This window comes from Mastigoproctus giganteus, chromosome 4 (genome assembly GCF_048544385.1).
Source record: "Mastigoproctus giganteus isolate SK-2022 chromosome 4, ASM4854438v1, whole genome shotgun sequence".
Taxonomy (NCBI): domain Eukaryota; kingdom Metazoa; phylum Arthropoda; class Arachnida; order Uropygi; family Thelyphonidae; genus Mastigoproctus; species Mastigoproctus giganteus.
The window spans coordinates 244,492,338-244,636,516 of record NC_143578.1 but is presented as its reverse complement, the minus strand read 5'-3'; the positions used below and the strand labels follow the sequence as shown (position 1 = coordinate 244,636,516).

Genomic DNA, 144,179 nt, shown 5'->3' with positions numbered 1-144,179 from the left:
CTCATTAAACTTCTTGGAGATTGCGCTCAACTTCCTTGGCTCTAGGAACATCCTGATTACTTCAGATGACAATGGAAAGTCCCATTTCTGGTTCAGTGCTGTTTCTGACGCCCGAGATCTTCTTCTTGAGGACTTTATTATAAGTCACAACCTAGCAGTCCATAATCGACTAGGCCAACTCTCCACCTATTGCTGCTCAACTGGGGAGTCGAACATTGACGTTACACTCACCACCAGTGACTTAAATTCACGAATCAGTGACTGGGTTACAATTCCAGATTGGACACTCAGTGATCACAGAGCCATTCTGTTCCACCTCTCTGTCGATGCGCCTAACAGCCGCAACTCACCTAGAACACCAGACTTCGTCCGATTCTGCACAAAAACTGTTGACTGAGACTCTTTTGATGCCTCCATCACTAATGACTTTCCATCAAACCCTCCAGACAGCTTCAGCTTAACTTCTGCAGAAAATCTAGCCCAACTTATCCAACAATCTCTTATAAAAGCCTCCTATAAATCAGCAAAGAAGAAGACCATCCGCTCTAAAGTCCGCTCCTGGTGGTCCCAGGACCTTACAACTCTTCGCAAATCAGTTCATCGAGCTCGACGGCTATATCAGCAACACCGCAACTGGCCTGCTGACGACGTTATGCTATTATATAATGACTACATTGCAAAACAAAATGCCTTCTGTAAAGCAATTGCAACAAGAAAAAGAGAAACCTGGACCAACTTTGTAAAAGAATCCAACAGCAAAAACCCATGAGGCCTCATCGTACAAGATAGCTCGAGAGAGAACATTTACCTCTGATGTCTGAGGATTTATGTGGACCTGAGTGTGACTCTATTGTCAGGAAACGGGAAACATATTGTGCAAAAAGAATAGCTGGATCAGAACCAGGGGCAAAGTTGGACGTTGTACAGCGGAAATCATCTTTTAAGGGCACGAAAGGTCATATAGTTGTACACGTTGTCACTAACGATATTAACAGTAGGAGACCAGCGGAATTACTTAGCAAGTACATGTCACTGTTGAACAAAAGCCGAGAATTAGGGTTGAATTTCAAAGTGTCTGCAATTCTGCCCACCCACGATAGGAGGGAGTATATGATGAGAGCCTTGTCGATCAATTCGGCCCTGGAAAGATTGTGCAAGGCTCAAGGGGTAGAATTTTTTTCAGCCTGGACTGTACTTGTTAACAGGAGAGATTGCTTCTACAGGGATGGGATACACTTAAATAGAAAGGGTGCAAGAATGTTTGCTGATGCTATCGAGGCAGTGTTAGGTGGGTCGGAAAACTGCTAGCTTGGGGGGAGACAAAGGCGAATAGATTGACAGTAGCCACTGGCAGTTGTTGTTGTATGTTTGTTATTTGGTTTTTAGGAGCATTAGCAACTAAGGCCATGTTGCTCCGGGAATATGCGGTGGTCATTCCCTGACCTTTCCGCATCCTCCGTATTTGCTGGTGACGGGTTCGAACCCCGGTCTAATCAAGAAGCGTGTACTACTCACTGCTGCTCCTTCCCACCTGGCTACGAAGGCGCCGCCACTGGCAGAGGTGGAAGTGATTCTTGCAAATGAGCAGCAGCCTCGAAAATCACCGTTACTTATATTGCGGTACAAGTAAACACATGGGTTGTGTTAGGGTAGCTAAGAATAGAAACAGGAGCATGTATACTTGTGTGTACACCAATGCTAGGAGTTTGGTAAATAAATTTGATCAATTTGAGGGATTGCTCTAAACATCAAAGGCAGATATTGAAGAATCACTACTGATAATCAAATCAAGAGTATTCCTCCCTCTAGTTGCCTCCCAAACATGCTGATGTAGAAAACAATCATTCAATAAATCCACAAAAGCCTTGCTAGTGGTACGTAGGTCGAGGTTCAGATTTAATAGGGACAGTCATAATTCAGTGATCACTCAGTGTATATATATATATATATATATATACGCACACACACACACACACGTGGCATGTTTAAAAATGAAGTACTCGCCCCCCCCCCCCTGTTTTAAAACCGACTAAAAATATTGCGATGAAATTAAAGAAAAGAAAGAAGACGTGGATGGCCAAGAAATATTCCCATAATGCAAATGTATTATTAAAGAAATATTTTTCTGAGTTTCTTTTGAAATGCACTTTTATATTTGAGTGGATAAAAGCAAAATCGATTGACAATTGTAATCGAGTGAACGCAGTTTGCAGTAACTGTTGTCGTGTTAGAAATTGTTTTAATACGACGCAAATTTCTTTGGAACTATTAGTTTACTTTTATAAAAGAGTTCAGCAATAAATAGTTCTTTTTAAAAATTCAAAAATTTTAAATATATTCCCGAATAGTTTTGATAATTCAAAAAATATTAAGACACCATTTATGTAAATGTCTGCCTCATTAATAAAAGAGCGCACAATTTCCACAAATATTAAATACGCCAGGTTACTCTCGATTAACAACAAAATCTCTTCAATTGTGCCTCTATCTGAACAACTGCTAACAAAATTAAATAAATTTTTTTTTCTTAAATACAAGGTGCGGAAGAAAAGAAAGGGGAAATCTTTTTTAAATCATTTATTATTTTAAACACATGCAGCAATTTAAATGTTTAAATTGAATAATTTCAATGTTTATCCCCTTCAAAGTACTTCAACACACACGTGACGGATGCATAGTTTCATCCAGGTACATTTTCTGTAATATTTTCAACGTTTCCCCACCATTTCTATCGAGTTTCACTAAAAATGAAATAACAATTCCTCGCTCGATCACTCATTTTTAAAAAATTGAATCTTCACTTAGAGGGGCAGAGTTCAATCAAAACTTAACCGATTCCAACGAAACAAAAACTGATCTGTTCAGAATAAAACAAGCTACAGCATGTTACGAATCTTGTTGACATGCGCAATAGTAAGGCGTTGATAGGCAACGATTTTCGTTTGGTTTTAGCTGCACATTGTATTTCTCTAAAATATATCGGTTTCCAACACATTATTAGACGAAGAGCGATTGTCAAAATGATTTTAAATTTTTATATGGACTTTGTAATACCGTTCTCAATATCATTATTGAAAATAAAAGGAAAATCCCAAGGTGCCAGCGTAGAACTCAATAGAACCCTATTCGTAAGACCAGTGCATTTTGGGACGATGCACCTTTGCGATCGCTCTTTGTCTTCTTCCACTTAACCTTTCATCCACTGTAATATCCGCATCCACTGGATATCGTATGTCGGGGAGCAGTTAATGATAGTAGAGGGCTTGCTCTTCGCGTCAGGGACGGGCACCGGAGAGCACCTATCCTGGTTATCGCTGCTTTCTGCAGCTCTGACAAGAGTGTCCTACTACACTTAGTAATAGTAGAAGTAGTAGTAATGACAAATGATGCAAGGAAGCAAGTTTACACAGCACCGGCCAAGAAAACAACAAAAACTAACCTTCCCCATTATCCATTCACCCCAAATGCTTGTCTAGAACTTATTTAAGTGTCAAAATCCACTGCGACAGATGGAAGTTTGTTCCAGCAATCAACCACCCTCTGGCTGAAGGAAAATTTCCGCACATCTATTCTACAACTGTCTTTGCTCAATTTGAATTAATGTCCCCTCAGGTGGTAATCTGAGCAAGGGAATGTCCAGACCACTCAAAATATGAGCAAATAAAAAAAATAAAATAAAATAAAATAAGTCGGGAAAACACAGTGGTATCGTTGGACGTCGTGCACATAAGATTAGAAACTCTCCAAGTCGAAGGTGGTGGTGGTGGTGATGAGGATGGTTGTTGAGGTAAAGATAATGGTGGTATCACGAAATGGCGTCGATGGAGGTGATGGTCTGGACCGGAGGTAGAGGCAGAATAGAAGTAGTTCCTGGATTTGAAACACTACCGATGAGTTGTCCACGTCTAGACGGCTTTATATGCACAATATTGCAGAAGATTGTGCATATAAATCTTGATTTTTAAACTTAGAATCTGATGAGAGATTTTTGAACCCTTTCGAGCTTATTAATATTATTTATCCCAAAAGTACTTCAGAATTGGACGAAAAACGATGTATAAGCCAGTTTACGGATACCAGGACCAACAAAGTCAAAAGATTAATCCAAGTAATTGAGAGGCTCTGCTGCCAGTATTCTAGGCTGCAACAGTTACTGAGGGGAGAATCAAACAGGTTGAACAAAGCAAGTTTAACACGAAAGGAACCATGGCCGGTTAGAAGAAAAAGATGTGGAGACTCGGACTGAACCATTTTGAATTGAGGGAAGAAAGTTGTAGAAGAGATGTGAGGAAATTTGCGATTTTCCAGCGGGTAGTTGATTGCAAGAACGAACTTCCATCTCTCTATTAGCTATTCGATAGATAAGTATTATTAAATAAATCAATATCTTCTTGCTCTCTCGCAAACGCTTTTCTTCTTCTTCTTAGGTTTTCTTCAGTTTCAGTTTTAACGCAATTGAAAACAAGCGAGTTGAATTTCCTTTCTACACTTTAAATCCAAGCGAACCTTGTTACAAAATACTAAGAAATTTCTTTCTGACAAACCTCTAATAAAGAAATTTAGAAAATGAATCGTGGTGTGGTAGATAAATTGAGATTTTCTGAAAATATCTTTTATAATTATTTTCATTTTTAATTTCAAATATAACATAAGATCTTTCTTAATAGAAATATAATTTCAAAATATTTTAGAATTATTTTAAACTTTATTAATAATAAATGAATGTTTTATAAGAAATATTAAAATAAAATTATATTTTAAAAACTCGTTTAAATTTTAATCACCCTGTTGGCCCGGGTGGACACTACAATGTTGGGTCAGTTTGCTGCGACATCAGCAGTGGGTAAATAAAAATTAGAGCAACAGAGTGTTGTTGGACTAAAGGCTGTGAGGAGTACAATGTGAGGAGTTCGTGTGACATCCTAAATGGATGTCAGATGAACTAATGAGACTCGTGGCAGGGAAGAATAATGCGTGGGATCCACACAAATTATCGCATGATAATTTTTATTCATGATAAATATGACAATTTATATGGATTCCTTGCGTACAACTCCTCGGTCACTTGGTGGGGTGAATGGGATTTGTGCGCTGGTGGGAGAATGGGATTTGTTGCCACAGAATCTCATAGACATCCTGATATGGAGCATGGTTCACAGCTGTCAGGGCTGTTAGCGTTTAAAGGGATCATACGCAGTACTGCCGTTATGTGACCACATTTTCGAGCATCTTGTTCCCACTTTTGTAATGCAATCTGTTTGGCAATTCTTATAGAACCCCTAAAAATGTCCCTTATACTTGTCCGAAGTCTCTCGCTGTCTCCTCACATCATCGACTGCGAAATGAAACAGTTCCTTTTTGCGGTCGAAAATAGATCCACCATAACAAACCTCATGGCCGCACAGACATCAATTCTTCAAGGCTTCGAAACAAAATCCGAATTAGCTGTAGTGTACGCCGATATCGAACCTGCTTTTGACAGCCTAGACGTCGCAGCCCTTCTCAGGCTCCTGGAATTCTTTTTCAGGATTAATGGAGACCTACTAGCTTTCCTCACCGCCTTATTGAGGAATAGAAGTGTCCACCTCACTTTGAAGAAGACCACTTTACAAGAAAAATCAATGCAGGAGTCCCACAAGGTGGTGGTGACCTATCTGGCCTTCTCTTCTCAGCCATTCTGATTCCTTTCATGAGTCCTCGTGATGATGCTCTAATATATGGAGACGATATAAAGTTTCTTACCTTAATCTCACCGTCTGCAAACCCAATGACAATTACGTCTTCCATCACAGAGAACTTGACCGCCCTTTCGACTTACTTGAAGATGTTTGGATTAAACCTTAACCCTTCAAAATCTGCAATAATGATTTACTCATTGAAACAGCAACCAACTATTTTATTCGCTGCTGAGATTTGGGCATCTGCATCGCCCTAACTTCAAAAACCGGTGTTCGCGTGTGAATACTGGACCCTGAAATGGGCCACAAATAAGCATCCCCGACCCCCTCAATTGAGAACAACTGACATGGCTGAGCAGCTAAATGTACCGAGGCTCCCGAGGTTAATTGTCAGCAGGCGTTTAATGACTACAGTAAAAATGTACACAGGAGTGATAAAAGCCACAAACATCTGGGATCTCTGTCAGTGGCACAATCCTCTGCCATCCTTGAGGTCAGACCCCATACTAATCCTCAAATACAACCGGTTGAAATTGTGTAGTCGGTTCCTACCTGCCCAGGCACTTCTCCGCCTTGGAGTCCAACTTCAGAAATTGGCTACCGACTACAAATACCGTCACACGCTCCTCGAGTGGATTCCATCTGTGGATAATTTCCTCCATATGACGTTCAGTCCTCGTATTTTCATTATTATAATTTTACACGTTTGTAACTCATAATTTCTATGTGACACTAAATTTTTCCTTTTTTGCCAATTAATCTCATTTATAATGTAAAACTCCTGGCCACGTCGAGTATTATTGTCTCTAGTACATGTCCTCTACTTATTAGCAATAAAGAATTTATTTATTTATCGTTATTCCACGCCACCTCACCGTGCCAAATAGTTTTCCACTTCATCGCATGCTGCACGACTTAAACACGTTCATAGGGGGTGTTCTGTTAATTTTGTCGATCAGTGTAGATCCAATAAGCCCCGTTAGTAAAATTCACACAATTCAGTTTTATTTTGTATGAAGAAGATTGTGGGCATGAAGTGTGACTAGAAAACTCTGTCAATTCTTAAAATTAGTTTAAACAACAGCGCTTCACTGTGACATCCGTGGAACTTTTTTTCTAATCTTAATTTTTTTTTCTAATATACAATTTTCAATTTTAAACAGCAATGTGTACGTTAAAGAGCGCTTGCTGCAGTACATAAGAAAATGCAACACTATTCAAAACATCCTTTCTGTTTTGGTACTCGTAGGAATGCAATACCGAGGCAACTCGTTGAGAATAGAAGCGCCTACGCCATTTTATGCTTATTGTCCCACCGAACTGTACATCCTGAAAGAACCCTGATTTTAAACTCCTAATCCTTCACATTTTTGTTACACTCCTGAAAGAAGAATTTTATGATCATGCTCTTTCAATTTTCTTTTTTTTTTTCACACTTTTGAACGGTCCATTGCAAATATACTTCAGTTCTTCAAAAAATACAAAACATTTAGTGGTGTGCTCTATAAATCAATTAAATTTTCCAAATATTTCATAAATTTTAAAATATTTTTTGTGACCGTTTTAATAATTATTAATAGTAAAAGAAGATTTTATAAATTAATTTTGAAGATTTTTAATTTTTTATAACCCATTTAAAATAAAGTTGTCGCTTATAAACTTGCGTTGAAATCTCTTCCAAGTTTGCATTTCCAACCAACATTATTACAGTAGAACTCGGATAAGAAGTTTTCCAAGGGACTGCAAAACTTCTTATTTAGGTTTTTCTCGAAATTTTATTATTAATATTAGTATTATTATTTTTTCAGTAATGCTCGCATGAAAACAATCAACGCCTTCACAACGAGTTGCCCTGACATAGCACTACTTTTTCGAAAACTATCTTATTAGCGTCATCACATCACCAAAATGAGTTTCACGACTTAATACGAAGATCAGTTCGTGAAATCTAGGATTAAACATTATGCGTTCAATCCTTTGCAGTCGTAGCATATGAGCTGCAGCAGGTATAGAAAAAATAGGGATTAAACATCACAGTCAGCATTCACTCGTGTGCAAACTACAGAGCGCAGTCTCTCAAGCATCATCCTCAGGCCCCCACTATTCTTTATCATTTACGAATGATCTGAGCAAAATCTACATTATACTAAATACACAAATAACGAATTATTACCATACGCACTAAAACACACGCTCTACTTAAAATTTTATTAAAATCTGGGAGGGAGTAAAGTACTTTACAAAACTGTTTACTAAACTGTTTACAAAACTGTTTACTATTAAACGATATTGCCTTTTTCTTAATTTGAGTAAATCACAGAAGATCCACGAAATTATCTCTGCTTTGATGTGTTATTTAAATCCCCCAAATATGAACAAGTTAGGTAATATTATCTAACGCCCTCAGTGCGTTACATTTCACGTAGGGTCGTTTTTTCAGCATAATATTCATTCGCTCTTAATAATGTACTTTCTTTTAATAAAAATGTAAATACAACACATACACTGTGCTGCCACTTTATTAGTTACACCCCTGCTGCGCAGTCCCACAACGTTGCAAGTCACATGACCACACTTGTGGATAAAAATGCAGCACAACAACCGTTCTAGTATCAACCTACAAACCGTAGAAAGAATTGGGAAAAGGAATGATTTAACGGACTTCGAACGTGGCATGGTAGGAGGTGTAAGAAGTGCTGGACAAAGCATCTCTGAAACGGCAGTTCTCCCGAATTTTTCACGCACCACAGTTTCAAGGGTGTGTCGAGAATGGAGCAACGAACAGAAAACATCCGTTCAACGGCACTCCTGTGGAATAAAATCGCCTGTTGATGAGAGAGGTCAGAGGAGGATGGCTAGAATTGTGCAAGCAAATAGAGGGGACACAATGTCGCACATCACGTCAGAATACAACCTTGGTGCGCAGAACAAAATATCGCAACGGATGACTTTGTCACGAATGGGGTACAACAGCCGACGGCCACATCGTGTACTTTTGTTATCAATGAAGAACAAGAAAAAGCACGCCTCCGGTGGGCACAGCAACACCAGCACTGGACTATCGAGGATTGGAAAACAGTTGCTTAGTCTGACGAGTCGAAGTTAATGGTACATCATGTTGATGGAAGGCTCAGAATTTGGCGAAAACAACATGAATCCATGGATCCTCCATGTCTAACTAATACTGTGCAAAGTTTGGGGGCAGTGTTATGGAGTAGGGAATGTTTTCTTGGCACACGTTGGGTCCACTGATACCCATAGATTCACATCTGAATGCCGCATCGTACATTAACATCGTTGCTGACCAAGTGCATCCATTCATGTTGACAGTTTATCCTCAGTTAGATGGTTCGGTGGGGTGACCGTTGATGATCCTATTCAGATAGCTGACAACCTCATTTTGCATTCAGGGAAGGGGATGCCGGGAGTTTATCCAACCCCAACAGAGAGCTAAACGAAACGATTTTGTAATTAGTGGGACGAAAGTCGAATAGAAATTGTTCGAGAGTGACACATCAGGAAACGGGAAACATATTGTGCAAAAAGAATAGCTGCATCAGAACCAGGGGCAAAGTTGGACGTTGTACAGCGGAAATCATCTTTAAAGGGCACAAAAGGTGATATAGTTGTACACGTTGTCACTAACGATATTAAGAGTAGGAGACCGGCGGAATTACTTAACAAGTACAGGTCACTGTTGAAAAAGAACCGTGAATTAGGGTTGAATTTGAAAGTGTCTGCAATTCTGCCCAGACACGATAGGAGGGAGTATATGATGAGAGCCTTGTCGATCAATTCGGCCCTGGAAAGATTGTGCTAAGCTCAAGGGGTAGAATATTTGGAAAACTTTTCGGACATTTTTAAAGTTTTAATGGATTACAATAGTTATTGTATTGTACCAAAAGTGTATCTTTTTTTTTACTCTTACTTTCAAGAAAAGTATTTATTTAGAAAATGAAGAAATAAAAATAGAAAATGAAGAACAAAAATTCCGTCCATTTTTGTAATCAAAAAACAGCTAAACGAGCAAAATTTTACACATGGGTAGGCCATAAACTTCTGCCTGTTAATTAATAGTTGCAAAAGTTTAAAGATAGTTTTAAATACATTTAATAAATAGTCTTAAAAATGTAAAAACTATATACATTTTAAGAAAATGTTATTTACTACTATATTTCAACAATTTTTATAATTTACTTTAAATTTGGCAACGGTTAAATTGAATTTTGATTAAAAAAATATTTGGCGTTATAAAACAAAAAAAAACTTTAAAAATATTTAAGAAAGTTTAAAAAAATTAAATTAGATATTTTTATTTCTCCAAAGCACGCTCAGTATTTTCGAAGAGAATCCCACATGTGTAGAACACCGCTACATGATTAATATGTAGAAACAGATTTTTTTTTTTTTTTTTTTTTTTTAATTTTCTTGCGAGTATAACAATATTTCACAATTTATTAAAGGTTCCTATAATTGTGTTTTTTTTAAGTTTCTAATTATAAATAAATAAAATTTTTTAACAAGCTTCAATACCATTTATTTAAAAGATATTCTACCGAAAATTAAAAAAATACAGTCTAAAAAAAAACGCGCCATTAAAAAGCGAGAGTTTTAAAAGGGCTGCAGTATAAATATTTGCTTATTATGTGTATAAGTTGATGCCACCATTTCAGAAATATATAACGATTTATTATCTACTTCCATTTTAAAATACTTTTAAAATTTATTTAAAATTTGGCGACAAAAATTTTGTAAAATACTATCCGAGGTAATTGTCAACTTCAGCAGTTTGTCTCGATTATTCAAAATAATAAAGAAATTTGATATTAAAACAATATTTTCACAATTTTACTCTTCCCAAGCTTTCTTCTAAGTTCTTAAATAACAGGAGCAGTGTGTGAAATCAAGGAAAGATTAAACCAGTCTGATGAAAAGCCACTTAAAAGGAAATGAGGGATTCCAATATTTATACCACAGCGACCTTGCAGTTAGCATTAGAAAAGGCACATGATGCATGAAAGCAAACTTAAAAAAGCATCAGCCAAAAAAAAAAACCTTATTTTATCCGTCCACTCGTTCCAAATGTTTCTCAAGTTCTGCCTTGAATCTATTTAAGCTATCAACTTCTACAACGACAGATGGCAGTCTGTTCCACCAACCAACCACCCGCTGGCTAAAGGCAAATTTCCGCACGTCTATCCTACATCTGTCTTTCCTCAATTTGAATTTATGCCCTCTCAGGTGATTTTGCTGAGCTAGAGGAAGAATCCCATCAGCATTGAGCACGCTCAACCCATTCAAGGCTTTATACACCTCTATCAGATCACCTCGCAGGTGCCTACTCTCCAGACACTGTAAGTTGCAAAACTTAAGCCTTTCTTCGTAAGAGCACCCCTTTGTTCCATTCACTAATCTTGTTGCCCTTCTCTGTACTCGTTCCAGCAGCTCTACATCCTTCCTAAAATGAGTCTTCCAGAGCTGTACGCAGTACTCAACGTGTGGCTTCACCATTACCTTGTACAATGGGACAATCACCTCCTTGTCTCTGCTATCAAATTTCCTGTATATCGTTGAGATGACCCCACGAGTGTCCTGGCTGCTTGTCGGACAACTTCATATTTGAAGGCCCAATTACCCACAGGTCTTTTCCATTCTCCACTGGCCCGAGTGTAGTACCAGGCCTGACGCGGCCGAGTGGTCAGGAGTGACAGTGTGTGGCACGCGTTATTGATTGGACCGGGGTTCAAGCCCGTGACTACTAAATACGATAAATATTGGTATCGACGATTTATTGTAAGTTCTACCGACTTGGTTATCGTGCTGGAGTATAAACAGAATTTATTTATTTACCACACTGTTGGTACGCCACTCGTGGGTGGGTTCATGCTACTCATATGCAACACTTTTCATTCATCGTGTGAAAGTTCAGTTTTCACTTCTTAGCCCATCTGACTAACGTTAATAGATCCTGTTGAAGTAGTGTACGGTGTTTAATGAACCCTGGGGGCAATGGTGTTGAAAAAGTAACATTAGTCACGAAGACCAAGGTCCATTCGTTACCTGTTTCCTCCCACTGAACCATTCCTTTTATCCACCGCAGCAACTTTCCCTTAATGCCACACTGCTCACATTTGTACAGCAGTGTTGCACGTGCATCAGTGTTAAAATCTTTCTCGAAATCCAAGGAAATGATATAAATTATGTTTTTCATCCATTTCCTTTGTGACCACATCGTAATATCCAATCAAACTGGTCAAAGAGGTCCCTCCTCAACAAATCCACGCTTTGATTGCAGCGTAATTGCCCAGATGGTCTTACATTACTACTTTAATCGGTGATTCCATTATTTTTTCTGGAACAGACGTTAAGCTAACAGATGTGTGATTACTCCCTCACTCCACCACCTTTTCATCCCCCTTATGAACTGAGGATACATCTGAACACCTCTAATCGATGCGGATCTCCTCTGCATCCAAGGAAGCTCTCATCCTTTTGGGTTTCTCTCACTTCCGCCGTCTCCCTTAATAACCGCAGGTGCTTTTCTTTCGTCTCACTCGAACAATTTCTATTCCACTTTCGTCTCACTAATTAAAAAATCATTTCGTTTAGCTCTCTCTCTCTCTGTTGGGGTTGGATAAACGCCCGGCATCCCCTTCCCCGAAGAGTTCCTCGTGTGTGACTGCAAATGCAAAATGTCTGAGCAGGATCATCAACAGTCACCCCACCGAACCAACCGATGTGGAGGTGACCATTCTGCAGTTTATATACACTGGGGTTCAAAGAAGTGCATCAGCCCTTAAAATTGTTATAGTCAGTCGGAATAACGTAAGCGTATAGCAATTTATCTTAAAAACAGTATGGCTGTTTTCTTGAATTTCCAATATTTCTTAAAAACAGTATGGCAAGATTAAAATTAACTTAGGATTTATGGCATTAGCATTCTTACTACAAATTGTAAGAATTAAAACTTAAACATTCTTCAGCCTACAGTTTATTTATTACTATTTCATTGTATTATAAGCTGTGTTTTTTTTTTTATCGAAACTGGAAATTAGTAGGTAGGTTCTCTCTAACGAAAAGGTAATAAAAAATTAGATGGACAGCGTTGGTAGAATAATGAAAGAGAAGATGGACAGCGTTCAACTTGTCTTCAGAATAAAATTTTCAACAGGTGTGGCGTAAAAAGGGTCAAACGGAAAAAATAGGATTTGAACTCGTGTCATCGAGACGAATGTTTCCTATTTTTACTCTTTCAATTTGTGTTACCTCATCATGCTGAACACGGTATGAGACAATATTTAAGACAGTAGTAAAACTTAAATAAATCTGCAGACACATGAATTTTTAATTCTTTCTATTTAAGAAAACTGTTTTAAACAAACATTGCCATACTCTTACGTTATTCCGACGACAATTACAATTTTAAGGGCTGATGCGTTTTCTTTGAACACCAGCGTAAATAAAATCTAGAATCATATTAAGAGTACGACCACCGGCCGAATAACTTAACAACTACAGATCACTTTTGAAAAAGGCTCAAGGGGTAGTATTTCTTTCAGCCTGGTCTGTACTTGTTAAAAGAAGGGACTGCTTCTACAGGGATGGGATACACTTAAATAGAAAGGGTGCAAGAATATTTGCTGATGCTGTCGAGGCAGTGTTAGGTGGGTCAGAAAACTGCTAGCTTGGGGGGATACAAGGACTAAGAGTTTAACAGTAGCCACTGGCAGAGTTGAAAGTGATTCTTGCACTGCCTCTATTGGAATGAACAAAAACAGGTGTTGCAGGATATTTCAGAGACTGCTGGAAGTTATTGCGGCACAAGTAAACACATGGGTTAGCTACCCTAAAGGCACCTCCTTTAGGGTAGCTAAGAAAAAGAACATGTGCATGTATACCTGCGTGTACACCAATGCTAGGAGTTTAGTAAATAAATTTGATGAATTTGAGGTATTGCTCAAAGCATCAAAGGCAGATATTGCTGGGATATCAGAGACGTGGTGTCACACAGATATAAGGGATGCAGAACTGCAATTTGGGGAGTACAACGTCTACAGAAAGGATAGACAGGATAGGAAGGGGGGAGGGGTTATGCTATTAGTTAAGAAATACATAAAATCCAAGGAAGTGAAACCAGTGGACATCGCTGGACAGTGCAGTGTCGAGTCAGTTGGGTGTGACATAAGCATTGGGAGATCAAAATTGAGAGTAGGAGTGTGCTATAGGGCTAATGACTCTGATGAGTATAATAAGGAACTGTACAGGGAAATAGAGTGGGCCAGTAAATCAGAGAGTCTTATAATGGGAGATTTTAATTTCCCAGATATTGACTGGAATTTGGGGGCTGGTCACTCACACACTAGCAAGGCTTTTGTGGATTTATCGGATGATTGTTTTCTACATCAGCATGTTCGGGAGGCAACAAAAGGGAGCAATACTCTTGATTTGATTATCAGCAGTGATTCTTCATGCATTAAGAATCTGCAGGTAAATGAACCACCACTAGGTGGCAGTGATCACAGTGGGCTGAAGTGGGATTTACTCAAAGAGGTAACTACCATTAGGGGTAAAGGGAAGGGGTATTGCTTTCGTAAAGGGGCGACTACGATGGACTGAGACAGTATTTAAATTCTATACAGTGGGACCAACTGATGATGTTACCCCCAGCAAATTCAAAATGGGAAGCATTCAAAGAACTTATCTTGGAAGCTACTAGGCTTTACATACCAACTAAGAAATATTGTTCAAGGTTTAGGCCAAAATGGATGTCACATGAACTAATGAGACATGTGGCAGAGAAGAAAAATGCATGGGATACATACAAATTAACACGTGACACAGAAGCCTATGATAGATACAAGTTGATCTGTAACCAAGTTACAAAGGAGGTTAGGCAGGCGAAGGCAGATTACGAGAAATCTTTGGCAAGGGATGCAAAGAAAAACAGCAAAGAGTTCTTTACTTATGTAAACTCTAGAAGGAAGGGGATGAATCAGATTGGTCCACTTGATATCGATGGGTCAACTGTTGATGATCCTGCTCAGCTAGCTAAAAAAATGAATGAATATTTTGCATCGACATTCACACATGAGGAGTTATTCAGGGAGGGGAATGCCAGAGGTGTATTCAACTCTGGCAGTAAGCTAGAGAATCTTGTAATAACTTAGAGTAAAGTGAAGCAGAAATTGTTGAAGATAAACTCTTGGAGTGGTAATTGATCACAAACTGAGCTTCCTGCCACACCTCACCCATCTCAGATCAAAAGTCAATAAGCTGTCTGGCTCCATTATTCGTATCTCCAGGAGTGACTGGGGCCTTTCCAAGAGGACGCTTCGTCTGTACTATAAAGCAGTCTTCCTGCCAATTGTCACATATGCAGCCAGTGCCTGGTTTCACCGAGTTGGCTTGGTCAAGATGAGAAACAGATTGAGTTCCATCCAACGTACAATGCTACTGGCTACCCTTAGAGTTTGCAGAACAGTTTCTACAGCAGCCATCCAGGTCATAGCTGGAACTCTTCCTCTGGATTTGTACGCTGCTTATAGAGCACTAGTATTTAGAATAAAAAACAACATCCCCACTAAGTTCCTTGACATCGAGCTTGATCTTGACACTGACCCAAAAGCTGAGAAAGCCAGATGCTACAACGAGTTAGTGAACATCTGGCAGACCCGCTGGGATACATCCCAGGTTGGAGTGGTTACTAGAAGATTCCTTCCTGATGTAACCTTTACATCCTCTAATTCGGTCCAATCCTGGCTTTCGCTCACCATGGAGACTTCCTTCCTAGTTACTGGCCATGGCTCTCTTAATGAAAAACTACACCAACTAGGCCTCTGCACGACTGACCTGTGCTACTGTGGAGCCAAGGAAAACTGGTGGCACCTCCTTTTTGACTGTATTCTGTACGAAGACTTGAGACAAGGTTTAGTGAACACCATCCCAATATCGGAAAACCAATTAGACCAGTTACTCCAAACCCCTGAACGTTTATTTGCTCTTCACAACTTTGCTATGGAAGTCTTTGCTCGAAGGAGGAGGTCATATAGAGTGGTCAACACCCCCGGCATTGGGCCTGAAGTGGATTAGACAATGGTGTTTTTTTTTTTTTTTCTCTCCTGCTCCTCCTTGCATTCTGTTTGGAGTCAGCCACTCCACACTTACTTTTATTATATAAATAATATATATATATATATTTGTTTAAAATTATTTTAATTTAATTTTATTATTTTTTTTAACATTATTATTTCTATTTATTTTTTTTCTCCAAATTTATTTTATTTTATTTATTTTGTTTTATCTATTCATTTATTTATTAATTTTTATTATTTTTTTTGTTTTATTTTTTTTATTTTTATTTTATTTTTTTTTTCCCATTACCTACACCACGGGTGGTTTTTTTTTTTATTTCCCTTTTTTTTGCTGAAGTCCCTCTGGAATTTGCCCCCAGAGGATCCTGACCTACCTGCTGGCAACATCATGTGGGTCAGAGTCTCTTTTGAGACAGTACGTGCATTACTGGGACTGGCCCACCTTCCCGTGGTGTGGACGAGTACCCAGAACCATCTGTCCAGGTGATTGATGCTTCTGGGTAGCCAAGAGGCCAGAACAGAACACACACACAATACACACAAACCTACGTCACACACATATCTAGCCCATCTGTAGTGATTCTGTTCTTCACAGAGATACGAGGAGGAGTTGAACAGACGTTCTAGGTGCAGCCCATTACATATACACATGTCCACATGAAGATAAACACAGGAAGGCGTTAATTGCTTCAAGACTGTTACTCCTTGCTTCTTCTCTTCACCAGATACTGCCTTCTCGACGTAAAAAAGAGGAAAATAAAATAAAATAACTGGTGTGTGCCATTAACTGAGTGTTTACAGAAAATAAAGCGATTTTCCGGAATATGTGTGGAGTTTTTTAGACAAGGTACAGCCCAGAACCAGATTTATAGAATTATTATTGGTTCAGTTTGATTTATATTGATTGTGCAAATAATGACGTCTAATGACAGCTCTTCATCCGGTGAGGATGAATCTGAAAATTTTCCTTCTCTTCCGCCTAAGGCGCCACGGAGGACTCCCCATCCTTCACATAAGAAAAAAAAGAATAAGAGCAAGAAGAAACTGAAGCTCCTTTTGTCCCGGTGTGAGACTGCTGCTTCTGCAGATGAACAAGTTAAGCTAAAGTCTTTAGAGGCAGTGGAAAGTCCTCCCGGACGCCCTGATGCTGACTCTCCTGATATCAACCTTGTTTCCAAGGATCCCCCCTCCAGCTACTCCTGTTGCGGCATCTGTTTTGGACCGCACATTTGCTTCTGGTCTTAGTTGTTCTGGCTGGGGATTCCTTCCTATTCTGGAATTGCAGAAAATATGAGTCTTGAGGATGCTCCACAGCGTCACAAAATCATCTCTAAGCTGCATAAAGAACTGATATCTTTTATTAATTGCAGTGCAAACGGATACACAGAAACAGCAGCGAACTACATCCATGACCTGTGTTCAAGCCTGGAGATAATTGCCACGGAGCTGCTAATCGACAACGAGAAGCTACGCGCCGTCAACGATGAGCTACGATCCAGAGCGATCATCCTCGAAAAGTCTTTGACACTTTCACTATAAACCCACCTACATCTTCATATATCCAGATCCCACTCCATCATTTGCAGAAGCTCTGAAGAAGGGAAACTCCCCACTTTCTTGTGGTTCCAACAAACCTTCCACATCCTCGGCTCCAAACAGTCTTCAACTTGGTCCCAAAACCCAACCACCACAGAATGTCCTTCGCCTGAGAGCCAATGACACCAGCGAACTGAAAACTAGCCATGAGGTGAAGGAGTTTGTATCCAAAACGATCAAAAGCGATTTCAAGATGGTTAAAGTAAAATCTCTCAGAGTGATAAGAAATCGCGGAGTCATCGTGGAAACCGCGTTCAAGCAAGATCTCAATACTATCTCCTCCTCTGCGTCACTCTCTGCTGCTGCTGGCGTCGCCACTTCTGCTCCAAAAAGATCAGATCCTGCCATTATATTCTATGGCGTTCCCAAAACTACGCAAATGAGGACTTCTTAGAGGACCTTTACTTTAAGAATCTCATTGATTTAGGGTTCTCAAACGAGGAAATAAAGGAGGGCACTACGTTCCAGTTCAACACCAAATCAAACTCATCCTCGACTAATGATATGGTGATCAGCTTTGCACCAAATATTTATAAAGAAGTACTATCCCGTGAACGGGTGTTCCTTGGCTGTGGCTCCGATAAGTTTAAAGCATTTACGATAGTAACCAAATGCTTTCTTTGCCTAGGCTAGGGGCACACCACACAGCATTGCACTCACAGTTCTCCTACCTGTGTTCTCCATTCTCTCAGGTAGTCACTGTGTCCGTAGCGGGCACGTCATTGCAGAGTGTCCACACAAAGAAGAACAGCCTATCTGCATTAACTGTAAGAGGCGCAAGAGGGCTTCACAGCACTCGGTGAGAGATACAACCTGCCCTGAATACCAAGTTGCCCCCCTGGAAATGATACGGTTCAGAACTGCTGATGGAGAGTAAACCGAACAACTCTGCATATGAGGTGAATCAGAATAAAACAACTCCTGATGATGTTCACTCTCATTCTTTTCCCAGCACTCCACAAAACCTTAAACTTAAAGTTCTTCAAATCAATGGACATAGGTCGCGAATCGTCGCGGATGAGATTCGGCTGGCTGCAGAGCAAAACGCCGTGGATGTGATCTCTACCAGGAGCCATACTTCTCGAAGGGTCAGCTTGGGCATATCTCCAAGATTATGGGCTATTCCATTTATGCTCGAGTGGTACAACCTGTGCCCCAAGACCCTAAAACATGCATCATCATTTTAAATTAGGAGTAAATGAAAATGTTTTCGTGGTAGTCATTAAGTCTTACGGTTCCTGAACTTTCTTTTTTTTCAGCATCCACTGTGGATATTTATGGTTGCGTTTTGTTCGTGAAATGTTTTTTTTTTTATATTTTAGCCACAACGCACACGAGGAGACGATGAGTGAAAAAAGAATGGAGGAAGAAACAACGGAATGGAAACAACCCATCACAAAAGGCAAATTATGATTTAAAAACAAGAAGAACATTGTGAGAATGATTTTGTGGGGGTGGGGGTTTTGTTATTACTTTATTTATTTTTTTGTTATTTTATATATTCTTAAAAATCCCCACTTTGCATCTGACTTGTTATCTCACGGAAGAATTCCGGTTCTGAGGGAGTTCCTATATTAGTGCACTCCTCCTTTGGATTTATTTTTCTGTGTGTTCAGAAATGCTCAAACACTATTTGCATTAAGTTAAATACAATTAGTTTATTATACATATTTACAAATAAAAAAATCAAGCAAATCATTACACATTATTCACTTCATATATAAGTACATGGCATGGATTACGTTCCTGGTCATTAGGCTCTCCCATCCATCATCTTCTTCTTACTATTGGGCCACTAACACTCTCGTACAATCAGTTTCACCTAACTCTTTCTTAAATACAATTGACATTTTATTTATTATTCATACTTATCTAGCACAATCCTACATTCTTCTTCGTGGTTAACACAATTCTTCTTCTAGAATTTAATGTCCACTTTACAAATTATTCTGGTCTAGTCTCACCCTAACACAATCAAATTACCCGTTCATGAAATATACATTGGTTTATTTATTTCTTCATTCTCTCAGGTAAATTTCAGCATTTAGCGACTAATTGCACCACTTCTCTACTTCCGTAACATTATACAAGTTAACATACTCTGTACCTGCCCTATAGGTTAACCCGTCCAAAATTATTACTTTCCCTCCATTAATTAATCAGTAAATAAACCATAAATATAAACAATCCTTCGTTAAACTAATTCTAAAATATTTCTTTACTCAACTATAGAACCTGCACTGAGTTTACTGAAGGTGTTCTTACCATCTCAGTTAAAACATTTCCTAATCTTCCCTACAGTCCTTTGCAAATATATAGAGGTACATAATCTATACTTTACTTAAACTATCAGAACTTAGTGAACTCACCATAACTGGTTCTACTGGTGGATCACTTCCGGGGACTGTTTCCCGAGCCTACCCCTCCGAAAAAAGCTTTCATCACACCTTTCTTGCGCGCTCTTCCCTTTTTATTTCCCGAAATTACGTACCACCCCTCCTTTTCTCAACCAATCATTTCTATCTGACCATCGTCATCTCCATTCTCATTTGCCTCGACCCATGACAGGAAGGTCGAGCTCCTTCTGGTGTAGAGAGGACTTCCAGTTTCCAGAAATTTCTCGAACCTTCTAGAAAGGTGACCGGAAATTCTGGATTTCAGAATCTTTCCAGAACCATCCAGAAAACATCCGCGTCCATTTACTTGATTCGTCTCGCCTTATTATAAAATTACCACCCCCGCTTTGTTTACGGTAAACAAGAACCGCTCCCCACTGGTACTCCTATTGTAGTCTCTGGAGCACTCCGTCCCTTGCCATTCCATCAATTAACCCCCCACTGTACCGTCTCGATATCTTCGCATGGTCCTTCAGGTAGTGGGCGCTGATCCTATCTCTCTTTGTATATGTTCATTTTGCTCTTACATTAAATATAGACTCCACTTAATTTAATTCCATCAGCGTGAGACCCACTGTCTTAAACGATATTTGTGATTTGTAATGTGTAACACTGTAGCTTAGAATTAATCTTCAAGTTTGGGAAACAGTCATTGTTATAATAAAAATATTTCTTTTGTAAGATGTTGTGTCTCGCAATTTCAATTGAAATCAGTATCAGTATTGAAATTGATACTGATTTCTAAACAAAAAAATTATTATTAGATCTTTAATATGAGAGATGCCGAATGGTGTATGACGTGAATTAAGACTAAATGCATTACAATCTTAATTCATATTAACTCTGGGCCTCCCACAGTTGTTTTTTTTTTTGTATTATACGAAAATTTTTTTTCTCATGAACTGAGACCGAAGGCGTCCCATCTACTGGTCCACTACTGGTCCACCTTCCCGTGGTATCGCCAGAAAGGCTGCTTTTCTGCTGATCTCCGCTTCTAGGTAGCCAAGAGGGCAGCGCATCACAACACACCATACATAAAATACAGAAACATCACACTGCTCTAAGTCTAGCCTAGCTTATAGAGTGTGTTAAAGCCTGCAGTTTGAAGTAACGTTCTAGGAGCAGCCCTAATAATAACACGTGTCTCTGGTGGGTTGGGTCAAACAAGATGTAGTGGCCACGTTCATCCACCACCATTCCCGATACACTCTTCATACTGTAGAACGGAAGGGGATAGTGCAATTTCAGTACCAACCCTGCGACAGAGTGACCCACGCATTGGCACCCACTGTCATCCCTCTTTCAAAGTCGGTTAACCTTTATCCACACTAACGTCGAATTCCGTGTACGTGAATACAGCGTAGTTAAATACCCCCAACCTTCTTCCTCCCCTCCCCCACTCTATCTATACACGACGCGAGCGCCCTACACACTAAATTTAATCTAGCCCAAAAATAATCTTCGCCCAGTCTCGGCCTAATTATCCTTCGCATTGCCCCACTCCTGCCATATGAATGCATGCACACGTGCTGCATGCAAACATCCAAAGTAATTACGACTGCATGAATGCGTATACATCATGTATCGCTGTTCTGTATATGTATGTGTTCTCATATGTGTACATAAGGTTTTTTTTTTAGGTTGTAGCCGCTGAAATCTCAGGAAATTACGCGGCAGGACCTGCCAGAGTAACTTAAGCCCACTGTGTTCCTGGTCTGCCTCCACGGGGCGAAGGTGGGGCAACGCTGGACTCCAGCGGCTATCGGGTGAACAACGGTACGCGACATTACAATTCGCGCGCATTTTTAAATCTGTGGCGTTCCCAGGAAACCGGTTCACCCACAAAGAGATCAACGCGGAGATGGGGGAAGTGCCACGTGACAACGATATACCTTTTACACGAGGCAAATTTTACACGAGGCAAATTTTGCCAATTCTGATGTGGAAATATGAACGCCATCGAAATTTCCCCGATCTTCTTTTTAGTTGTTCCAACGGAAGAAACATTCATTTTAGAACTTTCTTTATCGATAAATATTCTTTGATGATTATTGCTGGCAAAGAAATTATTCTCGTTCTTAAAAAAAAAAAGTAAAAGAAAAGAAAGCACTTCGCATAAAAAGTAACTTCAAAATTAAGTTGTGCAATCACTTTCAGAATCGGGAATGAAATCCGCACTTCCCGTAGTTGTTTGCTTTCTTCCTTTCTTGCTTTCTCTGTAGACCCGAGGAAGAAGGCGATTTGTTTGCTTTCTTCCTGGGGTGAATAGAGGAAGAAAGGGACTCTGGAGATACGGTACGGTCACGTATGAAATCCTCCGAGCATCGTAGACAGGTTGCAAGGAAGAGCCGTTCAACGATTTAAGAAATAATTGCTAGTTCAGATAAGGGGACGTCATAAAGGCTATCGTTGGACCACGCTTCGAATATGTACTTGTATTGTTGCACAATCGTACTTTCTTAAGTAAGTATGACTGCGCCGTCATATTCTTCTAAGAAGTTAGAACTATCGAATCCACGTATTATCGTAAAGTGGGGGAATGACCAGACTGACTCCAGATATCACACCGGTCACGAAAAATGCGTCACGCACTCTAACCACCTACTAGTGAGTGCTCAGCGCTGACTAATAGTGACGCGACAGACCGCTATTCGTTCAGCTAACCAGGGCGGTCGTTCTGGTGCATCCAGCGAGATGTTTACCCTAGCTGAACTTGAGTGGGCTGTCAAGCGCGTGGAAAAAGGAAAGAAACCAGACTCATCGTTCTCCTGAAGGAGGTCGATCGTGAGAGGACTGACCCGTCTTCTTACAAGCCCATTGTCTCGCTATCTGTTCTTGGTAAGACGTTTGAAAGGCTCGTAATGAATCGCTTAAAGAAAGTGTACAGAGACAAACAGCACGAGTCCGACCGGCAGGCTTCAGACTGTGTCGTTCAGCCAAGGACGCCGTGGTGAGACTACTCTTGCTGGTTCGTGGCTCTGAGAGCAAGTATGTCCTGGGCATTTTCTTCGATTTCGAGGGGCTTTTGGACCGCCTATGGTAGGAAAGCATTCTATGCCGATTGAGGCTTGTGGACTGTCCGAGTGATATCTACCATCTCGAGCGGAGCTACTTTCACGATCGGAGATTGGTGGTCTATTACCGCTTCGAGAAGGTATGTCACATGGGACCCCTGCGGAACTCCTCTGGAGTTCCGCAGGGGTCCATCATTGGTCCTTTCGCGTGGAACTTCGTCTTGGACGAGCTATTTTGAGCATGTGCATTTGTGCCCACTTCTGCAGCTGCAAGAGGGCGGCATTTGATCTTTGCTCTACAACCACTCGTGCGTTACCTTTTACAAAGAAAATCATGTCATCCGCAAAGGCCAGGCTTTCCACGGGGCCCAGATCCAAGACCAGAAATTCGTCCAGAACAATGTTCCAAAAGAAAGGGCCAAGGATTGAACCCTGCGGGCAGCCTTTATTCACAGGGCGTGTCAACTCCTGGAACCTTGTGCATATTGAGACACTTCTGTCTGTGAGGTAGCTGTTTATTACCTTATAGAGGTTTTGTGGGGCATTTGCCTGGCGAAGTCTCCCTATGTACAATGTTTGTTCTTTTATCTTTTTTCTGCTCTGTTGTGTATTGTTATATGTTAAAAATAAAATAAAAGAAAATAAATAAATAATATCGCTGCCCCTACTTTAATAGAGAGTGACTAAAGACAATCCCAGTAGCGCGTATTCGGGGAACATTATCGAGGCCACGTTTCCTCAAGGAACTGTGCATATACACCTCCCTATTCTCATATGAGAATTCGACCTCAACTACAACTCAAGCTTTCGAAGCGATTATAGTCTCGCTACGCTTCCACTCCAGCCACATTGATATCGCATCTGTGTATATTCCCCAGAGCCTACAATTGAAATTATTGAAGATCTAGGGAACTGGCTCTTAAACCATCTTCGTCCGTCTGCACAACGCCTTGTTTGTGGTGATTTTAACCTGTCTCCAAACCGACATCACCTCTTTATCAGGCTCTGCCAATTCTTCAAATCCATCAACATGACACGGGTCAATGAGAGCCCCACCAGGGGATTGAACCTACTGGATCTCGCTTTTGCTTCAATACCATGCACAGCTGAGGATGATCCCATCGCATTCTTCCTGTCTGATCACCAACCCATAGTTTTGACATGGTCATTGCAGGTGCCAAACTTCAACATCCCTGACAACAAAATAGTCAAATACGTTTCAGCACCTAAATCACTCAACTCTGTGTAGAAGAGCATTCCTTGGGATGTCCTCATTGACTGCAACCTCAGCCTCGCAGTGACACTCTTGTCTAACTGGATTAAATCGGTCACCGACTATGCTGCCACCAAACGAGTAACAGTAACTCCCCATTCCAGATCGTGGTGGACTGCTGACCTCAATAACAGCTTCAAAATGAAACAAGTCCTACATAAGAAGTGGAAGCTTACGAATGGCAGTCAAGACAGCATCGCCTTTCCCCACGCCAGGGCCCACTTTAATCGAAAGAAAGCTGCTGCAATCCAAGTAAATCTTAACCGCACTCTGAGGAAAGGAAAGCCATTCTATGCTGCCCAACATGGTGCATTCAATCATATGCTTGATCCTCAAGAATGGCTCAAATACATCGTCCGGTTTTCAAATAGAACCACAGTCCCATCTACAGTTGTCCAGCCTGACTATGAAAACCCTTCAGATGTCCTAGGGACCATCCAGATCACGAAACAGGAGCTCATACGTGCCATCAATTCCCTTCCCACAACACCCACTGTTGGGGAGGATGGAATTCCTCAATTTATGATCAAATGCTTAAGCACATTCATCATAGATCCTCTTCTCTCGATCTACAACAGATGCCTCGCTGAGCATTATTTCCCACCCCAGTGGAATAAGTACAGAGTGTACCCCATCCCTAAAAACCAATTTGCCACAAACATCAGCCAGTTCAGACCCATATCAGTTGCCTCTTGTCTGTGAAAAACTCTTGAAAAGGCGTTGCTACCCACAATCACTCAACAAATCCTCCAGACGAAACCACCTGAAATTCACTATGCCATCGCAGGAAAATCATCAATCACGAACTTGGCAGCCACCACAGAACGCATTCTCTCAGCATTCGAACAAAGAGCTGAGCTAGCAACCACATATCTCGAAATAAGCGCAGCCTTTGATGCCGTGTCGATCCCGGACTTGCTCCTCCTACTTAAGGAGAAATTTCACATTCGAGGTGATATGCTGTGCTTTTTGGAATCTCTTCTCTGTCACAGAATACTTATTCTCCATCGGCAACATCACACCCTATCCTGCGACATTACTGCTGGAGTACCGCAGGGGGGGTGTCCTATCCGGTGTCCTGTTCACAGCTATCATCGTGCCCATTATTGCCTCAACGAATGGTCTCCTATGCTATGCCGATGACCTCAAACTGCTGACTCAAATTAACCCTGGCGACAATCCCGTTCAGCTCAGCAACAGGATCAATTCCCAACTTAAGGATCTAGAATTGTACCTGGCAAACTTCAATCTAAAAATCAACCCAGTGAAGTCTGCCCAGGTTATATTCTCCCTTAAATCCATGCCGACAGTACTCAACGTTTCACTCGCAGGGGTACGAATACCAAACGTACCCTCGCACACAGACCTTGGCGTTCTGTTTGACCAAAAGATGTCCTTTGTCAACCAGATCGACAAAATCAGTACCAGATTTTCTCGTCTACGGTGGATCTCAAAGCAGCAGCTGCTACATATCCGACATCCTGTCACTGTCAAAAGGTTCATCACCTCCACCGTCTACCCCGCCATTCTGTATGGTGCAGAAATATGGGCCTCCGCTGCACATACAAACCTCAAGCGGGTGTACACCGCTGAACATTGGTTACTGAAATGGGCCAATAACAAGCTTCGTCTACCTCCCGCTACCACAACCACCATGATGGCACAAGCACTCGACATCCCGAGGTTGAAGTTCCTGATCGTGGAAAAGAGGCTGGTCTTCACAGCCAAACTCATCACAGGCCAGATATCATCTCTAAATATTTGGAACCCTTGCTCTTGGAGGATTCCACAGCCAAGCCTAAGGTCGGTACCAGCACTCGTGGCTCCCCACAACAGGCTTGTACTCACTGAGAGATTTCTTCCCAAGCAGATGCTCGTGCCCTCAACCATGTGGACGCCGACATCGACAGCATAATAAGTAAGAAAGAGGACAGACACAACTTTATCAAAGCCCTTGAACCCTGATACATTGCGAAGTTGTATTTATTTCTGTATTTGTGTCTAGCTCTGTTTTTATGCTGTATTTGTATTTGTTTTGCATTTGTGATCGGTATTTTGTAGCCTTTTTGTATGTTCGCTGTATTTTGTAGCCTTTTGTATTTGTACGCCGTACTTATCTTATCTAGATGTGAACCCCTGGCCCTCGTCGCCGTGATGGGATATTGTGCTGTAACTCTACTTCACAATAAAGATTTATTTATATTCTTACCATGTGTACTCCATATACAAAAATTTCATTACTACATAAAACATATCCGACCCTTTTCTCTATTACTGAATACATCATGAATAGTTAACCTAAGAAAAAACTTATCTGCGAAAAGATCTAAACCTCCCAATCACTCCTCATTCACCTTACAAATATACGTCATATGTGGTCCTAGTTCCAAACTTAATGATGTCCATTTACATTTAGAGTCTGCCAAGCTCCACTTACTTTTTCTGTCAGAAACCCAATCAATGGAGGATTCAACCACTGCTCATCTCAGTTGATCTAATTATTCACTGTAATTCCTTTCGCTTCAACGGTGGTACTTGTGCAAATATCCGCTCTGATATTTCCTGTTAGAGACACTAATTTAGAATCTTCTCTTTTCAATCTTCTCTGTTTAAAATCTGTCTACCCCATTCTATCAAATTCGCCCTCTTGAGTAGCACAGTTGGTAAGATCACCGTCCTTCGCCACACTGGGTGGAAAAGACCCGAGTTCGAGTCCTGTGAATGAAGCGAGGAATTTTTATGGGTTTTTTGACAATGTATCTGAGTCATTCGGTCTCAAGCGAGGACGATTTTTTCTCCAGGAAACTCGGGTTTTCGTCCAGCAAACATCAAATCGACCACAGAACACACGCAATTTACAGAAAAAATATGTATGGTGAAATAAGGCTGATGCGTTTAAAACCCTACAAAAAACTAAAACAGCTATCAAATTCGTCTGCTGCCTCTGTCGCTCTATCAACTCTTGAATCTCTCAATCTCCCAACTCCTAAATCTCTTGAAACTCATTGAGTCTATTTCTCGTGAAGCTGGTTTCCTAACAATGGGGTCATTTTCTTTGATCATTTTAACTTTCACTATTCTAGCTGGGCCGAATGCTGAGGCTTTTGCAATTACTAATGATCTCACAATTCTTGTTCATTTGCTACCAGAATTCCAGATAATCCTAACTACACAGCCAACCCTTCCAAACACACAGTCGAGGTGAGTGGTCTTCTAACACCTCAATCACAATTTAGTGATGGTCTCTTCTCCAACGAAGCCTTTTTCTCATGACCGTTCTCACACTGTTTGTTAGTACAAAAATGCTAACTGCAACGACCAGCAATATTTCGGTTTTTCTCTTCCTTACTTTAATTTACTGTTTTAAATCTTATGATCAATTATGAATGTTTGCTCAGATCGCGTCAGTGAAATTATTCTAGTAGTGATGAAATCATTCATTTTACACAGTACATTAAAATTTCTTTCCTTATCTAAACCTTGGTTTTCTAATAAGTGAGCTAAGGGCGTTCAAGGACAGAATGCTGCTTGTTCCAATTGGCTCGCTTTGCAATCTGCCGTTCATGTGCTGTCCACAGTAAAGCTCGCAATAATTGTAAAGTAGTTAGTCAGTCCTAAAGGGATTTTGAACACGTAAATGTAGGAAAATTGACTCTTGTAGTCGGGCATGCTGGCATCTTACCAAAGCTATTGGCCGTACCATTTTCCCGTCTCTACTCTCACCTCTGTTAAACCCTGAAGGTTCTGTTGCAACCTCAGCTAAAGATAAAGCCAACCTTCTCCCATCCAACTTTTCTTCTAACTGTTGTATTGATGATCTTGGTAAACCACCACCTACTATTTGCAGTACAGTCTACTCAATGTCTCTTGTGGTCTTCCACCAAAAGGATATCAGAATAATTTCGAATAATCTTGTGGCCAAGACAACTCCAGATCGTATTCTTCACTTATTCTCAAAACTTGAGTCCTAAACTTATTCCTCTTCTGGGCAGCCTTTTTTACACTTCTTATTCCACTGGTATTTTTCTTTCTGCTTGTAAATTTGCTCATATCCAGCCAGTTCCTAAAAAGGGTGACGAATCCCTCCCGTCCATTTATCCATTGCACTTAGTTTACTCCTTCTAAAATAATGGATCACTGAATCCTAAACTATCTAGCACCATTTCATCTATCAATGATCGCCAGTATCGATCAGTATAGATTCCGATCGTGTCGATCCATTGGTGATAAAGTGGTTTATGTTACTCATCTATTGACGGAGAGAGAGAGAGAGAGAGAGAGAGAGTGCAACTGTTACTTATGGTCGGTTTTGATTTTTTTTGTACAATCACCGACCAAAAAATATAAAAACAAACCTTTATTCAATTTTCAGTGGGGTCATCTTTCTTCCGAATTATAGCCCGTACACGTTGTGGCATGGATTCCATTAGTTGTCTGAAAAAGTTGCTTTAGCTCCAGATTTGCCCAATTTTTCCCGTATTTTATTTGTGAGCCACTATATTTTGGTCGGTATAATATCTTTCCCCAGACTACGAAAAAACTTCCCTTTCTAACTTACCCCGGACATTCTCAATGGAGTTGAATTCTGGAGAAAATTAACTGATGATATGAGTAGCAGTGAACGTTGAAAGAAAGTTTTTGACCCTGAAGGTTGTACTGAGCTGTGATTAAAATTTGTAGAAGTATATAAGACGAATCAGAACACAAGAAAGCGACAAATGTGTTGATAACTTTTAAATATCAGCAGGGAAAAAACAGATGCAATCTGCCACTGCACTGTCTTCGTTTTTCTCAGTATCATTGCTATTATCAAATAAGCAACCCAATTCTCACGGGATGGGAGAATTACCCTCTGTTACTTGTTATAAATGCTGCAGTCAGATAATCCACTGGTTATTCTCAAAATGGCACGAATACTGCTATTGGTATGTCTTGTAGGCATCGGCGCTGGATTTCCGACATGGAGTCAGTATTTTACTCCAAACTCCCACTTCGTATTTAATTAATTTCGTCTTGAATTTCCTGCTGTTTGTTAATCAAGATTTATTCGTATATTTTTATTAATTTACAAATGTACAGAATTATTTATTAGATGATATTTATTTTTAATTTTTCGACTTATTCTTAATAAAATAATTATCGAAATATGATTTCTTAAATTGATTTATCTTGCCAATTTAATCTAAATTTTTTCTAACAAAATGTAATGACTTCTGTTAACGAGGCTAAAGTTTTTTGTGCATTTCGCTTATCAAAATAAACAAATATTCGTTTGGCTACATTTTGGCTAACTGTAAACAAATTTATTTATTTTTGTCGCAGTTAATTAATAAAATTGTATTTCAATAAAAATCAATATACACGAAATGCGTATATGTATTGCGTTTTTGAATTTTCTGCTGTTTGTTAATCGAGATATTTTTATTAATTTACAAATGTACAGAATTATTTATTAATGATATTTATATTTAATTTTTCGATAACTATTAATAAAATAATTATCGAAATATATTTTCGATAATTGTTTAATAATTATTGATTATTTAATATCTCTATCGATTATATCAATATTAATTTAATAATTACTATTTAATTATTAAATAATCGATTCAAATATTGTTCTATTTATTTTTTCTTTTAGAATCGAAACAGAGAATTGCTATGGAAAACCCCAGTAAGTGTTTCTTTTTCTTCTTTTTTTCATAAATAAGCTAAAATTTAAAACGTAATTTTTTAGTCATATGAATTTTTTTTCCCTTTCTGCTTACCAATTTAAATTTACTAAAGTTTTACACTTTACAGACATGGTAAATAAAAATGCCAAAATTATCGAATTAATTAACTAATAAATCGATGTGTAAATGATTTATAAATATGTACTGAAATTGTTGTTTTAATTAATTTTTAGCCTCTCCTGGGATTTTAGACATGAAATGAAATGGCAACGATTATTAAAAATTTCTAATTACAAGGATTTTCTTCTTTGTTTTCTGCCAGTTAGATTTAAAACATACGACCCATGTCCATTTATCACTTCAGATTTGAAGTCTACGCTCATAGAATATCGTTTCTTGTTTTACAAATATATTTTCAATTTTTTGAATAATAAAAGTATTTTGTTATTTTTTACAGATTTGTTTGGGGGAGACATGGTGGGAATCGACTGGACTAAGGTGAGTTTTATTTATTTCATTAAAACAATCACTCCGTTGATTCTCTTACTGATAATAACAGCTATGTAGCAGTGTACCAACTGAATCTCCAGTTTTAAATCTTACAAAAATAAATAAGTTTTGATGAATGGAACTTTTCACTAAATGCTGAGCTTTATTTTTCATTCAGGACCGAAATGGCATCGTGAGTGACAGGCGACTGTGGCCCGGAGGGGAAATACCCTACGTTATTCACTTCAGTCGAAGTAAGTAAACTGAACTATATACTGTATATATATATATTAATTTTCATAAGATCGGGTTTTTTGGGTTACAGGAACAGAACTTTCACCTTAAATGAGAAGTCCGCGATGGCCTTTTTATATATATTGCTTGCCTATTTCTTAACTTACTTTCTAAAAGCATAACCTTTCGTATGTTTGTCTGTTCGTCCGTCTGCATGTCATAAACAATCCGCGACCACTGATATATGTACTACCCTCTCTCACATAACACGTAGTTAAATTATACAAATTTATGCGCCCTCAAGACACTCCTGCACCTTCAACTCGTGATTGAAGAATTATAATACGGACTTAGATGCATTAAAATTAACGCATTTTAATAAATCTATTTCTTGGTCAATCGGCACTTGGAATTTCTCATTTTCTTTTTCGAATTTTTTTAGCGAACATTCAGGGCCTTATACTGCAGGCGATGACAGAAATCGAACAGAATACTTGCATTAAGTTTGTTAAACGTGACCCCAGCAAGCACACGAATTACATCCACATAAAATTGGTCCAAGGGTAAGTTAATTTCAAGTACTTTCTATACGTTGAATTTTCTGAAATTTCTTAAAATCTGGTTTGCGTAGGTTAGAAGAGCAAAACTCTTCTAACCTATGCTATTTATACCACAATATATTCCTAATGAACAAAGCATCGTTATAAAATCTTTCAGGTGTAATTCTGCTGTTGGAATGGTCGGAGGAGAACAGGTGATTTCTCTGGATCGGGACTGCGAACAAAAGGGAACTGCTCTTCACGAGATACTCCACGCTGTGGGCTTCTACCATGAGCAGAACCGTTCCGATAGAGATCAGTATTTGGACATCTTCTGGGACAACATCCAAGAAAGTAAAAGATAATTTTAATGATATTGATTTTTCCTTATTTAAAATTTAAACATCTCATAAATTCGATACTTCATTTTTAACCATTACAATTTGGTTTCTTTTTTTATTTTACCATAACCATATAATCTTATGCAAAAATATTTCATATATTTACAAATAAATACAATGGGAATGTGTACCACGCTTATGAATGCAAAAATGCTTGTTTACAGAAAAGCAAAATTAAAATTATCTGTTTTATAGTTAAAGTTCAAGATCGTGTGTCAATATTCCACAATAAAATCTTATGAAAAAATGGCTCTGGTTAAAATAAAAAGTTTCAAATTACAATGAAGCAAAGACAAATTATTTATTTTAACTTTGGCTAAATTCAGAAAGGTATTTATATCCACAAACGGATCCAGATTTAATCTTTTCACTAGAATTAGATTGTTCACTTGGGTGGGGACTCTTTTTACTATAATTAGTAGGCAATTTTGCTAAGAATAACGAGGCAACTCAAGTTCCTAAAGGGGACCATGTAAGACACATTGGATAAACAACCGACAACTAAAATTTTATTATTAAATTGCTTGTGTATACAACGGAGTTTTTTCAAAACTCGTCGATTAAATAAATATTTCAACGAAGCTTGTTGCATCTGGAGCAGGTAATATATTCCTGTGAAAGTGTTGAGTGCAATTCACTTCTAACAGTAGTCGAATAATTCTTTTCTACAGGGGGCTCAATCAGTTGATCATATAGTGTTAATCGAATAGCAAATCCCAAAATGGAATTTGCTTATTTGTCGATCTACAAGATTTGAATGCGGTTTTTCATCCAGCTGATAATTAACCTTGTTGCCTTTTTGAGCTACTTGGTGTGAATTAAACACAATCTTTGTGTTTATCAATTGGTAGAGCCAACTCATCAGATAGATTTGTATCAGCGACTTTTCTTTTTTGAAGAACGTGGGCATTCAATTACATAAACAACATCTGGGAGAGAAGATATTAAAAAGAATATGTTTTTATTAAAGTCAGTCTGCGCCGGTAGCACAGTGGAATCGTCACTGTCCGTCCCACACCGGGTAGAAATGGCGTAGGTTCTAATCTCTACAATGGCGACTTAGACAGACTAACTCAGTGGCTGAGTTAGTCGGTCTCAGGCGTAGACAGCAATGTTTTCTTATCCCACGGAAACTCTGGTTTTTTGTTCATCAAACAGACAAATCGACCAAAAAACACACACAATTCACGAACGTAATACACTTTGGAAGATGAATTCATATTCCGGGTGGCCATAGTGTGATATTTATTATCAATGTTAAATAACATTAGATCACTTTGTTTTGTATTAATTGTGTTATTCTCTCTTGACAGACATGAAGTTCAATTTTGACAAGTTCTTGGATTGGGAAAACAATCTTCTTGGGGAGCGCTTTGACTACAACTCCATTATGATCTACGACGAAACCTCATTCTCCAAAGATGGAATTGCGAAGACGATGCTGCCAAAGCAACCTGGAGTGAAAATACCCTCTCTGATAGACAACACTGACATGACGGAAAGTGATATAAGACGAGTCAACAAGCTCTACCAGTGTTTTGGTAGGCATCTCTTATTGAAAGCATATCCATTATAAAATTAGTTCCTCTCCAAATTATATTTTCAAAATAATATTTTAAATTGTGCCGATGCCAGACAATAACCGTTGACCAATGAAATATTAACTTTAATTGATATTCAACATTCATTAATATATTTCTTTTTAAGTTAAATATATCTTCAAGCTATGAATAACGAAAAATTAATCAAGGTTTTCTCTACAGGGGTGAAAAGGCCTCCACCACCCCCTCTGACCACATACACCTGCGGCTTTGAAACAGATCAGTGCGGGTTTAAAAACGCTGACGATCATCAATTCGATCGATGGAAAAGATCACGAGAAACTGTGGGTGGTGTAACAGGTGAGTTCTGCAGAGAAAATATTGAATACCGTTTATCTTTGACATTGCTTTAGAAATGAAATGGTACAAAGCTATGGTGATAGAATCTGTTATCATTCTTGTTGTTGTTCATGTGCAATAGATTTTTCCATCTTGTTTATTTCTTCATTCACTTTTTTATTACTAGCATAACAACATGTGTAAGCCTCTTTTTAAGTAACTTACCTCAAATAACTTCTGCAGTTTATACACCCGGTAGTCATTTTATTAAGTACAGCTATCTAATAGCGAGTATATGTTTAGCTCTCAGAATAGTCTGATTAATCGTAGCGGGATTCAATGTCGAAAGCGTGCTATGTTGACTCAATTGCTTCCCACAGTTGTTGCAAGCTAGATGGTCGCGGATCCGTACTCCGAAGAACTCGTTCCACCTCGTTCTATAGGTATTTAATTGAATCGAGATCTAGTGAATGGAAAAGCCACAGGCAGCAGGCTGAATTGCCTCTCTCGTGTTCCTGGAACTAGTAGAACATAGAATATTATTCTTTTGAAAAAATTCATTCACAGATAAATTCTTCCAACAGGATAATGAAGCAAGGAAGAGACGAAGTGACGCGTGCAGTCGCAGACAATTTCCAGATAATTCTTGGCATTCAAATGTTGCTTCACTGGCATCATGCATCCAATGTGCACAACTTAGCCTGAACGCTTGACAAGTGTCAGGACAACCCATTGAATCATGTTGTTTCCACCCATCAGCGGGAAACAACAGGAACTGGGATTCGTCAAACCAGGCAACGTTTTTCCGCTCCTCCACTGTTAGGTTCCCTGGTCCAGTGTAATCGTATCTTTTTGTTGTTTCGCCGACAGGAGCTGAACCAGGTTCGATTGTCGGCTGCGCTATACCCATTCGTGTCAAAGTACACGAGTTGAGCGTTCTGCAATGTCACTTTGGTAATCAATGTTGTTATTTGGCCGACTGCAAACTTTCTATTATCCTGCACGAAAATTGTCAACCACAGTTGGCCTCTCGCATCGACAAGCTGTTTCCGACTACAGGATCGCCGTTGGATGGATGCTCTTGGGTGTTTGGCCAATCCCGACATCCGAAACAACTTCGTACGTGAAAACTCCAACAACAGTTGGAATTTCCGAAATACTCATACCAGAGCATTTGGCATCGTCTACCATTACATGTTCAGAGTCATTTAAATATTTATTCTTGCACCGGACTGCACACATACAGTATCCTTGCGTATCTGCCCACCTGTACAACTTGAAGGGGCACTCGATTTCAAAAAAAAAACGATAGGTGTATCTAATAAAACCCTCAGGTAGGAGAATGATTATAATCCCTGTCCTCTCCACCCCGGATAGCAAAAGCCTAAGTTCGAATGCCGTCAATGATGCGAGGTGCTTTTATGGGATTTTTTTTTTTTTTTTTGAAACCCATGGTTACGTTATTCAATCTCAGATGAAGATAAGAAAGTTTCTTCTCCAGGAAACTCGGATTTTCATCCAGAAAAAAAACTAAAACGGAAAATTGACAGTTTAACAGCAGTTGGTTGAGGTAAGTTTTATAAAAAGAGGTAACTGTAGAGAGGGAATGTTTTTTTTTTCACTTCCATTTACTGACTAGTTTCTTCTTCACATATAACAGTGCAATTTTGGTTTTTACAGGATACTTCATGATCCTGCCCACGAGGACCTCCGGTAATAGACGGGGCTGGCTGTGGGGACCTCAATTTAGAATTCAAAAGCCTCGAAGACTGTGTGCTTCGATGAAAGTGTACACCAGTGGTCCATGGTCCGTTTCCCTTCTGGTCTACGATCCAAATGGTCGTGATCTCGTGCAGCAGCGACAAACATTCGGGAAGTGGGAAACTTTTCAAGCGGAATTTGAAGCGGGATTCGATGAAATCAGCGTACGTACATTTCTGTACTATACAAAAAATTGAAATGATACACCGAACGAAACAGAATTCCTACGCATTTTTGGACATAAAATTTCATGCGTTACATCGACATTCTGGAGAGATCCGCTCTTTAAATAATGTAGCAACATTATGGGAGGGCCCTTTCTTCGTTTCGTTACAGGTGATTGTATGTTAGTCATCGAACGTTCCAATCTTTTGTTTGTAAACCTATTTCACTCACAGTGTTGCGTGAAATAGGTATACAAATGAAACGATAACTCATCAACAGTTCCGTGATTACAGTGTAAAACGCGTGGTGCCAACTTGCTGTGTTGATCCATCTTAAATATGATAGAGTAGGTGTGAGTAAGAAAATGAGACAAATATTCCCAATATCGTGGTAGAATTGCACACACGCTTCAAAATAGAAGCTTGGATTAGTGCTGATAGTATCAAATGCAGATCCATGTATGTGGGACTGCATTTCGTAATTCTTCTTTCAAAATTGTGATGCCAATGCCGAAGAATATGAGAGGGTTGAGTTCTCTACTCTACCACAAAAATAAAGCATTTGTTTGAAACGAAGTGGTAGTCCCGTATAGGCAGTATTTGCAAGAGAATTCGCATCGGGTCAGGAGAATGATGGTGAGATCTAGGTCACATTCCAATAGAATAGTCGTTATAGTTGGATAGTTGGTCACATCCAACTATACAACTATAACGCGGTACACAATTTTCGTAAGTGATTACGATGGCAGTTAATCCAGTTAGAATATTATGCATTAGTTTCCAAGAGTTCGGTAAGGTTCCTCCCCTTTTCGTAAATGGAAAAATTAGCGGGAAAGCCAGTTTGTAGCTTCTTTCTCTCCTTTTTTGTAAATGTATGAGAAGATGGCTTGTAGAAAAGTCTAAAAACCAGTTTTAATCCTTAGGGACAGTTGGAGAAAAAAAAAGAGAGAGAGAGAGAGATACAGCTGCAATTTAGAATGAGATGAGAGAAGCTCTGGTGGAGAGTCTGTACATTAAGGTTGAGTCACACGACCAGAAGACACGGTTAATTTTCATACAAATAACACTGAAAGGCTGAAATTTTTTTCATAAAATTTTGAAGAATTTAGTGTATTTTTAACCCTAATATTGAATGAACAGCCCAATTTTTCCTAACACCCTAAGTTCGCAAGATATTTCACATTTTAGTTTTCTTGAATTTCCATTTGGATCTGTCTGTACATATTAGTTTAAGTGTTAAGTGACAAGTTCTGGCGTCGTTTCTAGTCTTGCTGATATGGTCAGATTTCGGCAGTTTCTAGATTATTCCACACCCAACTGCTCCATGAATGTCAGAAGAATATATTTAAAGCAAACCTCTCAGACAGGCCAAATAGTCGAAGTTAAGTATATGATTAAACTCCTGCTCTTTTTCACAAAGCATATGAACTTTTTTTTTGGCTGCAAATTAGGGCATTTGGGCTGCTCATATGGACTGAGGCATCTATAGGGCTCGTACATACAAATGTTCAAACCCTATCCGATGGAAACTTGGATAAGAAGATGGAACTATTTTGATGATTGATCCCATAATCAAGGAACAAACCACTTCCTTCGTTTTCATTTGTATATAGTTTCTAGATGGAAATAAGACGTTGCCCACGCATCATGCTGCTCAAGTAACATCTAAGATCTTTCAAGAAAGTTTGGAACATTTTCATGGTGATGAAAGTGGTCAACGTTTTTACGAAGGTATTACTATTATGGAGAAACGTTACCAAGGAAGGTGAAAGCTCACTATGCTAACAGACTATAACACTATAACTGGACGTTGACCAGCCTGATCATAAAAAAAATAAACAAAAATACAATTATATATTTACTCTGTTTATTGTAATATCTCATTTCAAACTTGAACAGCTCGTTCACATATCAAAACCTTGAAATTCGTTGGTCCAGCGAAATATTAAATATGCACAGAAATGTTCACTTTCTCTTAACATTTCAAATAACTCGACTATCATTCATATCCGCTTTTGTTTCTCTTTCAGTTTGCTATTTCTGCCACTTCAGGAGGTCCTGGATCAGGCGAGGCAGTCATTGACGATTTCACCTTGAAGCCAAACTCCTGCTGAAAGAAAGCCGATCTAAGAAAGAAGAAATTCAAGGAAGACGAACAGGACATCGTGTGCCCCATTATTTTCTTTGTTTCTCTGTAAGCAAACGTATTCCACACTGTACAGTTTTAAGAAAGTGAACGAAACGTTCAAACCCTATCCGATATTGTAAAGACAAAATGGATCCCTGAAACTATAACGCCACCAGAATATTAAAACTAAAAATTAATAATTTTCTTTGTTACTGGTTACTTCCTGATACATCCAACATAAAAATGAGGACGGTTTTCCGAAATCGATATCATAAACAATAATTTAATGATCGCCTACATGTTTAAAAAATTCCACAATCAAAATTTCAAAAATATCTGTCGAATCAGAAAGACAATACACACGAGTTGCATTATCCTTCTTCTGATCCAAGAAAGATCAAGAAATGTAATCTAAAGATTTCTTAACTGTGAATTAACTGAGGAATAGTACACGCAGTTATGTCCACTAATGATTTGTTGTTAACACGCATGCCTGAAACCATTCATAAAATGGAACGCGTAACTGATCTTTTGGTCTTGGTTTTATGAAAATTTCAGGATTTGTTGTTGTTGTTGTTGTTGTAATAGGGTTTTAGAAGCATCTGCGACTAAGACCATATTGCTCCGTATATACTGTCTGTAAAAATTACGTGTGATTTGAGGTCGAGTTCCTGTTTGTTGGACGAACAAGCCGAGTTTCCGGGAGAAAAAAACCATGCTACCCTCCCCTGAGACCGACTAACTCAGCCACTTTATGAAAAAAGACTTCTAAAAGCTTCTCCCGTCATCGATGGCCTCGAATTCATGTCTTTTCCACTTGGTATGGGAAGGACAGTGATCCTACTAACTGTGCCACCCACGAGTGCTTTAGGGAATTCATAAAATCAACCTGTATCAATCTACATACGAAGCTACACTGTAGAGCATCCACGTGGTGGGGTAAAGTCACCGCACCAAAAACGAAAAAATAAAAAGCAAGTAGCGACGCTTTTGTTTTTCACCGTCTATAAATAGCTTATTTCAATACTTATTTTGCCGGATGAAAAGACTGAGTTTCTAGGAAAGAGCGACAGTTTTTCATCCAACAAAATAGCAAACTGACCAAAGAATACACGCAATTTACGGACACAGTACCGTGATACATCATGGCCTTAATAGCTTGTCGCAAGAACAGAACAATAATGGAAAGAAAGTTGCGTGGGATGATCATCATTAGACGGAAGAGTAAGCCAAGTGTGAAAGAAGATACTTGAGGACATAAACATCCAAAATCAGACCACAAAAATAAGTGTCCTCCTCTCTTATTTTTTCAGACATTAAATATGTTGATGAGGCTATAACGAGCTTGATATCCAAGTTATCCATTTTACTGGTAGACAGCAGCCCCAGTTCAACCACTTATATAGAGAAGGACGAATATAAGACAGTTAAAAAGACAGAAACTTAGCGACAGCCAATCAGATATCAGATTCGGCCAGCATAGATAAACCTGCACGTGAGGTTTATCTATGGTATAGACATAAACATCGAACTCAGGGCGATGTTTGTGTCATCGATGCCGAAATAATTTTTGATAAAAGAAAGGCACTATTGCGGTTCCTTTCCTCCCTCGAGCAGCGGTCAATTAATAGTAAGGTTATTATAATATTAAAAGCACTCTTATACCACTTGAAAATTAATAATATAGTTTATTAGGCAGTTTGCCTACATTGCTATAAATTAAGGTGATGTTTCCGGTATCTTACTGATACCCATCATCAGACCAAGCTGCTGACAGACTCCTCTTGCCGGTGCTCCAAGAAAAAACGCCTCCTTAGTGTATAGTAATGTAGGCAAATATCCTAATAAATTATATGATTAATTTTCACCTGGTATAAGAGTGATTTTAATATGAAAATAGCCTTAATGGAAAACAACCACGTAGCGTACTAAATAGTAGCTAAATACTACAGCCGAGTAGTAATAATGCCTACTTAGAGACGCGTGAGTTTGCAGTTCTGAAATTGCAGCGCCTGTAACTAGACACCTGCATCACACATTAGTCATGCATCCATTGCGACTGAAATCTTTAAGACATTGAATGGACTCTGTAAATTAAATACTAACGACATCCTAGTACTCATTGTGGGCGTGTTTGCCTAGACTAAGCCAAGGCCAAAATTTCTGCACGCTTGCGTCTTTGGACCAAGTCGCTGTGACTTGGTTCGAAAACACTGGCGCGTTATTTTGTTACCTTCGTTCCTGGAAGAGCGGAATTGTTCAAAATGTCAATTTTCCAGGAAGGAAGGAAGGTAAGGTAATGACGTACAGGTACACTCCAGATGAAAACCCGGTCCTCAGATACGAAAATCTTCTTCTATTATTCGTTACTCCAGCTTTCGAACGTTCCAAAGATCAATCATGATGGGTTGCGTACTAGACAGGAAGGGCAACGTTTTGCATTGCCCACTGTATGTTCGATTGGTGTTCTTCAGCCCTTCCATAAAATCCGATGCAGTATAACTTCTTACGTGTCGTTCTTGTACTAATACTAGTTCCTGTGATATCCTTGACCTCTTGGTTGTGAGTATTCGATGACGGAATAGCCCCATGACGCCTCCTTTTGGTGATTACGTCAGCCAATGTAGATGTAGGCCTGAGTGTTGTAAATTTGTTGAAATGGCACAAACAGATGGATTTCTAAACACACACTGGACAAAAAAATTCGAAATACGAACCTTTGTATTTAGACGGTCACAGACAGAAGAAATGGAAATAGATACAAAGAAAACGGTGACATAGGCTGATGACGTGTTGCCTCGTTGAGTATAAACTGCACAGTCTATTCGACTACACTAGTCTTAAGCCAGAATGGAGAAAACTCATGACCAATCAGACTTTGAAAAAGGTCTTAGTGTGGGTGCATTTTAGCAGGAGCCACCATTCAAGAAAAGAAAGACATAACGGTTTCCCAAAAGCATTCTTCCACATCTCAAAGGTGTAAATGTGGCAGAAAAACAATGTCCGTACCATGAACAGGGAAGTGAAGAAATTGAGTATTAGCGTTCGCCTCACTGTTCAGAGAAAAACAGAAAAATGCGCTTGCAATTGTGCCGAGAATGTCATGATTGGACAGTGGAACAATGGAAGAGAGTCATGTGGTCACACGAATCACGATATACTTTGTTTTCCACTGATGTTAAGGAGACAGTGTGGCGAGAACCTCACGAAGCGATGGACCCTGCTTGCCTTGTTAAACAACCCAACGTCTGGAGGTAGTATCATGGTTATGGAGAATGCATCGTTGGCACAAAGTGGTTCCATTGATACCGGTTGAAGGTGGAATGTCATCAAGGAAATACCTGAATACCAAGGAAATATCAGATCTACTGCTCCTTGCAATGCCACACTTTTATCTCGAAGATGATGGCCGCTTAATGGATGACGGTGCAACAACTCATCGTGTCAGAATCGTGCAAGAACGAGTTTCCACCATCTTCCCTGTCTCCCACATTCATCTCATCTCAATGATATTGAGAATATGGGACATGCTGGAGACAGCTATTTGGCAAAGATGTCCCCTTCCTTCAACTTTGTCGCAGCTGCGCGATATTTTGCTGAAAGAATGGTTACAATTAGACCGAAACGCACCAAAACACCTAACAGAGTCCATGCCGCGAGCACACTTGCTGTTCGCAACAGTAACGGCCTAATTCGATACTCAATAAAGGTTCTAATATTTTTGGCCAGCGTGCGTATGTCATTTTAATAAAATTCCATTACTAAGAGGGGTAACCGTTTCGGGGATAGTTACCTCCTCCTTTGTGGGTGAATCGATATCCCAAGTGAAGCAACTGCCACCCTTGTGCAAACTTTGTTTTTCCTTCCGCTGTTTGCTGCGTACAAAAATGATGATTTCGTACACGTGGGTGTACAAAAGTGCAAAAATTAGTCAGCTCTGCAAAACAGATTGTTGCTTTCCTTCATATTGTCCATGGACCAATTAGCTTTGTAGTGCTCTGAATGTTTCTTTTTTCCTTCTTCTTTTTTGTTTACTAAGAATTCAGTCTACGATACCGAATATCAAAAAGTGAATATATCAAGCACTGGAGATCATCTTAGCTACAGGGATCCAATTTGTTTTTAATTAATATTTCTAACGTTATACCCATGCATAAATCTGAACAGTTGAGCAACATCCAGCAAGTTTGTGGATGAGTTTTTTGAATCACTTTTGCTTTTAAGGTAAAACCGGCAGCATTAACTACATCTCCATATTGGTCCAAATAATATTCCATGCTGATAATCACAAACAGATAATTTTAATCGACACCTGGCAGGGGTTTTAAGGAAAAACAGAACGTGTGAGAGAATATTTTGAATTATCAAAAAAATGTTAGATCGTTTTCTGTGGTTTTTTTTTTTTTTTTTTTTTCACTTTGAAAACATTTGGAGCAGTTCACACGATATCTTAACTCACATCTTGTTAACTTGACATGCCTGAGATCGAACAAGAAGGACAACCCATAAATCAAATCAAAGAACTCTGCGATATTCTTTCATTTTTAAAAAAAACTGTATGTGATAAATTCTTGAAAACAATATTCCCTTCGTCAAATCTTTTAATGTTAAACGAGTCGCTGATTTGGGGATCTCTTCCACTGTTACGAGATCAATTATTTGGCTTCCATGGGGTCTGTTGCAGTAAGGAGAAACACATGGGAAACAAAGTGTTTTCCAAGATGGTTTCTGTTGTCCAAATACCTTTTTTCCAAGCAATTCAGTAACCTAATTCAATTCATTGGAAATACATCCATAAAAGTACTGTCGGTGCAATACAAATTCAGTGAATGTACACTATACCGACAAAAGTAACCGAACACCAATTATCTGTCCATCCCCCCACCAATAATTTATCTAGTTCTTCATTGATAGATGTGCTGAAATTTGTCTGCTGGTTGAAGGAAAACTTCCGCACAATCTAACCTGCAACCATCCTTCCTCAATTTGAATTCATGCCCTCCCATGTGCGTAGTCTGAGCAAAAGGAAGAATCCCAGCAGCATTGAGCTTGCTCAATCCATTCTAAGCCTTAAACGCCTCAGTCAGAACATATCGTGTTGTCTAGTGTCAACATCCTTCAATTTTCTGAACCGAAGCCTCTCTTAGTAAGGCCACAGCAGCTAATGACTATCATTAATCGCCCTGCCAATCTTTCTATCATCTCCAAACTTAGGCATTAAGCCTGATGTATCTTCAGCCACGTTGTGAAAAAGGCCCATGAAAATTCCTCACGTCATTGACGGGACTTGAACTCAGGTCTTTTCCACCCGGTGTGGGGAGGACGGCGATTTTACCAAATCTGCTACCCACGAGGACCCTATAGTTTATGTACCCGGTTCCTAAAATAGGATTTCTGGCATAAGCGATTCAATAAATAGTGTATGAGTATAAGTGTTTACAGTGAATGTGTGTATAGCATAGATGTAAATAAAATGCCCATCAAAAGCCAGAATTTCTCATTTCTTGCTCTGAAACGTTTTTAGTTTCCAGATGTTGGTTATTACTGGGAAATATCAAATTTCAGCATACGTTTCGTTGGTTACACAACAGGCTCACGTGCAGGTTCTCAGCCCTCGCTGCACCTTATCATTAGATAAAGATCCTGGTGAGTATCACTAAGGCATTAAAAAAATAATTATTTCTCGTCATAGATGTACAAGGATGTTGCCGTAGTGTTTGATCTTTCTCGTTATAATCCTGTCCATATCTGCACAGGAGGATCCATTTTTCAATAGTAAGTGATCTAATTTTATTCTCTCTAACCCATCAGAGAAAACTGACTACACTGAGTCAAGACTCTGTAGATTTGTGATTCACAGAACACTTGTGGTAAATGTCATCTTAGATCATGCTTTGAGAGCATGAACAGTGCTCTGACTGAGACGATCTAATTGATTAGCATCGGGTGTCCAAATACCAAGGAGAGTACAGTGTATTCTCCTTCGGATTTGGACTTCTTATTTGTACTTTTAAAATTAATGACTATTTAAAGTAATGAAAAGGTATTTCTTATTCACAGGGAGATTTCGGTGCGACTTCAATGGAATTCTGCAAGTGTCTGTGAGTATAATTTGTTAATTAATATTAGGTGGAGTACGAGCGAAATATGTATGAATGTTATTAAGTTACCATTTGGATACCACCCACATTAAACGCATAAACACAAACTGAGGACTTGTTTGAAAAGTATCAGATAAAATGTCGCGAGTGTCTGTCGTAGGTGGGTAGACGCAGTCTGCCCTCACGTGACAGAAGGAATATTTTCTTGCCAGCTTTGTCGGTCATATCTTGAAGAACCCTGCAAGGCTTTTGGAGAGAATTTTAACAGCGTGGCCCACTCTAGATAGAAAGAACTGTTTACTTTTCGGCGATTTGAATGGAGCAGATGCAAGGATCCTTGCCGATGTTATTGAAGGGACAATAAGGATTCAGCGAAAGTACATGTGGAGGCTATAGACATGCAATTCATTCATGGGGTGGGTCAAGGCCGCGCTTGCGCTCTCGTCGAGGATCGAACGCGAGCTTTCAGAGTCCAAATGTGGAGGTATCAGAAAGTGAACAACAAAGAAATATAAACACTACTATTTCTATAGCAATGTGAGGCGTATTGTCAAAAAAATTGGTAAATTTTAAGCGCCCGATGCAGGTTCAGTTACTCTTGTTAGGGTAACTGAGACAGTGTAAATCTAGTATACAGGATGACGAGTTTCATTTTGGATTGTGTACACTCTGCGACACTGAAATTGCAGCACCCAGAAGAAACGTAAGTAAGTAAGTAAGAATCAGCAGGCGAATTAATTGCACCGAGATGTACAAATGATTACAATATGGGACAGCTCGAGCGGACGATCCGGGTGATATTAAAAAGAATGTGGAATTCAAGCCTGTGACGAAATGAATTGCCTGCAGAGTGCAAGGAGATTGTAGAAAATGTCGATGCATCACGTTCGACACCGCCAACACTGATTCAGCGACTTCGACAGAGGGTGGATAATCGGCCTTCGAGAGAGAGAGGCTAGATGGTACCTTCGGCGTGGGCCGTGATAATATACCAAAGTGCACACACGTTGCCAACACCGGCTGCAGAGACGACTGCCCATCGACCACGAAGTGGAAACATGACGGAGGACTACAGAACTGGAAGATCGATCTGTCAACAGATTTGCACCGCACTAACAGCCACGCTGGCTACCATCCAATGATCTGGGACATTAGTTGGTTCTCGTCCAGTTACCCTTCGAAACATTGCACACTGACTAGTAGAAGGGGCCGCGTGCATACTGCCTATTGTGTCGATGACTCCTGACCGCTGCCCATCAACAACAACGTCAGGAACAGTTCCGAGCACGAGCCTCCTGAGATATAGAATGGTAAAATGGTCCTCAGCGATAAATCCCGTTTTTGTTTGGGTCCGATGATCGGCGTATATGTGTGGCGACGACGTGGTGAACGCAATGATCCTAGAGCCACTTTTGGCCGCCATGCTACATGATATGCTGGTCTCTCTCTCTCTCTCTCTCTCTCTCTCTCTCTCTCTCTCTCTCTCTCTCTCTCTCTCTCTCTCTCTCTCTCTCTCTCTCTCCTTTCGTTCTGAGGGTGTGTGACCATTTTTCATTAGAACAATGCCCAAACACATACTGCAGGGGGTTTCATCTGAGTGTCTTCGTTCTTTGGACGTACTGTGTTAACCAGCCAGGTCCTCAGATTTAAATAAATAAAATTTCGGATTGTACTCCGGGAAGACACGGTCAAAGGAATTAACATTAAGAGTAACAGCACCTCATTTGATAGTAATTTGGGCGCTCGAATCAGTCACTGAGAGCATATACTTATGTAACTTTTTGCTTGACCACTCGGCTACGGCGGCCGAGCAATTTCTTTCCTATTGAACACATGCGGGCCAGGATTGGATGCCAATGACAGTAGCACCTGCAGCCAACACAGACCAGGGATGTTCTACAGGAACAGGTGCAGGGGTCTTGGTGGGAAATAATTCCGGAAGCTATTCGACATCCGTATGACTCAATGCAAAGACGCTTAGCTCACTGTATCTGCAGCTGCAGCTGCAGCAGATTTATATCATATGGATCCATTCATTGCAAGCACCATTTTATTTTATTAAACGGGTTCACATCAGCGTCTGGAACTTTTACCACATGTTCCTTAACTCAATGGCTCTCATGACTCTTAGGTGTCTTCTTTGTATTCTTGTTCCTTCAGAATGCTGCAGTTTCAATATCAGAGACAGTGTAATACACACTTTATTAAGAAATCCATCTTTAGCCCTCAGAATAGTCTACATTAGTCGTGGTATGAACTCGCTTTAGGTGCTGAAAGCGGACCTCGTGGATGCTGATTGAGCTTGATTCAATTGCTTCCCACAGTTATTGCAAATTGGATGATTGCGGATCATAGACTCGTGCTGTTTTCAGGTCTCTCAAAAAGATCATGAGTGCGTGATCCTCAATATTCCGTTCATTCTGTCAATGTGAAACAACAGGAACAGGCAACGTTTTCCAGTCGTTCAAGATGAGGTACCTCAGCCCATGTCAACGGTATGTTCTCTTTTTGCTGATTGCGTACACTGTGAACCGATTCGGCAATACCCCACCAGTGACAAAGTATGACAAGTTGTGCGGCTTTCCAAAATGCCGCTTTCATTACCACTGTTGTACTGGGTTGTCACTCGACTAACTGTGGTATTTCTGTTACTCTGTGCAAGTCTTTCCAGCCTCCGTTGGCCGGCCCACTTGCTTTATATCGCTTGGCACGAAAAGGTGATGTCCTCGTTGGTAGTACAGTTGGTATAGTGATGGAAAAGACCTCAGTTCGAATCCCCTGAATGACCCACGAAGAATGTTTAGGTCTTTCACGATGTGGCTGAGTTAATTGGTCTCAGGCGAGGGTTACAGGGTTTTGTCTTCCATAAACTGGAATTTTTCATCCAGAGAACTGGCAAACAGACCAAAGAACTCACGGTAATAAAGCCCAATATACTGACGCCTCATAGCCTTAGTTGCTTTGATGCTTAAAGCACAGCTAACAGCTAACTTCTTTTCTTAGCCTTTACTAATCTTAATTGAACAGCCTGGATGTGCACGACAAGCGTATCTTGCATTAATAAAAATGCAAGATAACAGTTTAAAAAAAAGCTTTCATTTACAAAATGGCGATTGAGATGAAACCAGGCGGTAGGCCTGGATGAAGTCAACACAAACAATGTCCATCTGAAGATTCACACTCATTCATAACTGAGGTTTCCGCAGACAAAGATTGTGGATCTTTCTCTGACAAATCCACAGGGAACAGCGCAAAAGCCACCTTATCAGATTACACGTACCTGTGGTGTTTGAATATTATACGTATGTATGGTGTTTATCAAGACAAAATTTTGAATGAATTGCGTTTGTTTTAGGCAATTCCAATTCCTTTTGGTAAATAAATAATATTTTTACTTTGGTTATTCTTCTACGTTCATTGCAGTCGTATTATTTTTTTTAATAATCGCAGGATAGAAGCGCCATTGTCAATGAAAAAAAATATTGGACAAATGGAGTGATACCATACATCCTTGACTACTCTTTGGGTGAGTACTACAATGTACGTTGTCTGGTGAAAATGACCCCAACCTGACGAAGGTGGTTTAATCCACCAAGTTATAAATTAATACTGTGGATTAAATAACGATTGTTTTCTGAGACTTTGACCATCTATTTTTTTTCGTAGAGAATGATCGAGATACAATAATAGATGCGATGCTATCCTTTCGTGAGGGCACTTGTTTACGATTTTGGCCAATGAATTCAGCAGACACCAATTATATTCTACTCACAGCAGGAGACAGGTGAGACATCAAAATAGAAATTTAAAAGAGATGTTGCACATTTAAGAATTAATCCGGTTACCAGATAATTAGATAATCAATCTCTTCAGGTGTAATTCAGCCCTCGGGATGCTGGGAGGAAACCAAACCATCACCTTGTCAAAAAATTGTCGCGACAGAAACAGCATCATACACTTGTTGGGTCACGCAATAGGATTTGCTGATGAACACAACCGATCCGACAGAGATGACTATCTGAACATTTTCTGGGACAATATTGACTCCCGTAAGTACTAAATGAGCTCATTTGTCAACTCCTCCCCATCTCTCTTTAGCGGTGTCTAATTCTGTTCTTTCAACAGGGGATAAATTCCGATTTGAGAAATTGCCCGTGTGGGCTGAGAACCAACTGGGAGAATCATTCGAAATCGACTCCATCATGACGTTAGACAGCTACGCCTTTTCGAAAGGCAGCGGAATGATCACCATGGAAAGCAAGAGCAGAGAAAGACTACCATTTATGTGGGATAAACCAGGACTCAGTAAAAGTGATGTTAGACGTATCAACAAACTCTATCAGTGCTTTGGTAAGTGTTTGGATGTACCAATAACGATAATGTATTTAGTATTAGTATTATGATGGCTAAATGATGCACGGAAGAGAAGTGTTTTCTGCCACCCCAGAACAAAACCAAATTGTAACAGGATGCAAAACATCCAATCCTTGAACCTTACTTTCGCTCAGCTTCAGTGGTTTCTTCCGTAGAATCTTCTTTGAGATTGATTCGCAGCATTCTAACTCATTGTTACTTCCAAAATGAGCTCTTATCCAGCTACAGGACGCTCTCTTTTCTTGACCACACTACCCATTTCACATCACTGCGTTCACAACCTGATATTTTGTTTCTGCACTGACAAATTTTGGATGCAGTTTGGATCTTTGGAGAGAACCACGTCCAGTATATTAGAGCCCTTTGTAATTTGCGTGACAATGGAATAAATAATCATCCAGGTGGATAACAGATCTGTTTCTTCCATTGTGCTTTTCCTGCCCATGATTTTCAATATTTAAGTGGCAGGTTGAAGTTGCTCGTAATCAGTCAATCATACTTGGTTGTCCACTTAAGTTGTTTAGGTACAGCTTTTAGAATCCCTTTGGCGAGTACCATCGTCTTATGTTTTGCTCTGGAATCTGTTACGTTTCGCCCTGACACTCTCACTAGGAAAGTGTCAGTGTTTGAAGTTATGTTCTTTAAAAATTATTATTTTTCAACGTGACAAGCTACTTTTTATTCGGGTAATCGGATATCACCATTACACGAATCCTTTATCTTTATAAAGGTCGAATCCACTTCTGTGACCAGTTTTGGAACTATTTGGCTCCACTTTCATCATCGGAACCAAATAGTTCCGAATGAAGGAAGATAATAGAAGCTACCTGCTATCAGATGTCCTGCCGCCTACCTCGAGGATATAAAGGGGTATACCATTTGTTATAAACAATTTTATTCATTTTTATATGTGCATACTGTTACTTTTTGTATCTAAATGAATGGGTGTATTGTAATTCGATTTTCCACCCTGCTTTCTACACTACTCGACAAAATTAACAGAACAAATCAATAGAACAAAATTGACAGATTAACGAAAAATGTTTTTCATGAATATTTCATTGTGAACAGTTTCCTAGCGACACTGTAAACATTGTCGCATATTTGATACCATCGTGGCATGCAAATTCCGAGTATCCAATATAAATCGATCTACCACCTGACAGAGCCAGCACATTATGCAAATTACTTCATTCCCTATATTAGCTTGCTCATTGGGATAGCCAGATCTCTAGTACTCAGGATGGGAGGTCATCGTCATTTTTACGATTCTTTGAGTGGCAGGCCGTTGGACGACTTGAAGTCGTCCAACGGACCCCTAGTCGTAGGCGGAGGTGACACGTTCGCTTAATGTGTCACACAGTGTTGTCTAGGCACTATGGAAGCAGTTTCAGGAGGCAAGAACCATTACAAGATCTGGCCAAGGTCCCCGAGGGCTACGTCAACCAGAACAGAGCGCTATCTATGGAGGCAATGATCAAGGGTGGAATTCAGGATCATTTGGATCGAATTGAAATTCTCAAGGATACTCAGCATGGTTTCGTAAAGGGAAAATCATGTTTAACAAATCTGGTTCGCTATTTCGAAAGGGTCACTCACGAGCTGGATTTAGGGAATAATTTCGACATTGTTTATTTAGATTTCAGCAAAGCTTTTGACTCAGTCCCACATGAGCGGTTGCTTTATAAGCTGGAACAGGTTGGAATCACTGGGAAAATCCTTAGATGGATAGAAGGATGGCTTCAGGGCAGGAGGCAGAGGGTTGTGATAAATGGCTATTCCTCAGATTGGGTTGAGGTAAGAAGTGGGGTTCCCCAAGGATCAGTATTAGGACCACTGTTGTTTTTAATTTTCATAAACGACATTGATGAAGGGATAGAGGGCGTGATGTCTAAATTTGCAGATGATGTTAAAATTGGAAGAGTAGTTAATGATCACTGTCAAGCTGAGCTTCTTCAGAGAGACCTAGATAGACTTCAGGAATGGTCAGAAAAATGGCAGCTGTGCTTTAATCCAACAAAGTGTAAGGTATTACACCTGGGAAACAGTAATCCCAAAAAAACCTATTCACTTGGTGGAGTTCAACTAAACCCAGTACTGGAGGAAAGGGACTTGGGTGTTACGATACAGTCAGACATGAAATTCTCTGAGCATTGTAAACAGGTTGCAAGGAAGGCCCATGGTGTCCTATCGATGATCTATCGAACTTTTGCAAGTAGAGATAGGGACGTGATAATCCCATTATATAAGGCTTATGTTAGACCACACTTGGAATACTGTGTTCAAGTATGGAGACCGCACCTGAAGAAAGACATCGAGCTTCTTGAAAGGGTGCAAAGAAGGGTAACTCGCCTGGTGAGATCGGCAAAAGGGCGTCCTTATGAAGAAAGACTTCGAATATGTGGGTTGCAGAGTTTGGAAACTAGACACCTTAGAGGAGATTTGATTGAGGTGTTTAAGGCTCTGAGAGGCATCAGTAAAATGAATGAGGACGAAATTTTCAAGATTATAAATGATGCTAGAACTAGGGGAGATAAGTTCAAGTTACGCGGGGAAATGTTTAGATTGGACTGCAGGAAGTTTTATTTTAGCCAGCGAGTTATGAATTACTGGAATGAGTTGCCTTCATGGGTGGTAGAGGCCGACAGTTTGGGGAAATTCAAAGGTCATCTGGATAGTACTTTCTGGTAAGGGAAGCGCATAGGATGATAGGTTTAATTTCCTTTTTATTTATTTTTTATTTTATTATTATTTTTTTATTTATTAATTATTATTATTTAGTTATTTATTTATTTATTTATTGTTTTTATCATTGTTTTGTTCGGATTTTTTTTTTTTTTTTTTTTGGCTGGTGCAGCATAAGCCATAGGCTTTCTTGCACCATGCGGCCGTTACTAATACTAATACTAATACTAATACTAATCTATCTCTAACAGCAAGACGATGTTCCGTCATTAACTGTCGCTTCAGATTGCTGTGGCCACAGGTGAAAACATTTCCAACTGGACTGTTTAAGAAGGCTCAATCCAAGTGGACTCTACGCAAGGAAGTCAGTGGTTTGTATCCCATTAATCCTAAACCACCGCAGGACTCGTCGAAACTGGTGCCATCAACATATGATTTGGAATCCTGACAAATGGAGTACAGTTCTGTTTTCTGATGGTCCCGTTCCAGACTACAAACAGATTCTAGACGTTATTTCATCTGCAGACAACGAGGAATTCCAACCCTCCAAATCAAAGAAAGGGACACTTACGGTGTAAGTGTTGTTCTCTTGCGTGGAAGAATAATGATCAACGGAAACACCCCTGTTCGTGTTTTTGATAGGGGCACCGTAACTTCGCAGAGGTACCGAGAACAGATCCTCGAACCCTATGTGTGATTTTTAGGGGTGCTGTTGCCCAGATTTTCTTTTCACACGCGACTACGCCACTGCATGTAGAGTTCCAGTGATGGAGGAGTATCTTTGAAAGTGAAGAGATCCAACGACTGACGTGGCCAGCACGATCACTAAACTTAAAAAAAATTCAATCGGACATGCGTGAGACGTCCTTGGGCGAAGCATTGCATCCGACAGCCAGCTCCTCGGTCACTTGGTGAGCAAAGATCTGCGCTGCTGGAAGAATGTGAATTTTTGCCAGAGAATCTTATATTGAGCATGATCCACTGCTATTTAGCCATTAGAAGGGATCATACGCCGTACTGACGTCATGTAACCATATATTAGAGCATCTTCTATCGACTTCTTACACAACCCCTATAAATATCCCTTATACCTGTCCGATGTTTCTCATTTCATCGTTATTCTATGGTACACCAAATTTTGTCAGCTCGTCGCAAGCTTCACGAGTTACATCACCTTTTCTACGTGTTCTGGCAATTTTGTCGAGCAGGGTGTGTACCCGGATGCGTTTATGCAAACGAGTTCTCTAATTTCGACTATGTTTTTAATTCTCTTTTTCAGTTCCTAAGCTTCATAATTTTGAACAAGGAATGTAAGATCCGTTTGTCTTGTAGGAGAAATCCGTCCGCCAGTACCGGAGATACCGGATATTACGTGCGACTTTGAGGATAGCGAATGTGGCTTTGGACATGACGAAGAGTACACTGAAGTAGGCTGGTTATACGGAGAAGGCACTTTGGGGAACAGATCAGGTAACGCACGTCATCCTATTAACCAAATCCACGATGATTGCAATGAGTGTTCAAGTGATGCTACAATTTTAACATTATAAATTACATAGTTGGTAATGAAAATTATTTTTTAATATTAACATAAAAAATTCAAATTTTCGTTCGTTCAGATGAACAGACAGATAAATCCCAGAATGTTCAGAATGATGATGTTCAGGATGATGAACAAAAACCTACAACAACATACGCCACGTGTTCTGGATGGTTTTGTTGTAAGATTCTAGGCGCATCAACAGCTTAGGCCATAAGTAACATGTCCGTAAATTTACAGACGTGTTATTTACATGTGTTGGGTGTGTTCTGTGGTTGATTTGCCTGTTTGCTGGGTGAAAAACAAGAGTTAAAGGGGAAAAAACTCACGCAACCCTCGTTCTAAACCAACTAGCTCAGCCAGGTTGTGAAAATTACCCATAAAAATTCCTCACGTCATTGATGGGATTCGAACTCAAGTATTTTTCACCCGTTGTGGGGAGGAGTGTGATTATACCAACTGTGCCATCCACGAAGGCTCCAGTAGGTGTTTGAGGGACTGTGGTTTCACATTTGATAATTCTTCCATTAGAATATTTGTCAGTCTGTAGAGAACTGAAAAGCCGAACTGCCGGTTCCAACGCATGCCAGACATTCTCAGCTGCATTCAAATCTGGAGAATTAGGTGTCAGGGCAGATGTTGGAAATCTTGGCATGTTCCTCGAACCATTCACGTATAAGTTTTGCTCGGTGGATAATGCGTTATCGTTGTGAAAGAATCCATCGCAATACGAGTAAAAATGAAGCATTGCAGGGCGAATTTGGTCTCATACGACAAAAAAAGATATTCATTGGACATGACCTTCTGACGGTATAATCCGGCCCAGTCCTTATCAACGAATTCAAACTTAAATTCAAATTATTATATTAGTGCCACCCGTAATCTCTTACATCTACCCATATATGCATTATGACTGTAAATTGCGTGTGTTCTCTGGTCGATTTGCCTGTTTTGCTGGACGAAAAAATCCCAGTTTATGGGGGAAAAACCTTGCTATCTACGCTTGAGGCCGACTAAGTCAGCCACGGAGTGAAAAAAGCCCACTAGTGTTTCTCGCGTCATCGTCGGGATTCGAACCCAGGAGTTTTTTCTCTTGCGTGGAAGAATAATGATCAATGGAAGCACCCCTGTTCGTGTTTTTGATAGGGGCACCGTAACTTCGCAGAGGTACCGAGAACAGATCCTCGAACCCTATGTGTGAGGAGGACGGTGACGATACCACTGTATTACCGCGCAGACAGTCCTTATCAACAGAGCATACCCCATGCTTGATGACCTTCAGCCGCTTGAGTGGTGGACTGGAGACAGTTTGGATGCATCGCTTCATGAGGTTCACGCCACATACCATTAGGGCAAAAAAAAAAAAGTGTAAACCGAGACTCGTAAGACCTCGTGATATTTTCCTTCTCTCCACCAGTCCAATCTTGTCATTGGAATGTGTAAGTTGAAGAATCTATATGTTTAATACAGAAGCCGTGTTCTTTACTCCGTCAGTGTGAACGATAGGCTTAACCAATCGAGTTCGAAGTGGTCTCAAATTGAAGATATTTCTTCCTAGATGTGCACAAAGTTGTTAAAGTTTAAAATTTCTGAATAGTTTTATTTTGCGGAACTGGCCAGTTTTGTACTACAAACGAGAATAGTTCAACATTCACTTCATAGATAGAGCCACAGGAAGATGTTAAAGGTTAAACAAACAGTTGTCTAAGTTGATAATGCATTTTTTTTCTGATTAACAATTTGCACGTTCGCACAATCATGTCCTTTGGTCCAAAAAATAAATAATAATAATAATAATACTCTGCTGCCAGTTGCGAAATTTTCGCAACGGGTACAGATAGCTGTAGCCATTGCGTACAATAGGCCTAACTGATTTGGTCTCAAATTGAAGATATTTCTTCTTAGGTGTACAGAAACATGGGAAAATTTAAAAAATTCGAATAGCTTTATTTTACGGGACAATTTGCTCTACTGGCCCTGCCTATCTTAAAAGAAAGACTAGTTTTATTTTACAGAAATAAGGATTCGACGCGTACTGGCTTACCTGCGCACGACCAAACACGGACTACATTTCTTTAGCACAGCTAGAGAAAAACTCTGCTACCAATTGCGAAATTTTCGCAGGCGTTATTGCTAGTACTCCATTATTTTTGAACTTCCGCTGTATAGTTCGGTTGGAAATGTGTCTTTCATTGCCTAAATTGAATTTTTCACACATACTGCGCGGTGGGCCTTCTGACTCACAATTCGTTTTAAATTCCTTCAGTCTCGTTCTTGAATTTCCAACTTTAGTCTCCCGCATTTCTTCCTTTTAGAGCTGCGTTCTCCTTTCATTTTCCGCCCATTGTATTTGTCGTATAAATATAGAAAGCAACAATGGGTCCGACACCGAACCCTGGGGGGCCCACCAATAACATTAGTCCACGAAAAGCAGCGTCCATTGATTGCCACTCTGTCTTCTCTCACACAACCATCCCTTATCCATAGCAGCAACTTATCAGATGGTTTCTTTCAAAACGGTTTCTTTTGTTTCCTCAATTCTGGCTTCTGCTAAACGTGCTCCAAGAAGAACACCTTTCTGAAAATCGGAAAGATCACCTCTCTTCCCACGACCAGATCGACTAAGAAGCCTCAGTTAAGCGTACAGTATTCATCAATTACTAAGGAACTTGCGATCATATCATGTGACAACTGATATTTATATACGATACATTTAATTATATGTTGATGCCAGTCGAAAATGGTTTCTATTTTTTTTCGCCAGCGAGTGCATATGTTGATTAAGAATGGTTATCAGCTGTGAACAATAGTAAATGCAGTTTGAGATTCTTATACTGCTTAGACAGGACTTGAACTCAGGTATTTTCCACCCAGTGTGGGGAGCACGGCGATCCTACAATCTGTGCTACCCATGAGGGCGGATTTTTGGGTAACAATTTTTAAACAAGGACATAGGGGATATATTCCTGACCTGGAAAGGTTGTTGGGTAATATTTTGAAAACAGAAGCAATGATAATTTCAAAAATTCTCCAATTAACGATTCGTTCACCTTTCTGATTTGTAGAAATGGTTGGTACATCCCACCTTACAAACTGTGTCTAAATACATTTCAGGTAGTTTCATGTACGTCACGCCCGAAGATGCTCGAGGGCTAACGGCTGGATTGACCAGTCCACTCTACCACACACAAAGGCCAAGAAGCGCTTGCCTCACGTTTTATGTGTACCTGTATGGCAGTGGCGTTCAGTCTGTACAGGTGTTTGTGAAATATCAAGACTCCCTAGTTCCAGTCGCGAAGTACGGTACACAGTCCAAAGCGTGGCACTCGGTGGCCATCAATCTCAACTTGACCGATGACCTCTTAGCAGTAAGTAATAGAATATATCCTCACTCGTTATGCCCAGTCATTTATTATTATTAATAACGCATTTAATTATTAATTACTTATTACTATAGTAGTCAAGATATGGCCCGAATTATTTCTTTTTTATAATAAGAGAATTTATAAACTTTTATAAAAATTTATAGAATTTTATTTTTGTATTTCTTTTAAGATCGTGTTCCATGCCAATAATATGGATTACCAAAATGGGATTACAGCCATCGATGAATTCAACTTAAGTTTCAGAAAATGTGACAGCGAACAAGATTTCTTGTACCTCGCCATTTAATAAATATGAGTTTTTCTTCAACTTTCTGCAATTCGTTTCAGATTCCCTAATTTTTTTTAACCTATTGCGTATAGATTATTCAACAAATTGCAAATCCCAAACCCAAATCTACATGATTAAAGTATTTATAAATATTTAAACACCCTTTGATCAATGATTTGTATACTGATTATTACAATTTGATATCAACCGGTTGGATTTTTACTTTGCTCATAAATTCGCTTTCAAGTAACGGTTGAAATTTGAAGTTTTGAACACGTTTTATTGAAAACAGCAATTAATGGAAAGACATAAAGATAATTAAAAGGATTTATTAGCTGTTTAGAAACTTGACTTTCTCTTAGCAAGAATTAGGTTTCAAAGTGAAGTCGTCGATGACTGCTTCACCGGATCCTGGGCCTGCCACCATGGCACCAACGGCAAACTGAAATAAAAAAATAGTTTTATTTTAGCATTATTGAAAAATTGAAACTACTGTATTTTTATTATTATAACTTTTTCGCTTTATGGGATTTTTTTCGGGCGTTTGAGGAATATTGATATCAATGGCATGGGTATTTGGTTGTGTCTGATTAATAATACACTGGTGTGCAAAACTTAAGGACCAGTCAGGTTTTCACTTGTAGCTTCTCATAGGAGTGGCCTGGATAAGAGAATGACATACCAAAAGAACATTGTGAGGTACAGAAATGATGAAGGAAACAACACCGAGACATCAACGGAAACAAAACGGTACAGAGAGACTGTGTTCGAAAATGGCAACATAGCACTATCTGCCATGATACAGATGCATCACTACCAAAAATGGAACAAAGGGAAGAGGGGGGGGTCCTCAGTAGGAGATATGGCCACCCTAATGTCGATGCACCGCCTGTCCATACTTAGAACAATGTTGTTGATAAGTTCTTGCGGTAACATCGTTCGTTCCTCTGTCAGCGCATCTTCAGCTGGTAAACATTTTCTGGCGGGTGTGGACGTGCCGCTAAGCGTGTCCCCAGAGCGTCCCATATGTGTTCGATGGGATTTAGAACGGCGGAACGGGCAGGACAATCCATACGAATAATGTCCTCACTTCCCAAAAGCATATCAACAGCTGAAGTGCGATGGGGTGTGGCGTTATCATCCATAAACACGAACTCGGGGCTAATGGCACCTCGGAACAGACGCACATGGGGAAGGATTACCTCAGTACTGTAGTGTGCACCGGTTAGAGTACCGCCTTCCAGTATCGGCAGTTGTGTACGTCCATCCAAGATAACGCCTCCCCAGACGAAAACACCTCGACCGCCATATCGATCCCTTTCAGTGATGTTTTCGGGGTGATACCGTGTGCCAAACTCTCGCCAGATTAGCTGACGTCCAGAATTCTGCTGAGACTGAATCTACTCTCATCAGTAAAGTGTACCTTATCCCATTGCGCTGCTGTCCAGTCCTTGTGTTCGATGCACCACTGTAAAGGGTGTCTCCGATGGGCAGGTGTTAAAGGGACACAGCATACTGGCCGTCGGGCAAACAGTCCACCTTTGTGGGCTCGCCTGGCCACAGTAAACCGCGATATCCTGCGTTCTGTGCAGCTGGTTTGCAATGGATTCCGCTGTTTGGTGTCGGTCCCTCTTGGCCTGTAGGAGTATATAACGGTCATCATTGGGCGTTGTTTTTCGTGGACGACCACCACTGGTCCTTCGAACAGCTGTATCTGTCGTTCTGCAGGCCGACCACGCACGTGAGACGATGCTATGAGCGATACCGAACTCTGCAGCCACACTCCTCGCACTTCGACCTTCCTCGAGCTTCCCAATTATTCGACCCACCCCGGGAAAAGCCATCTAGATGTTGTCTGTAGCACTGTATGAAACCAATAGACCATCTGGAGTTCGTACTTGTAATACAGTACACTTTGTTTGGTCAATATATTTTTGCATTAGCTTCTGATGTATTATCCTGGTTACCTCGTCATGTCTCTGAGTGTACTCCGTCTGGGTGATCACCCTAAACTCCTCAGTGATATGCTGAATTCTTTCTAGGGCTAGGCGGCATCGTCCAAATGTGTCACTCCGGAGGTTTCTGGCAATTTATTTCCTTTAGTTTCTGGTATTGATAACCTGGACTTGGATGGCGAGAATGAATGCTTCGGTCTCGGGGAAGAACATCTCATCAGCATTAACCTTGCTCTAACCGTTCAAGGCCTTATACACCTCAATCATATAACCTCGTATCTCCGTGGCTGAGTTAGTCGGTCTCAGGCGTAGATAGCAAGATTTTATTCCCAGTAACTGGGGTTTTTTCGTCCAGCAAAACAGGCAAATCGACCAGAGAACATACGCAATTTACAGACACAAATACGGGTTAATGTATTTAATTACGGGCAACCCTAAAATAATAATAATAATAATATCACCTCGCATGTAGCAAACCTCGTGAATAGCACAGTGGTATCGTTACCGTCTTCCCAACATCAGGTGGAAAAGGACGGAGTTCGAATCGCGTCAATGACGCGATTCGAACGGAGTTTTTCGTCCAGCACAACAGACAAATCGACCACAGAACACACGCAATTAGCAGACATAAGACACACAGCACGGCATATGAATTTAAATATTCGGGTGGTAATATAATAATAGTTTTTTTAGATCACCTCGCAGGTGCCTAGTCACCAGACGCTGCAATTTGTAGAACTGGAGCTTTTCTTGGTAAGAACACCCCTTTGTTCCCCTCACCAATCTCGTTGCTGTTCTCTGTACTCATTCCAGCAGCTCTACATCCTTCCTAAAATGAGTCCTCCAGATCTGTATGCAGTACTCAACGTGCGGCCTGATGATTGCATTATACAAAGGGATAATGACCTCCTTATCCCTGCTAGCAAAGTTCCTGTATATCATTGACAAGACCCATCATCTGATACGTTACTCTGTGATTACTTCTACCCATATGCAGTACTTTGCATTTGTCAATGTTACCAATTGCCAATTCTCTGCCCATCTTCCCCAACTTTTCTAGATTCTGTGCAGCAGTAACATACCGTCATTAACAACCCTACCAACCTTCGCGTTGTCTGCAAACTTGGACATTAATCCTGATATACCTTCATTAATATCAATGATAAATATAGAAAGCAACCATGGACCCAACACTGAACCCAAATGGACTCCACTAATAACATCAGTCCACGAAGAGCAGTACCCATTGATTACAACTCTGTCTTCCCCCACTCAACCATCCCTTTACCCATAGGTAAAGGGATGGTTGAGTGGAGGAAGACAGAGGAAGACTTGTCATTAATGCCACCAGCAATGACGGAAAAAACAGTGTGGGTTAGCAGCAGCACGTTGAGGAAGATCATGATGACGCACGTGAACTCGTCGACAATTCACTGTGATCATCAGTGAAGATGCGTGGCACAAACTTGGCTGTAAAGGGTTTTATTCTTGTGTTAAAACTGATCGACATTTTCTATTTTTCTTGGCAACTCAGGACAGTTAAACGTCGATCACATCACGAGCGATTGAATTATCGGTTTTAGAAGTTTAAGGGCGGTTAGAGTGAGGATCATTGCTTCGACCCACAAGACGCTCTCATTAAACTATTGAAAAGTCATCGAATGACACGTAGCGTCATTCGATAGCTGTTTTCAACATTTCGTGGATTTCCGTTGCACTTCCCTTAATTTGAAACAAAATTTGACACAAACACCCTGCACAATATAAAATCACTCTGTTGAAATATTTGACGCAAAATTCAGATTGATTGCAAGTACCAATGCGTTATTATGTTTAAACGCGTCACAAAGATGTCAGTCCCCGAAATTTTTGTTCATACTTCGTATGCGCTACAGACGTCTTGAAATTTTTGTTATCTGGGGAACGAGGTGAAAGAGTGTCTTCTTCTTCTGATAAAAATTTAAAATAAAAATAAACAAAATGAAATATTTAAGTGTTACAGAGCGAGGGTGTTTCTGGAGTTCGTTGAAACGATGCTCATACCTGGTGTAAATGAGAAAAATTGTGAACCATATTAAGTATAACGAAATATCAATCGCTAAGAATGCTATACAATCATATTAACCTAGGTGAGACTCGCCATTAAAAACTTAGTTATGTTTTTAATGGAGGATGTTCAATTCTGCACTTCTTAATATATCAAAGCGATTACCATGACTTCATCCATCCCAACATCGACTGATCCCTGAAAGGTTTGCCAAGTGCCTGAGGTCTGCTTATATTGGACAACATCGCGACCATTCGGATCGTAGACCAAGAGAGAAACGAACCACGGACCAGTTGTATACACTTTAACGGATACACACATCTTCCTCGGCTTTTGAATACGAAATGTTTGACTCCAGAGCCATCCCTTACCATTCGGAGAGGTCCTGCTGTTCAGAGACATGACGAATCCTACACGAACGAACAGCCGAATTAATCTTTTGAAATGACAAAAAGCGTAATCTTACTGGAAGCGTTGAACAGAACTAACTTTGCTCTTTCAGAACTTACCTGTTCTTCCAGCTATCGTCTGGTGTGTTCTTATCCAACGATCGTAGCTGTTGTCTTCCATGTTTTTAAATCCACATTCATCGCTCTCGAAGTTACACGTATACGTAGAAACCGGAGTTGGTGTGGGTCGTTTGTTTCCTGTAATTATAAACTTCGTTATGCACGCGGTCGTAAGAAGCAGGCATAAAATTCACGCATGCACACAAACTCTTTAGGATTGAAATCTATAGAATTTCTTCATATCTCGGTTTTCACTCGAATACACTTCGAGTTAAATTGCTTCGCTTTGAATCTCAATTGTGTTTCAAGCAGAATCCCTTTTAAGTCTAATTTACAAGAGTGAAAGACACTTACCGAAACATTGGTACAACTTGTTGATCCGTCTTATGTCGCTTTCGGTCATGTCATTATTATCTTGTATTGATGGAAGTGTTACTCCAGGTTGCTTCGGTATCATTGTCTTCGAAATACCGTCTTTCGAAAACGAATATTCATCGTAAATCATGATGGAATTGTAATCAAATGGCTCTCCAAGCAGATTGTTTTCCCATGGCAGAAGTTTATCAAAGCTAAACTTCATATCTGGACCAAAGAGTAAAAGGAATAACGTTATTATGAATATAATTATTTTTTCTAAAAAATATTGAAGTATGAGTACTCCAGTGCTCCTTGCAGTTCAATATTTATGAGGTACATAAGTTTTTGAAAACTTATCTACCTCAGTAATAAAAATAAAAAAAATGTTTTATTACTGGGGGGGGGAGGGTAAAAATTAAAATAAAACAACGTAAGCTTTAATTTTTTGAATTTTTTCTCTTCATATACATCCTTTTGCATTCAATGCAATACATTTAGAGGGAAAAAAATAAAGTAGCTGAAAAAAATTGTTCTTTTCTCTGATAAAGCATTTACATCTTCTTTGAGATCGTCATCACTTGAAAATATGCCCACGCAGATATTTCCTTCAGATTTTCAAAGAAGAAATAATCACTGAGGGCCGGGTCTCGACTTTAGAGTGAGTGGTTAACTCTTGGAGTCCGCAGTCTTTCATACTACTAATTTCTCTATGGGACTTGTGTACAGGAGCATTGGCACGAAGAACATCTCTTGGCAATTTCCCCTCTAATCTGTTCCCTTTATATCCCCGCTTAATTTTTTCAGAACAGTAACACAGAAATCGCCAGTGATTGTTCTCTTGCGCTGATGTAGTCCATCAAAAGAATTCCATGTTCCTAAAAATTGTATTTTGAGTCGTGATTTTTTAGACAGTGATGATCCCGACATTTTCCATTCGGGCTCAACCGGTCCATCACTGGACAGTTTCGCCCAGTCCCTGTGCAGTGCCATACCCGCTTCCGACCCCAGCCCGATCGGCCCAGTCCTCAGAGCCAATCCTTGTCCTGAGATTACGGATCCGTCTTGCCGACTTCCCTTACCTACATTATTCTATCGACTAGAGTCACCTTGAAGTTACACAGTAGACACTTGAAGTCTATTCTGAATAATCAAGTCTTCATTGGCATATTTCTGGAGCTGTCGTTTTCGTTGGTTTTACCAAGGCCAACGAAAATGACAACTTTCCAAAAAGTTCAAAGGAGTCCAAAATTATATCTGGCATTCAGATGAGGCGACATCATATTTTGAATAATTTTTGGTCCATTCTCTTCTTTTTACAACAAACACAAAAAACGTGATTTGTTTCGTGATATACATGCTTTCCTCCTAGTTGATTAACTTAAATCTCTTCTATTCTTTCGTGCTTCACTGTACTCAGCTGGACCTGCGCGAATAAGATGAGAATATGATAAAACAACATTTTTATATCTCGAGCATATTTATAGCTAAGGTAGATAACTTAATGAACAGAACACTCCTTATAAATACAGGGCGGTGCAGAACACTCCTACAAATTTTCCAGTAAAATAAAAGGATAAAGCGGCCAAAATCAAACAAAAAGTTACATAAGTATAAAACCTACACCTTACCTTCATCAATATTATCCCAGAAGATATCTAGGTAATTGTCTCTGTCTGAGCGATTCTGTTCATGGAAGAAGCCTACAGAGTGAAGGATCTCGTGAATTACAGTTCCCTTGAGGTTACAACCATCAGTCAAAGAAATTACCTGCTCACCCCCACTCATTCCTACAGGAGAATTGCAACTGGAAAAAACAAGAATTCTTTATAATGGATTTTAGACTTACAGCTGATTATATTCTTCAAATAAGAGTTCCATCTAGCGGATTTGAACTTATTTTTGAAATTTTAAAAATGTATAAAGTCTAAGCAGGAAAAACCGACCAGAGAAGACATGCAACTAACAAACAGAAAACAAACTGGTAGATGAAGTAATTCTTAAATAGCCATAATAGGACATTTTTTTGAATCATACTCAACCTCCAACTGTGAAAAATTGTTTCCATATTTCTCTAGACTAGAAATAAAATGTTAACAATTTTATTCAGCCATTGTGGTCTTTTGTTATCAAACTTTAAAGAACCTGATGAGATTTTTAAGGGGAAATATATAGGTTAATGAGGCAATGGCACATAAATCTAAACGAGAAAAGTGATTTGTTTTAATTTTACCTAAATGTTACAACTTGCTGGTTTTCGGTTCTTTGGACAGGGTGAAAGGTGAGAGCTATTTCAATTTTGATTGCCAGTGGCAGATCGAAATGAAATACCCTTCAGAATATCCTACTATCCCTAGGTTGTTTATTAAATATTGTCCGACTGAACTCTAAACATAATAAATATTTGTTGTTGGTTAGAGAGAATGGCATTAAATTCGAAATACTGATTACCTAATATCATTTCTGTCCTTCCAACTTTTTGAGAATATGATCAAGTTATGTTGAAGGAATGTAATTAACAAAGCTGATCCTTCACATTTTAGTCAACTTGGCTTTTAGATAACACCTGAATATACGCTGTTCCCGAAACAAATTGACATTCACAAAATTTTAATTTTTCAACTTACCCATCAACATATTTGAGGTGGATGAAATTCGTGTGCTTATTTGGATCCCTTTTAACAAATTTTAGACAGGTGCTCTTTTCGATTTCGCCCATCGCTTTCAATATGAGTTCTTCAAATTCCACTGCAAATTCAGATACAGCATTGAGAAATATTAAATAATGTTGGTCCGCACACCAAAAATAGTATGAAACAAAACTGATATTTTCCATAAGAACTTTTTTACATTATGTTTTCTCACCTCTGTGTGTGGCAATATGGCACAAAACAAATCTGTTCTCAAATAAAAATACATTTTAAAATACTTAAAGACTTTATAATATATTTTTTTAAATTCTTTTCATTTATTTATTTTAAAAAAATGTAAAAATTAATGAAATATAAATTGTTTACCGAAACCTTGATTGCATCATGTGCTGTTTGGAGCAGTTCTTTAGGTGACATAAGGTCTAATGACTTTTTGCCATAGAATTGTATAATTTCTTTTTTTAATAGCCTAACCTTTTATTACGTAAATTAAGCTTTAGTTAGGATATGACTCTTAGAAGTTATAGTTAATTTTTTTTTTTTTTTTTTTTTTTTTTTGATTTGGTAGTTGTTGGCGCATCGGCTTCTATGGCCATATTGCACCTCCCAAGGTTTTTGCAGTACTTTGATCCAAGCCCGAGGCGGGAATCGAACCCGCGACCTTTGGGTTGCCGGGCAGGTACTTTACCCACTCGGCTAGCCCGGTCGGCCGTTATAGTTAAACTCACATTTAAACCACCTATTAAAGAAATAGGTGACGAGTACAATCATATTACATGAAAAATTATAAACATTTTCACCTACTTTTACTTTGGTGAATCACGTAAGGAATAATCCCGTCCGGCCACAATCGTGTTTCACTTACGATGCCATTTCTGTCCTAAAGAAGATATAATTTTCCTTTTCAGTATATTATTTTAAAGATGATGATGTTTATCATCTTTAAAAAGATGATGATGTTTATCATCTTTAAATTTAAATTCTATTGCTTTTAAAACCATCATAAATTTATTGGTATATTCGAAAGCCTATGACGTTTCAATGGATTCAGATATCTAAAACAATTTCTGCCTTTTCCATATCGTTCGACTTGAAGTATTCTACAAAAGTAACTTACCTGGTCCCATTTAACTCCAATCATGTCTCCTCCAAATAAATCTAAAAAAATAATTGAAACAATTTACTTACGTTTAAGAAGGAAAACTGAAAAACATAACTGATATTTGCATTTTTTTATTCATTACCTTGGTTTGCGCAAATCCATAACCAGTTGGCCATTAAACTGATTACGCACCATAGCGAACCAAAAAGTAAATCAAATAATAATTGAATAAACTGAAAGCGGTCAAAAATTCATTTTTAAGACAATATTAACCAGATTTATGAGTAGCATTGACTGTAGAGAACTAGAACTACCCCTCCATAAATCGTGTTAACTTTTCAAAATGAGCGTGCGTCAATCATTCCCCAGTTTTCATATGAACAACGTTACATTTTCCACAATGAAATATTTTCCAAAATGATAGTTTTTCTTCCATCTTTGAATAACCAAGAAAAAGACCAATTTCTCAGTTTATTCTAGTAAACACCAAATGAAAAAGACTTACTTGAGTTTTCCATAGCGATTCGTTTCTTTGACTCTAAAGAAAGAAAAACCGATAATTGAATACACTTGTCTTTGTAATAAGATAAAAGCGTCTCAGTAAATAAATTTATAGTGGTGATCAGATTTCGAAATAACTTTTATTGTTTGAAAAAATCTCACATATAATGATTACAATTCAAAAAAACGTTTTTTCGATACAAACTATAGTTTTTGAGTTAAGAAAATGATTTCTTAATCACCCTAAGTATCTTTTTAGAACAAATGTTGTAATTCCATAAATATCGGCGAAGTAAACATTTTTAAAATACATTTATGACATTTTGTTTTAATTGATTTAATGAGAATTATTTAACGAATTATTTAATTAAATTAGATAAGTTAATTATTTAACTTATCTAATTATTTAAATTAGATGAGTTTATTTAATTAAATTAAGTTATCTGGAGAGGATCTCTTTCATAGGTGGCAAAAATTAAAATTAAATTGACTAAATTTTAAAATGAAAGTAGATCACTTCATTTAATTAAATTAATAATTAAATGAAATTATTTGGCGTGTAATCTCATTCATAGATGCCAAACTATATTTAAATTAAATTAAATTAGTACTTTAAAATTTAAAGGAAAAATCTGAATCACAATACTACATTTATTTCATTATTATTATTATTATTATTATTATTATTATTATTATTATTATTATTACAGAAATTTGTAAAATCTGTAACAGATCAATTAATTTATACTTATATCATTATTTATTTAAAAAGGTTTACTTAAAAATTTTAGGTCAGCAAAATACAAATGTTTTCCTATTTTCATGGAAACACCAATTTTAAAAGTTTACAATTTTAATGTACTGAAATTTTGCAATTCTACTGAAAATGGTTTAAAAACATAGAGTTGGAAAAAGCAAAATCACAAGCTCATTTTACAAAGTGAACAATTTTACACAGAATACAGTTTAAAGAGAGAGAACTGGTACTCAAATTACTGCATCAAGAAAAGGTACTGACTCCATGTTGGACTTCCTACACTGAGGCCAAAAAGGCACAAAACTAGCAGTACATTTTTCATTTTTGAAATAGGCAGTCAGGGACTCCGTTTCAAATTTATAGTGAGGGAACAGAAGGATAATTTTCACACACTCTACAAATAGAGAGACATAGCGTACGAGATAAGAGTGATACGAGTTCTCAAGTAATGGCAACTATCTTGAGACCAGTATATTGACAAAAATTATTTTTTTAGTAAACATCTGTTTCAGCTGTTGCCTTTCCTATCCCTACTGTTTTAGTTTTAGTTAAATTTTACCATATTCAGCAATTTCTCAAGGATGCGGACATTTAAATAAGATCTTCTCTGACGTTCTAATTGCAATACGCAGAATATCTGATAAATGATAAACAATCACTTTAAAGATTTGATTTGAAAATAATATTTGAAAAAACTGGTCAGGTTAAAAGTAACTACTTATTTTTAAATTGTCCTTTCCTGTAACAAAAAACGAACGTTGCAAAAAATTATTTTCCCTTAAAAGATAATCATTTACTGTTTGTTATTCCAATTGGCTTCTTCCATGCCCACATATTTTTGCAATCTTATGGTAGATAAATAGTAGTAAAATTCTGTCTACTATTTATCTACCAAACTAGACAAAAAGCATATAAATTCTGTCTTATATCCTTGATAATGGCAGACTTGTAAACAAATATATTACTACTGTCCAAATTGTAATTTGGACAGTAGTAATTCTGTCTAATTATAAATAATTCTGTCAAATTATAATTTGGCCAGTAACACAAAATATGACTCCAATCCTCGGGAGCACCACAATTGACCAATGACTAGATTAAATCTAAAATGGCGAGCGTTAAGAAATCTGTCCGGCGAGTACGTATAAAACATTTCTTGGTTTTTGAGACAGTAAAATTAAATCTGGAATGAAACATTTGGTAACAGATCCTTTCAGAGAATTCGTCCATTTCTTTTGGCAATTTCTGATGTAAGTTTATACCAACATTTTAATTTTTATCAGATTTAGGGTCTGCTAGGGCATGCATTCCAAGTAAAGAAAAAAGACAACCTTTCCTGATGTGGTAAGACATGCCCTTAAAGATTCACCTGAAAAGATGGCATAGACACTGTACTACAAGTGCACATTAAGGAGAAAGCAGCGTTTAACAGTGTCTAGCTGAGACTAAAAAATTATTTGCACTTCCTCTGCGATGCCAAATTTTTGCAACATAAGAAATTATAGATAGAAAATCAGTATGAAAAAGCAATCTTAAATGTTCCGTTCTTGAAATCCATTTTTATCTTATCATGGCCAAAAAGTTTTAACTTTGTTCTGAAGGTTCTTAATATGTGGTAGAAATGATGATTTGTCAATAACAACTCCAAGAGCGAGTCAATAATTTGTCAATAACAACTCCAATTCTTATAATGGGGAATCAACAGGAGGTAATGTTTTTCCTTCATATTTAATCGATGGAGGTCTAGTTCGATTTAATTTTCCACGGAAAACCATCATAGTAGCAGATTTAGTCGAACATCCTTTGAGTTTATATTCATATATCTATTTATAAAGTGTAGAAGTTATGGTATTAGCATGCAATTCTAACTCATTTTTTCAATTTCTATGTACAAATATGAGTATTGTAAGATCAACAACATACACCATCATTTGGATATTTAAGCCGATCAGTATTAGAAATCAGCCAATCGTTGAGTATAGAATTCCACACCAGACGTCCAAGAACGGATCCCTGAGAGCGAGGAATAACCATGAGAGATTTTCCTAGCGATGGACTGATTTCGAGCTGGCAGCAGAGTCGAGAAATTTGAGAAGTTACTTTTAAAAAGATGATATAAATTGTTAGAGCAATTGGCAAGTGTACAGACTGCCTTACTGGTATTTTTTTCTGCTGATTTTCCAAAGAAACCTGTGGTCCATTTATATGGAACATCACAACTTTTTGACTTCATTTTCGGGAATTATGACAACATCATGTCAGGTTTCACAGCTTCGGCTATTAAATCAATGTCAGCAGGTAATTAGATGAGTAAAACTTCAGCAAAACATATTTTAAATTCACTAAAATAAGAATTTGAATATACTGTACAGTATATACAGGGTGTCTTCAAAATATTGGTACAAACGTTTAAGGGAGGTAGGTAACACGTAAAGGAATGTGAATCGCATAGGAACCCATAACCAGAAACGTCACGGGAAAGTAGTAGCAGAGGCACAAGAAGCAGAAATGACACAAGACAGTAATTAGTGGCAAACATTTATTTGACATAATATTAACAATGGAGTATGACACGGATGCATTTCATGATGTTACAAAAGATGCTCGAAGGTTCCACCATGAGACGCGATGCATGCGTGACACCGACGCCGCATGGATCAGCGGACACAGTCGAACACACCTGGAATTTCTTTGACAGTAGCAGCAGCGCAGACGAGATTCATTTCCGTCTCCACAGGCGATTCATACACCATAGATTTGAGGGCCCCTCCACAGAAAGAAATCAAGGCTCGATAAATCAGGTGAGCGTGGGGCCCAGGTAACGGGTCCATCACGGCCAATCCATCGACACCCAAAACGCCTGTTCAAATGGTCACGAACACACCTTCCATAATGGACAGGCGCCCTGTCATGTTGAAACCCAAAGTTGCGTCTCACATTTGCTGGAACATCGTCAAGTAACCCTGGTAGAACTTGTTCAAGAAATTTCGTTACACTCCTTGCATCGCGCACAAAAGCCTTGCTTTTGTGCATGATGCAAGGAGTGTAACGAAATCAGGCGACAACTCAGCGTTCTTATGGGCCTACATGAGAGCCTGAAGGACAGGGGGGATGCCCTCGAAGGATTTAAAGTGAGAGGCCCATCAAGCTCTCAGCTGCCCACATCAACGCCAGAGGTTGCGCTTGGTCATCACGCAATACAGCGGCAACCCCCAAGGCAGAATGCGCTGGTCCCACATGAATTAGTAGTTGTTAGTGACTCGTTTGTCAGGGAAACGGGGAACATGCTTTGTAAAAAGGATAGGTGGAACAGGACCAGGGTATGTCTGCCAGGGGCAAAGGTTGATGACGTTGTAGAGCGGATATCATCTTTTAAGGGCACAAAAGGTGATATAGTTGTACACGTTGGCACTAATGATATTAAAAGTAGGAGACCGGCAGAATTACTTAACAAGTACAGGTCACTGTTGTGAAAAAGGCGTGAATTAGGGTTCAATTTGAAAGAGTCTGCAATTCTGCCCAGACACGATAGGAGGGAGTATATGACGAGAGCCTTGTCGATCAATTCAGCCCTGGAAAGATTGTGCAAGGCTCAAGGGGTAGAAATTTTTTCAGCCTGGTCTGTACTTGTTAACAGAAGGGACTGCTTCTACAGGGATGGGATACACTTAAATAGAAAGGGTGCAAGAATATTTGCTGATGCTATCGAGGCAGTGTTAGGTGGGTGCGAAAACTGCTAGCTTGGTGGGATACAAGGACTAATAGATTAACAGTAGCCACTGGCAGAGGTGAAAGTGATTCTTGCACTACTTCTATTGGAATGAACAGACGCCTGGAAAACAGGTTGCAGGATATTTCAGAGACTGCTGGGAGTCATTGCGGTACAAGTGAACACATGGGTTGTGTTAGGGTAGCTAGGAAAAAGAACAGGTGCATGTACACCAACGCTAGGGATTTGGTAAATAAATTTGATGAATTTGAGGTATTGCTCAAAGCACCAAAAGCGGATATTGTTGTGATATCAGAGACGTGGTGTCACAGACATAAGGAATGCAGAACTGGAATTTCGGGAATACAACGTCTACAGAAAGAATAGACAGGATAGGAAGGGTTATGCTATTAGTTAAGAAACACATAAAATCAAAGGAAGTGAAGCCAGTCGACATCGCTGGACAGTGCAGTGTCGAGTCAGCTTGGTGTGACATAAGCATTGGGAGATCAAAATTGAGAGTAGGAGTGTGCTATAGGCCTAATGACTCTGATGAGTATAATAAGAAACTGTACAGGGAAATAGAATGGGCCAGTAAATCAGAGAGTCTTATAATGGGAGATTTTAATTTCCCAGATATTGACTGGAATTTCTGGGTTGGTCACTGACACACTAGCAAGGCCTTTGTGGATTTATTGGATGATTGTTTTCTACATCAGCATGTTCGGGAGGCAATTAGATGGAGTGATATTCTTGATCTGATTATCAATAGTGATACTTCATGCATTAAGAATCTGGATAAAGGAACCACTAGGTGGCAGTGATCACAGTGTGCTGAAGTGGGATTTACTCAAAGAGGTAACTACCATCAAAGGTAAAGGGAAGGGTTATTGCTTTCGTAAAGGCGACTACGATGGTCTGAGACAGTATTTAAATTCTGTACAGTGGGACCAACTGATGATGTTACCAACAGCAAATTCAAAATGGGAAGCATTCAAAGAACTTATCTTGGAAGCTACTAGGCTTTACATACCAACTAAGAAATATTGTTCAAAGTTTAGGCCTAAATGGATGTCAGATGAACTAATCAGACATATGACAGAGAAGAAAAATGCTTGGGATACATATAAATTAACACGTGTCGCAGAAGCCCATGATAGATATAAGTTGATCTGTAACAAAGTTACAAAGGAGGTTAGGCGGGCGAAGGAAGATTACAAGAAATCTTTGGCAAAGGATGTAAAGAAAAACAGTAAAGAGTTCTTTTCTTATGTAAACTCTAGAAGGAAGGGGATGAATCAGATTGGTCGACTTGATATCGATGGTACAACTGTTGATGATCCTGCTCAGGTAGCTAACAAACTAAATGAATATTTTGCATCGACATTCACACATGAGGAGTTATTCAGCGAGGGGATTGCCAGATGTGTATTCAACTCTGGCAGTAAGCTAGATAATCTTGTAATAACCGAGAGTAAAGTGGAGGACACATTGTTGAAGATAAACCAAGAAAGGCACCTGGGGTGGATGGGATCTATCCAGTTATATTAAAGGAGGCAGCAAAGGAAGTAAGCAAACCCTTAGCCATAATTATGAGAGCTTTCTTGGACTCAGAGGAGGTACCCACAGACTGGAGATGTGCAAATGTGACCCCAATTCACAAAGAAGGATCAAAGGCTGACATAAGTAATTATAGACCTGTGAGCTTAACTTCTGTTCCAGGAAAATTAATGGAGGCACTGGTTAAAGAAGCACTGCAGGATCATTTAGACAAGACTTCAGTTATAGCTCGGACACAGCATGGTTTTGTTAACGGGAAGTCTTGCCTGACCAATTTGATTGGATACTATGATGCAGTCACAAAGGAACTGGATGCAGGGAATAACTTTGATATTATATGCTTGGATCTTAGAAAGGCTTTTGATACTGTTGCACAGGGAAGACTGCTGCACAAATTGGAGCAGTGTGGCATTGGAGGCAAATTGCTGCTATGGATTAAGGGGTGGTTGAGGGGGAGAAGACAGAGAGTGGTAATCAATGGACACTGCTCATTGTGGACTAATGTTATTGGTGGAGTCTCTCAGAGTTCAGTTTTGGATCCATTATTGTTTTCTGTATTTATAAATAATATTGATGATGGTATATCAAGCTTAATGTCCAAGTTTGCAGACGATACAAAAGTTGGCAGGGTTGTTAAGCACACTACTGACGCTATGTTGCTCCAACAGGATCTGAAAAGGTTGAACAGGTGGGCTGAGAGGTGGCAAATGAAGTTTAACATTGACAAATGTAAAGTACTACATATGGGAAACAGCAACCCCAGAGCAACTTATCAACTCTCTGGTACTACACTGACAATAGTAGAGAATGAAAAGGACCTGGGGGTGATTGTGCAGGCAGATATGAAGTTCTCTGAGCAGTGCATACGGGCTGCAAGAGTAGCTCATTGTGTCTTATCAATGATATACAGGAATTTTTCTAGCAGGGATAAGGAGGTGATCATTCCCTTTTATAAGGCAATGGTCAGGCCACACCTTGAGTACTGTATACAGGTCTGCAGACCTCATTTCAAGAAGGATGTCGAGCTGCTGGGACGAGTACAGAGAAGGTCAACAAGGTTAGTGAATGGAACAAAGGGCTGCTCTTACGAAGAAAGGCTTAAGTTTTGCAAATTACAGTGTCTGGAGACTAGGCACCGGTGAGGTGATCTGATAGAAGTGTATAAAGCCGTGAATGGTTTGAGCATGCTCAATGTTGATGGGATTCTGCCTCTTGCTCAGAATAATCACCTGAGATGGCATAAATTCAAATTGAGGAAAGACAGATATAGGATAGATGTGCGGAAATCTGCCTTTAGCCAGCGGGTAGTTGGTTGGTGGAAGAGACTTCCATCTCTTGTTGTGGAAGTTGAAAGCCTAAATAAATTTACGGCTCAGCTGGACAGGTATTTCGAATGAACAGAGGAGTGAAATGGGAGTTTTTTTTTTTTTTTGGCTGATGCTGCATAAGCTTGCTTTCTTGCATCATATGCCTCTAATAATGCTAATTTTAGGAGTATAATAAATAAACTGATGAACTTGAATTGTTGGTCAAAGGCGAATGTTATTAGGACATCAGAATATTTTAAATACATTAACCCTTATTTGTGTCTGTAAATTGCGTATGTTCTATGGTTGATTTGCCTATTTTGCTGGAAAAAAACCCCAGTTACTCGGGAGAAAAACCTTGCTATCTACGCCTTTAACCAACTAACTCAGCCAAGGAGTTAAAAAAGCCCATTAAAGTTCCTCGCGTCATCGACGGGATTCGAACCCAGGCCTTTTCCACCCAGTGTGGGGAGGTCGGTGACGATACCATTGTGCTATCCGCGCAGACAGGATATGAGTAATGCTTATATTGTCTGAGCGGTAGCACAGTGGTAGTTATTGGGATATAAAGCCATGTTGGGCAGACAACTTATGTGATCGAAACCTGCTAATTTTCTTAAAATCGGACAGATGCTAGACTATTGGGATTTTCTCTTGTAGAGAATCTGAATCCTCATTTTGAATTTAAATCAATGTTTTGAAATTTGATTTAATTTCAAAACATTGATTTAAATTCAAAATGAGGACTCAGATTCTCTACAAGGGAAAATCCCAATAGTCTAGCATCTGTCCGATTTTACGAAAATTAGCCGGTCTCGATCACATAAGTTGTCTGTTCAACATGTCTAGTAAAGTTTCGAGACAACAGGATTCCCATAATGTTTTTATACGACAGATATAAAAAATGCAGAATTTTAATATGGGGAGTACAATGTGTATAGAAAGGACAGACAAGATAAGAAGGGAGGAGGGGTTATGCTGTTAGTTTGGAAACACATAAAATCTAAGTCAACAAGTTCTTTATCCTTCTCAACCTTCAACTATGCACGGTACCTATAAGTTACAATTGGGGAAAAAATAATAAACTATATGAAAGGCACACTACCTTGGGAAATTAATCTGTGCAACATTCTTAGCCAATTTGCAATTTCCGATCTTCCAACTTTACTGCACAGATTGGCTAACTTGTGCTACAATCCCACTAAGTAAAGTGCAGCCATTATCAACCCACTGCAGGGTGGAAGCCTTCTCAACAATTCATGCTGAGGGAAATGGACCATAATCTGCCACGCTGGGTCCAGTGCGGGTTGGCAGATCGACCGTATTCAGCAGTCAGGGGCTTGAACCCCGGTCTACTCAAAGAGCGTGTGCTACTGCACTCCCGCTCCTGCCCACTCGGCTACGGAGGCCGCCAATCCCACTAATATCCCTTCAACGGGAAGTAATTATAATTGAAATTACAAACTCCAGCGCCACCTAGACATTCATTTAAATAGCGCTGCAGGAAATTGGTTCTACTGTATATTTATTGGCATATTATCACGTGGTTTGGATGTTTGATGGGAACTTAAATCTCAACCTAGAATTCAAATAATGCTAACCTAATCTAAACATGGTTAAAAGAAGAGTGACAGGCTATGTAAATACAGGTTGCCATCGTGCTTCCAAATAACTACATAATCTATGACATCCTTTTCACGAGAGTATATTTCATACTCACGCAGCACGTGTTGAACATAAACCATATTGCAAATATGGCTGGTAGCGTTGTACAATTTGGTAAAGTTAAGTGGAAACCTGTTCGCATTGATCCCGAATTATTTGCTAGTGGGGATTTTGATGACTTTGCAGGAATAGAGGAGCTAGCTGACTATAATCTTGTGAAGCATATTGGTAAAAAAAAGATCGTAAAGTTTAAAATAAAAGTAAGTTGTGTTTCGTTTGTTCATCTTGAAGTTTGTGTTTTCAACGACCTTATGCAAGGTGTCTACGGGCTTTTGCTGCACTGCTCAAAACAAAAAAATAAAAAATAAAAAAAAAGAATAAATAAAATAGCTAAGTAAAAATATAAGGTTAAAATTTACTTACGTGTGCACCCTCCAGACTGCCTCAGCCTTGAGGGTGTTTATCTCCCCCCCATCCCGCTGTTTTAAATTAGGAAAACGAGTTCCCGATTTTAAAACATCGGCAAGGGGAGTGTAACCAAACTGCTGCTGCCCAAATCAACCTACTTGTTGATTATTTAGAGATTTTGGAGTTATAACTAAACCATGAAAAAGTTGCACAAATGACTTTCACAAAAAGGTGCTATAAAAACAATATCCAGTCATTTATCAATGAAAATATAGTATAGAAAGCTTCATCCCACACAGACCTTAGTGTAACCTAGGATGATTGTTTTTTTTTTTTTTTTTTGTCAGAAATGCTCCTGAAATCTGAGTGAAAAATCTTGAAAAGTAAAATCTCACTTTTCAAGGAGCATTACTGACAAACAAGAAAGAAGGCTTGTGGCATTTTGGGCAATCATGCAGTATTTAACAGGTTGCCATAACATGTTCCTGGTATATGCCATTATATAACAAGATGTCATGCTTATCCTCTCTGTGCTTCAGAGATCTTGTCCTCTACAATGGCATTCCACCAAGAAAAGATATTTGGCATTTAATATTGGATCTTAAAATGGCTAAACTGACTAGGAGGGATGCTGTCCACTAAAACTTGAAAAATATTACATGGTAACATTGACTTGGCACCTTGAAAGCTCCTTGTCCTAGCAAAAAATATCACCACATTTGAAATTACTGACCAAAACAAATTGCTGTTTCTAACATAAATGATATTGTCCTGTGAGGGGAGCACACAATATTCTCTTATTCCCTTAAGGATAATAGTTAACAACTTTGCCTGCCTGAACAGTATGTTTCAAACAAACACCATAAATTATTTAAATGAACTTCATATTGACCTTTACAGCCTAATTGAAAATGAGGCATCCAAAAAAAAAAAAAAATCCAGGAGAACTTGTGTCGCAGCCTTGCTTGAGTTATTCCTGAACTCTTGAGAGGACACCTAGCTGCAAAGAATCAATTGAAGGAAGCAGGGACTCTCACCTTGTATAACTATACAGTATGGAACTTAGCAATCCATCTTCAACACACCAGGGAATTTCAAAAACTCCTTTCCAGAATCTCAGTTATCTAATTCTATTTATATTTTAACTTCATTACATTTATCTACATATCAAATAACAATTGTATATATTATTGTAACTATATAAATAACCTATGTAACTATCCTTTTTGCATTCCTCTGGCTTGCATGTTATACAAAGCAGTGATTGGAGAAAGAAATAAACTGAGTAAATAATAATAATAATTATTATTATTATTATTGGTTTGTATTTGCACTTTATTTGTATTATTCAATACATTTGGACCTTATTTGTAATTATTTTCCCATGTCTACATTAAAAAAAATAGTATTAAGAGAGTTATCAGATGAAAATTAGACTGCTCAACTAATTGTTTTTTGATTTTTATAATATCAATTCACTTTTGATAAGCACATAAGGCTTCTGTAGAGATGTAATGTACATATTTTAATCTCTAACATAAGTAAGTTGAAGTTGTTTTATATTAGTGGCAGGTCAACCCAGGCTAAGAGGTATTGCTATATTATCTGTAAGTTCATGTGTACCTATTATTAGGGCAGATTTTGTTGTGAAGCAAAATTGGGGGGAGGGGGCAAGAGAACTATATACCTCCACAGAGTTCTGCCCCATAATCTCTTAGTTTATAAACAAATCTGCCGAACCCCTGACACTCCTAACTTAAAACTGTTCTTAATGTAAAGGTTTCAGATAAGTTCTACGCATTGTTATTGACATGATTTGACTCAGATCAGGCTACATATGAAATCCATACCCTAACATGGCATATTAGTAATATGCAATAATTTATATGTTAGATGGGGATCAGAGTAAGAAAATAGCATTCAGAAGTTAGCTAAATTATAAATTTACAGGTTATCTATTTAAAATTTTCCAAAATTTGTAATTATAATTATTTTGTTATATATAAAAATGTGATTATTGTTGTTTTTTTTTTTTTTTAAGAGCAACGAAACAAAGAAGAAGGAAAAAAAACTAAAAAAGCTAAGAAAGGTAAAGATTGCAGAAAATGCTCGTGAGAAAGTGGTCAGGGAACCTGATATATGCAACCAAAACTATAAGCGGAAATCTCTGGAACTTAAGAATGAAAACAATAGTTCTTGCAAAAAAATGAAGAAAGAAATAGAAACATCTGCTTCTGTCGATACCAATGAGGATGAAAAATCTTTGAAAGGTATTGAAATTTAAAGTGTTTATGAAATTTGCTGTTTATATTTTGCAGTTTCATTTCAGTTAATTTCTTGTGTTATTTATCAGTAATTTCATGTTAGTGTTGGATTTATTTATTTCTTTACTAGATGATTACTGCAATGTAACACTCTCTGCATGAAAACCTAATCAATCATTTGTATTTAAAAGGTCCTCATATAGCTAGCATGTGGCTACTACTACCGTTCTTTCTCACTTTGTGGAAAAGGCCTGGATTCAAATCCCATGTTATTGGAATACTTGTAATTTTTTGTTTCCTCTGCGCCATGCAGAGGAAAATAGTTTCTAAACAAAATAGAAACAAAAATAGTTTCTGAACAAACAAACTACCCAGTTTAACTGGGTAGTTTGGTTTGTTTTATTATAATATTTGTTATATTCCCATGTAACTAGAAAAGGAATAGGAAGTAGTGTTTATAGCTCCTGATGTAGAAGCTATTAACACTTAACAATGTTAGCACACTGTGTTATTAAAAAAAAAAGTGCACACACACACACAGCATTCCAATAGGTTTTTGAAAAGTAAATGAAAAAAATAAAATAAAATAATAATAGTGGGTGTGATAAAATGTCAAGGTGTAATATACGGTACTGTATTAGCATTTTTCGGCCTAGTTCACCATGGGTACCATGCTGAAGGTGAATCTGTGAATCAGACATCAGTTGAGAGGTTTGTACATATGTTTGATGTGCTTAGAAAGAAAAATTCTCAGTAATGGGAAAGATGTCATTTCGCTCCTTCATTCTGATAAGGCACATCCCACAACACCTTGCCTACAGTTGAATATTTGGTTAAAGAATGTTCATGTAATATCATATTCACCTTTGCTATCCTAGTGTGTAGCCCCTTGTGATTTCTCTCTCCCTCTGTCTTTCACATAAACTGAAAGTGCAGCTTAACAAAGGATTTGACAGCAGGGAGGATATTATTGAAAGCACAACAAGAATACCAGGTGGCACCCTTGCTTTTTTTGTTATTATTAGTAGTAAAAATGCCAGTTTTTCGGTACTAATTTAAAAATTAATTATCCATGATTTCACATAAAGGTTATAAAATTGATAACAATAAATTATTAATACTGCTGAATTTGCAAATGAGGGATTGTTATACACAGTACAGATGCAGGCGCTTCCATAGCCAGGTGGGCAGCAGCAGCAGTGCGTAGCACATGCTTCTTGATTAGACCGGGGTTCGAGCCCGTGACCACCAAATACGGAGGATGTGGAAAGGTCAGGGAATGACCACCGCATATCCCCGGAGCAGTATGGCCTTAGTTGCTAATGCTCCTAAAAACCAAATAACAAACAAACAGTACAGATGCAGTGGAAACTTGAAAATGTCGTGAAACTGTAAGACATAAAATCTTACAAGTATACTGTGTGTGGAAGTAAAGCACTTAAGGAATAACGAAAAATCATTACGGAAATATTTCCATTAGTGGCAGTAGGCCTGGTAGTGCAATTAAGGAATATGGCAAACAGTGGTATGGCAGGTGCGGAAAGTATAAATTAAAAGCTTTTGAACAATCCCTCTATCACACCGCTACTTGAGTATGCGACACTTAGTGCATTTTGGGAAAGGGTGTCGGTATGGAGCAGTTCAAAGGTATTGTGAATAGGTGATCTTGAGGTAAAAGATGAAAGCATTTCGTTGTATGGGAAAAATATTCTGTTTTTCCCACCAAAGGAAGAAGAGTGAGTTTAAAGAATAACACTGTGATTGGGTCAGGTTTAAATTAGATAGAGGGGGATAGGTAAATGGCTTTTGTGCAAACCCCAAAGGGGATTGCACAAAAGCTTGCATATAAAAAAGTAGTACAAGTGGCGATTGTAACTTTGCAATCAATTCAATAAATAAATAAATAAATAAATGAGAAGGAAATAAATAAAGTACTCACACCAAAAGAGGAGTTTGTGGTTGTTGTTCGGAGGGGTTGTAGACTTCCAGGTAGTTTGGGTCCAGTTCTGGGAGTGCAGCTATATAGTGAAGGGTTCCGCTGGGCACGTTCCTGTGCTAGAATTAATCCAGAAATTGAATAACAAGCCAGTCAGATAGTGCCCTGGCTTCTACTACTGCTGCTGTGGTAATTTCCTTCAATATTAACAGAGAACTGTTCTCGAAATACCGAAATAAGACAGTACTGGAAGAGCTATACAGCAGGGATGCAGAGTTCAATTAAGAAGAGAGAGAGAGACATTACCACACTCCGTGGAAGGAACCCACACAAAGGAATCCCACCATGAAAGAGAAGGATGGTAAGTCCTCTAAACTGTGTTGTATTGGAAATGGTACTTAGATAAAGCGGGAGATTATTTTAGAGTAAGGTTGAAGTTGAAGAAACACGAGAAATAAGGAAACATTCAGTATTGAGTCGGTTTATTGGTTGAAGTTGTAAACAGAATTGATATTGCTAAATTAAGAGAGATTACATGGAATTGTTAGTATTAAGTTAGCCACTTATGGATTGCTGGTGTGAAGAGAATTGATATTGCTGATTAAGAGAAATATGAGGAAGTCATTAAGATTGAATTAGTTTAGTGTTTGAAGCTGTTGAAATTGTTAATTGAGAGAAATTTTATGGAAATGATAGCACTTATTAACAGATTAAATGAGAAAAATGAATAGATTAGATGTAAATGAATACCAGTTATGTATTGTAAGTAGTTTTGTATGATAAATGACTTTTATTTTATATTTGTGTCATTGCTCTTGAGAAACTGACAGTCACATATAATACATATATGATATATAATATATATACTCGTGTGTGGGGGAGGAATATCCCTCAGCTCCTGGAAATTCTCATTTTTTAATGCAGTCAGGTGGCTTGAGGGGAACTGCTGTACGAAAATCATAACGATGGCCACTGACGGAAATACTAAGGTGTACAGGGAAATAAAAATTAATAAATAATCCCCCCCCACTTAGATTTGGTTTCCTCACCAAGCTTAACCGTCAGTCCCCTTCTTTCGTTAATACAGATATAGTGCCATAAAAAGTAAAAAATTTTTATTTTGATAAAAAGGAAATAAGGTTTTTTGAAGATGAGGGAATAAGGGGGAGGTTAAATTGCAACTTGTCTACAACTATCTCGGTACAAAGCACCAACTAGCACAGAATCCAAAAGGACGTTTTCTGCCGCTAATTAAATATGTACCAAAATTATATCCAGTTTAAACGATAACACTATTGAGTTTCTTAAGAGCTCACTTTATTCGGACAGATAGTGTGGGTGCTTATTTTTTTTTTTTTTGGTTTTCAGAATACCTGTATGTCTCATAATTTTTGCTAGATTATTTATTATTGTAATAAAAGTTTGATTTAAAATGTGAATTCGAGTAATTACTTGTTTTTTCCTTACTTTATTGCACCTAATCGTCATCAAAATTTATTGCAAAAAATGTTTTTTTTTGGAATACCCATATCCCGGTTTCATAAATTAAAAATACTAAAATACCGGTATTAAGATTTTGACCGGTATTGTGAGCCCTAGTAGGTAGTAGTAGCATCATGGAAAAAGACTTCATTTTCAAGGAGGATACATTCTGGTAGTATGTAAGTAATTTTAACTGTGTGTTATTTGAATCAGCCTTGAACCGCCCACCTGGCTACGGGTGCCTCCGTAGTCAGGCGGGCAGGAGCAGCAGTATGTAGCACACGCTTCTTGATTAGACCGGGTTCAAGCCCGTGACCACCAAATACGGAGGATGCGGAAAGGTCAGGGAATGACCACCGCATATCCCCGGAGCAATATGGCCTTAGTTGCTAATGCCCCTAAAAACCATATAACAAACAAACAAACAGAACTCTTTGATAGGCCCTCTCATTCATTATAGTGATTATTAGCAGATATAATTATTTATTGATTATAGGTTTATATAAAGTTTATTAAATGAAATTTCTCTGAAAATGTTTTGATTTTGGACAGTCTTAATAGTTCAGAAGCTAAAAACTTAAGTTACATTTAATTAGTTAAATATATTATGATTAATAATACTGAATTCTGGAATAATATGGTGTTCCACAGAAAATATTGACATGTCTGCTTGGAAAGATCTGTTTGTTCCCGAACCTGTTCTAAAGGCTTTATCAGATTTGAGTTTTACAGCACCAACACCTATTCAAGCTTTGACTCTTCCGTCGGCCATAAGGGACCACAAAGATATTCTTGGAGCTGCGGAGACTGTAAGTAGATATTATTCACATAAATTGTTATGTTTTCTTCTGATGCTGTCTAATTTTGTTTTTCTGCTATTTTCCATATAAAATACTGTTTTTGAATCTGGCTTTTGGTGTAATTGTCTTTAAAAAATTGATTTATGATGCTTTCCTTTTTTATCTGATGTTTCTTTCAAGATTAAAAATTAGTTCTAAGAACATGCTTGCCACAGTAGGCATTTAAAATGATATGCAATTTCATAAATTGTTTAAATATTAAGAAACTTACCACAGATAAAAAAAATTATAAACTTATGATAGAAAAGTGATGTGTAAGATTATTCACAATTATTTATAAACACTTTCAATAGTTATGTCTTAAATGCCTTGATTAATTTGTATAAAGTTATTTGTGTTTTATAATTAAGACATGTAGCATACATTACTCTTTTATTTTTCAGGAAATCCAGTAGCCGATCGACGTGAAAGTTGATCAGCAACTGATATTTGAGCAAAGTAAAAACATTTTAAGGTGGTTCTGGGATTATAAAAATGTTAGAAAGTCTAATGTGAATGGAAACATCCATTTGGGGTTAGTCAATCAGGTATTCTTATAGTTTAAAGGAGATAAAGTGAAAACCTTTCATATCTTGCAGTGCAATTAGAAAGGATTATCCAGATCACTGTGCACAATTCTGAGTGGCACTGTTCTAAGAAACACTAAATTGGTAATTTTCAGAATGCTGTTGATGGTTAGAAACTAAATACAGCATTTGGTGGTAGTGATTTGTCTGTGCCGCTATGCAGTGCCTTAGAAAGTCTAGTGTGAATAGGAACATTAATATGTGGAAAAATATGGTGATACGTATGACAATAGCTTGTTAGCTTGACTGCACAACCAAGAACCCAAAATGAGTTAATTATATGGCAGTTAAAAGAAAATTTATTTGTAGGTTTATATTATGACAGTATACAAATGGTATTCAGATTGCTATATTTCCTACAGATATGGCTGGGAAAATGTCAGAAAAGGTCATAGAAAGAAATCTCTTGTAGTGGTGAAATTAGAAATGCAAATGATTCAATGCAGGCAAATTTGTGAAACATAGATTGGATACTTAACTTACATTGAACCACAATGATGATTTGTGTCAATGCTGGCAAATATTATGAATAATTCATCATGTCGCTTCATATTTTGGAAGATATAATTGTTAATTTTTGGATTGTTTTTGTTTCCAAACACAACTACATTTTAATAGCAAAGCCAGTGAACATAGGTGGTGATTGCCATGTTTGATGCTTGTTACTACCACTGCACTATGAGCTAATTCAGCACCAGCAGATTAAAAAAAAAAAATTTAAAGCGTAATTCACAAACTATGGACAGATATTTTCTCATAGGAATAAATTTATTTATAGTGATTATTTCAATGAAATATTGAAATAATAATATCATCAGTTTTGCAATTTCAGTGTTCTCAGTTTATTTATTTATTTTTTAGTGTCATTCTTTCTAAGAATATCTTCCTGTCATAAATAGAAGACTATCTGTATATAGCCTTTTCCAGATTTTTATTATTATTATTTTTTTTAATTCTAACTTACAAGCAGTAAAGTTCTCTTCATAAACCTCCCATTAATCAGTTCAACAGATTTTTAATAGAAAAAAACCACAGAAAGTAAGTTAGATTTGGATTAATTTTTTTTTAGAATAATAAAAAAAAAAAAAAAAAAGTCTGAGTTAAGCTGAACCAAACATGTTTTCTTAAGTGATTAACCACTTAAGATCTCTGGGGAAAGGAGAATAGGAGTGTACAACACACTAGTAAACTCCTATCCTCCCCAAATGTTCTGATCTATCACTGTGAAGCAATCCCTACCATCAAAATTAGTCCAATAAAATTCTATTTATAATCTTGTTGAAAGCAAAATTTATGATACTTAATTTACAATAAAAACAATTGTCTAGTTCCAAGATCATCTTCATCTTCTGAACTAATGTAATATCATACAATAAATTGGTTTTGTTTGTTTTGTTATTTGGTTTTTAAGAGCATTAGCAACTAAGGCCATATTGCTCCGGGGATATGCGGTGGTCATTCCCTGACCTTTCCGCATCCTCCGTATTTGGTGGTGACGGGCTCGAACCCCGGTTTTTTAATCAAGAAGCATGTGCTACGCACTGCTGCTCCTTCCCACCTGGCTACGGAGGCGCCTAAATAAATTGGAAATATCTCTTGATCCAGAACCTGATTCATTATGAGAAATTTTAGTTTCTGAATCAGTATTATCCACGTTTTTCATTGCTAAAATTAATGTAATATAAAAGAAAGGAATTATGATAAACCTCTGAAGAAAAACACATTATTTTTTCATTATACTTGGCAATAATAAAATGGCAAAAGCAAACAACCCAATGCAAGTCAAAACAATCTTCATGCATTTGTGTGAAAAGTAATACTCATGATTGTATAAAAATGACAGTTTATGAGAAAATCAATTAAAGCTACAATATTTTAGCAAATATGTATGTTCAAGACAAAAGTGAAATATCAAAATGTGTAATGCACGATATACTACAACTGAGGCAAGTAGTAAAGGTGCTGAAATTCGTTAAATGCCTAAAATTTCCTGTGGTAAGGTCAATTCATTTAGGTAATTTATTGAAAATAAAACATAGTTTTTTTAATTTTTCCCTAATAACTCCCGAATTTAGTGATGCTTTTTATTTATGTTACCAAGTTTTGTATATTATTTTATATACTTTGTATCTAGGGCAGTGGCAAGACCCTGGCATTTGGAATTCCACTTATTTTCCATATTCTTAATGATAAAAAAAGAAAACAGAAGGTAAGTTTGTTTGATTTGTAAAGTATATTTGATGAATTGGCTAGCTAAAGGTCTCTTGCTTTATTATTGAGTTTAAGGTAAATAAAAACCCAAGGTTTTCACACTATCTGAGTATGCCTTTCCTACAAGTTGCAATGATAATTTCATTTATGGTGGGGATAGTAAGAAATACTTTTTTATATAAGACAATGGATTCTTATCTGGTTAATTTACATTATAAATCCTGTTAACTTAGAATCCTTTTCAAGTTTTAAATTATGTCTTATGTTTTTTTAGATGTCACTTTACTCCTAACTTTGAAGTTTTATCTTGAGTAAATATTGAAAGTCTGTGTTAGAATTATGCATGGTCTAAAAAGGTGTATGCATGTGGATCTCATAGATTCCATTTCAATTCATCAATGTAATGAAACTTGTATCTTTCCCACTGCTAATCTCAGTTAACTTTGGTAAAGTTAACCCACTGAAATCAGAGTCGTTTATTGCCAAAACTGTGATACAACAGACACCATTTTGAAAGTAGTTTTACCATATTGCAATTCATCGTAGGATAATATGTTTTGTGTTACTCGTCTTCCCTTAAATTAAAAAAAAAAAAATTATCAAAGAACCTGAAATGCCATTCAGTAGGAGTGAAGTTACTGTTAGTCTAGTTAGCTGGTAGTTGTCAGTAAACACCTGAACAATAAATGTTAACAACTAGTATATGATTATAAATTTAATATCCTTTAAAAAATGTAATCCAAACTGAAATGTAAATGTGCATCCAAGCAGTACAGTCTACCTCAGGGATTTTATTATTTAGTTAATTAAAATTACATTTTAAAATTGAAAGTTTTCTGACAGACACTGCTTGCCACAAGGTTGCTAATTAAGGTTACTTGCTGTGAGATGATCAACAAGACTGCAGCAATAATTCAGACACAGCATGGGTTTGTTAAGGGAAAGTCTTGCCTGACAAATTTGTTTGTCAGACAAGACTTTCCAGTCCCTTTGTAACCACAAAGTGGTTACAAAGGGACTGGATGCAAAAAATAATTTTGATATATACTTGGATTTCAGGAAAACTTTTGACACTGTTGCGCATGGAAGACTATTGTACAAATTGGAGCAGAATGGTATCAAGGGTAAGTTGCTACAATGGATAAAAGGAAGGTTGAGTGAGAGAAAACAGAGGGTGGTAATCAATGGGTGCTACTCTTCATGGACTAATGTTATTAGTGGAGTCCCACAGGGTTCGACGTTGGGCCACTGTTGTTTTGTATATTTATCAATGATATTGATGAAGGTATACCAGGCTGAGTGTCGAAGTTTGCAGTTGATACAAAGGTTGGCAGGGTTGTTAATGACAGTAATAGCGGTGTGCTGCCGCTGCAACAGGATCTAGAAAATTTGGACAGATGGGCTGAGAAGTAGCAACTGAAGAAACGTACCAACTGTGTGGTACCACACGTAATGTGGTAGAAAATGAAAAAGACCTGGGAGTAATTGTGCAGTCAGATATGAAGTTTTCTGAGCAATGCAGACTGGCTGCCAGGGCTGGTCATGGGGTTTTGTCTGGTCTTGGCGCATTATAGCCTTAGATGCTAATGCGCCAATAAAATCCAAACCAACAACAACAACAACATGGGGTTTTGTCAATGATATATAGAAATTTTGCTAGCAGGAAAAAGGAGGTGATTGTCCCTCTGTATAAGGCAATCTTCAGGCCACACCTTGAGTACTGTGTACAGGTCTGGAGGCCTCATTTTAGGAAGGATGTAGATTTACTTGAGCATGTACAGAGAAGGGCAACAAGATTGGTGAGGGGAATGAAAGGATCCTCTTACCAAGAGTGCTTAAGTTTTCCAAATTGCAATAGCTGGAGACTATGCACCTGCACAGTGATCTGATTGAGGTGTGTAAGGCCTTGAATGTTTTGAGCACGCTGAATTCTGATGGGATTCTTCCACTTGTTCAGATTACAAACCTAAGGGGGCATAAATTCAAATTAAAGAAAGACAGATGTAGAATAGATGTGCGGAATGCCTTTAGCCAGCGGGTGGTTAATTGCTGGAACAATCTTCCGTCTGTCGTTGTGGAAGTTGATAGGTTAAATAAATTTAAGGAAGAACTGGACAAATATTTAGAGGGAATGGTTGTGTAAATTTTTTTTTTTTTTTTTTGGCTGATGCTGCATAAGCTCACACACTTGCTTTCCTTTATCACATGCCTCTACTACTACTACTGCTACTACCCAAACTGGTCACAACAACAGTGCCTTTGAGTTTTTAATGAATAACAGATTAACGTACTAAGTTATGTTATTCAATTAAAAAAAATTTAAAAAAAGGGTTACATTACGTCACCTCTTGGACAACTGTACTCATTTGTGCAAAGCTTATGCCAAGCTCTGTCACCAACACAGGAGGAACAGTATTGTTCTCAGGCAGAAAAATGAAATTTAGAGTAGCATTTTTTCTTAAACTATTTCGGTACCTGCATTGAAATTGTACACTGCATCTACATTTGAAAATAATCATATTTCATTAAAAAAATGAAGATATGAATAACTATTGGACAATGAAAGAAAATGAATAGGTACTTTGGAAAAAAATGTATATAGAGAGAGAGAGATGATAGTTAAAAATAATTAAAGGAATAATAAAGAATAAAGAACATAAATGTAAAAATAATAAAGACAGAAAGGAAAAGAAACATCTGCAACACCATTATATTCACATCTTGCAGGACTTACCCATTTCACTAACACATTTTCAGAAACATGCAGCTAATTATGTTTGTTTTAATTTATATTTACTTTCATATTTTTATTCTTCATTATTCCTTTATTATTATTATTATTATTTTTTTAAATTCTTATTCTTAGATGGTGGTATCCACCTAACTGCTATAGATGGATACCACCATCTGTAGCAGTGGTTCCCAATGTTTTGTCAGTCAAGGTCATGCTTTCTAAGTTAAAAGAAAAATACCAATGGCACACTGAAATAGTTATTGCCATTGAACTCGATGGAAATTTTCTTAATCCCGAGGCATATTTGAAAAGGGTCGCAGCACACCAGTTGGGAACCACTGATCTATACACTAATTTATATTTTTGCGTTACTTAGCTTTGCATTCTATGGGCAGTTTTACATTTCATGAGGCTGATAAATCTTTTGTTGATTGCCATCTATTGCATTGATTTGTTTAATATTCAAAATGCAGGGTATTGACCATTCAACAAAATGAGACTTAACAGTTGCTTCTTTTTACTGTAATTGGTTTCTATTTTTGGCCATGTTTTGTGGTCAGTTTAGAGTTTTTTTTTTTTTTTATGTAAACCCCAAACACGAGAGGTATTAGAACCTATAGTACTTAGTACCATGCTTGGGTTGGAGGTTGAGAAGATGAAAGAAGATATTTGTTGACATTGGACTTGAACTTCTGTAGACTGTAATTTTCAGGAAATACATATGAAGGAAGGTTGTTCCAGAAAACGGCAGTTGAATGAATAAACGAGGAAGATGAAAAGTTAGTTCTGTGAGTTTTAAGCTGGACAGTAAATGGATGTTGGCTGGTGGCGGCACATGTTCGGACTGTTTTGAAAGAGAGAGAGAGAGAGAGAGAGAGCAGGAATTATAGAAGCCAATTCAGAAGAACAGTGCCGATGGAAATATCTGTAGAAGAGGCATGCAGCAGAAACAGTACATCTATGAGACAGCGAGTGGAGAGAATCTGTTAGAGATGAATCATTAATTAACGTAACTGCCCTCTTCTGAACAGAATGAAGAAGCCTGAGAGAGGTTTTGGGAACACCACCCCAGATGTGGGGACAATATTCCATGGTAGGGCGGATTTGCGATTTGTACAGAGTGAACAGCTGTTTGGAAGAAAAGTAACGCCGAGAGCGAAAGAGAAAACCAAGTTTTTTAGAAGCAGAGGAAGCAATATTTGTAATGTGCTTGTGCTAAGAGAGATCAGAAGTCAGGGTAATCCCCAAAAGAGATATATCATTTTGCCTGGAAATCAGAGTGTCACCAAAGATAAGCATAGGAGCAGAAGAATCCTTTTTGCGAGATATAAGACAAGACTGAGTTTTAGGAGGGTTGAAATCAACTAAGTTGTCTTTGCCCCACTGGAGAATTACCTGGAGATCAGCATTTAAGGAATTGGTAGCAGATTTTTGAGAAATTCAAGCTGATTGAGCAGGGCTCAATCTTTCAATTTTTCAAAATGGAAAGCGGAATGCAATGTGCTATCATCGGCAAAACTATTGGATAGGATTTCCAGTCAATGGAAGAAGGTCATTAATATACAAGAGGAAAAGTGTGGCAGAAAGAACTGAACCTTGGGGGAGACCAGCATTAGTGGAGAAGTTAGAAGACAGAGAGCCATCTACCATCACCCTCAGTGAGTGATCAGAGAGAAAACTGTATAACCAATTACAAAAAACAGTTGGCAAACCATAAGATGGAAGCTTGTTTAGAAGACCTATAGGCCAAACACGATCAAAAGCCTTTGAGATGTCAAGAGCAACTGCTTGTGTTTCACCAAACTTTTCCATTGAATTTGTCCATAAATGAGTAACATAAGCCAGAATATCACCAATGGATCGAAACTGATGGAATCCATACTGGCGAACGTTGATCACACAGAAGATTTCTAGGTAGTTTAAGAGTTGGCAGTTAATTGATTTCTCCATTACTTTAGAAAGAGTAGAAGTAATTGCAATAGGACGATAATTGGATGGGAGGGATTTGTCACCCTTTTTAGGAACTGGCTGGATATGAGCAAATTTCCAAGCAGAAGGAAAAACACCTTTGGAATAAGAAAGTGAAAAAAGGTGGCAAAGAACAGGAGTAACTTCTAAGAGCACAAGTTTTGAGAACAAATCAAGAAATACCATCGGGGCCTGGAGCTTTCTTTGCATCAAGATTCATCAAAATCCTTCTGACATCCTTTTGACGGAACACCACAGGAGGCATTGAATGCAGCATGTTGGGAATGGTGGGAGGTGTTTTAACAAGGTCTAAATACATGAGTTGGAAGGAAAATGGGATGCTAGCAGGTCAGCTTTATCCTTGGCTGAAGTGACATCAAAACCATCTGGTTTGGACAGAGGTGGGAGCAGAGATGGGCAAAAGTTGCAGCCAATAGCTTTGGCAAGAGACCAGAATGCTCAGCTACCATTAGGGCAAGAAGCAAGTTTTCTACTCTTAACCTGTTCAAACTCTAGTTTGGACTGATTAATAACTGCTTTAGAGGTTTAGAGGTAACAGGAGTAGTGCGGGCAGACCACATTCGATGCGAACTCCTGCCATAGAAGAAAGTGTGTTGAATGCCGTCCAGAATAATCCTACTACCAGCACACGTGCCGTTGCCTCTGCCTTAGGAGTGTCTCGTTGCAGTGTACAGCGTGTCTGGCACGACGATTCTTTACACCCCTTTCATCTCCAAAGGGTTCAGTTACTGCTCTCCCAAGATCATCCTGCACGTTTGGCTTTTGCGCAGTGGTTTCTCCAAGAAAGTGTTCAAGACTTTAATTTTCCAGCCTATGTTTTGTTCACGGATGAGGCTTGTTTCACTCGGGAAGGCTTATTCAATCAGCACAATGTTCATGTGTGGACTCAGGACAACCCACACGGTGTGCGCCCCCATGCGGCACAACATCCCTTTGCAATAAATGTGTGGGTAGGTACGGTCGGTGACTGCTTAGTCGGCCCCATACCTGTTACCATCCGCATGGACTCCGCTAAATATCGGACTTTCTTTAACAAGTTCTACCAGGGTTACTTGATGATGTTCCAGCAAATGTGAGACGCAACATTTGGTTTCAACATGACGGGGCGTCTGCCCATTATGGAAGGTGTGTTCGTCACCATTTGAACAGGCATTTTGGGCGTCAATGGATTGGCCGTGGTGGACCCGTTGCCTGGCCCCCACACTCACCTGATTTATCCAGCCTTGATTTCTTTCTTTGGGGGCCCTCATATCTCTCGTGAATGAATCGCCTGTGGGGGGACCTCAAATCTATCGTGAATGAATCGCGTGTGGAGACGGAAATGGATCTTGTGACAAGACTCATCGGCGTTGCTGCTATTGTCAAAGAAACTCCAGGTGTGTTCGACCATGTCTGCCAATCCATGCTGCGTCGGTGTTACGCATGCATCTTGTCTCATGGTGGAACCTTTGAGCATCTGTTGTAACATCATGAAATGCATCCATCTCGTACTCCATTGTTAATATTATGTCAAATAAATATTTGCCACTAATTACTGCCTTGTGTCATTTCTGCTTCTTGTGCCTCTGCTACTACTTTCCCGTGACGTTTCTGGTTATGGGTTCCTATGTGATTCACATTCCTTTAGATGTTACCTACCTCCCCTAAACGTTTGTACCAATATTTTTAAGACACCCTCTATATAAATAAAATATATATATATATATATAAAAAAATAATGCCACCTTTGGGTATAATCTTCAATTTATCTTAATTTCATTATATTAATGTTTGTATTATATTAGCCATATGGTGCATGGAAGCCCTAGCTGATTGCTGCACCACCCAAAAAAATAATAATAGATAAATAATAAAATAAAATGCTTATTTGACTCCCTCCTCGTATAGGTACCTTTACAGCTAATTTCTGAATTTCCCCCAGCTGTCAACTTCAACCACCCATGAAGGTAACATTCCAGGAATTAGTAACTTGCTGGCTAAGAGAAACCTTCCTGAATTTCAGTCTAAACTTCTCCCTCCATAATTTTAATTTATGGCCCCTAGCTATGTATTATAGCTTTATAATAGTGAAATTTCCATCCTCATTCATTTTACTTTAACCTCTCAGAGCCTTATATACTTAAATCAAGTCTTCTTTAAGGTACCTGCTTTCCAAGCTCTGTTGCCCACACACATTCAGTATTTCCTCATAGTCGCGGGTTCGATTCCCGCCTCGGGCTTGGATCAAAGTACTGCAAAAACCTTGGGAGGTGCAATATGGCCACAGAAGCCGATGCGCCAACAACTACCAAATCAAAAAAAAAAAAAAAAATTTCCTCATATGGTGCCCTTTTACTGATCTCACCAGGCATGATGCCCATCTTTGGACCCTTTTTTAGGTGTGGTCTCCACACTTGAACACATCCAAGAGTGGTCTTACAATTCCCTTAATTAGCATTAGAGGCATATGATCATAGTATTCCAAGAGTGGTCTCATAATTAATTAGCATTAGCATTAGTAGAGGCATATGATGCAAGAAAGCAAGCTTATTATACAGCATCAGCTAAAAAAAAAAAAAAAAAAAATTCCCCATTTCACACAACCATTCGCTCTAAAAGTTTGTCCAGTTCTTCCTTGAATTTATTTAAGCTATCAACTTCCACAACAACAGATGAAAGTTTGTTCCAGCAATAAACCACATGCTGGCTAAAGATAAATTTCTGAACATCTATTCTACAACTGTCCTCCCTCATATAACTGCCTTACATGATACCTCGTACAGTGGGATTATAATCTTCCTATCTCTGCAAGTAAATGTATGATAAATCATGAGTTGGACACCATGGGCCTTCTTCAGTGCCTGTCTACACTGCTTGGAGAGTTTCATGTCTGACTGACTGACTGTAACTCCAAAATCCCTTTTTTCCTTTATTGTTTTTAACTCAATAAAGTGTATAAGTTATTTTGGGGTTGCCATTTCCCAAACGTCAGACCTTGCATTTTGCTGCTAATAGCTGCCACTTTTCTGACCACCCTTAAAAGTCTCTGTAAATTGTCCTGAAGAAGCTCTGCTTGGCACTGTTCATTAATTATTCTACCAATCTTGATACATTAACTCGTCACTATGCTCATTATATCAGAGTAATCGTAACATGATCATTAACTACTCTACCAATTTTGAAAATTTTGACATCATACTCACTATCCCTTCATCAGCATTATTTAGGAAAATTAAACAACAGCAATGATCCTAAGGGAACTCCACTATCAGTAGCCCTATCTAAAGAATAACCAATAATTACAGCCCTCTGCCTTCTGTCCAGCAGTCATCGTGCAGTCCATCTAAGGATTTTTCCCTCTGATTCCGGCATGTTCTACCTTGTATGATAACCTCTCTTGAGGGACATGAGGGACTCAAATGCTTTGATGAAATCCAAGTAAATATATTGAAATTATTTTCTGCATCCAGCTCACAAGTGACTCTTATCAAAATAGCTAACCAGATTAGTTAAACATGATTTTCCCTTTACATGCTGCTATATTTCCAAATGCTATTTCTATCTGAATGATCCTGTATTACACTCTTGATTATTGCCTTCATGATTTTCCCTACCACTGAAGACATGCTTACTGATATAAGTAATTACTCACTCACTCTTAGAGCTGTTATGTATTGGCAACATATTAGCCTTCTCCAATCCAAAGAAATTTCTAGATTTCAGTAGCATACTCATGATTAACCTTAATGGTTCAGTCTTCTCTCTCTCTCTCTCTGGCACCTCCGTAGCCAGGTGGGAAGGAGCAGCAGTGCATAGCACACGCTTCTCGATTAGACCGGGGTTCGAGCCCGTCACCACCAAATACGGAGGATGCGGAAAGGTCAGGGAATGACCACCGCATATCCCGGAGCAATATGGCCTTAGTTGCTAATGCTCCTAAAAACCAAAATAACAACAATAACATAACTCTCCCCCCCCCCCCAATTACTCGATATGTGCCATCAACTCGAGGAGCCTTAAATGCTTTTAGGCTTGAAAGTTTTTCTAATAAATCTGAAATTTCAATATTGCTAAGTTCATAATTTCAACTGCACTTACAAAGTTTCTACTCACCATGAAGGATCTTTCTTCTCTAAATATCTATGCAAAGTACCTCTTCAGTTTATCTGTAACATCAGCTGGGTTATTTAAGACTTTTTACACTCGTTACACAAGGGTCTGATCTGAAGGCTGCCCTAGCCTAGTGGTCAGGCACACGGGTGCATAAGTACACGTGCCTTGAGTGACCGGGGTTCAAGCCCGTGACTGCTGAATACGGTACTGTTTCTTGTATTCTGTGTATCTTGTAAACTCCTCTGACCGTTTGGTTGTCCTGGAGTATAAACAGAAAATTTATTTTATTTTATTTATTTGTTCTTCTCTTCTTTTTATTCACGTATATGAAAAACTTGTACAGGTCGACCATCACTAATCTGGTTCCACTGCTAATTTGGACATAATTTCAAATTTCCCGGGTCGGCACACCGACCTGCCGCTACTGTTTTGGTAGCATTGGTTGCAGCATCAGCTGTTGGCACGAACTCATAAACACTGGAAAGCCATTCCCACTTGTTTTTCTGCATTTATTATTATAACCTGCTCACATTTAGCCCCAGCCATGGTTCCAATGCATAAAGGAAGTGCCTCTTGTGGTGTAAAACGCAAACACCATATATTGTCCCTAACAGATAAAGTTGAACTTCTGAAAAAGCTCGACAGCAGTGTGTCTGTGAGAAGTTTAACTCTGCTTAATTGTAAATTCCAGCAATTTCTCTCAGTTCCTCTTATCTTAGTAATTTTCTTTTAGCCATTCCTTTTTAGATTTTTTTTTTTTTTTTCCAACGCACTTATACAAACTTGTGGAAAAACGCAACACAATATGATGGATAATACAGCATGCTAACGAACTTGTTTTCACAAAATCTCTAACAATACTGACAAACTTATTGCGATGTTTGAGAGTTTATTTTATCGTAATTAGTGCGTGCAATAAACTAATCACAAACGACCTTCATATGTATGCCGTAATAGTGTCACACGTATGTGGCCGACACGGCTTCTCAAGAAATAAAGTAGCCAACATATGTGGCCATGTTGGCCACATAATATGCAACATAAAAAAAACTTTTTTTTTTTTTTTTATATTTTAAGCGAAAAAAATGACAACACTGACATTACAATAATTATTTTAGAATTACTAATCAAATTATTTCCTAAATATTTTTTGGCCCCTGGGAAATTTTTTTCTTAAACTAGCTTGACAGTCAACATGTTAAAGGTAGAAGGAGGTGGTTAGCTGTTGGGTAAAATGTATGTGTTAAGATAACCACCGGTAATCTGGCACCCCACAGGTCCCAATGCTGCCAGATTAGTGATGGTCGACCTGTACTTGTTTTTGCTCTCTTAGCCAGCAATTTCTCATAATCTGCCTTTGCCAGCCTAACCTTTCCCCATAACCTGCCTTTGCCAGCTTAGCCTTTTCTCATAACCCATCTTTGCATCCCTACATTTTCTATGGTACTGTTACAAATCAGTTTTTAGCTATTATAAGCTTAAGTACTTTTTATCACTCTGTAACTTTTCCATGCCATCTTCTTCTTCTTCTTATTCTTCTGCTCTATTAAACTGCTAGTTCGTTATTCATCCGTTGTGGAATTCTCGTGCTGCAGTTTCTGACCAGTATATATGCAATCAAGACTTCTGTGACTATATTAGCAAAGCCTTTTGCTAGAATGCATTACTTTTTGAAGATTTTACGTAGATTTTGAAGATTTGGTAGATTTTACAGGTATATTCTGTGGTAGTCATTTTTGACATGGACTTTTCTTCATGGAGGTCTCAGTCTGCTTTGTTGTATGATATCTTCAGTCAAAACTTTAATGCCCTTTCTTGAATGTGCTCTACAAAATGTCGACAACAATAAGAAATTACTGGGTTGGCAGATATATTATTGAATGATTGAATTTACTAATTGCTACTGCAGATGCTAAAATAATTTAGTGAACTGTTATTTAGTAATTTAGTCAATTGTTATGTATTCATTTTATTATGGTTTGATACATTATGAATTTATTGAAAATTTTACCTGTTGAATTTTCTCAACTATTTCTGAAGAATTTTTCTTGCCAGTATCTTTTTATCGTATTTTCGTGTGAAATTGTTATGCAATTTTAACAGGATGATGAAGATGCTATGGAGGAAGCCAAAGATGATAAGTGCAGTGTGGATGAAAAGATGGAGGAGAAGCATCTGCAACCACTAAGGGCACTGGTGCTAACACCCACTAGGGAGTTGGCTATTCAAGTAAAGAACCATCTATTAGCTGCTTCTAAATACACTGATATCAAGGTAAGGGTCTAAATTTATGCAACTGGAGATTAATTAGAGGCATTCTGTGGTAGTCTTTGTAATCAGTTTATATTTGGAGTGTTGAACATAATTGCTCCTCTACGTAAAATCAGAGGAGCAACTATAGTTATTGTAGTATCATAGAGTGCAAGGCTCCTGTATAATGGAGCCTTGTCATGACTCCATTATACAGGAGCTTTGGCCTGTCTCATGTTCAAGCATTAATTTTGGTGTATTACTGGTCCAGAATTTCCAGTCTGTTAGAGGTTAGTAAAATAAAAAAAGAAAAGAAAATCATATTTATACACCTGAAATCTTGACAAATTTTTAAAATGTTTCAGATCTATTTGCTAAATTTTCATTTGTAACCTCCACAGTATAAGGATATTTTTGATTTATGAGGGGGGGAAAAAATGAATACAGAATGTTTTACCAAATTTATTTTACAGTCATTGAATGTAAAATATAATGATTAAAATTCATGATAGTAAAGGTAACATCAAATGATATTGAAGTTCATATGAATCATTGAGTGATTTGTGATTTGAATATTAATTCTGTCATATTTAGATAGCAGTTGTTGTTGGAGGTATGGCCCCACAGAAACAAAAGCGAATCTTACGTCGTTGTCCAGATATTGTTGTTGCCACACCTGGCCGCTTATGGGAACTAATAGAAGAGGTAAGTATATTACAATAGTGTAATGTTCCCTTCAAATTTTTATACATCAAAATTTTTTAGATCACAAACTGTTGTAATACAGATATGTGTTACTTTCTTATTTTACATCTTACTGTTAGGCATTAATTTGGATATCAGCATTATTTCATAATGCTGACAGCCAGCTGATATTAGATATTTCATAATACATTTCATATCTGCCAACTTTTGTTAAATTTTCATAAAATTTGCAAAACATCTTTCTTTTATGATTTCAGAAGAGCTAACATTTTTTTGAAAATTTCAGTCAAGTTTATGCTGGTTTTCAAATGTGTTTCTGTTAAGTTTTCCTAATGAACAACATCCTTATATTTAAAGATAATACAGACAGCAAATAAATTAGTCAACAAATGAGCTGCATTGGTATATTTCTCAATATCTTTTTTCAAATGGTGAAAAATTTTAAATAAATTAAAATATTACAAAAATTGAATAAGAACTAGATAAAACATTCCGATGCATAAACAAACCCCTTATGCAAAAAAGACCAAAACTAAAACTAGCAGTCATATGATTGACTATCCAGTTAATTAAAGTTTGCTTTGCTTTGCTACTCTGTGAATAAATAGTGCCTCTAGATATGTAGAGTAGGTTTATATTCTGTTTTGTTTTTTCATTTTTTTTGTATGGGGAAATGTTCAGAAGCAGGTTGCTCTTCTGATGGATTATATTTCTGCCATTGCTGCAATAGATAATAGTGTTAAGTTATGGAAAATGGTCTAGGTTATTTAATGTTTGTAGAACAGATGTAATTTTGAATCATTAGCATTAGTTAAGGCATATGATGCAAGAAAGAAAGCACAGCATAAAAAAAAAAAAAAAACACCCAATCCAGTCACGCCAAATGTTTGTCTACTTCAGCCTTAAATTTATTTAAGCTATCAACTTCCACAAAAACAGATGGAAGTCTGTCCCAGCAATCACTACCTGCTGGCTAAAGGCAAACTTCCATACATCTGTTCTACAACAGTGATTCCTCAATTTGAATCTATGCCCCTCAAGTTCTTAATCTGTCAGCATCGAACCTGCTCAAACCATTCAAGACCTTATACACCTCGATCAGATCACCTCACAGGTGCCTAGTCTCCAGATGCTGCAACTTGCAGAACTTAAAGCCTTCATAAGCACACCCCTTTGTTCCTCTCACCAACCTTGTTGCCCTTCTCTGTACTCGTTCTAACAACTCTACATCTGCACTGCTCAGAGAACTTCATATCTGACTGCACAATTATCCCTAGGTCTTTTTCATTCTCCACCTCCCTGAGTGTAGTACCACACAGTTGGTATGTTTCTCTTTGTTTACTTCTACCCATATGCAGTGCTTTGCATTTGTCAATGTTAAACTTCAGTTGCCACTTCTCAGCCCATCTGCCTAACTTTTTTAGTTCCTGTTGCAGTAATATACTGTCATTAACAACCCTGCCAACCTTTGTATCATCTGCAAACTTGGACATTAAGCCTGATATACCTTCATCAAAATCATTGATAAATACCCAAAACAACATTGGGCCCAGCACTGAACCCTAGGGGAATTCAGTAATAACATTAGTCCATGTAGGGCACTGTCCATTTATTACCATTCTCTGCCATCTCCCACTCAACCATCCCTTTATCCATTGCTGCAACTTACCCTTAATGCCATACTGCTCCAATATGTACAGCAGTCTTCAATGTGCAACAGTATAAAAAGCTTTCCTGAAATCCAAGTATATGATATCAAAATTATTTTTTGCATTCAGTTCCTTTGTGTCCACATCGTAGTATCCAATCAAATTGGTCAGACAAGACTTCCCCTTAACAAACCCATGCTATGGCTGAACTATTACTGCAGTCTTTTCTAAGTGATCCTGTATCACCTCTGTAACCAGTGACTCCATTATTTTCCCCAGATCAGAAGTTAAACTAACAGGTCCATAATTATTTGTGTCACCCTTTGAAACCCCTTTGTGAATTGGGGCTACATTTACACATCTCCAGTCCATCGGGGCTTCTCCTGACTCTAAGGATGCTCTCATAATTATGGCTAAGGTTTGCTTACTGCCCTAGCTGCCTCCTTCAATATAACGGCATGGATTACTGGGGCAGATGAATTCCATCTGCCCCAGGTGCTTTTTTTTATGTTTAACTTCAACAATTTCTTCTCCACTTTGCTCTCAATTATTACAAAATCACTTAGCACCCTGTTAGAGTTTATAAACTTCTGGCATTCCCCTCCTTGAATAATTCATCATGTGTGAATGTAGATGCAAAATACTCATTCAATTTATCAGCTACTTGAGTAGGATCATCAATAATCAAACCATCTATGTTAAGTGGACCAATCTGATTCATCCCCTTCCTTCTTGAGTTTACATAAGTAAAGAACTCTTCGCTGTTTTTCTTTGTATCCTTTTCCAAAGATTTCTCGTAATCTGCCTTTGCCTTGCCTAACCTCCTTTGAGACTTGATTACCGACTAGCTTATATCTGCCATAGGCTTCTGTGTCACCTGATAATTTATATGCATGCCATGCATTTTTCTTCAATGCCTCATTAATTCATCTCTCATCCATTTAGGCCTGAACCTTGAACAGTATTTCTTAGTTGGTATGAAAAGCCTAGTAGCCTCCAAGGTTAAGTCGCTGAAGCTTCCCATTTAGAATTCACCATTGGTAATATCATCAGTTGATCCCACTGTATAGAATATAAAAACTGTCTGAGACCACTGTAGTCACCTTTACAAAAGCAAAAACCTTTTCCTTTACCCTTGATGGTAGTTACATCTTTAAGTAAATCCCACATCAGTACACTGTGATTACTGTCACCTAGTGGTTCCTTTATCTGCAAGTTCCTAATGCATGAATAATCACTGCTGATAATCAGCTCAAGAATATTACTCTCTCTGGTTGCCCGTTGAACATGTTGCTGTAGAAAACTATCCTTCAATAAATCCATAAAATTCTTGCTTGCGTACGAGTGACCAACCCACAAGTTCCAGTCAATATCTGGAAAGTTAAAATCCCCCCCCCCCCCATTACAAAACATTCTGATTTACTGGCCCATTCTATTTCTCTGCACAGCTGTTCATTGTACTCATCAGGGTCATTAGGCCTATAACACACTCCTACTCTCATTTTCCTTTTCCCAGTGTTTGTCACACCAAACAGACTCAACATTGCACTGTCCATGCATGTCAACTGGATGCACTTCCTTAGAGTTTGTGTTTCTTAACTAACAGCATAACCCCTCCTCCCTTCCTACCCTGTCTATTCTTTCTGTACTCCCCAAATTCCAATTCTGTACTGCGCACTCCCTATATTTGTGTGACACCATGTCTCTGACATCCCAACAATATCTCCCTTTGATGTCTTGATCAGCACTTCAAACTCATCACATTTATTTACTATACTTCTAGCATTGGTGTACATGTAAGTATATTCACCTGTCCTTACTCTTAGTTACCCTAACACAGCAGTGGCGCACTATGGCCATAGTTGCCGATGCACCTTATAAATCCCTAAACAAACAAACAAACAACCCTAACACAGCCTGTGTATTTACTTGTTCCATGATGACTTCCAGCAGCAGCTCTTGAAATCTCCAGCAACTTGCTCTCTAGGTCGCTGCTCATTACAATAGAAGCAGTGCAAGAATCCCTTTTGCCTCTGCCTGCCTACGTTTACTGTTAATATTTTAGTCTGTGAATCCCCCATCAAGCTAGCTTTTTTCCTACCCACCTAACACTTCCTCGATAGCATCAGCAAATATTCTTGCACCCTTTCTATTTAAGTGTATCCCATCCCTGTAGAAGCAGTCTTTCCTGTTAGCAAGCACAGACCACGCCGAAAAAAATTCTACCCCATGAGCCTTGCACAATCTCTCAAGGGCTGAATTGATTGAAAAGTCTCTCAACATAATTTAAAGACCTTCAAACTGTCTTTTAAGCTCTGAAGTTCATTAACTTTATTAATGGCCATGAACTGCAAAGGTTGAGAACTGACTGTTGTTTACCCATTCAAACTCTGAAGGATGGCACATGTTCCCCTCATGAATTTGTGTGATATGAACATTTCAGTAGGTGAACCTGAATATGATTAAATACAGCAATTGCATGAAACTATCTAATGAATGAATGAATGAAAAATGAATAGATAAATAGGCCGCTTTATTAGATACCCTTTTTGTGTTTCCTTCATTATATTCCAGAGGGGGAAACGAAATGACAGTTCTGAAAATACAGTAGTGCAAATATAATAAGCATAATATTTCAAGTTGAGAAGAAAAAACAACTGAAATAACAGAGAAATGTGTAAAATTTATAGAATTCTTTATACTCATGGAAGACTATTGTACAAATTGGAGCAGAATGGTATTGAGGGTAAGTTGCTACAATGGATAAAAGGATGGTTAAGTGCGAGAAGACAGAGGGTGGTAATCAATGGGTGCTGCTCTTCGTGGACTAATGTTATTAGTGGAGTCCCACAGGGTTCGGTGTTAGATCCACTGTTGTTTTGTATATTTATCAATGATATTGATGAAGGTATATCAGGCTTAATGTCAAAGTTTGCAGATGATACAAAGGTTGGCAGGGTTGTTAATGACAGTAATGGCAGTGTGCTACTGCAAAAGGATCTGGATAATTTGGGCAGATGGGCTAAGAAGTGGCAACTGAAGTTTAACCTTGACAAATGCAAAGTACTGCATATGGGTAGAAGTAACCCCAGAGAAACGTACCAACTGTGTGGTACTACACTTAAGGTGGTAGAAAATGAAAAAGACCTGGGAGTAATTGTGCAGGCAGATATGAAGTTTTCTGAGCAATGCAGACAGGCTGCCAGGGCAGGTCATGGGGTTTTGTCAATGATATATAGGAATTTTGCTAGCAGGGAAAAGGAGGTGATTATCCCTCTGTATAAGGCAATGGTCAGGCCATGCCTTGAGTACTGCGTACAGGTCTGGAGGCCTCATTTTAGGAAGGATGTAGATTTACTTGAGTGTGTACAGAGAAGGGCAACAAGATTGGTGAGGGGAATGAAGGGATCCTCTTACCAAGAGAGGCTTAAGTTCTGCAAATTGCAGTGGCTGGAGACTAGGCACCTGCGCGGTGATCTGATTGAGGTATATAAGGCCTTGAATGGGTTGAGCACGCTGAATTCTGATGGGATCCTTCCACTTCTTCAGATTACGAACCTAAGGGGTCATAAATTCAAATTAAGAAAAGACAGATGTAGAGTAGATGTGCCGAAATTTGCCTTTAGCCAGCGAGTGGTTAATTGCTGGAACAAACTTCCATCTGTCGTTGTGGAAATTGATAGGTTGAATAAATTTAAGGAGGAACTGGACAGGCATTTGGAGGGAATGGTGTGATTTTTTTTTTTTTTTTTTTTGGCTGATGCTGCATATGCTCATACTTTCTTGCATCACATGCCACTACTACTACTACTCCTCCCAAATGAATACTTATTGTTATATTTGTCTAAATATTTATTGTTTACTTTGAAAAATATTTTAAATAATAACTGTTAGTCCAGTCAAAGTCCATGTAAAAACCTTTCTTCACATTAGCATTATCATGATAGAATATCTAAAATTGATTTGTTCGTTCTCGTTGTCCTTTCAGTAACGTAGAATGATTAATATTATATTTACAGTTTATTATATATATATATATATATATTATTACACAGGGGATTTAAAAATATGATATACATTGTTTATCACATTTTCAAATTCAAAAAATTGGATCATCAGATAAAATAGTTTACGGAATTCATATGAAGTTATGTTTTTAGGTTTATTTTTCAGGTTTTGAAAAGAAACACTTGAGATTGTCAGTTTGTTATATCAAATGCCTTTCCATATTAAGGCATTGTTTACTGATGAAAACCAGTTTGCAATACATTACTAACCAGGCAACAAAGGATGATCAGTTATATAATGAAAGTTACCCACATATGTGTAACTTCATCAATAAGAGAGAGAGAGAGAGAGAGAGAGAGAGAGAGAGAGAGAATGTTACTTTGTAACCTATGCCTGTAGGTTTGGATTTCATAACCTTCTACAATATCTCCTTATGTATACACCGTTTTCTTTATGGTTAACTGTGCAGTGAAATAAAATGTAAAAATGTAAAATTTTAAAAGAAAGAGCAGAATTAATTGATTAAAAAATAAACATTGGATCATAACATGCATTATACATAATGCAAAAGATGACATGAATTTTTGAGGCAAAAAAAATAGAAATTGACTTATATTCTGGAATATTCAGTACATGACAGTTCATTGATTTTATGTTGTGTAAGTTGAAAATGAAGTGTAGTGTATTTTGTTCATATTATTTATTGGTACATTTATTGTTTTTCTCCTAATCCCCTATTATCTTAGGGACCTTAGTCCTACCAGCTGGCGCCTCCATAGCCAGGTGGGCAGGAGCAGCAGTGTATAGCACCCACTTCTTGATTAGACTGAGGTTCGAGCCCATGACCACCATATTATTTATTGGTATATTTATCGTTTATCTCCTAATCCCCAATTATCTTAGGGACCTTAGTCCTACCAGCTGGCACCTCCGTAGCTAGGTGGGCAGGAGCAGCAGTGCATAGCACACACCTCTTGATTAGACCAGGGTTCGAGCCCGTGACCACCAAATATGGAGAATGCGGAAAGGTCAGGGAATGACCACCGCATATCCCCGGAGCAATATGGCCTTAGTTGCTAATGCTCATAAAAACCAAATAACAAACAAACAAACCTACCAGCTATGGTTTTGCCAAATAACTTTTTAGGAATATATCCTCCTTGATTGGTTAGTTTCCTCTATTCTTCAGCATGTTTCTATGGTTTTTTTCGTGAAAACTTTTATTTTTCCTTTTCAATATAATTCATTTAAATGTAGACATGTACAATATCTTAAACAGGGCAATTCCAGAACTTTTGTTCATTTCTGGCATGGTGATCTGTCATAATACAGAATTCTGCGAAAGTCCAGAAAGGCGTGTAATGTCGTGTTTGTGCAATGAAAATGTTGTTGTTGTGTTGTTTAGTTGTTTCCGACCATTTAGCCACCAGGAATATGATCACCTACACAGTGGCAATCTCCAAGGCAGAACGCACTGGTCCCTCAGGGGATAGTTATTGTCGGTGACTCCATTGTCAGGGAGAAATGTAATATATTGTGTAAAAAGGATAGGTGGAATAGGACCAGGGTATGACTGCCAGAGGCATAACTTGATGACATTGTAGAGGAGATATCATCTTTTAAGAGCACAGAGAGTGATACTATTGTACATGTTGGCACTAATGACTTTAAGAGTAGGAGATCTGCAGACTTACTTAACAAGTACAGATCAATATTGAAAAAAATTCATGAGCTAGGGTTAAATTTGAAAGTCTGCAATTCTGCCCAGACACAATAGGATGGAGGGCATGATGAAAGTCCTGTCAATTAATACAGCCATACGGCCCTGGAGAGGTTGTGCAAGGCTCATGGGGTACAATTTTTCCTAGTGTCTGTGCTTGTTAACAGGATCCATAAACTGGACAGTAGAATAATATATGGGGAACACCCTCAGAAGTGCCACAAAAACAAAACTGTATTGTGGAAAGGTTGAAATAAAATAGCTTGGTATTAATTGAGCCATGGCAAGAAAGGATATAGCAAGTGAGTGAGCTCTGAGTGAACCACTGCAAACTAGCCTTGCTGAAAATGGTTAGTAAAAAACTATAAGTAATTCTACCTTTCATTCACTTCAATATAATTTATTTAAAGGCATAAGTTGAGATATTAGTTAAAAAGTTTATAAGATGTATTTTGAAATATTTAAGATGGAAGAGCATGGCAAATCCCCACATGCCAAAGAACAAAGGCAGTGGCATTATTGTATCAAAGTCTGGAAACAGACTGATATAATAATCTAAGGCATAGAAATTTCAGAGAAAACATTAGCATCTTAATAGCATTATATTGTTTGCTCTTGCAGCAGATATAATGGGTTATGTAAGAGAAAGAGACTAGGGAAAGTAATGAAGGAATTTGGAAATCCCTATGCCCTAAAATATAAAAAACAAATATTTTCTTTATATTCCAGGACAATGTTGTAAGATCAGATGAATTTGAAAAATTCAAAAACATAAAGAAAAGGGGTAATAAAAAAAAAAGGTCCAAAGTAAAGAGGCAAATTTGAAGACTAATTTTTCCCATTATTATATAACAGGATAATGACACTAGTTCATTTATATTAGAGAAGTTTTGATAATGATTTATCATTAAATATCTTGAAACTGAACAAAATGCAGAGGAAACTATTTCTTAGACATCCAAATGAAGCAGATAACTTTAAAATATTAGTTAATTGCATTTCTTAGAATAAAGTGTAATTTTCTTTTGCATACATTTATTATTATTATTATTTTGGAAGAAATGTTCCAGAACCATTTATAGCAGAAAGACATATAAGTAGTAAAAGTTTTATGAATTCTAATTTCTAAAAGTTGGCAGGTATATGCAGTTCATAATTCTTGTAATAATTATTACAAGAATTATGAACAGTTAGTTACATATCTTCTTCTTCTATTGCATATGCAGCATGATATAGGAGTTTGGGGACCTAATATTTTGGAAATGATGAAGCTTACCAGCTACTCAAATGGATCTCCTTTGAAGTAGTCTCACTGATTCCAGTTCTTATGAAAGCATTCTTAATTGACTTCTTTTAGAATTGCTAATAGTCATGTTCTGAATAATTTTCTCAGTCATTGCAAAACTATGACCGCTCTAGAGGAGCTTTAAAATTGGGAAGCCAAAAAAAAAAAAAAAAAAAAATATCACAGAGAGCTAAACCCAGTGACAGTGAGTATGTCAGGTATGGAAAGCACTGTGCCTGAGCATCAATTTGCTGCATCCCCCCCCCTTTTACCAGCCATTTTCTCTGAACCATACATTATAAAACAGTTGCCATAGAACTGTAAAATAGTACTGTTTTGTACTACTGTTCAAACAGTAAACTAGGACAAAATTCATAATGAACAGTACCCTCTGGGTCAAAAGATTTGATAAGCATGGTCTTCAGATTTGTTCAAGACTGCCTTGCTTTTTTTTTAGGCCTCTCTTTGGACCTTACATGTGGTCATGGTTCCATTGACAGTTGTAATGAAAGAAAGAAGGAAACAAACAAAGTTTGGCTCAGCAGAAGCAGCACATTGATGAAGATTCTGACATACAATAACCCATCACTCTTTTTGATCATTAATGAGGAAGCAAGGTGCAAACTTGCCTGAAATGCATTGCATTTCGAAATCCTGTGCTTATACTAGTTTCACTACCAAGTTAAATATCAAATACTCCTGATCTGGACACAGACTACTGAATCATTGGTTTTGAAGTTGAAGTGGAGCTTCAATAAAGATCATATCCTGTGGATAAGTAGCTCTTTTTAAACTTTGTGAACTACTAAAAGTCAAATGACATGTCATTTTTCTCCAAAAGCTGTTTCTAATATTTTGAGTTTCTGTTGCACTGCATTTTTCCATATTTGATGCAGGTTCATTGCTGAACAAAACTGTTGCATCTTTTTAAAATGCATGAAAGATCTTGTATTGCATGCATGTTAATTCAGACTGGCTTCAGATACATGGCCAACTAATGGATTACTGTCTGGATGAGTCACTAAACATTGCAACAAGTCACAGCTCTCTACGACACCATGATTTCAGATACAAAGCCAGTCCCCAGACTCCTTGATCATACCTCATATTCATATGAAGAGAATTTATCTCAAAAATGATGAGCTTCTAACTCAGTTTGTAATTACTTTGCTTCAATGCTTTGAGTAGGGAGACCCACACCTGTCACGGGCACCATTAATTAAGTACTTAGTGATTGATGAAGCAGACCGAATGGTCGAGAAAGGTCATTTTGCTGAACTTACAGACCTTCTGGAAATGATAAATAAGTAAGTCATAAATTTTCTTTGAACTTGATGTGCATGAATAATTTTTTCTTTTATATCTCCTGAATTTTGAAAATAATATTTATAGTTACTGATTTAGTACTTTATTCAGTCATAAAATTTTATGGTCTATGTAGTTAAAGAGGCCTGTGTGCTCTGGATTCATTATGGTGAGTTATTACATAGCACAGAGGGAAACGGAAGACAATAAATAAATGACAAGTTTAATATTAAATTGTAAAACACGTATATTAAATACATACAGTACAAATAGCTTTTGGTTATTATGGTAACCTTCAGTCAAACTGACAGTTTAGGAACGTAGAACATAAGGGCGTGTAGTGCCAGTCGTGTATGTTAAAGTGAACTGCGTGATGTAATAGTTAACTGTTTGATGTTGAAGCCTGTGCTTGTGACGTATGTGAACGTTGCCATTTATGGTCTATAAAATGTTTCTTTTAATTAATAATTAATTTTAAAAAATTAATTAATAATATTTGCTGATTTGAATATACATTTTATTTTGTTCAGACAGTTAAAAAATTTATAAATCATTTTAAAATATTAAAGTCTTAAAAATTTTTGCAGTGTGTGGTAGTATTGACTGAGCCTGAGTTTTTTTTTTTTTATTCTGAGGTCCTTAACACCACCGTAACCTCTGAAATGCTGTACAACCAATTGTAATTTTTTGAAATGCATTGATACACAGTGATTCTATTTGATTTATACAGGGTGTTTCTATTAAAAGTCACTGCTTGTTTTTAAGTTTTGGGTGGCGCCTCTGTAGCCAGGTGGGCAGGAGCAGCAGTGCGTAGCACACGCTTCTTGATTAGACCGGGGTTCAAGCCTGTGCCCACCAAATACGGAGGATGCGGAAAGGTCGGGGTATGACCGCCGCATATCTCAGGAGCAATATGGCCTTAGTTGCTAATGCTCCTAAAAACCAATTAACAAACAAATAACTTTAAGTTTTGGCTATTTAAATTTTACCTAATTAACTGCTTTTTTCCCAATGGGGAAATTGTTCCCCCTTTTTTTTTTTTTTTTTTTTTTTTATGTGAACCCCAAACACGAGAGGTATTAGAACCTATAGTACTTAGTACCGTGCTTGGGTTGGAGGTTGAGAAGACGAAAGAAGATATTTGTTGACATTGGACTTGAACTTCTGTAGATTGTAATTTTCAGGAAATACGTATGAAGGAAGGTTGTTCCAGAAAACGGCAGTTGAATGAATAAATGAGGAAGATGAAAAGTTGGTTCTGTGGGTTTGAAGTTGAACAGTAAATGGATGTTGGCTGGTGGCGGCACGTGTTCGGACTGTTTTGAAAGAGAGAGCGGGAATTATAGAAGCCAATTCAGAAGAACAGTGCCCATGGAAATATCTGTAGAAGAGGCATGCAGCAGAAACAGTACGTCTATGAGAAAGCGAGTGGAGAGACTCTGTTAAAGATGAATCATTAATTAACCTAACTGCCCTCTTCTGAATGGAATCAAGAAGCCTGAGAGAGGTTTTGGGGGCACCACCCCAAATGTGGGAACAATATTCCATGGCAGGGCGGATTTGCGATTTATACAGAGTGAGCAGCTGTTTGGAAGAAAAGTAACGCCGAGAGCGAAAGAGAAAACCAAGTTTTTTAGATGCAGAGGAAGCAATATTTGTAATGTGCTTGTGCCAAGAGAGATTAGAAGTCAGGGTAATTCCCAAAAGAGATATATCCTTTTGCCTAGAAATTGGAGTGTCACTAAAGATAAGCATAGGAGCAGAAGAATCCTTTTTGCGAGATATAAGACAAGACTGAGTTTTAGAAGGGTTGAAATCAACTAAGTTGTCTTTGCCCCACTGGAGAATTACCTGAAGATCGGCATTTAAGGAATTGGTAGCAGATTTTCGAGAAGTTGAAGCTGATTGAGCAGGGCAAGGTTTCTCAAAATGGAAAGTTGAATGCAATGTGCTATCATCGGCAAAACTATGGATAGGATTTCCAGTCAATGGAAGAAGGTCATTGATATACAAGAGGAAAAGAGTGGGGGAAAGAACTGAACCTTGGGGGACACCGGCATTAGTGGAGAAGTTAGAAGACAGAGAGCCATCTACCATCACCCTCAGTGAGCGATCAGAGAGAAAACTGGATAACCAATTACTAAAAACAGTTGGCAAACCATAAGATGGAAGCTTGTTTAGAAGACCTTTATGCCAAACACGGTCGAAAGCCTTTGAGATGTCAAGAGCAACTACTTGGGTTTCACCGAACCTTTCCATTGAAGTAGTCCATAAATGGGTAACATAAGCCAGAATATCACCAGTGGATCGACACTGACGGAATCCATACTGGCGATCGTTGATCAGACGGAAGGTTTCTAGGTAGTTTAAGAGATGGCGGTTAATTGATTTCTCCATTACTTTAGAAAGAGTAGAAGTAATTGCAATGGGACGATAATTGGATGGGAGGGATTTGTCACCCTTTTTAGGAACTGGCTGGATATGAGCAAATTTCCAAGAAGAAGGAAAAACACCTTTGGAATAAGAAAGTGAAAAAAGGCGGCAAAGAATAGGAGTAAGTTCAGGAGCACAGATTTTGAGAACAAGTGGAGAAATACCATCAGGACCTGGAGCTTTCTTAGCATCAAGATTCATCGAAATCCTTCTGATATCCTTTTGACGGAAGACCACAGGAGGCATTGAATGGACCGTGTTGGGAATGGTGGGAGGTGTTTTACCAAGATCATTAATACATGAGCTGGAAGAAAAATGGGATGCTAGCAGGTCAGCTTTATCCTTGGCTGAAGTGACAACAGAACCATCTGGTTTGGACAGAGGTGGAAGCAGAGATGGGCAAAAGTTGCGGCCAATAGCTTTGGCAAGAGACCAGAATGCTCGGCTACCATTAGGGCAAGAAGCAAGTTTTCTACTCTTAGCCTGTTCAAACTCTAGTTTGGACTGATTAATAACTGCTTTACAATTGTTGCGAGCTTTGGTGTAGGCAGAAAATGAAACTGAAGAATTAGAAACAAGCCAATCACGATATGCAACATTCTTCTCTTGAACAGCCTTAGCACATTTATTGGAAAACCAAGGTTTAGATAAAGGACGAGATTTTAAAGTGGAGTGTGGGATAAAGGATTCCATTCCTGCAAGAATAATTTCACTGACACGATCTGAGCAAACGTTGACATCAGGAGTTTTGAAACAGTAATCCGACCAAGGAAAAGAAGAAAAGAAGTCTCGCAGGTCATCCCATTTTGCATTCTTGTAATGCCAGACAACACGAGGTTGGGAATAGCCACGAGATAAAGGTTCCATTGGAGAAGAGACAATCACCAAGTTGTGGTCTGAAGTGCCTAAAGGACCTCTCACTTCGACCGTGTACTTAGAAGGGTTGTTTGTGAGAAAAAGATCGAGCGTATTGGCTGTATGATTCGGATTGTCCGGTATTCTTGTAGGTAAATGAACAATCTGTACTAGGTCATTAGTAATTGCAAAAGCCTCAGCATCTCGACCTGCTGGGTCGGTGTGACTAGAAAACGGAAGCCAGCTGGAGTTGTGAACATTAAAATCACCAAGGAAAATTACCTCACTGTTAGGAAAGTTGGACTGGAGAAAGTCAAGTTGCAACGAGAGGAAGTCAAAGAGCTCCAAGTGATTAGTGGAGTTTGGGGAACGGTAGAGACAACAGATGAATTTGACACAATGAGGTAGAGAGATTTTAAGCCAGAGAAGATCAAAGAGAGGAGATTCCAAATTGCCAAGTCTCTGACAGGGAATATCAGAACGGACATATGCACAAGTACCACCTTTGAGGCGAAAGGAATCATACAGCGAATAATTTGGGCATCTGAGATGAGCAGTAGTTGAATCAACCGATAACTGAGATTCTGTCAGAAAAAGTACATGGGGTTTGGCAGACTGCAAGTGGAAATGGACATCATTGAGATTAGAATTGAGACCACGTATATTTGTGAAATGAATTAGGAAATCCTTGGGAGGTTTAGATCTTTTCGCAGATAAGCTTGTTCTATTAGTTTGGCAATTCATGGTGTATTCAATAGTAAGAAAAAGTGGGAGGGACATGCTGTATGAAGTAATGAAATTTTTGGATATGGCGTACATGTGGTAAGAATATACCCAGATCCTTGACATAACGTGGCCTCGACAATGCTCCCCGCATACACACTACTCGGACTCCCTCCAGTCACTATCTGGCAGAGTAGAGGTAGCAAGATTATACACTAGCTGATCCGGAAGCCTCCTAGAGAGTTACCAATAGGTTCGGTCCGGTGTACTAACTAGCGGCCGGCCTGCGAAAACCGTTTTAGAGCTGTACCCTCGAAATGTAAGGAATATTGGATCTCGCCACGACGTTCATCATAACCTCAAAAGTCATCAATCATACTGCATGATGGAAGAGATAGGGAAGGGTTGACCGGAACTTAGCTCTAGAGACTAAACATGGGTTCCACCACTTCAAGCCTCCAATAAGCAAAGTGGTGGTATTTCACCGGTTGATGAGAGTCATCTACCACCTAGTATTGCCTGTTAACATAGAGGGGCGGCATTCCTCCATGTGGTGTGGGCGCCACACCTCGACCCCTGCTTACGTTGGTTCACACCTGGGTGGTCACCCACCATGTGCTTATGCATGGAGGTTATATCCAGGATTACTAACAGTCCCACCATCGTGAAGGTGCAAGCAGAGGATTTGGCTGTCACAGACCGTCCGGACTTCGCCGAAATTGGGTCCACTTGACTTGAGTGTCACCCGAATATCAGTTCCATCAGCGTTTTAGACTCCCAGGTAGCAAGTACAGCTTGTCTGGCATATCTGAGAGAATGTCTGTGACAACCTCAAGGACCGACTTTAGACTAAACCTTCTTGGTTTAGTCTAAAATTCTGAAATGAAACAAAAAAAAAAAAAAATTTATTTGAATAAAAGAAACAAACAAACAAACACAATGGTTGTAAGCATGAAGAGATGTGACACAGCCACAGCTAAACACATGTGTGAAACTACAATTGGTGTATCTTTTTCATTGAATAAAACTGATTTTTGTTCCTGTGTGTTATAACATCCAGTTCAATCCTATTGTCAGAAACAACAGCTCGTTGATGCAAGAGGCCAGTAGACACTGACAAGGTTTACGCAGGGTAACAGAAAGGCTATAGTTAACTCCTAAGTCTTATTCATCCTGAACCATTTTTAACTCCATTCCCCCAGCTTATAAGTAAAGCCTGGATTTCTGTTCCCAAGATGCAAAACTGACATTTAGATGTATAGCAGAAATATAGAGGGATAGAATAGTAGAAATATTCTAATTACTCTTTACCAGGAATTAAAATCAGAAACACACGTAGACCATACAATTAGCTGTACGAAATTCAGGCGACAACGGTGTGTTAGCCACTATTCAATGTGCATTCACTGCATAAATAAGTTTTGTTATTCAGGAGACTATGCATCGTTGAATGCATTTATGGATTCAGTGATGCATAATAATAGGACTCATGAGGATTCATATAATTTGAAATCTTATTAAGTTTCAGCTGTCCTTTTATATGGAACTAGATACTGCTATTTCAGATAGGTTTGCCTTTTACAAGTTCCGAGCGAACTTATAAATGGCAAAACACAGATCACCCAACAACCATATGAGTAAAACATGTGATTACATAATCTAACCTAATCTAATATTACTGTTTACTATTATGAAATAGTGTATGAAAAAAGGTTGAAATACTGTCAAAAATACATATTTCAGTTAGCTGTTTATTTGTTTGAAAAGAGCTTAATATGTAGCAGATATATATATATAGATTTAAGCAAGTGCAGCTTAAATCTGTAAAGCAACTTAAATCAAAACCCAAATTTGCTTATGAATGGCACCACCAAATACGGAGGAGGCGGAAAGGTCAGGGAATGACCACCGCATATCCCGGAGCAATATGGCCTTAGTTGCTAATGCTCCTAAAAACCAAATAACAAATAACAAGCTTATGAATGGAATGTGTGTGTACATACATAAATACATGGATTAACAAATGAATGAGAAAAATTACCCCAATAATTACTTGTAGAACACTTCGATGCTGATGACACACTCTATTATCCAAATGAATTTAAAAAAAATAACTTAAATGTATTTTTATACCCGAAATAAATGATCCAACATACCTGGTATCAATGGTTTAAGAGCTCCAAACCCAACCCCAAAATACATTAAACCAACAACCAATACAAGTGAAAGAAGACATTAGCATCAGTAATAAAAACGAATACGAATGTGATATAATTAAGACCCTATCCTGAAGCTGACAAGGCTTTTCAACAATGGTTACGATCACAGGGTAGTATAGCACGAAATGTATGACAGAATTTAAAGGTGAGAGATTAGAGATTAGCTGTTTCCTTGGCACCTGGGTATGAAAGACCAACAGTCTGAAATGAGATGGGGCAATGCACATTAATCAAATTTTGATGCAATTTAATTTCAAGGGTTTGTGCTATTAATAATTTTGTAAAATTATGCTGAATGTTAAGAACCTTTGCAACGTTAAACAAAAAGGTGTGTCCTTCATTAACTGCGTGGAAAGCTAATTCTGATGTAGAAGACTGGGAGGCAAGGACAGATGCCGTGTTGTTTAACCCTCACGTCGAATGTGCATAACATTGAACCTTAATATGAAGAATCGCAGTCTTTACAGGAAATAATATAAACCAAATCATTTGTTTGGAATGCAAAGGCAGATTGAACAGAAATTGTTTAGAATCGCATGTAGTTTTTTTGCACTTTCGATACTATTTTAAATTCCGTATCTTTTAAATGTTTATTTAACTGGCTATACCATTGTTCTATATTTGGAAAAGAAATAAAATATTTTTTACTATATTACTATTGCTTGCAGGTGTCAGTTTATGTAGCCAATTTTCCGCTTGTACTTTTATATGATTTATTACAGATAAGGGATAGCCACAGCTTTGGAATCTATTTGTTAACATTGGTATCTCAGTGTTCAAAGCAGATTCAGACGTAGAATATTTATGTGCATTAAGAAACTGATTTAGGATTGTCAACCTTTTGTAGGTGAAAGAATGGTAACTATTGCAGTGCATAAAAAAAATATATGGATTTTTCATTTTTTTTCTGTTTTTTGGAGCAAATGTGTTTAAACTTTTCTATTTTCATATAATTTTATATATAGGATAATTAGAAATATATACCTTATGAATATTTGTATAATATTGTCATTTATATATAAAAATATCTCCAGTATCAATATTAATCTAGGGATGGAGCTGAAAAGAAGAAACGTCAAACATTTGTTTTCTCGGCAACTTTGACTGTGATCCATGACATGCCAAAAAGACTCACTTTAAAAAAAAGAAAAGGAGTAAATCTTGATCAGAAACAGAAACTGGGTTAGTACTGATTTTCCCATTTATTGTCCTCAGTGAGCCATTTTTACATGTAGTGATTAATATGTTATAAAGTAATGCTGTGACAAAAAAGTGCAAAAAAAATGCCATTAAGTGCCCTAATAACTTAATTATGGAAAAAACACTGGATTTCCTGACAGGGTCGTGAAAATATTTAGCCACTTAGCTCTACTGTAAAACAGACAATTTTGCAAGTGTTCCAATCCTTATAAATGTTCAAGGCTTTTTCATCTGTAATAAATTGCACAAAAATTATAAAACTTGTATGAAGGATGTGTATACACCTGATAGAACTAATAACACAAAAAATGCTTAATACATTGGATAACACTTATTGTTATCACTTCAGGACTCAGCTTAATTGATAACAATAATTAGAGAAACAAGAATGTATCTGTTCAGTACTGTTTATTGATGTAGAGCGGAAAGTGTTCGTGGACAGGGGGAAAAAAGAACATTAAAATCAAGCAATATAAAATACTTTAATTTGGATGTTCACTGTTTCTTTGAGAGAAAGTCATCGTTAAAAATGAAAATGTTGGTGGAAATCCAACGAACCATAAAAAACAAAGAAAATATTAAAATTGAGAATTAGAGAAGGGTTAATGCTCTACTACAAAAGAGTCAGATTACATTACTTTTAGGGTACAGTTACATTACTTTCTTTCACAGTGTAATGCCAATAACAACTGTATGAACTGTACACAGCAACAAAAATACCCAAACTACAATATTAGGGTCACCTGATAATTTCTTACATATTCCCATGTGTATTGGGTCTGTAAATTGTGTGAGTTCTCTGGTCGATTTGCCTGTTTTGCTGGATGAAACCCCTAGTTTCTGGGGGGGGGGAACCTTGTTATCTATGCCTGAGACCAACTAACTGAGCCAAGGAGTTAAAAAAAAGTCTATTAAAGTTCCTAACTTCACTGATGGAATTTGAACCAGGGCCTTTTCCACCCAGTGTAGTAGGACAGTGACGATTCCACTGTATCATCACAGTAGTAACTAGACATGCAATGTGTCAGAGTTAAAAAAAAAATCTGGCATATTAGGGCAACCCAAGAACTAACTCATCTGCCCATGTGTAATATGTCCATAAATTGCATGTGTTCATTGATCAGTTTGCCTGCCTGTTGGCGCCTCTGTAGCCAGTTGGGCAGGAGCAGTAGTGCGTAGCACACGCTTCTTGATTAGACTGGGGTTCGAGCCCTTGACCACCAAATACGGATAATGCGGAAAGGTCAGGGAATGACCACCACATATCCCCACAGAGCAATATGGCCTTAGTTGCTAATGCTCCTAAAAACCAAATAACAACAACAACAGCCTGCCTGTTTTGTTGGACAAAAATTTGTTATTCACACCTCAGACTAACTGACTGAGTCGCAGAGTGAAAAAAAGCCCATAAACATTTCTTACGTAATTTACAGGTGTTCACACAATAAATTTTACTAGATAATGACTTAAATTATGTTATTGTCCAAGAGATTTCATAACATTCAAGTTGTGATTAGAATCAAATGAGTGATGACAAATTTCACTGTAAAAAATATGGAGCAAACAGTTGAGATGAATGTTACAGCTTATACAATTTGTGCTGCCAGCAGATAGCAACAAGTAAGTTTTTGGATACTTAAAATTAAGAATTGAACAAATTTAGGGTAAAGGCTTGGTGAAGTTCTGAAACAATTTTCGGATTGTGAATGAATTTAAGAAAGTTTAGTATAGGTATCAATCGATAAATGCAAAATGAGTTTATAATTCAGACAATAACTGTCATATTTTAACAGAGACAGAGCGTGAGAAATTCTGAAAGGACTAAAAGAAAGTAGGAGAGGAAATGAAGACTGATTCCTGACTGGGAGTCATAGAAGTGATAACATTAAACAAATGATAATGATGTTATCCATGATCACAATAAGTGGCATGCACTGAAGTCATGGGTATAGGATTAGCCATTGAATAGCAGTTCAAGGAGGCTGCATTTTCATTGCATTGTTTGTCCATGATTTCTCTTAATCTGCCTTTGCTTGCCTAATATCGTTTGTGACTTGATTACATACTATCTTATGTCTACTGTAGGTATCTGTGTCACCTGATAATTTATATGCATCCCATGCATTTTCTTCTCTGTCACGAATCTCATTAGTTCATCTGATATCCATTTAGGCCTAAACCTTGAACAGTATTTCTTGGTATGAAAAGCCTAGTAGCTTCTAAGATTACTTGGATGATTGTTTTCTGCAGCAGCATGTACGAGAGGCAACCAGAGAGAGTAATACTCTTGATTTGGTTATCAGCAGTGATCATTCATGTATTAAGAATTTGCAGATAAAGGAACCACTAGGTGGCAGTGATCACAGTGTACTGATGTGGGATTTTCTTAAAGATATAATTACTATCAGGGGTAGAGGAGAGAGTTTTTTCTTCCATAAAGGTGAGTACAGTGGTCTCAGACAGTTTTTAAATTCTATACAGTGGGATCAACTGACGATGTTACCAACAGTAAATTCTAAGTGGGAAGCATTCAAGGAATTAATCGTGGATGCTACTAAAAGTTTCATACCTATTAAGAAATATTGTTCAAGGTTTAGGCCTAAATGGTTATCAAATTAACTAATGAGACATGTAACAGAGAAGAAAAATGCATGGGATGCATATAAATTATCAAGCAACTCAGAAGCCTATGGCAGATATAAGCTAGTCTGTAATCAGGTCACAAAGGAGGTTAGGCAGGCGAAGGCAGATTACGAGAAATCCTTGGCAAAAGATGCTAAGAAAAACAGCAAGGATTTCTTTACTTATATAAACTCTAAAAGGAAGGGGATGAATCTGATTGGTCCATTTGACATTGATGGTTTGACTGTTCATGATCCTGCTCAGATAGCAAACACACTAAATGAGTATTCTGCATCTACATTCACACATGAGGAATTATTAAGGTTTGAAAATGGCAGAAGGTTATCAAATTGTAGCAGGATACTTAATGATTTTGTAATAACTGAGAGCAAAGTGGAGGAGAAATTGTTGAAGTTAAACATAAGAAAAGCACCTGGGGTGGATGGGATCTATCCAGTTATATTAAAGGAGGTGACAAAGCAACTAAGCAAACCCTTAGCCATAATTATGAGAGCATCCTTGGACTCAGGGGAGGTTCCCACTGACTGGAGATGTGCAAATGTATCCCCAATTAACAAAGGGGGATCGAAGGGTGACACGAGTAATTACAGACCAGTTAGTTTAACTTCTGTTCCGGGTAAAATAATGGAGTCACTGGTTAAAGATGCATTGCAGGGGGCGCCTCCGTAGCCAGGTGGGAAGGAGCAGCAGTGCGTAGCACACGCTTATTGATTAGACTGGGGTTCGAGCCCGTCACCACCAAATACGAAGGATGCGGAGAGGTCAGGGAATGACCACCGCATATCCCGGAGCAATATGGCCTTAGTTGCTAATGCTCCTAAAAAAAACCAAATAACAATAATAACAAATAACAATAGCATTGCAGGATCATCTAGACAAGACTGCAGCAATAATTCAGACACAGCATGGGTTTGTTAAGGGGAAGTCTTGTCTTACAAATTTGATTGGTTATTATAATGTGGTTACAAAGGAACTGGATGCAAAAAATAATTTTGATATCATATACTTGGATTTCAGGAAAGCTTTTGACACTGTTGCGCATGGAAGACTATTGTCCAAATTGGAGCAGAATGGTATTAAGGGTAAGTTGCTACAATGGATAAAAGGATGGTTAAGTGGGAGAAGACAGAGGGTGGTAATCAATGGGTGCTGCTCTTCGTGGACTAATATTATTAGTGGAGTCCCACAGGGTTCAGTGTTGGGTCCACTGTTGTTTTGTATATTTATCAATGATATTGATGAAGGTATATCAGGCTTAGTGTCAAAGTTTGCAGATGATACAAAGGTTGGCAGGGTTGTTAATGGCAGTAATGGCAGTGTGCTACTGCAACAGGATCTATATAATTTGGGCAGATGGGCTAAGAAGTGGCAACTGAAGTTTAACCTTGACAAATGCAAAGAATTGCATATGGGTAGAAGTAACCCAAGAGAAAAGTAACCAGTGGTGTGGTACTACACTTAAGGTGGTAGAAAATGAAAAAGACCTGGGAGTAATTGTGCAGTCAGATATGAAGTTTTCTGAGCAATGCAGACAGGCTGCAAGACAAGTCATGGGGTTTTGTCAATGATATATAGGAATTTTGCTAGCAGGGAAAAGGAGGTGATTGTCCCTCTGTATAAGACAATGGTCAGGCCACACCTTGAGTACTGCATACAGGTCTGGAGGCCACATTTTAGGAAGGATGTCGATTTGCTCGAGCGTGTACAGAGAAGGGCAACAAGATTGGTGAGGGGAATGAAGGAATCCTCCTACCAAGAGAGGCTTAAGTTCTGCAAATTGCAGTGGCTGGAGACTAGGCACCTGCGCAGTGATCTGATTGAGGTGTATAAGGCCTTGAATGAGCACGCTGAATTCTGATGGGATCTTTCCACTTGTTCAGATTACGAACCTAAGGGGGCATAAATTCAAATTAAGAAAAGACATATGTAGAATAGATGTGCGGAAATTTGCATTTAGCCAGTGGGTGGTTAATTGCTGGAACAAACTTCCATCTGTCGTTGTGGAAGTTGATAGGTTGAATAAATTTAAGGAGGAACTGGACAGGCATTTGGAGGGAATGGTGTGATTTTTTTTTTTTTTTTTTGGCTGATGCTCCATAAGCTCATACACTTGCTTTCTTGCATCACATGCCACTACTACTACTTCCTTGAATGCTTCCCATTTAGAATTTGCTGTTGGTAACACATCAGTTGGTCCCACTATACAGAATTTAAACTCTCTGAGACCACTGTAGTCACCTTTACGAAAGCAAAACCCTTCCCCTTACTTCTTTACATGTTAGTTAGTTATTTATTTAAAGATGGTAGTTACATCTTTAAATGCTGATAATTATCAAAAAAAAAATTATACAAGGAAGTGAATTTAGTTATGATATCAGTTCGCTTCCCCCTCTCCTTCAACCATTGTACTCCAGGCTAAATCACATATGAATGGCATATTAGATCACTACATTGCTACTTTTTCGTAGATGTCATTACCTCTATGCATACTTCTTTATGCAAAACCTTCCAAAATAAAGTATTCTGTGGTCTATTTGATTATTAGTCAATGCCAGTATGTTAATAACCGAAAAAAAAAAATGTTAAAAATTAGAATGATACAAAATTGGTGTACACTACAAATATGTAAAATTTATTATTTTATTATTTTTTTTAAAATTATTAATTAGGATTTTTCACGGAACACAGTTTGGGAAGCACTGTTCTAGAGTTTACATAAATAAAGAAGTCTGTTGTTTTTCTTTGCATCCTTTGCCAAGGATTTCTCGTAATCAGCCTTCGCTTGCCTAACCACCTTTGTGACTTGATTACAGACTGTTACCTGATAATTTATATGCATCCCACACATTTATCTTCTCTGCCATGAGCCTCGTTAGTTCATTTGACATCCATTTAGGACTAAATCTTAAACAGTATTTCTTAGTTGGTATGAAAAGCCTAGTAGCTTCCAAGATTAATTCCTTGAAGGTGGCTTCCCATTTAGAATTTGCTGTTTTTAACATCATCAGTTGATCCCACTGTATAGAATTTAAAAACTTTGCGACCACTGTAGTCACCTTTATGAAAACAAAAACTCTTCCCTTTATCCTTGATAGTAGTTACATCTTTAAGTAAATCCCACATCAATACACTGTGATCACTGTCACCTAGTGGTTCCTTTATCTTCAAATGCCTAATGCATGAATCATCACCGCTGATAATCAGATCAAGAGTATTACTCACTCTGGTTGCCCCTCAAACATGTTGCTGTAGAAAGCAATCCTCTAATAAATCCACAAAAGTCTTGCTAGCGTGCGAGTGACCAATCCACAAGTTCCAGTCAATATCTGGAAAGTTAAAATCCCCTCATTGCAAGACATTCTGATTTACTGGCCCACTCTGTTTCCCTGCATAATTGTTCGTTGTACTCATCAGGGTCATTAGGCCTATAACTCACTCCTACTCTCATTTTTCCAATCCCAATGTTTATGTTATCAAAGCTGATTGGTAATTATGTTGAAAATGGGACAAAGTTGCTGGAATCACTTAAAGGGTGTTGAATTGGTTGCCCTGAGGCAAAGGCATAGGGTTCCCTCCTGACTTTTGCGTCCCACAAACAGACAAAACAGCTTTATAACATCTGCAGGACACAAATACACAGTAACCTCAGCTTAAAATTCTTTGGTAGCATGCATAATTAATTGAATTGACTGATGAAATTTTGATACTAAAATTTACATAAAAAATGTAATATATGCTTTACGTGTAGTGTGATGAGTGTATCTGCGTCCTGTTGATATATATTTGTTTTCTAATTACAGTGGATTCCAGTTATTTGGGCCACCGGTTAATTGGGGCAGCCGTTTATTTGGGGCAAATCTTAAAAAACAGAACCCAATCAAGAAAATAGCCAGGGTTTGCTTTGCTTAATTGGGCCAGCATGCCGTTTAATTGGGGCAGGAGACCGCAGCACTGGAGATTACCCTACAATTGTCTCCGACGGTACTACGTGGTTCGGTCGAAATCCTGGAGGTCACAACCATAAAACAATTAGCAGTCACCTGTTTATTGGGCTTTTCTGTTAGTGAAATCTATCATAAACGGACAGTAAACTCGATCTTACTGAATTTGCGATAATACCAACAGCTGGAATTCTGTGGGTTATTATGGTGAAATGTGTTTACATTTCCAAGAAATCTTCAATCATATAAAAAAATTAATTTTCAGATCTTCTCTTCATTCCTATTTTTAAAGCTTTGTAGCTCGTTACTCCGTTCTCACTTGCGTGTATTGTGTTACTTGCAATTTGTGTGTGCCGTGTTCTTTGTTATTGATTGCTTATCTTTTTACTGTTTTAAATTTTAACCCCCACCCACAAATGTCAGCGAACAGAAATGTCAACTAGTTAGTATGTACATATTACAGTACGTATTAATTATTTCGATTATCACGTATATTCTTCCGATTTTCACGTATTTTTTAATTGGTAAGTAATAAAGGATAAATTTGTGCTTAATATATCTTTGTTTTTATAGCCTGTGGATAATATTCCTCCTATTTTCGCTAATTAGAATTGCTGTTTAATAGAATTAAAATTCAATTCACAAACATGATCACAATGACTGGCGCTTACTACACATTGTATAGTGAACAGTACTTTACTATGGTGAGTTCATTGTAACGTGATTTGATTGTACAGTGAATCAATTGTAAAGGGGGGGGGGTACATTGTATTTTTAACTATTTACATGAAACTTCGGATAATTGGGGCAATCGGGCCAAAATGCACTAGTCCCGATGTGTCCCAAATAACCGGAATGGACTGTATTTAATTTATTAAAAACTTATTGCCTATTTATGACTGTCCTCATAAATTGGTTCTGCTCCTTCATTCTCTCTCTCTCCCTCCCTCCCTCCCTTCGATACTACACACATTTTGGATTCTGTTAGAATTTTATTAATTTAGCAGTGTTTAACTATTTCTAGAAAATTTGATGGCAGCCATAGGAATGAAAGAAAAGCCAAAAGTTATTGATATAACAAGGAAAATTGGAACTGTAGAAACACTAACCGAGACTCGTATTAATTGCGGCCTTCAAGAAAAGGTAAGTAAATAATCCTTAATTATTAATTTAAATGTATGAACTTCAAAATATTGCCATCTTATGGATCATAATAATTGGTAACACTGGTCTGCAATCCTTCATTCCCACCTGGAACAATTACAACACTTTTAAACTTTTCACTCAATTTTATCATCGTGTAATACCTGAATTCATTGACTTCTAAAATTTCCCTTTTCTGTTATTATTGGCAAATGTCCTAAATACAATGAATAAAAGTTTTAGTTTGTCCTCTGTTTAAAAGATGAAATAAAGCTATTACATCAAGCCATACATTCCCCGAAGGAATATTACTCACTTCATCAGTTCCTTATTGGATTAGGCCTGAAGATGAGGTTCATATAACCTCAAAACATTGCCAAACTCTTTTATGTATTGTGGTGAAAAAATTTCAATAAATATCTTAAATCAATTTTCATATGGTTTGAGATGGTTGTGGTAATATCTGAGTACCAGTTCTCATTGATTGGCATTCAGAGTAATGTGAAAAGTCACTGTTGAAAAGAAATAACTCCTAGTTAATAATAATAATTTTCTGCTAAGCATAAGTAAAAGTTCTTACAGTGACCAACTAAATATACAAGTAGCAAATACACAAAATAGTAAATATATAGATAAAACATAGTAATAGTAATTTGGACACTGGAGAAATTCCTTTGGATTGGAGAAGTGTCAACATATCATCAATACATAAAGCTGGTAAACTACTGAAGTTTGCTACCTTTATGTATTGGTAATACTACTACTAAAGTTTTTTAGTTTAACTTTATTAATTTACTAATGTAAACTACTAAAGTTAAACTAAACTAAACTAAACTGAATATAAACTGCAGGACAGTAGTATTAAAAGCACTATAATATAAACACTTATAGTTTTAAAGACTAAATGCACAAGGCATATGTTATGGATTGAGATTAACTATATAATATTGGTGTAAATACACCATAGTTTACCCATAAATAAACACTTCTAGTTTGAGGCACTCCATATTTGTGTGGTGGATCCTGTTATTAATTGAAATAAGGGGGCCTTCAGTGATACACACTCACAAACACACATCCTGTTATAAAAGCAGTAATAGTTTGTTGTGATGAGTGATGGTAAATTCATTCTAACACACACAAACCATTGCATGACATGCTCCCCTGGAGGCCGATAAATTATTCTTTTTTCATACCTCTTGTTTTCCTCATTTCTTCCATCATTCTTTCCCTTCATTCTTTTATTGCCCTCTGTTTTTTTAGGCATGCACGCATCTTACCCTTCTATTGAAATTGTAAGTCATATCATTCCATTTCATTCATTATTGAAGCTGATGAAGAAACACCAATCAAAAAGCTATATTTTAACACTTCTAGTACTACTGTTTTTCAGTTTTATCAATTTGAACTGGCTTATCTCTGTATATTTAATATTTTTGATGTTTTGTGCATTGTAATCACTAACTCTTCATTTATTAAAATTTTGTTTTATTTATTTAGTCAACCATTACAAGAACTTTTTTATTGTTCCTGATACTCAAGATCTTTCTTTAGAAATAAATACTACTTCAAAATTAACCATTCATTTATGTATGCAGCTACTTAATATTGCTAATGTTATTTGAACCTTATCTAAAGTTATATTAGTCCATACCGTTTTATCTACAAGGAATGTTTTCAGTTAAAAATCTGTTATTTGAATAGTTTGCCCATTAACATTTAAACCTTTGAAGGAAAAAGCTAAGTATGTTTTAGGTGATTTCTTTTTGATTTGTCTATTGAAGTTAGTTTGCTTCTTTTATTTTAGCAGTGTATTTGACTCCCCCCCCCATTACTATTTATAGTCACTCATCATTTTGTGCTTCCTTCTTCCAGGATGTTTATTTATATTATTTCCTGTCAATGTTCCCTGGCCGTACACTGGTGTTCTGCAACAGTATTGACTGTGTGCGGAGACTTCGAAATATCTTTGAGCTACTTAAATGCAGTCCCTTACCGCTGCATGCTTCCATGCACCAGAAACAAAGGCTGAAGAATCTGGAGAGGTTTACAGCAAGTGAAAAAGGGTTATTATTGGCCACAGATGTTGCGGCAAGAGGACTTGATATTGCAGGTGTTGAGCATGTAGTCCACTATCAGGTTCCTCGAACTGCTGAAGTAAGTATAGTTTTATTCAGTGATTATGTTAAAAAATTTCAACATAATTATGTTAAATTTTACTAGTTACCTAAAATTAGGTAACTAGTAAAATTTTAAAAAAAGTTATTTTCTTTTAATCGTATAGTGTGACCATTTATGAATATTTCTGATTGTTTTTTTTTTTTTTCTGTGATTGGTAATATTAAAATATCATACAAAGAATAACAATCTAACATTGCACATCTAATTTTTACACCCAGTGTTGCCTTGGCAAATAAATTTTCTTCTCAAAATTTTTTTTCTGTTAAGATATTTTGATGTTGTTATCAAAACTTTCTGTAATTTTCTTAGTTAATAGAATAGCTGCTGCTAAAGAATTGGTGTGGTTTCAGTAATGGAGCTAATATCATTCAAGAAGCTTATTGATGGGACTGATAGCATTGCCCTATCAACCTGAGTATCTATCCTTTCTTTCACTTTCTGGTTTACCAAAACAAAGACAAACTGAAGACAACCTGTTTGATTATTTGGAAAGCCAACAAATTTTTGTTTACTGTTCAATCTTAACTGGTAAGAAATAGAATACATCCTTCATAATAATATGAGGGATGGTCACAATTTACCTTTTGTTTTCAGCTTCTTGTACAGTCAGCTTTAATTGTGATTATCAACAGATGTCAGGGACAGTCATTCACTTGCATTAGTAAAGATCAGAATAAACTAATCTTTGGTTGAAGCCAGTTGTACGACTCAGTGTTGGCCTCAAAATTTGTATGGCACTATTCAAGAATTACTTGCGAGGCCTAGGGTCCACAAATTTAAATATACCCTGCATATGACCTAATGGTCATATGCAGGGTATATTTAAACGCAAACCATAATGATAATTTTTGTAAAATAAGATTCTACTTACTCGTTATTTCCTTACCTCCAGAAGTTAAAAACAATACAGATATTGAAAGTGAGTATAACATAAAAATTACATTTTTAAATAACGTCCTATGTTCAATAACAAACAAAACATACACATTGAGAATGAAGTATACAGTCTACTTCTAGCAATTTTCAAGTTGACTTGCGCAAGCACTCCTGGAGTGACGATAATGTGGTAACTAGACATTAAGACAGTAGACTTGTTGATAGAAATGTGGAAAAGACACGGATGATATTATTTAGACAATTTAGTGCAGGGACCTGTTCAACAGAACTGATTGAACTTGCTTGTGCCGGCATTGATATGATTTTCTCTCATTGCAGAGCTATACTCATCATCGAAATTAAACTTACAGGTGCCAATTTGCTTCACGGTATTAGGTACAAGCAAGTTTCAACCATGTTTTTTTTTTATGAAAACCCCAAACACGAGAGGTATTAGAATCCATAGTACTTAGTACCGTGCTTGGGTTGGAGGTTGAGAAGTCAAGAGAAAATATTTGTTGACATTAGACTTGAACTTTTGTAGACTGTAATTTTCAGGAAAGACATATGAAGGAAGTCATCAGTCATACTGCATGATGGAAGAGATGGGGAAGGGTTGACCAGAACTTAGCTCTGGAGACTAAACATGGGTTCCACTACTTCAAGCCTCCAATAAGCAAAGTGGTGGTATTGCACATGTTGATGAGTCATCTACCACCTAGTATTGCCTGGTAACACAGAGGGGCTGCATTCCTCCATGTGGTGTGTGTGCCACACCTTGAACCCTGCTTACGTTGATTCACACCTGGGTTCACACAGTGTGCTTGTACATTGGGGTTATACCCAGGATATGTACCCAAGAAATTGGTTAATATACATTTTTACTTTTTAAATTTATCTATGAATTTTTATTTGATTGACCCCTACTGAATACAGAATTTGCTGTAAATCAAGATTCAAGGTACAATCATTTTGTTGACTGTTTTTCAGAGCCAGGAGTGGCTAGAAAAGCAATGCTTTTTTTATCCTTGTTTACACTGTATTTCAAAATATTATGCCAGCTTCCTGGCTGTTCGGTCTACTCTTCAATGAAATTTATAACTTGATAAAATTATTAAAGAGCTGGTAATAATCTATGAGAAGCTAGAAGTAGTAGTAGTGGCATGTGATGCAAGAAAGCAAGTGTATAAGCTTATGCAGCATCAGCCAAAAAAAATAAAAATAAATAATCACACCATTCCCTCCAAATGCCTGTCCAGTTCCTTCTTAAATTTATTCAACCTATCAACTTCCACAACGACAGATGGAAGTTTGTTCCAGCAATTAACCACCCGCTGGATAAAGGCAAACTTCCGCCCATCTATTCTACATCTGTCCTTTCTTAATTTGAATTTATGCCCCCTTAGGTTCGTAATCTGAACAAATGGAAGGATCCCATCAGAATTCAGCGTGCTCAACCGATTCAAGGCCTTATACAGTAAACCCCCGCTATTCGCGATAGCCGATTTAATATAAAATGAAACCTAAAAAAATGTGAATTTTAAAGTGCTGTGAATATTTTCCGCCATAAAAAAACATGGGCGTGGCTAAAATTATCTTTCCCGGTCAAAACAGCGCTCAGTGGGTGGGGGGGGGTGACAAAATCACGAGCGTGGATGTTTCTCGCTAATCCTTGTTCAGTATGTGTTATGCGCTTGTCATGGAAGGTTTCGTCGTTTGCTTTTAATTTATATGCTTATAAATTGAATAAATTTATCAATTTATAAATTGATATGCTTACAAAAATGATAAATCTACCGTTTTGCAGTGTAAAACAGACTTTTTCGAGTGTGTTAACGGAAGAAAGTGACTTTATTGTGGACAAGTTCTTTCTAACCCCTACAAAAATATGGCTACGAATAACAAGAGAAATGTGAAAATATCAAAGAAGGTGATGACATTAGCGAATGAAATTGAGTTATTAGATAAAATTTCTAATGGTGAAAGTGTCTCCTCAGTGGCAAAACATTATAAAATCAATGAGTCAACGGTACGATCAATCAAAAAATCGGAAGAAAAAATCCGCCGTAGTGTCCGTGAAAACGCGCTAATTGCTTAAAAAATTTGCTCTGTAACTCGTGATATTAAATTAGAAAAAATGGAAAACGCTTTAAACCTGTGGATAGAAGACCGAACTCAAAATAAAATTCCGTTAAGTTCACTCGTCTTTCGTGAAAAGGCAAAACTCCTTTATCAACACTTTAGCGAAACTGGTAATAGCACTGGCGGGATAAGTTTTTTTGCTAGCAAAGGCATATTACATTTAATATTAAATTGTTTCTTATTTTCATTTCGATGCCATATGCTTGCATTTCACTATATACTGTCTATGTACATAGTCATATTATGAAGGTACATATAATACATACATAGACAAAATTTTAGACTAGTTTTTCTTATATATTTCATACTTTGGAATGGAACCCCTTTATTACTATGGGAGCCATAACTCAGTATTCGCGACATTTCTAAGGAACGTAACCCCCACGAATAGCGGGGGTTTACTGTACACTTCAATCAGATCACCGCGCAGGTGCCTAGTCTCCAGCCACTGCAATTTGCAGAAGTTAAGCCTCTCTTGGTAAGAGGATCCCTTCATTCCCTTCACCAGTCTTGTTGCCCTTCTCTGTACACGCTCAAGTAAATCTACATCCTTCCTAAAATGAGGCCTCCAGACCTGTACGCAGTACTCAAGGTGTGGCCTAACCATTGCCTTATACAGAGGGACAATCTGTTTGTCCTGCAGATTGTCCCTCTGTATAAGGAATTTTGCTAGCAGATTGTCCCTGCTAGCAAAATTCCTATATATCATTGACAAAACCCCATGACCTGCCCTGGCAGCCTATCTGCATTGCTCAGAAAACTTCATATCTGACTGCACAATTACTCCCAGGTCTTTTTCATTTTCTACCACCTTAAGTGTAGTACCATACAGTTGGTCGTTTCTCTGGGATTACTTCTACCCATATGCAGTACTTTGCATTTGTCAAGGTTAAACTTCAGTTGCCACTTCTTAGCCCATCTGCCCAAATTATCTAGATCCTGTTGCAGTAGCACGCTGCCATTACTGTCATTAACAACCCTGCCAACATTTGTATCATCTGCAAACTTCGACATTAAGCCTGATATACCTTCATCAATATCATTGATAAATATACAAAACACAGTGGACCTAACACCGAACCCTGTGGTACTCCACTAATATTAGTCCACGACGAGCAGCACCCATTGATTACCACCCTCTGTCTTCTCCCACTTAACCATCCTTTTATCCATTGTAGCAACTTACCCTTAATACCATTTTGCTCCAATTTGTACAATAGTCTTCCATGCACAACAGTGTCAAAAGCTTTCCTGAAATCCAAATATATGATATCAAAATTATTTTTTGCATCCAGTTCTTTTGTAACCACATCATAATATCCTATCAAATTTGTCAGACAAGATTTTCTCTTAACAAACCCATTCGGTGTCTGAATTATTGCTGCAGTCTTGTCTAGATGATCCTGCAATGCATCTTTAACCAGTGACTCCATTATTTTACCCGGAACAGAGGTTTTAACTAACTGGTCTGTAATTACTCGTGTCACCCTTCGATCCCCCTTTGTGAATTGGGGATACATTTGCACATCTCCAGTCCATGGGAACCTCCCCTGAGTCCAAGGATGCTCTCATAATTATGGCTAGGGTTTGCTTAGTTGCTTTGCCGCCTCCTTTAATATAACTGGATAGATCCCATCCACCCCAGGTGCTTTTCTTATGTTTAACTTCAACAATTTCTCCTCCACTTTGCTTTCAGTTATTACAAAATCATTAAGTATCCTGCTACAATTTGATAACCTTCTGCCATTTTCAAACCTTAATAATTCCTGATGTGTGAATGTAGATGCAAAATACTCATTCAGTTTGTTTGCTATCTGAGCAGGATCATCAACAGTCGAACCATCGATGTCAAGTGGGCTGATCAGATTCATCCCCTTCCTTTTAGAGTTTATATAAGTAAAGAAATCCTTGCTGTTTTTCTTAACATCTTTCTCCAAGGATTTCTCGTAATCTGCCTTCGCCTGCCTAACCTCCTTTGTAACTTGGTTACAGATCAACTTGTAGCTATCCTAGGCGTCTGTGTCACGTGTTAATTTGTATGCATCCCATGCATTTGTCTTCTCTGTTACGAGTCTCATTAGTTCATTTAACAACCATTTAGGCCTAAACCTTGAACAATATTTCTTAATAGGTATGAAACTTTTAGTAGCATCCACGATTAATTCCTTGAATGCTTCCCACTTAGAATTTACTGTTGGTAACATCGTCAGTTGATCCCACTGTACAGAATTTAAAAACTGTCTGTGACCACTGTACTCACCTTTACGGAAGCACAAACCCTTTCCTTTACCCCTGATGGTAATTAAATCTTTAAGTAAATCCCACTTCAGCACACTGTGATCACTGCCACCTAGTAGTTCTTTTATCTGCAAATTCCTAATACATGAATGATCACTGCTGATAACCAGATCAAGAGTATTACTCTCTCTGGTAGCCTCTTGAACATGCTGCTGCAGAAAACAATCCAATAAATCCACAAAAGTCTGACTAGTGACCAACCCACAAGTTCCAGTCAATATCTGGGAAGTTAAAATCCCCCATTATAAGACATTCTGATTTACTAAAGTCCGCCGTAGCCTAGTGGTCAGGCTTGCAGGTGCCTTGAGTGACCGGGGTTCAAGCCTGCGACTACGGTGCTGTTTCTTGTATTCTATCTATCTTGTGAACTTCTCTGACCGTTTGGTCATCCCGGAGTATAAACAGAAGATGTTATTATATTATATTGCTAGCCCACTCTGTTTCTCTGTACAATTGTTCATTGTACTCATTCGAGTCATTAGGCCTATAACACATTCCTACTCTTATTTTTGCTTTTGCAGTGCTTATGTCACACCAAACTGACTCAACAGTGCACTGTTCATCTATATCAACTGGGTGCACTTCTTTTGATTTTATGTTTTTCTTAATTAACAGCATAACACCTCCTCCCTTTCTATACACATTGTACTCCCCAAATTCCAGTTCTGCATTCCTTATATCTGTGTGACACCACGTCTCTGCTATGCCAACAATATCCGCCTTTGATATCTTGACCAACACTTCAAATTCATCAAATTTATTTACTATACTTCTAGCATTGGTGTACATGCCCCTATTCCTATTCACCCTAACACATATCCCATATACTCACCTATTTCATGATGACTGTCATCCGTCCTTGAAACCCCCAACACCCCTCGCTCCAGGTCGCTACTTGTTCTAATAGAAGTTGTGCAAGAATCACCTTCACCTCTGCCTGCAGCTACTGTTAATCCTTGTATCCTCCCCCAAGCTATCAGTTTTCCGACCCACCTAACACTGCCTCAATAGCATCAGCAAATATTCTTGCACCCTTTCTATTCATCCCTGTAGAAGCAGTCTCTCCTGTTAACAAGTACAGACCAGGCTAAAAAAAATTCTATCCCTTGAGCCTTGCACAATCTTTCCAGGGCCGAATTGATCGACAAGGCTCTCATCATATACTCCCTTCTATCGTGTCTGGGCAGAATTGCAGACACTTTCAAATTCAACTCTAATTCCCGGCTTTTTTTTCAACAGTGACCTGTAAGAATTGTTAAGTAATTCTGCTGGTCTCCTACTCTTAATATCATTAGTGCCAATGTGTACAACTATATCACCTTTTTTGCCCTTAAAAGATGATATCCGCTCTACAACGTCATCAACCTTTGCTCCTGACAGACATACCCTGGTCCTGTTCCACCTATCCTTTTTACAAAGCATGTTCCCCGTTTCCCTGACAATAGAGTCACCAACAACTACTAGTTCCTGTTGGACCAGCACATTCTGCCTTGGGGGTTGCCGCTGTGTTGCGTGATGACCAAGTGCAAGCTCTGACGTTGATGTGGGCAGCGAGAGCTTGATGAGCCCCTCAATTTAGATCCTTCGAGGGCATCCACCCTGTCCTTCAAGCTCTCATAAAGGCCCATAACAATGCTGAGTTGTCGCCTGATTTCCTTACATCGCGCGTGCACACAAAGACATTCCCCATGGCAATATCATGTTTCGTTCCAGAGAGTTCGGCAAACATTTCACAAGTTGCACATTTTTTTAGGCTGTGATGCATTGGAGAATGCCCCCCCCCCCCTCAATTCTCCCCCAAGTCCCAGCACTCCTGCCACTTTGTGCCCATTGCTTTGCTTCTCTAGTTCGGGGCATGCTATTTTAAATTAATAAGATCAATAAATTAAATTAATTAAATGTCAATACTATGCTATCTAATAGAAACAGTGAAGCGTATTACTGTTTCTATAATTATATGTTAGAGCTACCTAGTTACCTCAGTTAAAGATTTGAATTCCCTACCACTATATACAAAAACAATGGCTGCAAGATTCGAACGAAATAATGGTTTTACGTATATTAAGTAGTAATCCACAAAAACTCTATCTAAATTAAAATAAAAATAACCAGCGTAACTATAACTATAAGACTACGTATTAAGTACAATATAAAATAACAATTATGTAAATAAAAAGGCAAACACATCGCTTTTTCGGAGCCTATAATTCACAGCTGTAATTTTTAAAGAGAGTCAGCGCCCTCTGTTTAAAGAGAGTCAGTGCCCTCAAAGTGACCCGAAAAACAAATTTTTCAAGATACAAATCAGTTAAATGATGATATCCAAACTGTTCTTGCAAGATACTTTTGATTACAGCTGGACATATATTATCATTAGAAAGCATGAAAGAGTTTTATGTTAATGGGATATATCAAACTCCTTGTACTCTTGCTTACTGATGAAACTTTGATCACTTTTATTGTCAAACTTAGTTTTATATCCATGAAATATTATTGAATAAATCTGTTTTTGTGATCAGGTCATTTGTTAACTCCTTTCCTACTATATGAATTTATTATATAGTTTTGTTTTTTGTTACCTTTCAGATTTATATACATCGTAGTGGACGAACAGCCAGGGCACAAAATGAAGGTCTTAGTTTGATGCTGATAGAATCAGAGGAACTTCTATTCTATCGTCGTTTGTGTAAAGCTTTAAATAGAGGTAAGGTTTAAAGTAAGAGTTGTATATTGACTCTCCATCCCAAAAAATTAAAAAGATTTTAATTTTTTATGTAATTAAGCTCAATTATGTAAAACTTTCTGCAATTAATTATTTTAATTGTATCATCATAAACACTCCCTTTCATGCTAAAAACAATTTATTTTATTTCTATTTTTAACCTAAGCAAGAGTGTTCTTAATTTAGAAATAAACAGTTTATTGAATAAACGTTGTTGTCCAATCATGGAATTGCTGTTTCTCCAAAACAGTCATAAGTGAAAACTGCAGTACAGTTGCAGTTTCCAAGATATTCAATCCTGGTGTGTGTGGGGAGTACCAAACATGCAATACTGTTATTGAAGTACTCCATTTCATGAAAATGGTAGGCATACTTAATAATATGATCATTCAGTAAATTAATATATGGTATACTTAATGTAACTCCCACATTTTTCTAACCTGGAGGCTGTCTAGAGGTCCTTTCACTCCTGTGGGCAGATTTTTATAATGATAATAATTAAATGTTAAATTTCGGTGGATATATCCTAATATTAAAATTATTTAAACTATTCCAATTTAGTTCCATAATATTAGAGAATGTTTAAGTCATTCATTGGTATGCTTTTATATATATTGGATTTTTATTTTATTCTTTAAATTAACTTCAGATGAAGATATTTCTGCATTTCCTGTGGAACAGAGTATTCTTCCAACAGTCAGACAGAGAGTATCTTTGGCTAGAGAGATAGATCAGTTGGAGCACAAACACCGGAAGTTATCTGCTCAGAATCGTTGGTTCCTGAATGCTGCCGAAGAGATGGATTTGGAGATTGAAGATGATGTACTGTATCCTTGTAGATTTAGTCATTTCTTTTTTTAATTTTAATAATTCCCTTCTATCCAAAAATATTTCATTAATTCAAAATCTCTTGGCCCAGAGATGGAAAATGTTAGATCACACACAAACAAATAAGTAACATGCTTCTCTATTGGAGAGTTGCTTATCAATAGTGCAACACTAAGAAACTTGATCTTACAAAGACAATCTTTGTAAGGTTTGATCTGGGACTATTAAGGCTAGCTGAGACCACTATATGATCCAACAAGCTTTCCAGCTTTCCTACAACCCCACAACCTATTTAGAATGCTGTACCACCAAACAGTGTTGATGTAGTTATCTTAGATTCCTTCGTTCAGGGTCAGTTCACTCTCAATGTAATTTCCATATCACAATGCAATGTTATGGCGGCATCTGACACTATCAAGTCCCAACATAAGGGAGTCGTGATCTCCTCCAAGGATCCAATTGCCACTTGTAGGTCCACCATGAAGATTCCAAATAAGTAGAATTCTAAATCAAGAATTGTGGTCACAATGAAGAAGTCACTTTTCCTCAAACCTGAACAGTACAGCAGTTAATGGTAAAGGAGAATACCTCAATCAGTCTCTGCATATAGTCCCTGGAATCACAGTAATACCACAACATCACAGATCATCCATTGAGGAAGCAACCCCAATGCAGTCCTAAAGGCTCATTGTGTGGTGGTCTTAAATATAGCATGGGATGCCATCACTGAGTGATCTGTGCAGTACTTGACGTGCCTAGGCTCCTACCAATGAAATGCCAACAAGAATTGAAACAACCATGGGGGGGTAGAAGAATAAAATAAGTAATAATAAAATAAGTTGATAGAAGAATAAAATAAGTAATTTTATTCTTCTACCAACACTAGAAAACTTGTTGCAATTGACTTTACAAATTGAGAAATTCCTTTTCAGTCTTTTTCATACCTGGGCTATAAAACGGAGGTAATCCACCATAGCCAATACTGTATTAATTACAGCCAGGTCTTGAGCATTTTACTCATATTATTGAATACATCTCTTCAATACTTGTAAAATGATATAGATATTATATAAACTATAACTAGTTTGTAGAAGAATAAGAGACATTTACCTCAATATGATACATATAACACTTCTGTATGATACTCTCCAGAAATTATTGAGTATCATAATTCTGTTATACACTATCAAACTGCGTGAATAATCTGTGTACAGTCATTTACAATGCTTCAAGTTATTTAGAGTATTAAATAAAATGTTTATTGTTATATATTGTGTGAACATTTCAAATAATCCTAATTAAAGGATGTATGTAATAAGGGAAGACACTTTATCCATATGAAAGTTTATTATGTACTGTAACAAAAGGATTAGAATTTGCTTTTATATCAACTTTTTTTACTTGTTTTCAATTGAGTTGCGTGATGTAATTACAAAATATATGTAATGTCCTTTGATATTAGATTGGATACTAGATATGAAAATGTGTGTTAAGTTCTGTATGAATTTCATATCTGAATTTTCTAAGAAGAGTAAATAAGGATTTGGTCAGTACTTGTTACAAATGGTTTTACTCCCACCTAAATACTGTTAATTTATTTATGGTACTTTCCTTAATCACTTTTAAGTTTAAATGACCTTGGAAGCAAAAGGGAGCAGGCTGCCCATAATCGTCAACTGAAATTGATGCAAAAGAAACTCAAAGCTTTGCTGCAGCAGCCTATTTTACCAAAAGGCTACTCAGGGAAATATCCAACAAAACTTGGAAAGCTTTATTTACCACCTACCAAAGGTAAGAACTGCATTTTTATGAAGTCTTTTCTTTCATATATGGTGGTAGTATCAGAGTAAGCTTTGTAACCTTTCTATGATGTTTTTCTTTTAAATATAACAATTAAAATTTAAATAACTGAAATTTTTTTCAAGTTTCATTATCAGGTAACTAAAAACATCTGTGGTCCCCCCCCAGGATTAATATATTTTGACTTTTTGACTAAGTAGATGGCAGTTATGCATTAATGTGCTCAAAATATGTGCCACTGAGGCAGTGCAATTCAGTAAAATAGTGACAAAAAGATGTCTTTTAGTAGTAGTAGTAGTAGTGGCATGTGATGCAAGAAAGCAAATGTATGAGCTTATGCAGCATCAGCCAAAAAAAAAAAAAAAAAATCACACCATTCCCTCCAAATGCCTGTCCAATTCCTCCTTAAATTTATTCAACCTATCAACTTCCACAACGACAGATGGAAGTTTGTTCCAGCAATTAACCACCCGCTGGCTAAAGGCAAATTTCCGCACATCTAATCTACATCTGTCTTTTCTTAATTTGAATTTATGCCCCGTTAGGTTCATAATCTGAACAAGTGGAAGGATCCCATCAGAATTCAGCGTGCTGAACCCATTCAAAGCCTTATACACCTCAATCAGATCTCCACGCAGGTGCCTAGTTTCCAGCCACTGCAATTTGCAAAACTTAAGCCTCTCTTGATAAGAGGATCCCTTCATTCCCCTCACCAATCTTGTTGCCCTTCTCTGTACATGCTCAAGTAAATCTACATCCTTTCTAAAATGAGGCCTCCAGACCTGTATGCAGTACTTAAGGCGTGGCCTGACCATTGCCTTATAGAGAGGGATAATCACCTCCTTTTCCCTGCTAGCAAAATTCCTATATATCATTGACAAAATCCCATGACCTGCCCTGGCAGCCTGTCTGCATTGCTCAGAAAACTTCATATCTGCCTGCACAATTACTCCCAGTTCTTTTTCATTTTGTACCACCTTAAGTGTAGTACCACACAGTTGGTACGTTACTTCTATCCATATGCAGTACTTTGCATTTGTCAAGGTTAAACTTCAGTTGCCACTTCTTAGCCCATCTGCCCAAATTACCTAGATCCTGTTGCAGTAGCACACTGCCATTACTGTCATTAACAACCCTGCCAACCTTTGTATCATCTGCAAACTTCGACACTAAGCCTGATATACCTTCATTAATATCATTGATAAATACACAAAACAACAGTGGACCCAACACCGAACCCTGTGGGACTCCACTAATAATATTAGTCCAAGAAGAGCAGCACCCATTGATTGCCACCCTGTCTTCTCGCACTTAACCATCCTTTTATCCATTGTAGCACTTATCCTTAATACCATTCTGCTCCAATTTGTGCAATAGTCTTCCATGCGCAACAGTGTCAAAAGCTTTCCTGAAATCCAAATATATGATATCAAAATTATTTTTTGCATCCAGTTCCTTTGTAACCACATCATAATATCCTATCAAATTTGTCAGACAAGACTTTCCCTTAACAAACCCATGCTGTGTCTGAATTATTGCTGCAGTCTTGTCTAGATGATCCTGCAATGCATCTTTAACCAGCGACTCCATTATTTTACCCGGAACAGAAGTTAAACTAACTGGTCTGTAATTACTCGTGTCACCCTTCGGTCCCCCTTTGTGAATTGGGGATACATTTGCACATCTCCAGTCTGTGGGAACCTCCCCTGAGTCCAAGGATGCTCTCATAATTATGGCTAAGGGTTTGCTTAGTTGCTTTGCCGCCTCCTTTAATATAACTGGATAGATACCATCCACCCCAGGTGCTTTTCTTACGTTTAACTTCAACAGTTTCTCTTCCACTTTGCTCTGTTATTACAAAATCATTAAGTATTATGCTACAATTTGATATCCTTCTGCCATTTTCAAACCTTAATAATTCCTCACGTGTGAATGTAGATGCAAAATACTCATTCAGTTTGTTTGCTATCTGAGCAGGATCATCAACAGTCAAACCATCGATGTCAAGTGTATCAAGCAGATTCATCCCCTTCCTTTTAGAGTTTATATAAGTAAAGAAATCCTTGCTGTTTTTCTTAGCATCTTTTGCCAAGGATTTCTCGTAATCTGTTACAGATCAACTTGTAGCTATCATAGGCTTCTGTGTCACGTGTTAATTTGTATGCATCCCATGCATTTTTCTTCTCTGTTACGAGTCTCATTAGTTCATTTGACAACCATTTAGGCCTAAACCTTGAACAATATTTCTTAATAGGTATGAAACTTTTAGTAGCATCCACGATTAATTCCTTGAATGCTTCCCACTTAGAATTTACTGTTGGTAACATCATCAGTTGATTCCACTGTACAGAATTTAAAAACTGTCGGAGACCACTGTACTCACCTTTACAGAAGCAAAAATCCTTTCCTTTACCCCTGATGGTAATTAAATCTTTAAGTAAATCCCACGTCAGTACACAGTGATCACTGCCACCTAGTGGTTCTTTTATCTGCAAATTCCTAATACATGAATGATCACTGCTGATAACCAGATCAAGAGTATTACTTTCTCTGGTTGCCTCTCGAACATGCTGCTGCAGAAAACAATCATCCAATAAATCCACAAATGTCTGTCTAGTGTGTGAGTGCCCAACCCACAAGTTCCAGTCAATATCTGGGAAGTTGAAATCCCCCATTATAAGACATTCCGATTTACTAGCCCACTCTATTTCTCTGTACAATTGTTCATTTTACTCATTCGAGTCATTAGGCCTATAACACACTCCTACTCTTATTTTTACTTTCGCAGTGCTTATGTCACACCAAACTGACTCAACAGTGCACTGTTCATCTATATTAACTGGATGCACTTCTTTTATGTTTTTCTTAATTAACAGCATAACACTTCCTCCCTTTCTGTCCTGTCTATCCTTTCTGTACACATTGTACTCCCCAAATTCCAGTTCGGCATTCCTTATATCAGTGTGACACCATGTCTCTGATATCCGAACAATATCCGCCTTTGATGTCTTGACCAACACTTGAAATTCATCAAATTTATTTACTATAATTGGTATACATGCTCCTACTCCTATTCTTTGTTACCCTAACACATCCCATATACCCACTTGTTCCACGATGACCGCCACCCATCCCTGAAACCCCCAACACCCCAGGTCGCTACTTATTCTAATAGAAGTTGTGCAAGAATCACCTTCACCTCTGCTTACGGCTACTGTTAAACTATTAGTCCTTATATCCCCCCCAAGCTATCAGTTTTCCGACCCACCCAACACTGCCTCGATAGCATCAGCAAATATTCTTGCACCCTTTCTATTTAAGTGTATCCCATCCCTGTAGAAGCAATTTCTCCTGTTAACAAGTACAGTCCAGGCTGAAAAAAATTCTTATCCCTTGAGCCTTGCACAATCTTTCGAGGGCTGAATTGATCGACAAGGCTCTCATCATATACTCCCGCCTATCTTGTCTGGCCAGAATTGCAGACACTTTCAAATTCAACCCTAATTCACGGCTTTTTTTCATCAGTGACCTGTACTTGTTAAGTAATTCTGCCGGTCTCCTACTCTTGATATCATTAGTGCCAACGTGTACAACTATATCACCTTTTGTGCCCTTAAAAGATATCTGCTCTACAACGTCATCAACCTTTGTCCCTGGCAGAGATACCCTGGTCCTGTTCCACCTATCCTTTTTACAAAGGATGTTTCCCGTTTCCCTGACAATAGAGTCACCAACAACTACTAGTTCCTGAGGGACCAGCGCATTCTGCCTTGGGGGTTGCCGCTGTGTTGCGTGATGACCAAGTGCAAGCTCTGGCGTTGATGTGGGCAGCTGAGAGCCTGATGGGCCCCTCAATTTAGATCTTTCGAGGGCATCCACCCTGTCCTTCAAACTCTCATATAGGCCCATAACAACGCTGAGTTGTTGCCTGATTTCCTTACACTCCTTACATCGCGCACACACAAAGACGTCCCCCCATGGCAATATCATGTTCCGTTCCAGATAGTTCGGCAAACATTTCACAAGTTGTACATTTTTTTAGGCTGTGATGCGTTGGAGAATCGCCCCCCCCTCAGTTCTCCCCCGAGTCACAGCACTCCTGCCACTTTGTGCCCGTTGCTTTGCTGCTCTAGTTTGGGGCATGATACTTTAAATTAATAAAATCAATAAATTAAATTAATTAAATGTGAATACTACGCTATCTAATAGAAACAGTGAAGCATATTACTGTTTCTATAATTATACGTTAGATCTACCTAGCTACCTCAATTAAAAATTTGAATTCCCTATCACTATATACAAAAACAATGCCTGCAATATTCGAACGAAATAACGTTTTTATAAAGTATTACGTATATCTACAAAAACTGTTTATATAAATTAAAATAAAAATAACCAGCGTAATTAAAACTATAAGACTATGTATTAAGTACAATATAAAATAACAATTATATAAATAAAAAGCAAACACTTATCGTTTTTTTCAGAGCCTGTAACTCGCAACTGTATTTTCTAAAGAGAGTCAGCGCCCTCTATTTCCTATTATAATCATTCAAACATGTTTGCTATAAGTGATATGCACACTATTTGAAGATATAGTGAGTGAACACACAGCCCAAAACTGTTTCAAACATTTGAGTCACTTGATGCCACACCTTGTAAAGGACAACTGACTGCCACTGATGACTATGAACTGAAGGCAGCCAGTGAGCCAGATTCAAGCAAAACATGCCACCTGATTGCAGAAATATTTCAGGTGAAATCTTCCTGCAGGCATTTGCAAACTTGAGAGCAATGAAACTGTTTGTTTGCATTTACAAGAAAAAGTGTAGTTTTTTTTTTTTTTTTTTTTTTTATCCTAAAAATCAACAAACTTTTGACCACCTGGTATATTAAATTTTAGGACTAAGCCTCATAAATGTAGCACTTAGCTGATAACATTAGCCCAAAACATTAAAATATTAATCATAGAGCAGTAGCTTTTGTTTTTATATTACCTTCAGAAGCTTATAATGCTACCACATGTGAACTCAAGAGAAAAGTTCGATTAGGGAGAGGAATTTAACAAAAGCTAACATTTGCCAGCCAATCTCTTTTTTCCCAAATATAAGGGGCCTGCCAGCATGCAAGAAGAGTTAGGACACTGCAGAGTGGCATATAACAAAGGAAGAAAGAAGATTTATTATCTTCTTTCTTCTGAAGGAACTGCTGTCTTGGTATCCATATATTATGGGGGGGGGTGTTGATGGGGAATGAAAGATAAGTTAAGTATCAAAGTGTATCCCCAGATCTTTACAGAATCAAGATTTTAATATGATCAGCATAAGTGACAAGGGACACTTGCACAAGCAGAAGTTGTGCAATTAATGCAGAAAAGAGAAGGCACAAAGAGTGCCACCTGCTGTGGAATTCTGGCAGATACTTTTTAATAAAAGAAAATATTTGAAAAAAAAAGTAGGCGGGATTCCTATATGAGAAAAAGCAAATTACCTTGTATTTTGATATAATTTAAAAGTGACCTTTACCTAACCAAAACAACCATTAGTTTATAAGTATTGTAGAAAACAATATTGTCACAAAAATAAAAAATCATGTCTATTTTTGTCTATTTTTTTCATGATCTGATAAGAGGGGAACAGTATTCATTCATTCATAAAAAATTGTGTTAAGTTCATTCTTGTAAACAAGGTGTACAAAACTTTTAATTTTTCACCATCTTACCAATGTATGGACACTGAATATAGTTATTTGGATTAGTAGTAGTAGTAGTGGCACGTGATGCAAGAAAGCAAGTGTATGAGCTTATGCAGCATCAGCCAAAAAAAAAAAAAAAAAAAATCACACCATTCCCTCCAAATGCCTGTCCAGTTCCTCATTAAATTTATTTAACCTATCAACTTCCACAACGACAGATGGAAGTTTGTTCCAGCAATTAACCACCCGCTGGCTAAAGGCAAATTTCCGCACATCTACTCTACATCTGTCCTTTCTTGATTTGAACTTATGTCCCCGTAGGTTCATAATCTGAAAAGTGGAAGGATCCCATCAGAATTCAGCGTGCTCAACCCATTAAAGGCCTTATAGACCTCAATCAGATCACCACGCAGGTGCTTAGTCTCCAGCCACTGCAATTTGCAGAACTTAAGCCTCTCTTGGTAAGAGGATCCCTTCATTCCCCTCACCAATCGTGTTGCTCTTCTCTGTACACGCTCAAGCAAATCTACATCCTTCCTAAAATGAGGCCTCCAGACCTGTACGCAGTACTCAAGGCGTGGCCTGGCCATTGCCTTATACAGAGGGACAATCACCTCCTTTTCCCTGCTAGCAAAATTCCTATATATCATTGACAAAACCCCATGACTTGCCCTAGCAGCCTGTCTGCATTGCTCTGAAAACTTCATATCTGACTGCACAATTACTCCCAGATATTTTTCATTTTCTACCACCTTAAGTGTAGTACCACACAGTTGGTACGTTTCTCTAGGGTTACTTCTACCCATATGCAGTACTTTGCATTTGTCAAGGTTAAACTTCAGTTGCCACTTCTTAGCCCATCTGCCCAAATTATCTAGATCCTGTTGCAGTAGCACACTGTCATTAACAACCCTGCCAACCTTTGTATCATCTGCAAACTTCGACATTAAGCCTGATATACCTTCATCAATATCATTGATAAATATACAAAACAACAGTGGACCCAACACCGAACCCTGTGGGACTCCACTAATAACATTAGTCCACGAAGAGCAGCACCCATTGATTACCACCCTCTGTCTTCTCCCACTTACCATCCTTTTATCCATTGTAGCAACTTACCCTTAATACCATTCTGCTCCAATTTGTACAGTAGTCTTCCATGCGCAACAGTGTCAAAAGCTTTCCTGAAATCCAAGTATATGATATCAAAATTATTTTTTGCATCCAGTTCCTTTGTGACCACATCATAATAACCAATCAAATTTGTCAGACAAGACTTTTCCTTAACAAACCCATGCTGTGTCTGAATTATTGCTGCAGTCTTGTCTAGATGATCCTGCAATGCATCTTTAACCAGTGACTCCATTGTTTTACCCGGAACAGAAGTTAAACTAACTGGTCTGTAATTACTCGTGTCACCCTTCGATCCACCTTTGTGAATTGGGGATACATTTGCACATCTCCAGTCCGTGGGAACCTCCCCTGAGTCCAAGGATGCTCTCATAATTATGGCTAAGGGTTTGCTTAGTTGCTTTGCTGCTCCTTTAAAATAACTGGATAGATCCCACCCACCCCAGGTGCCTTTCTTATGTTTAACTTCAACAATTTCTCCTCCACTTTGCTTTCAGTTATTACAAAATCATTAAGCACACTGCTACAATTTGATAACCTTCCATTTTCAAACTGTAATAATTCCTCACGTGTGAATGTAGATGCAAAATACTCATTCAGTTTGTTTGCTGTCTGAGCAGGATCATCAACAGTGGAACCATCGATGTCAAGTGGACCAATCATATACCCTTCCTTTTAGAGTTTATATAAGTAAAGAAATCCTTGCTGTTTTTCTTAGCATCTTTTGCCAAAGATTTCTCATAATCCGCCTTCGCCTGCCGAACCTCCTTTGTGACCTGATTACAGACTAGCTTATATCTGCCACAGGCTTCTGCGTCGCCTGATAATTTATATGCATCCCATGCATTTTTCTTCTCTGTCACGAGTCTCATTAGTTCATTTGATAACCATTTAGACCTAAACAATATTTCTTAATCGGTATGAAAAGTCTAGTAGCTTCCACGATTAATTCCTTGAATGCTTCCCACTTAGAATTTACTGTTTGTAACATCGTCAGTTGATCCCACTGTACAGAATTTAAAAACTGTCTGAGACCACTGTACTCCCCTTTATGGAAGCAAAAACCCTTTCCTTTACCCCTGACGGTAGTTACCTCTTTGAGTAAATCCCACTTCAGCACACTGTGATCACTACCACCTAGTGGTTCCTTTATCTGCAAATTCTTAATACACGAATGATCACTGCTGATAACCAGATCAAGAGTGTTACTTTCTCTGGTTGCCTCTCGAACATGCTGCTGCAGAAAACAATCATCCACAAAATTCTGACTAGTGTGTGTGAGTGACCAACCCACAAGTTCCAGTCAATATCTGGGAAGTTAAAATCCCCCATTATAAGACTCTCTGATTTACTGGCCCACTCTATTTCTCTGTACAATTGTTCATTGTACTCATTCAAGTCATTAGGCCTATAACACACTCCCACTCTTATTTTTGCTTTCGCAGTGCTTATCTCACACCAAACTGACTCAACAGAGCACTGTTCATCTATATTAACTGGGTGCACTTCCTTTGATTTTATGTTTTTCTTAATTAACAACATAACACCCCCTCCCTTTCTGTCCTGTCTATCCTTTCTGTACACATTGTACTCCCCAAATTCCAGTTCTGCATTCCTTATATCTTTGTGACACCACGTCTCTGCTATCCCAACAATATCCGCCTTTGATGTCTTGACCAACACTTCAAATTCATCAAATTTATTTACTATACTTCTAGCATTGGTATACATGCTCCTATGCCTATTCCTTGTTACCCTAACACATCCCATATACCCAACTATTCCATGATGACTGCCATCCGTCCCTGAAACCCCCAACACCCCTCGCTCCAGGTCGCTTCTTATTCTAATAGAAGTTGTGCAAGAATCACCTTCACCTCTGCTTGCGGTTACTGTTAAACTATGTCTTTGTATCCCCCCAAACTAGCAGTTTTCCAACCCACCTAACACTGCCTCGATAGCATCAGCAAATATTCTTGCACCCTTTCTATTTAAGTGTATCCCATCCCTGTAGAAGCAATTTCTCCTGTTAACAAGTACAGTCCAGGCTGAAAAAAATTCTACCCCTTGAGCCTTGCACAATCTTTCCAGGGCCGAATCGATCGACAAGGCTCTCATCATGTACTCCCTCCTATCGTGTCCGGGCAGATTTGCAGACACTTTCAAATTCAACCCTAGTTCACGGCTTTTTTTCAACAGTGACCTGTACTTGTTGAGTAATTCCGCCGGTCTCCTACTCTTAATATCATTAGTGCCAACGTGTACAACTATATCACCTTTTGTGCCCTTGAAAGATGATATCTGCTCTACAACGCTCTACAACATCATCAACCGTTGCCCCTGGCAGACATACCCTGGTCCTGTTCCACCTATCCTTTTTACAAAGCATGTTTCCCGTTTCCCTGACAATAGTCACCAACAACTACTAGTTCCTGTGGGACCAGCGCATTCTGCCTTAGGGGTTGCCGCTGTGTTGCGTGATGACCAAGTGCAAGCTCTGGCATTGATGCGGGCAGCTGAGAGCCTGATGGGCCCTCAATTTAGATCTTTCGAGAGCATCCACCCTGTCCTTCAAACTCTCACATAGGCCCATAACAACGCTGAGTTGTCGCCTGATTTCCTTACATCGCGCACACACAAAGACATCCCCCGTGGCAATATCATGTTCCGTTCCAGAGAGTTCGGCAAACATTTCACAAGTTGCACATTTTTTTAGGCTGTGATGCGTTGGAGAATCGCCCCCCTCAGTTCTCCCCCGAGTCACAGCACTCCTGCCACTTTGTGCCCGTTGCTTTGCTGCTCTTGTTTGGGGCATGGTAGTTTAAATTAATAAAATCAATAAATTAAATGTCAATAGTATTTGAATAGAAACTATTAAATAGAAACAGTGAAGCGTATTACTATATAATTATGCCTTAGAGCTACCTAGCTACCTCAATTAAAAAATTTGAATTCCCTACCACTATATACAAAAACAATGGCTACAAAAATCAAACGAAATAACGGTTTTACCTATCGTAAGTAAAATCCACAAAAACTCTTTATCTAAATTAAAATAAAAAATAACCAGCGTAACTATAACTATATGACTACGTATTAAGTACAATATAAATTAACAATCATGTAAATAAAAGGCAAACACTTATCGTTTTTGCGGAGCCTGTAACTGACAGCTGTAACTTTTAAAGAGAGTCATCGAGGGGATTAATACAGAATGATCTGATGAGAGCAATAGCATTCTAAAGGCTTCACATCTATTCAGTTCACTCAGAAAAGAAGGGAATTATTGCAAAAATAAAACCAGTTTTTACTTGCTGGAACAAACTTTCATCTGTCGTTGTGGAAGTTGATAGGTTAAATAAATTTGAGGAACTGGACAGGCATTTGGAGGGAATGGTGTGTGTGTGTGTGTGTGTGTGTGTTTTTTTGTTTTTTTTTTGGCTGATGCTGCATAAGCACTTGCTTTCTTGCATCACATGCCACTACTAAATTTTTAAATGAAAATGAATTTATAGCAAACTGCAATAATTGTGCATTCAGAATCTGTATCAAGTTGTGCAGACACTATTATTTTTAGGGTAATATTTACTTTATTTGAATATGTTTCTATTCTTAAAAAAATTTTTTTTCTCTGTTTTTAGTACCCTCTTTTAAAATCTATGAATTATATGGTTTCTTTGAAGGTGCAGAAAAAGCCCTAACAGTTGTGAAGAGTGGAAAGAAAGAGGAAGTTTCACATTACATAAAGCCACAGCCATTCAAGAAAAGGAAGTGGAAGAGAAAAAATAAACGCTAATACTCTAAAAAGACAATGTTCATAGGTCAAAAATAATTTGTACAGGCTTCATTAAAGAGTAATTTATTTTTTCATTTTTTTCTTTTCAAGTACTGACTGCATACAGACACATCTTTCAGTTCACAACATTTAAAAGGTATTATCGAAGAATTTTTACTGACTGTAATAAAAAAAAAAAAAGTTTCCATTATTGGCTATTCCATGGTATCTCTTTTGCAGTAGTCTCTTTAACAGACATTATGTATAGGTGGTGCTGTTTGGCTATTTTTGGTTATCTGGAATAGCCAAAAAACAATT

At 38.0% G+C, this 144,179-nt stretch overlaps 2 protein-coding genes across 2 annotated transcripts; one reads left to right on the top strand and one right to left on the bottom strand.

Annotated features, from left to right (window-relative positions):
• Positions 1–56,031: 56,031 nt before the first annotated feature.
• LOC150087587 (astacin-like metalloprotease toxin 1) lies at positions 56,032–64,809 on the bottom strand. The gene is made up of 9 exons (XM_090372541.1): positions 64,797–64,809; positions 64,307–64,347; positions 63,994–64,069; positions 63,166–63,286; positions 62,170–62,345; positions 60,539–60,766; positions 60,185–60,322; positions 59,841–60,085; positions 56,032–56,115 (listed from the first exon to the last, which is right to left on the bottom strand). The coding sequence occupies exons 1-9, from the start codon at positions 64,807–64,809 to the stop codon at positions 56,032–56,034; spliced, it is 1,122 nt and encodes a 373-aa protein (XP_090228667.1).
• An 8,938-nt stretch (positions 64,810–73,747) lies between these two features.
• On the top strand, positions 73,748–143,920 carry LOC150087586 (ATP-dependent RNA helicase DDX24). Its single transcript, XM_090372150.1, has 14 exons — positions 73,748–74,050; positions 76,240–76,468; positions 80,532–80,689; positions 83,441–83,515; positions 94,436–94,606; positions 95,177–95,287; positions 105,138–105,256; positions 112,536–112,666; positions 120,293–120,411; positions 122,287–122,568; positions 130,495–130,612; positions 131,280–131,457; positions 133,086–133,249; positions 143,770–143,920. The coding sequence occupies exons 1-14, from the start codon at positions 73,880–73,882 to the stop codon at positions 143,880–143,882; spliced, it is 2,139 nt and encodes a 712-aa protein (XP_090228276.1). The 5' UTR covers positions 73,748–73,879; the 3' UTR covers positions 143,883–143,920.
• The last annotated feature ends 259 nt before the right edge of the window (positions 143,921–144,179 follow it).

What these genes read in the sequence shown, in the direction of transcription:
- LOC150087587 (XM_090372541.1), bottom strand. An exon ending in CACCTCAAATATGTTGATGG is followed by an intron (nt 62,346 to 63,165) that starts GTAAGTTGAAAA and finishes TGTTTTTTCCAG; the next exon opens with TTGCAATTCTCCTGTAGGAA. An exon ending in CAAGTTGTACCAATGTTTCG is followed by an intron (nt 60,323 to 60,538) that starts GTAAGTGTCTTT and finishes TTATAATTACAG; the next exon opens with GAAACAAACGACCCACACCA.
- LOC150087586 (XM_090372150.1), top strand. Translation starts at nt 73,880, where the DNA reads ATGGCTGGTAGCGTTGTACAATTTGGTAAAGTTAAGTGGAAACCTGTT. An exon ending in TCGTAAAGTTTAAAATAAAA is followed by an intron (nt 74,051 to 76,239) that starts GTAAGTTGTGTT and finishes TTTTTTTTTAAG; the next exon opens with AGCAACGAAACAAAGAAGAA. An exon ending in GGATGAAAAATCTTTGAAAG is followed by an intron (nt 76,469 to 80,531) that starts GTATTGAAATTT and finishes GGTGTTCCACAG; the next exon opens with AAAATATTGACATGTCTGCT.